The sequence below is a fragment of the Petromyzon marinus genome, unplaced genomic scaffold, assembly GCF_048934315.1.
Source record: "Petromyzon marinus isolate PM22_M1 ecotype Great Lakes invasive population unplaced genomic scaffold, UKy_Petmar_22M1.pri1.0 PM_G_Scaffold_50, whole genome shotgun sequence".
NCBI classification, from domain to species: domain Eukaryota; kingdom Metazoa; phylum Chordata; class Hyperoartia; order Petromyzontiformes; family Petromyzontidae; genus Petromyzon; species Petromyzon marinus.
The window spans coordinates 1248300-1392478 of NW_027423003.1; the positions used below are offsets into that span (position 1 = coordinate 1248300).

The 144179-nt window shown below is 50.2% G+C and overlaps 3 protein-coding genes and 1 pseudogene across 4 annotated transcripts in view; 3 read left to right on the plus strand and 1 right to left on the minus strand.

The window, feature by feature from the left end:
* Positions 1 to 30249: 30249 nt before the first annotated feature.
* LOC142917445 (large ribosomal subunit protein eL43-like) lies at positions 30250 to 40065 on the minus strand (annotated as a pseudogene).
* Positions 40066 to 43401: 3336 nt separating this feature from the next.
* Positions 43402 to 69666, plus strand: LOC142917438 (uncharacterized). 2 transcript variants are annotated; one of them, XM_076062107.1, is made up of 8 exons: positions 43402 to 43596; positions 45383 to 45468; positions 46316 to 46523; positions 54106 to 54865; positions 57905 to 58032; positions 62845 to 63041; positions 65212 to 65700; positions 68599 to 69666. In XM_076062107.1, exons 2-8 carry the CDS (start codon positions 45391 to 45393, stop codon positions 68671 to 68673), a joined length of 1935 nt encoding a protein of 644 aa, XP_075918222.1. In that variant the 5' UTR covers positions 43402 to 43596; positions 45383 to 45390; the 3' UTR covers positions 68674 to 69666. The 2 variants fall into 2 exon arrangements, with proteins under 2 accessions (XP_075918222.1, XP_075918223.1); XM_076062108.1 differs by lacking the exon at positions 43402 to 43596 and adding an exon at positions 44363 to 44841.
* A 28071-nt stretch (positions 69667 to 97737) lies between these two features.
* On the plus strand, positions 97738 to 108444 carry LOC142917446 (uncharacterized). The gene is made up of 4 exons (XM_076062126.1): positions 97738 to 98228; positions 104840 to 104903; positions 106397 to 106730; positions 108407 to 108444. The coding sequence occupies exons 1-4, from the start codon at positions 97744 to 97746 to the stop codon at positions 108442 to 108444; spliced, it is 921 nt and encodes a 306-aa protein (XP_075918241.1). The 5' UTR covers positions 97738 to 97743.
* Positions 108445 to 139838: 31394 nt separating this feature from the next.
* The window catches only part of LOC142917426 (gap junction gamma-1 protein-like), a 6911-nt gene continuing 2570 nt past the window's right edge, over positions 139839 to 144179 (plus strand). The window contains exons 1-2 of the mRNA XM_076062089.1: positions 139839 to 140166; positions 141606 to 142070. Of these exons, the coding sequence (XP_075918204.1) occupies positions 139865 to 140166; positions 141606 to 142070 (767 nt within the window). The 5' untranslated portion in view covers positions 139839 to 139864. The remainder of the gene's footprint in view (positions 140167 to 141605; positions 142071 to 144179) is intronic.

Consider the following 144179-nt stretch of genomic DNA (forward strand, 5'->3'; position numbering starts at 1 on the left):
TTAGGTCCAGGGATATTAGGGCCAGGGATATTAGGGCCAGGGATATTAGGGCCAGGGATATTAGGGCCAGGGATTTTAGGGCAAGGGATATTAGGCCCACGGATATTAGGGCCAGGGATATTAGAGCCAGGGATATTAGGGCCAGGGATATTAGGGCCAGGGATATTAGGGCCAGGGATATTAGGGCCAGGGATATCAGGGCCAGGTATATCAGGGCCAGGGATATTAAGGCCAGGGATATTAGGGCCAGGGATATTAGGGCCAGGGATATTAGGGCCAGGGATATTAGGGCCAGGGATATTAGGGCCAGGGAGATTAGGGCCAGCATTATTAGGGCCAGGGATATTAGGGCCAGGGATATTATGGCCAGGGATATTAGGGCCAGGGATATTAGGGCCAGGGATATTAGGGCCAGGGATATTAGGGCCAGGGATATTAGGGCCAGGGATATTAGGGCCAGGGATATTAGGGCCAGGGATATTAGGGTCAAGGATATTAGGGCCAGGGATATTAGGGCCAGGGATATTAGGGCCAGGGAAATTAGGCCAGGGATATTAGGGCCAGGGATATAAGGGCCAGGGATATTAGGGCCAGGCATATTATGGCCAGGGATATTAGGGCCAGGGATATTAGGGCAAGGGATATTAGGGCCAGGGATATTAGGGCCAGGGATATTAGTGCCAGGGATATTAGGGCCAGCGATATTAGGGCCAGGGATATTAGGGCCAGGGATATTAGGGCCAGGGATATTAGAGCCAGGCATATTAGGGCCAGGGATATTAGGGCCAGGGATATTAGGGCCAGGGATATTAGGGCCAGGGATATTAGGGCCTGGGATATTAGGGCCAGGGATATTAGGGCCAGGGATATTAGGGCCAGGGATATTAGGGCCAGCGATATTAGGGCCAGGGATATTAGGGCCAGGGATATTAGGGCCTGGGATATTAGGGCCAGGGATATTAGGGCCAGGGATATTAGGACCAGGGATATTAGGGCCAGGGATATTAGGGCCAGGGATTTTAGGGCCAGGGATATTAGGGGCAGGGATATTAGGGCCAGGGATATTAGGGCCAGGGATATAAGGGCCAGGGATATTAGGGCCAGGCATATTATGCCCAGGGATATTAGGGCCAGGGATATTAGGGCCAGGGATATTAGGGCCAGGGATATTAAGGCCGGGGATATTAGGCCCAGGGATATTAGGGCCAGGGATATTAGGGCCAGCGATGTTAGGGCCAGGGATATTAGGGCCAGGGATATTAGGGCCAGGGATATTAGGGCCAGGGATATTAGGGCAGGGATATTAGTGCCAGGGATATTAGGGCCAGGGATATTAGGGCTAGGGATATTAGGGCCAGGGATATTAGGGCCAGGGATATTAGGGCCAGGGATATTAGGGCCAGGGATATTAGGGCCAGGGATATTAGGGCCAGGGATATTAGGGCAAGGGATATTAGGGCCAGGGATATTAGAGCCAGGGATATTAGAGCCAGGGATATTAAGGCCAGGGATATTAAGGCCAGGGATATTAGGGCCAGGGATATTAGGGCCAGGGATATTAGGGCCAGGGATATCAGGGCCAGGTATATGAGGGCCAGGGATATTAGGGCCAGGGATATTAGGGCCAGGGATATTAGGGCCAAGGATATTAGGGCCAGGGATATTAGGGCCAGGGATATTAGGGCCAGGGAGATTAGGGCCAGCGTTATTAGGGCCAGGGATATTAGGGCCAGGGATATTATGGCCAGGGAAATTAGGGCCAGGGATATTAGGGCCAGGGATATTAGGGCCACGGATATTAGGGCCAGGGATATTAGGGCCAGGGATATTAGGGCCACGGATATTAGGGCCAGGGATATTAGGGCCAGGGATATTAGGGCCAGGGATATTAGCGCCAGGGATATTAGGGCCAGGGATATTAGGGCCAGGGATATAAGGGCCAGGGATATTAGGGCCAGGCATATTATGGCCAGGGATATTAGGGCCAGGGATATTAGGGCCTGGGATATTAGGGCCAGGGATATTAGGGCCAGGGATATTAGGGCCAGGGATATTAGGGCCAGGGATATTAGGGCCAGGGATTTTAGGGCCAGGGATATTAGGGGCAGGGATATTAGGGTCAGGGATATTGGGCCAGGGATATTAGGGCCAGGGATATAAGGGCCAGGAATATTAGGGTCAGGCATATTATGCCCAGGGATATTAGGGCCAGGGATATTAGGGCCGGGGATATTAGGGCCAGGGATATTAAGGCCAGGGATATTAGGCCCAGGGATATTAGGGCCAGGGATATTAGGTCCAGCGATGTTAGGGCCAGGGATATTAGGGCCAGGGATATTAGGGCCAGGGATATTAGGGCCAGGGATATTAGGGCAGGGATATTAGGTCCAGGGATATTAGGGCCAGGGATATTAGGGCCAGGGATGTTAGGGCCAGGGATATCAGGGCCAGGGATATTAGGGCCAGGGATATTAGGGCCAGGGATATTAGGGCCAGGGATATTATGGCCAGGGATATTAGGGCCAGCGATATTAGGGCCAGTGATATTAGAGCCAGGGATATTAGGGCCAGGGATATTAGAGCCAGGGATATTAGGGCCAGGGATATTAGGGCCAGGGATATGAGGGCCAGGGATATTAGGGCCAGGGATTTTAGGGCAAGGGATATTAGGGCCAGGAATATTAGGGCCAGGGATATTAGAGCCAGGGATATTAGGGCCAGGGATATTAGGGCCAGGGATATTAGGGCCAGGGATATTAGGGCCAGGGATATCAGGGCCAGGGATATCAGGGCCAGGGATATTAGGGCCAGGGATATTAGGGAAAGGGATATTAGGGCCAGGGATATTAGGGCCAGGGATATTAGGGCCAGGGATATTAGGGCCAGGGAGATTAGGGCCAGCATTATTAGGGCCAGGGATATTAGGGCCAGGGATATTATGGCCAGGGATATTAGGGCCAGGGTTATTAGGGCCAGGGATATTAGGGCCAGGGATATTAGGGTGAGGGATATTAGGGCCAGGGATATTAGGGCCAGGGATATTAGGGCCAGGGATATTAGGGCCAGGGATATTAAGGCCAGGGATTTTAGGGCAAGGGATATTAGGGCCCAGGGATATTAGGGCCAGGGATATTAGAGCCAGGGATATTAGGGCCAGGGATATTAGGGCCAGGGATATTAGGGCCAGGGATATTAGGACCAGGGATATCAGGGCCAGGGATATTAGGGCCAGGGATATTAGGGCCAGGGATATTAGGGCCAGGGATATTATGGCCAGGGATATTAGGGCCAGCGATATTAGGGCCAGGGATATTAGGGCCAGGGATATTAGGGCCAGGGATATTAGAGCCAGGGATATTAGGGCCAGGGATATTAGGGCCAGGGATATTAGGGCCAGGGATATTAGGGCCAGGGATTTTAGGGCAAGGGATATTAGGGCCAGGGATATTAGGGCCAGGGATATTAGAGCCAGGGATATTAGGGCCAGGGATATTAGGGCCAGGGATATTAGGGCCAGGGATATTAGGGCCAGGGATATCAGGGCCAGGGATATCAGGGCCAGGGATATTAGGGCCAGGGATATTAGGGCCAGGGATATTAGGGCCAGGGATATTAGGGCCAGGGATATTAGGGCCAGGGATATTAGGGCCAGGGAGATTAGGGCCAGCGTTGTTAGGGCCAGGGATATTAGGGCCAGGGATATTATGGCCAGGGATATTAGGGCCAGGGATATTAGGGCCAGGGATATTAGGGCCAGGGATATTAGGGCCAGGGATATTAGGGCCAGGGATATTAGGGCCAGGGATATTAGGGCCAGGGATATTAGGGCCAGGGATATTAGGGCCAGGGATATCAGGGCCAGGGATATCAGGGCCAGGGATATTAGGGCCAGGGATATTAGGGCCAGGGATATTACGGCCAGGGATATTAGGGCCAGGGATATTAGGGCCAGGGAGATTAGGGCCAGCGTTATTAGGGCCAGGGATATTAGGGCCAGGGATATTATGGCCAGGGATATTAGGGCCAGGGATATTAGGGCCAGGGATATTAGGGCCAGGGATATTAGGGCCAGGGATATTAGGGCCAGGGATATTAGGGCCAGGGATATTAGGGCCACGGATATTAGGGCCAGGGATATTAGGGCCAGGGATATTAGGGCCAGGGATATTAGGGCCAGGGATATTAGGGCCAGGGATATTAGGGCCAGGGATATTAGGGCCAGGGATATTAGGGCCAGGCATATTATGGCCAGGGATATTAGGGCCAGGGATATTAGGGCAAGGGATATTAGGGCCAGGGATATTAGGGCCAGGGATATTAGGGCCAGGGATATTAAGTCCAGGGATATTAGGGCCAGGGATATTAGGGCCAGGGATATTAGGGCCAGGGATATTAGGGCCAGGGATTTTAGGGCAAGGGATATTAGGCCCAGGGATATTAGGGCCAGGGATATTAGAGCCAGGGATATTAGGGCCAGGGATATTAGGGCCAGGGATATTAGGGCCAGGGATATTAGGGCCAGGGATATCAGGGCCAGGGATATCAGGGCCAGGGATATTAAGGCCAGGGATATTAGGGCCAGGGATATTAGGGCCAGGGATATTAGGGCCAGGGATATTAGGGCCAGGGATATTAGGGCCAGGGAGATTACGGCCAGCATTATTAGGGCCAGGGATATTAGGGCCAGGGATATTATGGCCAGGGATATTAGGGCCAGGGATATTAGGGCCAGGGATATTAGGGCCAGGGATATTAGGGCCAGATATATTAGGGCCAGGGATATTAGGGCCAGGGATATTAGGGCCAGGGATATTAGGGCCACAGATATTAGGGCCAGGGATATTAGGGCCAGGGATATTAGGGCCAGGGATATTAGGGCCAGGGATATTAGGCCAGGGATATTAGGGCCAGGGATATAAGGGCCAGGGATATTAGGGCCAGGGATATTAGGGCCACGGATATTAGGGCCAGGGATATTAGGGCCAGGGATATTAGGGCCAGGGATATTAGGGCCAGGGATATTAGGGCCAGGGATATTAGGGCCAGGGATATTAGGGCCAGGGATATTAGGGCCAGGCATATTATGGCCAGGGATATTAGGGCCAGGGATATTAGGGCAAGGGATATTAGGGCCAGGGATATTATGGCCAGGGATATTAGGGCCAGGGATATTAGGTCCAGGGATATTAGGGCCAGGGATATTAGGGCCAGGGATATTAGGGCCAGGGATATTAGGGCCAGGGATTTTAGGGCAAGGGATATTAGGCCCACGGATATTAGGGCCAGGGATATTAGAGCCAGGGATATTAGGGCCAGGGATATTAGGGCCAGGGATATTAGGGCCAGGGATATTAGGGCCAGGGATATCAGGGCCAGGTATATCAGGGCCAGGGATATTAAGGCCAGGGATATTAGGGCCAGGGATATTAGGGCCAGGGATATTAGGGCCAGGGATATTAGGGCCAGGGATATTAGGGCCAGGGAGATTAGGGCCAGCATTATTAGGGCCAGGGATATTAGGGCCAGGGATATTATGGCCAGGGATATTAGGGCCAGGGATATTAGGGCCAGGGATATTAGGGCCAGGGATATTAGGGCCAGGGATATTAGGGCCAGGGATATTAGGGCCAGGGATATTAGGGCCAGGGATATTAGGGTCAGGGATATTAGGGCCAGGGATATTAGGGCCAGGGATATTAGGGCCAGGGAAATTAGGCCAGGGATATTAGGGCCAGGGATATAAGGGCCAGGGATATTAGGGCCAGGCATATTATGGCCAGGGATATTAGGGCCAGGGATATTAGGGCAAGGGATATTAGGGCCAGGGATATTAGGGCCAGGGATATTAGTGCCAGGGATATTAGGGCCAGCGATATTAGGGCCAGGGATATTAGGGCCAGGGATATTAGGGCCAGGGATATTAGAGCCAGGCATATTAGGGCCAGGGATATTAGGGCCAGGGATATTAGGGCCAGGGATATTAGGGCCAGGGATATTAGGGCCTGGGATATTAGGGCCAGGGATATTAGGGCCAGGGATATTAGGGCCAGGGATATTAGGGCCAGCGATATTAGGGCCAGGGATATTAGGGCCAGGGATATTAGGGCCTGGGATATTAGGGCCAGGGATATTAGGGCCAGGGATATTAGGACCAGGGATATTAGGGCCAGGGATATTAGGGCCAGGGATTTTAGGGCCAGGGATATTAGGGGCAGGGATATTAGGGCCAGGGATATTAGGGCCAGGGATATTAGGGCCAGGGATATAAGGGCCAGGGATATTAGGGCCAGGCATATTATGCCCAGGGATATTAGGGCCAGGGATATTAGGGCCAGGGATATTAGGGCCAGGGATATTAAGGCCGGGGATATTAGGCCCAGGGATATTAGGGCCAGGGATATTAGGGCCAGCGATGTTAGGGCCAGGGATATTAGGGCCAGGGATATTAGGGCCAGGGATATTAGGGCCAGGGATATTAGGGCAGGGATATTAGTGCCAGGGATATTAGGGCCAGGGATATTAGGGCTAGGGATATTAGGGCCAGGGATATTAGGGCCAGGGATATTAGGGCCAGGGATATTAGGGCCAGGGATATTAGGGCCAGGGATATTAGGGCCAGGGATTTTAGGGCAAGGGATATTAGGGCCAGGGATATTAGGGCCAGGGATATTAGAGCCAGGGATATTAGGGCCAGGGATATTAAGGCCAGGGATATTAGGGCCAGGGATATTAGGGCCAGGGATATTAGGGCCAGGGATATCAGGGCCAGGGATATCAGGGCCAGGTATATGAGGGCCAGGGATATTAGGGCCAGGGATATTAGGGCCAGGGATATTAGGGCCAAGGATATTAGGGCCAGGGATATTAGGGCCAGGGATATTAGGGCCAGGGAGATTAGGGCCAGCGTTATTAGGGCCAGGGATATTAGGGCCAGGGATATTATGGCCAGGGAAATTAGGGCCAGGGATATTAGGGCCAGGGATATTAGGGCCACGGATATTAGGGCCAGGGATATTAGGGCCAGGGATATTAGGGCCACGGATATTAGGGCCAGGGATATTAGGGCCAGGGATATTAGGGCCAGGGATATTAGCGCCAGGGATATTAGGGCCAGGGATATTAGGGCCAGGGATATAAGGGCCAGGGATATTAGGGCCAGGCATATTATGGCCAGGGATATTAGGGCCAGGGATATTAGGGCCTGGGATATTAGGGCCAGGGATATTAGGGCCAGGGATATTAGGGCCAGGGATATTAGGGCCAGGGATATTAGGGCCAGGGATTTTAGGGCCAGGGATATTAGGGGCAGGGATATTAGGGCCAGGGATATTGGGCCAGGGATATTAGGGCCAGGGATATAAGGGCCAGGAATATTAGGGTCAGGCATATTATGCCCAGGGATATTAGGGCCAGGGATATTAGGGCCAGGGATATTAGGGCCAGGGATATTAAGGCCAGGGATATTAGGCCCAGGGATATTAGGGCCAGGGATATTAGGTCCAGCGATGTTAGGGCCAGGGATATTAGGGCCAGGGATATTAGGGCCAGGGATATTAGGGCCAGGGATATTAGGGCAGGGATATTAGGTCCAGGGATATTAGGGCCAGGGATATTAGGGCCAGGGATGTTAGGGCCAGGGATATCAGGGCCAGGGATATTAGGGCCAGGGATATTAGGGCCAGGGATATTAGGGCCAGGGATATTATGGCCAGGGATATTAGGGCCAGCGATATTAGGGCCAGTGATATTAGAGCCAGGGATATTAGGGCCAGGGATATTAGAGCCAGGGATATTAGGGCCAGGGATATTAGGGCCAGGGATATGAGGGCCAGGGATATTAGGGCCAGGGATTTTAGGGCAAGGGATATTAGGGCCAGGAATATTAGGGCCAGGGATATTAGAGCCAGGGATATTAGGGCCAGGGATATTAGGGCCAGGGATATTAGGGCCAGGGATATTAGGGCCAGGGATATCAGGGCCAGGGATATCAGGGCCAGGGATATTAGGGCCAGGGATATTAGGGAAAGGGATATTAGGGCCAGGGATATTAGGGCCAGGGATATTAGGGCCAGGGATATTAGGGCCAGGGAGATTAGGGCCAGCATTATTAGGGCCAGGGATATTAGGGCCAGGGATATTATGGCCAGGGATATTAGGGCCAGGGTTATTAGGGCCAGGGATATTAGGGCCAGGGATATTAGGGTGAGGGATATTAGGGCCAGGGATATTAGGGCCAGGGATATTAGGGCCAGGGATATTAGGGCCAGGGATATTAAGGCCAGGGATTTTAGGGCAAGGGATATTAGGGCCCAGGGATATTAGGGCCAGGGATATTAGAGCCAGGGATATTAGGGCCAGGGATATTAGGGCCAGGGATATTAGGGCCAGGGATATTAGGACCAGGGATATCAGGGCCAGGGATATTAGGGCCAGGGATATTAGGGCCAGGGATATTAGGGCCAGGGATATTATGGCCAGGGATATTAGGGCCAGCGATATTAGGGCCAGGGATATTAGGGCCAGGGATATTAGGGCCAGGGATATTAGAGCCAGGGATATTAGGGCCAGGGATATTAGGGCCAGGGATATTAGGGCCAGGGATATTAGGGCCAGGGATTTTAGGGCAAGGGATATTAGGGCCAGGGATATTAGGGCCAGGGATATTAGAGCCAGGGATATTAGGGCCAGGGATATTAGGGCCAGGGATATTAGGGCCAGGGATATTAGGGCCAGGGATATCAGGGCCAGGGATATCAGGGCCAGGGATATTAGGGCCAGGGATATTAGGGCCAGGGATATTAGGGCCAGGGATATTAGGGCCAGGGATATTAGGGCCAGGGATATTAGGGCCAGGGAGATTAGGGCCAGCGTTGTTAGGGCCAGGGATATTAGGGCCAGGGATATTATGGCCAGGGATATTAGGTGCCAGGGATATTAGGGCCAGGGATATTAGGGCCAGGGATATTAGGGCCAGGGATATTAGGGCCAGGGATATTAGGGCCAGGGATATTAGGGCCAGGGATATTAGGGCCAGGGATATTAGGGCCAGGGATATCAGGGCCAGGGATATCAGGGCCAGGGATATTAGGGCCAGGGATATTAGGGCCAGGGATATTACGGCCAGGGATATTAGGGCCAGGGATATTAGGGCCAGGGAGATTAGGGCCAGCGTTATTAGGGCCAGGGATATTAGGGCCAGGGATATTATGGCCAGGGATATTAGGGCCAGGGATATTAGGGCCAGGGATATTAGGGCCAGGGATATTAGGGCCAGGGATATTAGGGCCAGGGATATTAGGGCCAGGGATATTAGGGCCAGGGATATTAGGGCCACGGATATTAGGGCCAGGGATATTAGGGCCAGGGATATTAGGGCCAGGGATATTAGGGCCAGGGATATTAGGGCCAGGGATATTAGGGCCAGGGATATTAGGGCCAGGGATATTAGGGCCAGGCATATTATGGCCAGGGATATTAGGGCCAGGGATATTAGGGCAAGGGATATTAGGGCCAGGGATATTAGGGCCAGGGATATTAGGGCCAGGGATATTAAGTCCAGGGATATTAGGGCCAGGGATATTAGGGCCAGGGATATTAGGGCCAGGGATATTAGGGCCAGGGATTTTAGGGCAAGGGATATTAGGCCCAGGGATATTAGGGCCAGGGATATTAGAGCCAGGGATATTAGGGCCAGGGATATTAGGGCCAGGGATATTAGGGCCAGGGATATTAGGGCCAGGGATATCAGGGCCAGGGATATCAGGGCCAGGGATATTAAGGCCAGGGATATTAGGGCCAGGGATATTAGGGCCAGGGATATTAGGGCCAGGGATATTAGGGCCAGGGATATTAGGGCCAGGGAGATTACGGCCAGCATTATTAGGGCCAGGGATATTAGGGCCAGGGATATTATGGCCAGGGATATTAGGGCCAGGGATATTAGGGCCAGGGATATTAGGGCCAGGGATATTAGGGCCAGATATATTAGGGCCAGGGATATTAGGGCCAGGGATATTAGGGCCAGGGATATTAGGGCAACAGATATTAGGGCCAGGGATATTAGGGCCAGGGATATTAGGGCCAGGGATATTAGGGCCAGGGATATTAGGCCAGGGATATTAGGGCCAGGGATATAAGGGCCAGGGATATTAGGGCCAGGCATATTATGGCCAGGGATATTAGGGCCAGGGATATTAGGGCAAGGGATATTAGGGCCAGGGATATTAGGGCCAGGGATATTAGTGCCAGGGATATTAGGGCCAGCGATATTAGGGCCAGGGATATTAGGGCCAGGGATATTAGGGCCAGGGATATTAGAGCCAGGCATATTAGGGCCAGGGATATTAGGGCCAGGGATATTAGGGCCAGGGATATTAGGGCCAGGGATATTAGGGCCTGGGATATTAGGGCCAGGGATATTAGGGCCAGGGATATTAGGGCCAGGGATATTAGGGCCAGGGATATTAGGGCCAGGGATTTTAGGGCCAGGGATATTAGGGGCAGGGATATTAGGGCCAGGGATATTAGGGCCAGGGATATTAGGGCCAGGGATATAAGGGCCAGGGATATTAGGGCCAGGCATATTATGCCCAGGGATATTAGGGCCAGGGATATTAGGGCCAGGGATATTAGGGCCAGGGATATTAAGGCCGGGGATATTAGGCCCAGGGATATTAGGGCCAGGGATATTAGGGCCAGCGATGTTAGGGCCAGGGATATTAGGGCCAGGGATATTAGGGCCAGGGATATTAGGGCCAGGGATATTAGGGCAGGGATATTAGTGCCAGGGATATTAGGGCCAGGGATATTAGGGCTAGGGATATTAGGGCCAGGGATATTAGGGCCAGGGATATTAGGGCCAGGGATATTAGGGCCAGGGATATTAGGGCCAGGGATATTAGGGCCAGGGATTTTAGGGCAAGGGATATTAGGGCCAGGGATATTAGGGCCAGGGATATTAGAGCCAGGGATATTAGGGCCAGGGATATTAAGGCCAGGGATATTAGGGCCAGGGATATTAGGGCCAGGGATATTAGGGCCAGGGATATCAGGGCCAGGGATATCAGGGCCAGGGATATGAGGGCCAGGGATATTAGGGCCAGGGATATTAGGGCCAGGGATATTAGGGCCAAGGATATTAGGGCCAGGGATATTAGGGCCAGGGATATTAGGGCCAGGGAGATTAGGGCCAGCGTTATTAGGGCCAGGGATATTAGGGCCAGGGATATTATGGCCAGGGAAATTAGGGCCAGGGATATTAGGGCCAGGGATATTAGGGCCAGGGATATTAGTGCCAGGGATATTAGGGCCAGGGATATTAGGGCCACGGATATTAGGGCCAGGGATATTAGGGCCAGGGATATTAGGGCCAGGGATATTAGCGCCAGGGATATTAGGGCCAGGGATATTAGGGCCAGGGATATAAGGGCCAGGGATATTAGGGCCAGGCATATTATGGCCAGGGATATTAGGGCCAGGGATATTAGGGCCTGGGATATTAGGGCCAGGGATATTAGGGCCAGGGATATTAGGGCCAGGGATATTAGGGCCAGGGATATTAGGGCCAGGGATTTTAGGGCCAGGGATATTAGGGGCAGGGATATTAGGGCCAGGGATATTGGGCCATGGATATTAGGGCCAGGGATATAAGGGCCAGGAATATTAGGGTCAGGCATATTATGCCCAGGGATATTAGGGCCAGGGATATTAGGGCCAGGGATATTAGGGCCAGGGATATTAAGGCCAGGGATATTAGGCCCAGGGATATTAGGGCCAGGGATGTTAGGTCCAGCGATGTTAGGGCCAGGGATATTAGGGCCAGGGATATTAGGACCAGGGATATTAGGGCCAGGGATATTAGGGCAGGGATATTAGGTCCAGGGATATTAGGGCCAGGGATATTAGGGCCAGGGATGTTAGGGCCAGGGATATTAGCGCCAGGGATATTAGGGCCAGGGATATTAGGGCCAGGGTTATTAGGGCCAGGGATATTACGGCCAGGGATATTAGGGCGAGGGATATTAGGGCGAGGGATATTAGGGCCAGGGATATTAGGGCCAGGGATATTAGGGCCAGGGATATTAGGGCCAGGGATATTAGGGCCAGGGATATTAGGGCCAGGGATTTTAGGGCAAGGGATATTAGGGCCCAGGGATATTAGGGCCAGGGATATTAGAGCCAGGGATATTAGGGCCAGGGATATTAGGGCCAGGGATATTAGGGCCAGGGATATTAGGGCCAGGGATATTAGGGCCAGGGATATCAGGGCCAGGGATATTAGGGCCAGGGATATTAGGGCCAGGGATATTAGGGCCAGGGATATTATGGCCAGGGATATTAGGGCCAGCGATATTAGGGCCAGGGATATTAGGGCCAGGGATATTAGGGCCAGGGATATTAGAGCCAGGGATATTAGTGCCAGGGATATTAGGGCCAGGGATATTAGGGCCAGGGATATTAGGGCCAGGAATTTTAGGGCAATGGATATTAGGGCCAGGGATATTAGGGCCAGCGATATTAGAGCCAGGGATATTAGGGCCAGGGATATTAGGGCCAAGGATATTAGGGCCAGGGATATTAGGGCCAGGGATATTAGGGCCAGGGATATCAGTGCCAGGGATATCAGGGCCAGGGATATTAGGGCCAGGGATATTAGGGCCAGGGATATTAGGGCCAGGGAGATTAGGGCCAGCATTATTAGGGCCAGGGATATTAGGGCCAGGGATATTATGGCCAGGGATATTAGGGCCAGGGATATTAGGGCCAGGGATATTAGGGCCAGGGATATTAGGGCCAGGGATATTAGGGCCAGGGATATTAGGGCCACGGATATTAGGGCCACGGATATTAGGGCCAGGGATATTAGGGCCAGGGATATTAGGGCCAGGGATATTAGGGCCAGGGATTTTAGGGCCAGGGATATTAGGGCCAGGGATATTGGGGCCAGGGATATTAGGGCCCCGGATATTAGGGCCAGGGATATTAGGTCCAGAGATATTAGGGCCAGGGATATTAGGGCCAGGGATATTAGGACCAGGGATATTAGGGGCAGGGATATTAGGGCCAGGGATATTAGGGCCAGGGATATTAGGGCCAGGGATATTAGGGCCTGGGATATTAGGGCCAGGGATATTAGGTTCAGGGATATTAGGGCCAGGGATTTTAGGGCCAGGGATATTAGGACCAAGGATATTAGGGCAGGGATATTAGGGCGAGGGATGTTAGGGCCAGGGATATTAGGGCCAGGGATTTTAGGGCCAGGGATATTAGGGCCAGGGATATTAGGGCCAGGGATGTTAGGACCAGGGATATTAGGTCCAGGGTTATTAGGGCCAGGGATATTAGTGCCAGGGATATTAAGGCCAGGGATATTAGGGCCAGGGATATTAGGGCCAGGGATATTAGGGCCAGGTGTATTAGGGCCAGGGATATTAGGGCCAGGGATATTAGGGGCAGGGATATTAGGGCCAGGGATATTAGGGCCAGGGATATTAAGGCCAGGGATATTAAGGCCAAGGATAATAGGGCCAGGGATATTAGGGCCAGGGATATTAGGACAGGGATATTAGGGCCAGGTATATTAGGGCCAGGGATATAAGGGCCAGGACTATTAGGGCCAGGCATATTATGCCCAGGGATATTAGGGCCAGGGATACTAGGGCCAGGGATATTAGGGCCAGGGATATTAGGGCCAGGGATATTAGGACAGGGATATTAGGGCCAGGTATATTAGGGCCAGGGATATAAGGGCCAGGGATATTAGGGCCAGGCATATTATGGCCAGGGATATTAGGGCCAGGGATATTAGGGCCTGGGATATTAGGGCCAGGGATATTAGGGCCAGGGATATTAGGGCCAGGGATATTAGGGCCAGGGATATTAGGGCCAGGGATTTTAGGGCCAGGGATATTAGGGGCAGGGATATTAGGGCCAGGGATATTGGGCCAGGGATATTAGGGCCAGGGATATAAGGGCCAGGAATATTAGGGTCAGGCATATTATGCCCAGGGATATTAGGGCCAGGGATATTAGGGCCAGGGATATTAGGGCCAGGGATATTAAGGCCAGGGATATTAGGCCCAGGGATATTAGGGCCAGGGATATTAGGTCCAGCGATGTTAGGGCCAGGGATATTAGGGCCAGGGATATTAGGGCCAGGGATATTAGGGCCAGGGATATTAGGGCAGGGATATTAGGTCCAGGGATATTAGGGCCAGGGATATTAGGGCCAGGGATGTTAGGGCCAGGGATATCAGGGCCAGGGATATTAGGGCCAGGGATATTAGGGCCAGGGATATTAGGGCCAGGGATATTATGGCCAGGGATATTAGGGCCAGCGATATTAGGGCCAGTGATATTAGAGCCAGGGATATTAGGGCCAGGGATATTAGAGCCAGGGATATTAGGGCCAGGGATATTAGGGCCAGGGATATGAGGGCCAGGGATATTAGGGCCAGGGATTTTAGGGCAAGGGATATTAGGGCCAGGAATATTAGGGCCAGGGATATTAGAGCCAGGGATATTAGGGCCAGGGATATTAGGGCCAGGGATATTAGGGCCAGGGATATTAGGGCCAGGGATATCAGGGCCAGGGATATCAGGGCCAGGGATATTAGGGCCAGGGATATTAGGGAAAGGGATATTAGGGCCAGGGATATTAGGGCCAGGGATATTAGGGCCAGGGATATTAGGGCCAGGGAGATTAGGGCCAGCATTATTAGGGCCAGGGATATTAGGGCCAGGGATATTATGGCCAGGGATATTAGGGCCAGGGTTATTAGGGCCAGGGATATTAGGGCCAGGGATATTAGGGTGAGGGATATTAGGGCCAGGGATATTAGGGCCAGGGATATTAGGGCCAGGGATATTAGGGCCAGGGATATTAAGGCCAGGGATTTTAGGGCAAGGGATATTAGGGCCCAGGGATATTAGGGCCAGGGATATTAGAGCCAGGGATATTAGGGCCAGGGATATTAGGGCCAGGGATATTAGGGCCAGGGATATTAGGACCAGGGATATCAGGGCCAGGGATATTAGGGCCAGGGATATTAGGGCCAGGGATATTAGGGCCAGGGATATTATGGCCAGGGATATTAGGGCCAGCGATATTAGGGCCAGGGATATTAGGGCCAGGGATATTAGGGCCAGGGATATTAGAGCCAGGGATATTAGGGCCAGGGATATTAGGGCCAGGGATATTAGGGCCAGGGATATTAGGGCCAGGGATTTTAGGGCAAGGGATATTAGGGCCAGGGATATTAGGGCCAGGGATATTAGAGCCAGGGATATTAGGGCCAGGGATATTAGGGCCAGGGATATTAGGGCCAGGGATATTAGGGCCAGGGATATCAGGGCCAGGGATATCAGGGCCAGGGATATTAGGGCCAGGGATATTAGGGCCAGGGATATTAGGGCCAGGGATATTAGGGCCAGGGATATTAGGGCCAGGGATATTAGGGCCAGGGAGATTAGGGCCAGCGTTGTTAGGGCCAGGGATATTAGGGCCAGGGATATTATGGCCAGGGATATTAGGGCCAGGGATATTAGGGCCAGGGATATTAGGGCCAGGGATATTAGGGCCAGGGATATTAGGGCCAGGGATATTAGGGCCAGGGATATTAGGGCCAGGGATATTAGGGCCAGGGATATTAGGGCCAGGGATATCAGGGCCAGGGATATCAGGGCCAGGGATATTAGGGCCAGGGATATTAGGGCCAGGGATATTACGGCCAGGGATATTAGGGCCAGGGATATTAGGGCCAGGGAGATTAGGGCCAGCGTTATTAGGGCCAGGGATATTAGGGCCAGGGATATTATGGCCAGGGATATTAGGGCCAGGGATATTAGGGCCAGGGATATTAGGGCCAGGGATATTAGGGCCAGGGATATTAGGGCCAGGGATATTAGGGCCAGGGATATTAGGGCCAGGGATATTAGGGCCAGGGATATTATGGCCAGGGATATTAGGGCCAGGGATATTAGGGCCAGGGATATTAGGGCCAGGGATATTAGGGCCAGGGAGATTAGGGCCAGCGTTGTTAGGGCCAGGGATATTAGGGCCAGGGATATTATGGCCAGGGATATTAGGGCCAGGGATATTAGGGCCAGGGATATTAGGGCCAGGGATATTAGGGCCAGGGATATTAGGGCCAGGGATATTAGGGCCAGGGATATTAGGGCCAGGGATATTAGGGCCAGGGATATTAGGGCCAGGGATATCAGGGCCAGGGATATCAGGGCCAGGGATATTAGGGCCAGGGATATTAGGGCCAGGGATATTACGGCCAGGGATATTAGGGCCAGGGATATTAGGGCCAGGGAGATTAGGGCCAGCGTTATTAGGGCCAGGGATATTAGGGCCAGGGATATTATGGCCAGGGATATTAGGGCCAGGGATATTAGGGCCAGGGATATTAGGGCCAGGGATATTAGGGCCAGGGATATTAGGGCCAGGGATATTAGGGCCAGGGATATTAGGGCCACGGATATTAGGGCCAGGGATATTAGGGCCAGGGATATTAGGGCCAGGGATATTAGGGCCAGGGATATTAGGGCCAGGGATATTAGGGCCAGGGATATTAGGGCCAGGGATATTAGGGCCAGGCATATTATGGCCAGGGATATTAGGGCCAGGGATATTAGGGCAAGGGATATTAGGGCCAGGGATATTAGGGCCAGGGATATTAGGGCCAGGGATATTAAGTCCAGGGATATTAGGGCCAGGGATATTAGGGCCAGGGATATTAGGGCCAGGGATATTAGGGCCAGGGATTTTAGGTCAAGGGATATTAGGCCCAGGGATATTAGGGCCAGGGATATTAGAGCCAGGGATATTAGGGCCAGGGATATTAGGGCCAGGGATATTAGGGCCAGGGATATTAGGGCCAGGGATATCAGGGCCAGGGATATCAGGGCCAGGGATATTAAGGCCAGGGATATTAGGGCCAGGGATATTAGGGCCAGGGATATTAGGGCCAGGGATATTAGGGCCAGGGATATTAGGGCCAGGGAGATTACGGCCAGCATTATTAGGGCCAGGGATATTAGGGCCAGGGATATTATGGCCAGGGATATTAGGGCCAGGGATATTAGGGCCAGGGATATTAGGGCCAGGGATATTAGGGCCAGATATATTAGGGCCAGGGATATTAGGGCCAGGGATATTAGGGCCAGGGATATTAGGGCCACAGATATTAGGGCCAGGGATATTAGGGCCAGGGATATTAGGGCCAGGGATATTAGGGCCAGGGATATTAGGCCAGGGATATTAGGGCCAGGGATATAAGGGCCAGGGATATTAGGGCCAGGCATATTATGGCCAGGGATATTAGGGCCAGGGATATTAGGGCAAGGGATATTAGGGCCAGGGATATTAGGGCCAGGGATATTAGTGCCAGGGATATTAGGGCCAGCGATATTAGGGCCAGGGATATTAGGGCCAGGGATATTAGGGCCAGGGATATTAGAGCCAGGCATATTAGGGCCAGGGATATTAGGGCCAGGGATATTAGGGCCAGGGATATTAGGGCCAGGGATATTAGGGCCTGGGATATTAGGGCCAGGGATATTAGGGCCAGGGATATTAGGGCCAGGGATATTAGGGCCAGGGATATTAGGGCCAGGGATTTTAGGGCCAGGGATATTAGGGGCAGGGATATTAGGGCCAGGGATATTAGGGCCAGGGATATTAGGGCCAGGGATATAAGGGCCAGGGATATTAGGGCCAGGCATATTATGCCCAGGGATATTAGGGCCAGGGATATTAGGGCCAGGGATATTAGGGCCAGGGATATTAAGGCCGGGGATATTAGGCCCAGGGATATTAGGGCCAGGGATATTAGGGCCAGCGATGTTAGGGCCAGGGATATTAGGGCCAGGGATATTAGGGCCAGGGATATTAGGGCCAGGGATATTAGGGCAGGGATATTAGTGCCAGGGATATTAGGGCCAGGGATATTAGGGCTAGGGATATTAGGGCCAGGGATATTAGGGCCAGGGATATTAGGGCCAGGGATATTAGGGCCAGGGATATTAGGGCCAGGGATATTAGGGCCAGGGATTTTAGGGCAAGGGATATTAGGGCCAGGGATATTAGGGCCAGGGATATTAGAGCCAGGGATATTAGGGCCAGGGATATTAAGGCCAGGGATATTAGGGCCAGGGATATTAGGGCCAGGGATATTAGGGCCAGGGATATCAGGGCCAGGGATATCAGGGCCAGGGATATGAGGGCCAGGGATATTAGGGCCAGGGATATTAGGGCCAGGGATATTAGGGCCAAGGATATTAGGGCCAGGGATATTAGGGCCAGGGATATTAGGGCCAGGGAGATTAGGGCCAGCGTTATTAGGGCCAGGGATATTAGGGCCAGGGATATTATGGCCAGGGAAATTAGGGCCAGGGATATTAGGGCCAGGGATATTAGGGCCAGGGATATTAGTGCCAGGGATATTAGGGCCAGGGATATTAGGGCCACGGATATTAGGGCCAGGGATATTAGGGCCAGGGATATTAGGGCCAGGGATATTAGCGCCAGGGATATTAGGGCCAGGGATATTAGGGCCAGGGATATAAGGGCCAGGGATATTAGGGCCAGGCATATTATGGCCAGGGATATTAGGGCCAGGGATATTAGGGCCTGGGATATTAGGGCCAGGGATATTAGGGCCAGGGATATTAGGGCCAGGGATATTAGGGCCAGGGATATTAGGGCCAGGGATTTTAGGGCCAGGGATATTAGGGGCAGGGATATTAGGGCCAGGGATATTGGGCCATGGATATTAGGGCCAGGGATATAAGGGCCAGGAATATTAGGGTCAGGCATATTATGCCCAGGGATATTAGGGCCAGGGATATTAGGGCCAGGGATATTAGGGCCAGGGATATTAAGGCCAGGGATATTAGGCCCAGGGATATTAGGGCCAGGGATGTTAGGTCCAGCGATGTTAGGGCCAGGGATATTAGGGCCAGGGATATTAGGACCAGGGATATTAGGGCCAGGGATATTAGGGCAGGGATATTAGGTCCAGGGATATTAGGGCCAGGGATATTAGGGCCAGGGATGTTAGGGCCAGGGATATTAGCGCCAGGGATATTAGGGCCAGGGATATTAGGGCCAGGGTTATTAGGGCCAGGGATATTACGGCCAGGGATATTAGGGCGAGGGATATTAGGGCGAGGGATATTAGGGCCAGGGATATTAGGGCCAGGGATATTAGGGCCAGGGATATTAGGGCCAGGGATATTAGGGCCAGGGATATTAGGGCCAGGGATTTTAGGGCAAGGGATATTAGGGCCCAGGGATATTAGGGCCAGGGATATTAGAGCCAGGGATATTAGGGCCAGGGATATTAGGGCCAGGGATATTAGGGCCAGGGATATTAGGGCCAGGGATATCAGGGCCAGGGATATTAGGGCCAGGGATATTAGGGCCAGGGATATTAGGGCCAGGGATATTATGGCCAGGGATATTAGGGCCAGCGATATTAGGGCCAGGGATATTAGGGCCAGGGATATTAGGGCCAGGGATATTAGAGCCAGGGATATTAGTGCCAGGGATATTAGGGCCAGGGATATTAGGGCCAGGGATATTAGGGCCAGGGATTTTAGGGCAATGGATATTAGGGCCAGGGATATTAGGGCCAGCGATATTAGAGCCAGGGATATTAGGGCCAGGGATATTAGGGCCAAGGATATTAGGGCCAGGGATATTAGGGCCAGGGATATTAGGGCCAGGGATATCAGTGCCAGGGATATCAGGGCCAGGGATATTAGGGCCAGGGATATTAGGGCCAGGGATATTAGGGCCAGGGAGATTAGGGCCAGCATTATTAGGGCCAGGGATATTAGGGCCAGGGATATTATGGCCAGGGATATTAGGGCCAGGGATATTAGGGCCAGGGATATTAGGGCCAGGGATATTAGGGCCAGGGATATTAGGGCCAGGGATATTAGGGCCACGGATATTAGGGCCACGGATATTAGGGCCAGGGATATTAGGGCCAGGGATATTAGGGCCAGGGATATTAGGGCCAGGGATTTTAGGGCCAGGGATATTAGGGCCAGGGATATTGGGGCCAGGGATATTAGGGCCCCGGATATTAGGGCCAGGGATATTAGGTCCAGAGATATTAGGACCAGGGATATTAGGGCCAGGGATATTAGGACCAGGGATATTAGGGGCAGGGATATTAGGGCCAGGGATATTAGGGCCAGGGATATTAGGGCCAGGGATATTAGGGCCTGGGATATTAGGGCCAGGGATATTAGGTTCAGGGATATTAGGGCCAGGGATTTTAGGGCCAGGGATATTAGGACCAAGGATATTAGGGCAGGGATATTAGGGCGAGGGATGTTAGGGCCAGGGATATTAGGGCCAGGGATTTTAGGGCCAGGGATATTAGGGCCAGGGATATTAGGGCCAGGGATGTTAGGACCAGGGATATTAGGTCCAGGGTTATTAGGGCCAGGGATATTAGTGCCAGGGATATTAAGGCCAGGGATATTAGGGCCAGGGATATTAGGGCCAGGGATATTAGGGCCAGGTGTATTAGGGCCAGGGATATTAGGGCCAGGGATATTAGGGGCAGGGATATTAGGGCCAGGGATATTAGGGCCAGGGATATTAAGGCCAGGGATATTAAGGCCAAGGATAATAGGGCCAGGGATATTAGGGCCAGGGATATTAGGACAGGGATATTAGGGCCAGGTATATTAGGGCCAGGGATATAAGGGCCAGGACTATTAGGGCCAGGCATATTATGCCCAGGGATATTAGGGCCAGGGATACTAGGGCCAGGGATATTAGGGCCAGGGATATTAGGGCCAGGGATATTAGGACAGGGATATTAGGGCCAGGTATATTAGGGCCAGGGATATAAGGGCCAGGACTATTAGGGCCAGGCATATTATGCCCAGGGATATTAGGGCCAGGGATACTAGGGCCAGGGATATTAGGGCCAGGGATATTAAGGCCAGGGATATTAGGGCCAGGGATATTACGGCCAGGGATATTAGGGCCAGGGATATTAGGGCCAGGGATATTAGGGCCAGGGATTTTAGGGCAAGGGATATTAGGGCCCAGGGATATTAGGGCCAGGGATATTAGAGCCAGGGATATTAGGGCCAGGGATATTAGGGCCAGGGATATTAGGGCCAGGGATATTAGGGCCAGGGATTTTAGGGCCAGGTGTATTAGGGCCAGGGATATTAGGGCCAGGGATATTAGGGGCAGGGATATTAGGGCCAGGGATATTAGGGCCAGGGATATTAAGGCCAGGGATATTAAGGCCAAGGATAATAGGGCCAGGGATATTAGGGCCAGGGATATTAGGACAGGGATATTAGGGCCAGGTATATTAGGGCCAGGGATATAAGGGCCAGGACTATTAGGGCCAGGCATATTATGCCCAGGGATATTAGGGCCAGGGATATTAGGGCCAGGGATATTAGGGCCAGGGATATTAAGGCCAGGGATATTAGGCCCAGGGATATTAGGGCCAGGGATATTAGGTCCAGCGATGTTAGGGCCAGGGATATTAGGGCCAGGGATATTAGGGCCAGGGATATTAGGGCCAGGGATATTAGGGCAGGGATATTAGGTCCAGGGATATTAGGGCCAGGGATATTAGGGCCAGGGATGTTAGGGCCAGGGATATTAGCACCAGGGATATTAGGGCCAGGGATATTAGGGCCAGGGTTATTAGGGCCAGGGATATTAGGGCCAGGGATATTAGGGCGAGGGATATTAGGGCCAGGGATATTACGGCCAGGGATATTAGGGCCAGGGATATTAGGGCCAGGGATATTAGGGCCAGGGATTTTAGGGCAAGGGATATTAGGGCCCAGGGATATTAGGGCCAGGGATATTAGAGCCAGGGATATTAGGGCCAGGGATATTAGGGCCAGGGATATTAGGGCCAGGGATATTAGGGCCAGGGATATTAGGGCCAGGGATATCAGGGCCAGGGATAATAGGGCCAGGGATATTAGGGCCAGGGATATTAGGGCCAGGGATATTATGGCCAGGGATATTAGGGCCAGGGATATTAGGGCCAGGGATATTAGGGCCAGGGATATTAGGGCCAGGGATATTAGAGCCAGGGATATTAGGGCCAGGGATATTAGGGCCAGGGATATTAGGGCCAGGGATATTAGGGCCAGGGATTTTAGGGCAAGGGATATTAGGGCTAGGGATATTAGGGCCAGGGATATTAGAGCCAGGGATATTAGGGCCAGGGATATTAGGGCCAGGGATATTAGGGCCAGGGATATTAGGGCCAGGGATATTAGGGCCAGGGATATCAGGACCAGGGATATCAGGGCCAGGGATATTAGGGCCAGGGATATTAGGGCCAGGGATATTAAAGTGCCACAATAAGCCCATCCCTCTTGAAACAAGACCCGGAAGAAAATCCCAGCTTGGACACTTTTAAAGGTATCGAGGTGAAATATGAAGAGGTGATGGTGAAGAGGGAAGAAGTGAAGGTGAAGAGGGAAGAAGTGTACACATAGTGTACACACTGTACACACATACAGTGTACACACGTAGTGTACACACAGGGTACACAGTGGACACACACACAGTGTACACACAGTGACAGTGACACACACACAGTGTACACACAGTGTACACACACAGTGTAGATACACAGTGTACACACAGGGTACACAGTGACACAACAACAAACGCCATTCGCCACTAAGTGGCGGTGACGTCACCACGACGTTTGTGCCAGGCACAGTGACACACACACACAGTGACACAGTGACACAAACAGTGTACACACACACGCAGTGTACACACTGTGTGTACACACACACAGTGTATACACACAGTGACACACATAGTGTACATACACAGTGTCCACACACACAGTGTATACACAATAATGTCCACGTTGTTGCTGAGCTCACACACCCAAGGGAGGGAGCAATGTAAAATGAATCTAAATCAACTTAGACTTCAACTCTGTGACGTCACCACTCTGCATTCCCTCATCGGCGTGAAACGCCAGGGGGAGGTGTACCTCGCTAGTGACGTCACTGCGCTCTTGAGCGTGACGTCACCTCCGCTTGTGTCACTGCCGATATCGTTCCAGTGGCAATCCTTATTAGGGCAAAGCAACGCCCAGTGACTGGCGGCTCATTAACATAATGTATCCGTTAAAGCCGTCGCGAGTTTATTGCGACAGGTTGAGCGACCACGCACCCAGCCCTCGACATATGTGCCGGCCTCATTAACATAATTTATTCAGTTACAGAGCCGCTCTTGGGAGAGAAGTGACGTTATACTACTTCCTGCTGTCGCGAGGTAACAGGAAGCTTCCGTGTGCGCGCTTGCACTGAAATCTGAGGTGAGAAATTCTCATCGTTGTGGTGGTGGTTGTGGTGGTGGTTGTTGTTGTTTACCAAAGTAGAGCCTCTCTCTCTCGTAGGGATGTCAGTTGAGTAGCAGCGAGCATGGGAATCGATGTCCAGGTTGGAACTTTACAACGCGGGGCCTAGCCACGCGGGGCCTTGCCTCCTGCCCTCGCCTGATTGCATTCACTTTAATTATCTCTCTTAAGTTTAATTTGTCTTCACCCGGCTTGCCACTTTGTAACTTTGTTTTATTGTAAATATTCACGGAGTTTTTTATTTTCTTTTGTTAGCAGGCCAAGCCCGCTTGAGCTGCTATACCGCTCTTGTTATCAGAAGCGACCTGCCCACAACAACACAAGGTGAGGCTTTGTCAACGTGTGTGAATGTTTTGACTTAAAACTTTGGTGACTGCAGGAATTAATATTCTTGGTTCTTTCGGTAAAGTCACGTAGATAGGAAATAAAATAAAAAATAAAATAAAAAATTAAAATAAAGCAAAAAACCCACGACGTTTCGATCGCAACACAAGTGGTCTTTATCTTATTGAATTTAATCTGTTATTTTTATTTTCTATCTACGTGACTTTACTGAAAGAACCAACAATACGTGCGTCAATGTATCTATCGGTCAAAGACGCTAAGCGCGTGCCGCTGTTGACTCTGAATGTGTGGAAGGGAACACCTTCACCAAGGGGAGAGAGAGACAGAGACACGGATAGCCTCGGCTATGTTGATTGATCCTCGATTCATTACTTGGTGGAGTGAGGAAGAATTAATGCTGAGCAGATGAAGGTGGCCAGGCATGGTTCTGGTCACACCACCACCTGTTTACTCATGGCAGTGTGTGACAGTGTCAAGTTTGTGTTTGCAGTAAAGTCTATTAACTCTGTTAAACACGGAGGTTATATCAAAACAATAGTTTATTTTTCGTTTTCCTCTGGAACTCTTATTAGAATGGAAACAGGAGGTGAACATAGCACACACATTCAGCTGATGTCGGATCTGTTCATCCCAGCATTCAAGGACATCTGAGCCTGGATTCACACCTCTAAGTTGTGATTGAACATTAATTTCTGCATAACACAAATAGTATTGTTTTCATATTCTTAGCTCTTTCGGTAAAGTCACGTTGAAGGAAAACAATAAAATAATAAAATATATATAAAACTATAAAAATTATCATGACGTTTTGACCATAACACAAAAGGTCGTCATCAGGTGTGGCAGTTTATTTTTAAAACGGTGTTTTTATTTATAAAAACGTCAGCGCCATGCGCAGCGATTTGGCAGTTTATTTAGAAGGACGAGTCCATCTATGTTCTGAAAAGAGGAGGGGGGAGACGAAAAATTAATGTATGCTGTCTGAAAGGCACCGTAAGCGTGAACAATAAATTAGGACCTGAAATCGTTTATCAAATCCTTTCAATAATTGCTAAGCCAGAATCCATCTTCTAGGTTGAAATTGTCTCTGTGCTTGTATATGTGGATAGCCTCATGAACGAATCTCTCATGGTAGCCAGATGGCTTACAAAGAACCCCTGTCTTGGAAAAGTCAATGTCATGTGAGCCTACTGAATTATAACAATGATCTGCCACGGCCGAGGTGTTGGTCCTACCGTGGTTAAGGTCTGCTTTGTGTTCACGAATGCGGTCCGAGACATGGCGTTTGGTTTCTCCAATGTAACTACTACCACAGAGGCAACTTAGTTTGTAGACACCAGGGTACTGTATGTCCGGAATCACATCTTTTACAGACGGAACCAGATCACGTATTTTATGTAATGTGTTGAAACGGACCTGGATCTTGTGTTTATTCAAGATTTTGGAGATCTTTTTGTGAGCCCCGCAATGTAGAGTAAAGTGATGGTTTTGAAATGCTCCTCAAGAGGGTCCTTCTTCATGATTTGAGTGATAGCTTTGCGGATTGTATAGGCGGAGTAACCATTAGCCTTAAGAGCTTGGTGTACGTGCTTAGAGCCCAATGCATATCCGACCAGGAACACATAGGCAGTCACTTTACCCTACATTGCGGGGATCACAAAAAAGATCTCCAAATTCTTGAATAAACACAAGATCCAGGTCCGTTTCAACACATTACATAAAATCCGTGATCTGGTTCCGTCTGTAAAAGATGTGATTCCGGGCATACAGTACCCTGGGGTCTACAAACTAAGTTGCCTCTGTGGTAGTAGTTACATTGGAGAAACCAAACGCCATGTCTCGGACCGCATTCGTGAACACAAAGCAGACCTTAAACACGGTAGGACCAACACCTCGGCCGTGGCAGATCATTGTTATAATTCAGTAGGCTCACATGACATTGACTTTTCCAAGACAGAGGTTCTTTGTAAGCCATCTGGCTACCATGAGAGATTCGTTCATGAGGCTATCCACATATACAAGCACAGAGACAATTTCAACCGAGAAGATGGATTCTGGCTTAGCAATCATTGGAAGGATTTGATCAACCATTTCAGGTCTTAATTGATTGTTCACGCTTACGGTGGCTTTCAGACAGCATACATTAATTTTTCGTCTCCCCCCTCCTCTTTTCAGAACATAGATGGACTAGTCCTTCTAAATAAACTGCCAAATCGCTGCGCATGGCGCTGATGGTTTTTTAATAAGTAAATACACCTTTTTAAGAATTAATAAATTAATGCAAACCGACACTTCTTTCTAATGTTTCTTGCCATTGGTTTTTTCACACCTGATGACGACCGTTTGTGTTATGGTAGAAACGTCATGATAATTTTTTTTGTTTTATATATATTGTATTATTTTACTGTTTCCCCTCAACGTGACTTTACCGAAAGAGCTAAGAATATGAATTACTGCACTCACGAAAGCTTTAAATCAAAAAGTATTGTTTTCAACACCCTTTGCTATGTCAGCTGAATTTAGCTTTCATAAATATTCCTTTTGTAGCCAGACAGCCGAAATTGTGTGCTTAGAGTTTTGAGTTAACATTCATCTTGAAGATATGAAGGCTTCCAGGCATATTAATGACATTTTCCCTCTCATTGTGTGACATAACAGCCCGTGGAGAGAAACCCTTCAGGTGCACTCTGTGCGGGAAGGCGTTTGCACGTTCATCAAATCTGATGAATTTGGGAAACTTTTCACTACATCATGAATATATTAATAAGTATAGACGTGTAAGTCACGTGTGCATTCCTCTGTGCCTGACGTGTAGATGGTGTGGATATTATTTTTTTCTGTCTGCGGCTGACGCTTCCTCTGCAGATTTGGTCTGATGAAGCAAAGGCACTCAGCGCAGCTCGGTACGACAAGTCAACAATGCGACCGGCGTGCATACAGCACGGACCGGACTGGAAATTTGACACGGCACCAGAGAACTCGCACAGGAGAGAAACCCTTCAAATGTACTGTGTGTAACAAGGCATTTGCATGGCCATCAGTTTTTCAGAACCACCAGAGAACACACACGGGAGAGAAACCCTTCAGGTGCACGATGTGCGTGAAGGCGTTTGCACAGTCATCTGATCTTGTAAAACACCAGAGAACACACACGGGAGAGAAACCCTTCAGGTGCACGATATGCGCGATGGCGTTTACACAGTCATGTAATCTTGTAACACACCAGAGAACACACACGGGAGATAAACCCTTCAAGTGTACTCTGTGTGGGAAGGCGTTTACACTTTCATCCTCTCTTGTAATACACCAGAGAACACACACGGGAGAGAAACCCTTCAGGTGCACTCCGTGCGGGAAGGCGTTTGCACAGCAACCACATCTTATAGAACACCGGAAAACACAGAAGCATCAGATGATCCACAAGGAGTGGAGTCTGAAATCAGCTTGTGAAAGTCAAAGTGCCACAATAAGCACATCCCTCTTGAAACAAGACCCGGAAGAAAATCCCAGCTTGGACACTTTTAAAGGTATCGAGGTGAAATATGAAGAGGTGATGGTGAAGAGGGAAGAAGTGAAGGTGAAGAGGGAAGAAGTGATGGTGAAGAGGGAAGAGGTGATGGTGAAGAGTGAAGAAGTGAAGGTGAAATGTGAAGAAGATGAAACTCTAAAATGGGACCTTCACATCGATGGAGGCAACGTGAAGCAGGAGGAGAATTCTGACTGTGAGGCAGAGCGAGGCAACTCCCAGCAGTTTGTGGAAGTGGAGGTGTGGGTGGACTTCCTAGACAATACAAAGTCAAGTGGAGACCCGGTAGATGTGTAAGCCAGAGACAATGTCGCTACAATAGATGCACCTTTGTCACAGGCCTTTAATGACAAGAACGTGAAGTTGAACACTCTGCTCCTAGTAAGAGCGGCCAGTCTTTGTGGACCTGTGGGTTGGGTCAATCTCTCACCAGGAGCGAGAGACAATAAGCCCCCAAGCATTCACTATGTTATCATAATAATTGCATTTACACGGTGCTTGCTTAACTGCCTCAGCAACTCGGGAGTTTTGTACCTCGTCTGAAGCACTCGAAGAGCATCCCCAAGTAGCAGCTGCCCCTGTGTGGCACAAGGTGGTGGCCCTGCACCGGCCTGCATGTGAACAAGAGCCTGTCAGTAGGGGGCGATGATTGATGCGTCATCTCAGTTGTGTCGTTTATAGGCAATCTTGATTCGACGCTTTCGTGACTGCAGGAATCCACACTCTTGAGTTCTTTCGGTAAAGTCACCACGTGGGTAGAAACATAACAGATCACGGCGTTTAGATCACAACACAAGCAATCGTCATCAGGTGGGACAACCACAGCAAGAGAAACTGCTGAAGTAGTAGGCGCCTACTCCAGCAGTTTCTTATTGCTGCTGTGCTTGTCCCACCTGATGATGATTGCTTGTGTTGCCATTCGAAACGCCGTGATCTATTATTTGTAGCGTAATGTTTAGAATTTGCTACATTTTGACCCAGACGCCAGCATGCAACGGCCTTCTCGTTTTGAATGACGCAACAATAGTTTGTTGTACATACACTGTTAAGCAGACGGTGCGTATTTGTAAAATTACTTCTTGTTAATACGATGTAACGTGATGCAGTCAATTTCGCTGCAGTAATTCAATGTTGTTAATATGCCCGTCAATGATTTAGAATGAATACTTGTCTGATTGTGCGCGTACATGTATCATTTTGTCTGAGGTCACACATTGAATAAGTGATGTTAGGACAAAGTGTGTGTGTGTGTTTTGGAAGTAACCTGTACAGAGAAGTCAGGTGAGACCCGTTGTTCTTGTGATACAGGTCAAAGGGTACTTTTGTGTTTCACGAAGCGTTTGCCTCTGGAGCAACTCATTTTCCTTGAAATAGGGAGCACGCTCGGATCATTCATCAGTTACAAGGCATACCACTTGAAGGTTACACGTATAGGAGGAGGTACATTCTCTACAACACAAATTGTAGTTTTGTCTTACGTGTTGACGTTGATTTTGTCTAACTGGGACTAGATATGGTCCTTGCTGATTCACGTCTGGATGTTCGTAACCATCGGTTGAAGCAAACCCCACTGCTGTTGTTGAGACGCTGTGCACCAATAAAGGTCCAACACGTTGACGGCCTTCAGGCCAGGAAAGTCACAACATTTGCACACGAAGGACGCATTCAACATTTGCACACGAAGGACGCATTCACGCAAGTACCCCATGCTCCGTTTTGAAGTTTTAGAATGAAACATCTTTGAATTGTGTTGTGTTTTGAGTTAGATGATTTTATTTCTTCATTAAAAGCTTGTATCAATTTACATCTGGAAGACTTCATTTCGTGTGAATTTTCTCTCGTCATTAAGTAGATGGCCTTGCCGGGGGTTCGGTTCAATGCGGACACACACTGTATACACACACACAGTATACACACACAGTGTACACACACACAGTGTACACACACAGTGTACACACAAACAGTGACACAGTGTACACACACACAGTGTACACACACAGTGTATACACAATAATGTCCACGTTGTTGTTGCTGAGCTCACACACCCAAGGGAGGGAGCAGTAGAAAATGAATCTAAATCAACTTAAACTCCAACTCTGTGACGTCACCACTCTGCCATACCTCATCGGCGTGAAACGCAAGGGGGAGGTGTACCTTGCTAGTGACGTCATGTCACCAAGGTATTCACCCCTCCTCCGTCCACCGAGCTCTTGAGCGTGACGTCACCTCCGCCTGGGTCACTGCCGATATCGGTCCAGTGGCAATCCTTATTTGGGCAAAGCTACGCCCAGTGACTGGCGGCTCATTAACATAATGTGTTCGTTAAAGCCGTCGCGAATTTATTGCGACGGGTTCAGCGCCCACGCCCCCATCCCTCGACGTATGGTCTGGTCTCATTAACATAATTTATTCACTTCGAGAGCCGCTCGTGGGAGGGAAGTGACGTCATACTACTTACTGCTGTCGCGAGGCAACAGGAAGCTGCCGTGTGCGCGCTTGCACTGAAATCCGAGGTGAGAAATTCTCATCGTTGTGGTGGTGGTGGTTGTGGTGGTTGTTGTTGTTTACCAAGGTAGAGCCTAGCTCTCTCTCGTAGGGATGTCAGTTGAGTAGCAGCGAGCATGGGAATCGATGTCCAGGTTGGAACTTTACAGCGCGGGGCCTAGCCACGCGGGGCCTTGCCTCCTGCCCTCGCCTGATTACAAAATCTAAACGTGTTGGTTTGTGATGTTTCAAATACTTGTTCATTACCAATGTCCTCAACACTTAATACAACTCTGCAGTACAACTTGAGATGCCTTGCACCAGCTCACCCAAGTGGCACCATGTGAATGAACGCAGCATCACTGGTCACTAAGTGGGCATTAGCGATGTGAGGCGGGGGGGTGGCAGCAATGGTGCTTTGTCATTTCCCAATTCGCGAGCAATGATGCAGAAATGAAGAGCACACTGCACAGAACAAAAAACGCACAGGCACTGATGCTGGTTCATATACACTTTATTGTGATCTCCCTGGTGTGCTAGGACGGTGGTGTGAGCAGTGTGGGAAGGGTCCCTCGCTGGTCCTTCAGCTCACGCAGGCGGCGGATGGCAGACCTCACTGTGACAGCCGAGGTCGTGCTGAAGGAGGAACGGGCGGTTACACACATTGGGTGACATCGTAATAAACACTTCTAAACCTTCATCCTAATAATACACACCTTGGTCATTTTCAAAATAATTACCTTTGAAAATATTACAGAAAACGATAAGGAACGGTAAAAGCATCTTAGGCTTTGGCTCAACATAGCGTGCAAGACGTACTTGTAGGTCCATGCACCTCCTGCCACGGTCTTCGTGCACGAGCCGCAGTGCCAGATGCCCACCACCCTCCTCTTCATCTTGGTCTGGCTTTCACAAGGACAACACGAGCACCACAGGTACACTGAGCGGAAATCACCGGTCAAGGCACACAGTTAACAAGCGTGAGCACAACACGTGTGCGTGTACTAAAACACGAGGACCCCAATTTGTTAAGGACAACACGAGGGCAATTTATGGGAATTGTGGATGGAAATCTTCACTGGTAGTGCATTTATCATGAGCAACCACGGCAAATTGGTAGGGCAGAGGAAGCGATGGGAGTTGTGTCTAGCAAATGAGAATGTCTAGAAGAGTGTTTAATGAACAGTGATCGGTGTACACAGGCGACAAAACCCTGGGTTAGTCACGTGTAACGTCTGAAATTAAAATTGAAAGAAGCCATATCCCATTTACCCAGACAGAAACAGCCACTGCCACTCCTTGGGGTAACGACGTTTAACTTTTTATCGGTCCTTTAAAGTCTTGCTTTATTAGCCGATGACCTGTTATTGTAGTCGGTTTAAGGGTCGAGGCAGTCGTACCTGAGACTGCTTTTTCTGCCCTGCAACTCCAAGGACAGTAGTCCAGGCCCAATTTTATTCGCAAAAAAACCTATTGAGGCAACCATTGCCGGTGACGACCACCACCCAATTGCAATCTTGACCTTTGCAGGCTGGCACTCACAACTTGACCCAACCAGCGCGAGCCACCGGATAACGCCCAGACGTGCCCCTATTGCCACGTGGGTTGGCGCCCCTCACCTTGCCGCAGAAGGAGCACGTGTACTTGGCGTGCTGGCTGATCTAGATTTTCTTCACCATCTTACGCAGGGACGCGCCGTACCGCGTGCCATACTTGCCCACAATGCCAACCTTCTTCGTGCGCTTTGCCTAACGGAGAAAGAGAGCCGAAAGCAAAGACCACACAAAACGTCATTTTCCTGGACACGCAGCGTTTTATATCCGCTCAGATGCTTCGCACCAAGGTCACATTACGACAGACTTCCCAAACAAAACAATATTCAAGTTTATATTTTACTCGCCCTTATAAGAACAATTGCCACCCATAAGTCTACAATTACCTATGGCACGCTTTCAGCACGAAGAGGTTGGGCAAAATCGAATAGGTCGCAGTAGACAAAGGCTAAAGGATAGTTTAACGAACCACACCACCAGAACGGTTTACGTACAACAGTAAACATTAAGGTCTGGTGGCGTGGAATACCCTACACATCGGCAATTTACTGCATTGCAGATTAAACATTAAGTTTAACACGTAGGCTTTCGCGACCACTATCATCCATAGTAGAGTGTTTTGGGTTAGATGGCGTAAATATATAAAAGTGTCGATAAAACCCGCCACCACCCGACAGCCAACTAGTAAGGGTTGTCACGTAAACTGAACATGCCAATTCGTTACTAGTACAGCACTAGTGTATTGTATAGTGTATTGTGTAGTATACTAGTACAGCACATCAGTGTTGGAGAGCCAAGCCACAACATTTACAATCTGAGTACGACGTTTTGCCAGTAATTACACCTAGCTTCATCAGGTGACAACCAGATTTGTGCCGTACTAGTAACGAATTGGCATGTTCTGATTACGTGACAAACCTTACTAATCGGCCGGTGGCAGGTTTAACGATACATTTGCATATTTACGCGATCTAATCCAAGAAGACCTGTACGGAGATTAAACATTGTCAACACTCGGGAAATTATTTAAATCCGCACAAAAACGTTAAATATATTATTCAGATGCCTGGTCTCGTGTGTTGAGCCATGTGCACATAAAACCAATCAAGAACCCAGCGAGGAATATTTTTGAAGGGAAACCTGCGGCAACTCTCCAAGCAGGTTTGGGACGCCAACAGTCATCAGGTCAATACACTGCTGGATCAGAGAATGACCGCGCCAACACGCACGTCTCGTGCTGCTGCTACTCTCCCACACCAAGTTGGAAGGTGTCGAGGCATCACAAGCACCGTACAAGGGTAGTACTACTGCACCGATCCCCAACCGAGTCCCGCGGCCTATATGATGCTTATGGCGTTTTCTGTCCACAGCTGCTGGACACGCGGTTTCTTAAGACGCCATCACTTGCGGTGCAACCTGCAGCCAAACCGGCTACTTGCGCGAGCTCGGTGGCGGGTTGAATACATGCTCGTCCAACCGATGAAATAGATCGACACCGTGGCCGTCTAAGCCACACTCGCAACCCAGCGAAGGCGTCTGTCACCATCAATCGTTTCGCCGCGCAACACAAACAGGCGAGTCGCAAGGTCGTTAAAAAGAGGCGGACTGCTTTCATCTAACAGTGGATAGACCACGGCAAAAACAACGCACATATAAAACTCGCACCAATGAATAAAGCAGCGCGGAACGTAATCGGCCCTAATATCCCTGGCCCTAATATCCCTGGCCCTAATATCCCTGGCCCTAACATCGCTGGACCTAATATCCCTGGCCCTAATATCCCTGGGCCTAATATCCCTGGCCTTAATATCCCTGGCCCTAATATCCCTGGCCCTAATATCCCTAGCGAGTGTCCATGTTGGTTAGGTCATTTTTCTAGTGTCCATGTTGGTTAGGTTATTTAGTGAGTGTCCATGTTGGTTAGGTTATTTAGCGAGTGTCCATGATGGTTAGGTTATTTAGCGAGTGTCCATGATGGTTAGGTTATATATTGAGTGTCCATGATGGTTAGGTTATTTATTGAGTGTCCATGATGGTTAGGTTATTTAGCGAGTGTCCATGATGGTGAGGTTATTTAGCGAGTGTCCATGTTGGTTAGGTTAGTTAGTGAGTGTCCATGATAGTTAGGTTATTTATTGAGTGTCCATGATGGTTAGGTTATTTAGCGAGTGTCCCTGATGGTGAGGTTATTTTGTGAGTGTCCATGATGGTTATGTTATTTAGCGAGTGTCCATGTTGGTTAGGTTATTTAGCGAGTGTACATGATGGTTAGGTTATTTTGCAAGTGTCCATGATGGTTAGGTTATTTAGCGAGTGTCCATGATGGTTAGGTTATTTAGCGAGTGTCCATGTTGGTTAGGTTATTTAGCGAGTGTACATGATGGTTAGGTTATTTTGCAAGTGTCCATGATGGTTAGGTTATTTAGCGAGTGTCCATGATGGTTAGGTTATTTAGCGAGTGTCCATGTTGGTTAGGTCATTTTGCAAGTGTCCATGTTGGTTAGGTTATTTAGTGAGTGTCCATGATGGTTAGGTTATTTAGCAAGTTGTCCCTGATGGTTAGGTTACTTATCGAGTGTCCATGTTGGTTAAGTTATTTATCGAGTATCCATGATGGTTAGGTTATTTAGCGAGTGTCCATAATGGTTAGGTTATTTAGCGAGTGTCCATGATGGTTAGGTTATTTAGCGAGTGTCCATGATGGTGAGGTTATTTAGCAGTGTCCATGATGGTTAGGTTATTTTAGCGAGTGTCCATGATGGTTATGTTATTTAGCGATTGTCCAAGATGGTTAAGTTATTTAGCGAGTGTCCAAGATGGTTAAGTTATTTAGCAGTGTCCATGATGGTTAGGTTATTTAGCGAGTGTCCATGATGGTTAGTTAATTTAGCGAGTGTCCATGATGGTTAGGTTGTTTAGCGAGTGTCCATGATGGTTAGGTTATTTAGCGAGTGTCCATGATGGTGAGGTTATTTAGCAGTGTCCATGATGGTTAGGTTATTTTAGCGAGTGTCCATGATGGTTAGTTAATTTAGCGAGTGTTTCATGATGGTTAGGTTATTTAGCGAGTGTCCATGATGGTGAGGTTATTTTGCGACTGTCCATGTTCGTTCGGTTATCTAGCGAGTGTCCATGTTGTTTAGGTTATTTAGCGAGTGTCCATGTTGGTGTGTATGTTGAACTTCTATCACACCGTACATAGCCATCCATGATCATCGGAGGTGCGGGGGAAGGACAACAAACTAAGCACAAAAGCAGTTCTCAAGAAAATTTATTTTCGATCGAGATTTTAAAAATGCGTAGCTCCAGTAACTTCCTAATATCGGAAGAACATTCCAGATGGCTGCAGAAGTGCATCTGAAAACGTGCAATGCAGCGACCGTCTTTATTCGACGACTAGCCAAAAGCTGGTGCGAGGATGACCAGAGTTTGCATGAGCGTTTATGCTTTTTGATGATACCAGCAAGGTATTGTGGTTCATTTGTGGCAAGCGCTTTGTATGTAATGGGTGCAACCTTATAATGAATGAGTTCGGGAACAGGAAGCCAATGCAGTTCAGTGAGCACTGGACAAACATGGTCGGATTTTGCAGTTCCCGTCATGACGCCTGCCAAATAATTTTGTACACACTGCAGCTTGGCAATGTTTTTTGGCAGATGTGCCTAACCCCTAACCTTAAACCCTAACCGCCGACCTTAACCCCTAACCCTAACCTCTAACCCTACCCATAACCCTAACAGCTAACGTTAACAGCTAACCTTATCCCCTAACCATAACCCCGAACGCTAACTCCTAAGCATAACCCTCTAACCCTAAAAATTAACCCTAACCCCTAACCCTTTCCCAACCCCGAATCCAAATGAACCCTAACCCCTAACCGCTAACCCTACTGTTGTATATATAGGTGTTATGAAAATTGATGAAAATAATGAAAATTAAATGAAATTTGAAATGTGCCTAATTTATCCGAAATTATGTTAATCAGTGTAATTATGCACATAAATTATGCAGATTCGAGAGATAATCGTATTAATTTATGCGAGTGGGCGTGGGTATGATAATGCAGGTCGTTATGGATTATGTGGTCGAGCCTCGGTGACGAGGTTTGGTTATGAATTGGAATAACGCAATTGATCGTATGCAGTTCTGTAGGTGTTGTGAGCATGAATGAAAGGGAGTCGATTCATGGTTTTAGTCGCCGGACGTTGACCACCATCTCCCGGCCTCTCTCCCCCCCTTGAATCAGTACCGTCCAGGGGGAGATCTGTCGTCCCACGGTCCAGGGTCCCCGCCAGTAGGTGGTTAGCTTCCCCGCCTGCCCGGCCCTGACGCGAGGGGTGTGCAGCCATACCTTAGAGCCCGCCGAGTAGAAGGAGGGCTCCATTCGGGGTCGGGTCCCCTGCTCCTGCCTCTGGTGTGCGGCCTCGCCTTGCGGGTAGGCCCGGCCCCTCGCTCCTCGTAGGGTCTCCATCAGATGCTCCACGGGGCGGCTCCCTTCCTCCCATTGCGGCGGAGGGACACCGAACAGCAGATCTGTGGGTAGGCGAGACTCACGACCAAACATCATTAGGAACGGGGTCTGTCCCGTAGATGTGTGTACCGTGGTGGTGTAGGCGAACAGAGCATAGGGGAGGTGTTCGTCCCAGTCCCGTTGATTCGGGGCCGCCATGCGTTTAAGCTTCCCGGCTAGAGTCTGGTTCATCCTCTTTACCATCCCATTTGCCTGGGGGTGGTACGCCGTAGTTGGTCCTTCTGGATCCCGAACTCCCGGCACAGCGCCTGGAATAGCTCTGCCTCGAACTCACTACCCTGGTCGGTAATGACTCGTTCGGGGATCCCGTGCTTCAGTACGTAGTGTTCCACGAACGCTCGGGCCACTACGAGGGCTGTCTTATCGGGGATGGCCACCGCTACGGGATAGCGTGTGAAGTACTCCACCGCTACGAGAATATATCGGTTGCCCCGGTGGGATCGCGGGAATGGCCCTTGCAGGTCGATCCCAACCAGCTGATTCGTTCGACTGATGCGGAACGGTCTCAGGGGTACCTGGTATCGCGCTGGTTTCGGCCCGCATTGCTGGCACGCGCGGCAGCCCTGTACCCAGGCGGGCACGTCTTGTGCTAACTTGGGCCAGAGATACTGGCGACGCAGGGTTTCCCGAGTGCGCCATTCCCCATCATGGCCCCCGAGCGGGTGGTCGTGCACCAGTCTTAGCAGCTGGGGTCGCACCTGGGCGGGAACACAGATGCACCCAGGCTGGCCGGCTTCAGTCAGCTCTCGTACTACCCCGTTCTGCATGCACAACCGGGCATACAAACCACTCCAGGGTCCTGGTAGGGCGTCCTTCTTCTCCCGTAGGGCCGCTTCCACCGCCGCCAGATCCGGATCCCGCAGCTGGGTCCGTCTCAGCTGCACGTCGTCCAGGCCCGGAAAGGCGCAGCCGACGTCCTCCTGGATCCGATCGGGTGGGGTTGCGCGACCCGTCGGGCCCCGGGGTGTGGGCCCCGTGCCCGCCGAGTGGTCCGCCAGGTCCCTGGTTCCTCCTACCGGGGTGTCTGTGGCACATACTGCACTGCCTCTCACCGGGGGAGGGTTAGTCTCGGTGCGCTCCTGGGGGCCTGCCACCTGCCGGCAACGCCCCCCCGTGAAGCACGGGCAGACTTCCTCCAACCTTGTCTCGGCGCACACCGCGGGCCGCCTCGACAAGGCGTCCGCGTTTGCGTGCGTACGCCCAGCTCGGTACTCTATTTGCAGGTTGTACTCCTGCAACTCCGCCAGCCATTGCGCCATCTGCCCCCCCCACCCTGCACCTGTGACAGCACCGCGGCCAGCCCACTGCTGCAGGCGTCGGTGTCCAAGATAAAGTCCGTGGTGAAATCTGGGAAAGCTAGGGTGGGGGTGTGGGTGAGGTGGTCTTTGAGGGCGGTGAAGGCCGTCTGGCAGGCCTCCGTCCATCGATAGGGGTTCTTAGGGGAGGTGAGTTGGGTGAGGGGAAGTGCAATCTCGCTGAATCCCTTTACAAATCGACGATAATAGGTGGCGAGTCCCAAGAATGACCTGATCTCCGTCAGATTCCTGGGCCGTGGCCATTCCACTACGGCGCGCACCTTTTCCGGATCGGTGCGCACCCCCGCCTCGCTGACTCGGTGTCCGAGGTACCCTACCTCGCACTGCGCAATGTAGCACTTACGCGGCTTGAGCTTGAGATGGGCTGCTCGTAGTCGCTGGAACACCTCTCGCAACCTGGACCAGTGCTCGGACAGAGATCTGCTGAACACTATCACGTCATCCAGGTAAATCAGGCACTGTTCCCACTGTAAGCCCCGCATTACCAACTCCATCAACCGCTGGAACGTCGCGGGCGCGTTAGTGAGTCCGAACGGAAGCACTCGAAACTCGAACAGCCCCATCGGGGTGGTAAACGCGGTTTTCGGCCGATCCTCCTCCGCCATCTCCACCTGCCAGTACCCGGACGCCAGATCGAGGGTGGAAAAATACCGTGCTCCTGCGAGGCTGTCAAAGGTGTCGTCGATGCGCGGTATGGGGAAGGCGTCGCCGAGGGTGACTGCTTGTTTCGTCACTAGCACCACCGGGGCAGACCAGGGGCTCGTCGAGGGGTGAATTATGTTATCACGTAGCATGTCCACGACTGCCTCCTTGATCTGGGTCCGTTCGGGCACGCCCACCCGGTATGCGGGGAGTTTGATCGGTCGGGCTGCACCTGTGTCAATTTGGTGCTTAACAAGGTCTGTTCGGCCTACATCTGAATCGTGCTCGCTGAACACGTCGGTGTACTCCCGTAACAACCCACACAGCTGATCGGCCTCCCCCTTAGGTAAATCTGCCCAAGGCACATGTAACGCATCATGCAGGGGAGCAATCTCGGCCCGGGGGGTTGGGCCAACCTGCCAGGCCAGATCCTGGTTGTCCTCGGAGTGGCCAGGGTCTTCCGAGTCGTTAGAGTGGCGCGCGTGCAGGGGGTGTATGGTGGCTACTGTGGCGCGTCGTCGTAGCAACGCCGGGGTACTGTGTGGGTTAAACACCCGCATAACGTATATGAACAGTCTAGGACGTATATAAACAGTCTAGAACGTATATGAACAGTCTAGAACGTATATGAACAGTCTAGAACGTATATGAACAGTCTAGAATGTATATGAACAGTCTAGAACGTATATGAACAGTCTAGAACGTATATGAACAGTCTAGAACGTATATGAACAGTCTAGAACGTATATGGACAGTCTAGAACGTATATGAACAGTCTAGAACGTATATGAACAGCCTAGAACGTATATGAACAGTCTAGAACGTATATGTTTGCAAGTTGAGGCTTTGCTACCCTGCAACTTTCACGCAAGGCGCTGCAGCGGCTGTTGCTGCCCGCTGCCAAATTCAACTCCCGCTTGCTCGAGTTGCATGAAGACCAAAACAACGAGAACTGATTGCTCTGTTTATGGCCAAAACGCTGCCGTGATGGCAAGCGTCATTCAATTCCTCGCCGTGTTCGCGGTAGCAACTATGTAACGCACGCGTTAACACGTTTGTAATCTTTCACCCTGTCCTGAAATTGTATTTAAATAAAATAATAATAAAATTTACATAAGTGCTTCCGAAATGCTCAATTTTACCAACGCTTACAATGCTGCCTCATTGAGGCCAGACTAACGTGAATTTAACGACTCCATTAAAGTAAAACAGTTGCCGTCCAACAGGAGCAATTTCCATTCGACCGTCGGGTTTTTCTCGCTGGGAAAGACGCAAACGCCTCGCTCGCACAGAGAGGTTCAAAACATTAACAAAGCACCGACAGGCCCCACAGAACGCGACCGACGGTTTGGCACCACGCACCCCGGCGGCCCGTCGCTCCCGTGCGGCAGGTTTTAACGAAACGGAAACTTAACGGGACAGCGAAGATCGGCACGCAAAACAAAAAAGCTGCATTTTAATTGAAAGCTTTCGTGACTGCAAGGATTCATCTTCTTTGGTTCTTTCGGTAAAGTCACGTAGAATGAGAATATTATTGTGTTATTTTATTTTATCAATTTATTATTTTATTCTCATTCTACGTGACTTTACCGAAAGAACCAAAGAACAAAAAAGCTGCATTTGCAAGCTGCATCTTTGCAAAGACTCCACCGCCACGGTAACGTTGAGCACCACAATTTAACTTTGCAGGGGAGGGGGGGGACGAGTGCCGCGTCCGTTCAGAGTCTCGATGTTTTTCCCCGCGGTCGCGGTAGCGGTGCTCCGTTTAGCTCGGCCGGAGGCGACGACGCCGTGGGGCACGCCGTGCACGGGAGCCGGACACGATTGGGGCCTAGTCCCGCTTGGAAGGTTCAGCAGAATCCGCCGAGGATCTTGCAAATGTATGTAGAAATACAATAAGATTATATTGAAACAAAAAACAATCACGACGTTTCGATCACAACGCAAGCGATCTTCATAAGGTGTCAAGAACAAATCACGGCGGTAAATACAGCAAAAAGATGAGAGACGAGAATTCAACAAACCTGAAAAATATTACGTGAAGCACATCCAGTCAGGCCAACAACACAGCTAGACACTTCCTGGCGGACCACGAATTTCAGAAGAGTGTTACATTTCGTGTTCAACCAATGAGTAATTTTATGCAGTCACGAAAGCTTTAATACTTTATGATCTTGCGAACGCCCAACGCGGCCAGACCCGCCACGGCCCCGAACCCCGCGACGGCCACCGGCGTGTTTCTGAGCGAGCTGCCGGGCAGTCCCCCGCCCATACTCCCGCACGAACCACCCGTCCCGCGTCCGGGGGAACGCGAGCGCAGTCCGCCGTCAGTACGGTCGTGCGTGTGCACGGCGTCGGTCCCGGAAATGGCAGTGGCACGGCTAGCGATTGTACAGGCGGTGCAACTGGCGCGCTCAAGAGGCAGATGAAGGCCCAGCTGCCGAAGTTCGAAAAGAGGAGAGTGGGACACATTTGCTCTGCAACGGCGTTTTCGCAAACTTAATATGCAGGTCTTGGATTGACGAATTGGGTTATTTTTTTTGGAAACATTTGACTGCTTCGAACAAACGCTTCTCCTAAAACATGGACCCGCTGAAGACCCCACAGGCAATGGCGAGAAACATATACAGATGGTATAAACGACGGGGCGATTTCTGCCGTCCGAGAGAGGGGATTAGGCGTCTCTCACGATTTAACAAACACACAAGCCGCTCGCTCCCCTGCCAGTCGCTCACTACTCTACACAGAAGCGCCAAGCTGTCTAAGCCGACGACATCTCGCAGCAACTTGGCAAAACTCAAATAAAAAACCAAATTAAATTTCTCTTCAGTCTCGCCTGGTAACAAAAACAACAACCCCCACCTGTTGTATATGAGCCTTTTCGAAAATTGATATTAACAATAATATTTGCCGTTATATATATCATATATTTTTTTAACAAACGAAAAAAATAATCAATAAAACCCGTAAGCCAGGCGCACGAAAAACCAGATGTCGGTCATAAACAGGCCATTAATAAATAAAGAAATAATAAAACTCTCGAAGCGAGGATGTTAGCAGCTATCTGCGAAGATCTCCAGATTAACAAGAGTTTGATGTGCCCTAAGGGAGGTCACGCAGAGGGAAGCCCTCCGCAAGCCAGAAATGAGGACGCCCACGGGTTAAACCATTTTTTTTTAAACAACAGTTAAAATTTAAAATGCAATAACAAGAATAAGCTAAAGTTAGCGGTCCTCGTGCTCACTCCAATTAAGACCAGGCCACCAGATACATCAGTGAATTATTATCCAATAATTAATTCGCTATCAAATGATTTTCACCTTTAATACTTTTACTCTTAAAACAAAGCTTGGAGACAAAATACAGTCACATCAAAGGTTTTCGAGAAGGAATGAGGCGAACGGGCAAACTTACGAAAGAGTTTAAACAATATCCCAAGCAACCCCGACCACCTTTGTCTCTCCCGAAGAGCGCGAGAGCCATCTGTACACACACACGAACTCACACACACAAACCCCACCCCCCCCCCCCCCCCCTTTTCCACTGCGCAGAGAGAATTGTCTTTGAATATAACGGTCAGCCGCATTTTCAAAAGTCAGAGAAGTCAACAGTCAAGAGTGAAGACAGATCAGCGAGTCAAGACGTCCACAGGACGAGCAGTCGCATGGAGCGGCTGGCTCCGAGCCTCGCTGAGTAGCGAGGATCGCATGAGTCGCCATGTATCAACGAAAGTGAGTCATACAGCAGTGGAGAGAAACTGCTATCAGCGAATCAGCGCTGAGAGCGCTCGAGCATCTCCAAAAAGAAAGCACGTGCAACGTGGCTCAACCAGCAGCGGAAAAGCTTGGGCAGCCGCCAACAACTTCAGCTAACCAGTGACCAAGCGCGTGCGACTTGAGTCATACAGCAGTGGAGGAAACCTGCTGTCAGAGAGCCGCCAACAACCTCAACAAAGAGAGCGCGTGCGAATCGGCTCACTCAGCAGAAGAAAAAATTGACCTGTCGCCGGCGAGCGCAGCGTCAGATACTACAGCAGCGGAAAGAGCGCGCGCCGGCGTAGCTCATCCAGCAGTGGAGGAAACTGCTGTCAGCGAATCAGCACGGGCGCGTTCGCGCATCTTCAAGGAGAGGGAGCGCGCGCCACCAGCGTGCCATCAGCACCAGCATCAGCACCAGCGCGTGCCAACAGCGCGCCACCAGCGTGCCATCAGCATCAGCACCAGCACGTGCCAACAGCGTGCCACCAGCGTGCTACAGCACGCAACTTCGCGTCACCGTCGTCGGCGCGACGACGGCGAGCGTCGTGCTGACTCATCCAGCCAGCGGTGGACAGAAACTGGCAGTCGTTCGTATGCCCCTCCCCCACACTCCCTTCTCACTCCCCCACCGCTACACAACGAACAAACATTTTTTTTGGCAAGGAAATCAACCTAGGCGTTTGCTCAACGCAAGAAATCAACAACACTCCCATTAAACATACAAGACTCATGATAACTGCGTCAACTATTAGCTGATAACGAAAAACATCCCCACCCATTGAGTTACGTTGATGAGGCAATCATAATTATTTCAGTAGAACGCTTTAATTGCATAATCGTTGATGAATCAATGAACGAACATCGCCGTGGTACTGTGCTGACGATTTCAAGCATAATAATTTCGCATATCAGAATGTGTTAAGGATTGGATACGAATCAAAGACCGAGTGCCGTGTTGTGTAATCATTCAAGAATACGAGTTTGCATATTATAAGGTCAAGGTTTTGATAGAATAGTTCGCTTGTTTTTAATCTCTCTCTCAACAACCGATCGATTGCGTTACGCGTCGGGAATTAACCACAGGTGCCGCTATCGAGGTGAAACAACGCAATCGTGATGGTATCATGTTAACGCTGTGTTGAAATTCCAACATCCCGAGATTGAGTTTTCATATTATCCAAAAATTAAAGTTAGCTAGAAAATAAAATTGATCAAAGCAGGTTTGTGTGTGATTCTTCCTGAAATTCTGCATAATATTGTTCTGCGTATGAGATCTGAATCCTGGGGACCTATCATAAGCACACTATCACCACACATAATCCATAACACATAATTCATAATGTTCAATCGAGAGTAATCGTATCCTTATCGATAATACGGAATTAAAGAGCAGAGTGGAATCGACTCTCTCTCATTCACGCTCACAACGCCTGCGTCACTGCATACGATTAATTGCGTTATTCCAAATCATAACACAATCCTCGTCACCGAGGCTCGACCTTATAATCCATAATGACCTGAATTATCATAACCATGCCCACTCGCATAAATTAATACGATTATCTCTCGAATCAGCATAATTTATGCGCATAATTACACAATTAACATAATTTCGGATAAATTATGCAAATTTCATTTAATTCTCATTATTTTCATCAATTTTCATAACACCTATATATACAACAGGGGGATGACGTGACTCCCCCCTCCCCCCATCCCCAACGGCTAGAGCGCTCCTAACGGCCGCAAAGAGGATTCGATTGGATGCGTGGGATGACGTCACATGACCCGGGGGGGTTGGGGGGCGGGGTTAAGGGGCTTGCTACATATATAAGTGTGGTGCAGGAGGGAGAATTTGTGGCAGAGTCCTTCTGGAGCGGCGGCAGCGGAGAGAGAGAGGAGCTAGCCGTCCTCAGGGTCCGCGCTCGGGACGCCTGCAGGGTGGAGCTGAGAGCGATCGACGACACAAAGTCCCCCAAGGCGAGAGAGAGAGAGAGAAACATCTCCCTCGGCCCCGTCGGGCAGCGGCGGCAGCGGCCGCAGAGGTGAGCGGCAGACACGGACAAAGGAGGTCAGTTCGGTCGGCTCGGGCTCAGGCAGTGGACGCACTCTGAGACGGGTAGGTGAGAGAGGAGGAAGGGCTGCTGCTGGCTGGAGGGAGACATACACGGGAAATAAATTTTAGCGCAGACTGACTTTGTGACGCGTGTGTGCGTGCGTGTGTGTGTGAAGAGCGGTTACGGCCTTCATAGGTGCTGCTCGCTAACAGCACTTGCCCCTACAGTCTGTTAAGGCTATATGGGGGATCTTTGTGAAGAGCGGTGGGACAGCGATTGGCGTACCACGCTGTGCGTGTGTGTGGGTGGCTTTAATCAGCATAGGCACCCGTAAATAAATAATTAAACAGAGGGACGTTTGACTTTCACCGCAAGCGAGCGCGCAGAGATTAATTAATTAAGTGCTTACCGAGCGCGTGCAGAGATTAATTAATTAATTGCTTACCGAGCGCGCGCAGAGATTAATTAATTAATTGCTTACCCAGCGCGTGCATATTAAACTACCCTACTACGGCTGCCCGCACCCACGCGCGTGGGTGGTCGCGCGCGTGGGTGGGGGGGTCACGTGGGTGGGGGAGGGCCGTCCAGCCCCCGTTGGCTGTTGACACAACGGCTTAGTATAAATAAATAATTAACTCTGAGCAGCCGCCAGCGGCGAGTGGGGGGGGTGGAGGGGTGCTGACGTCACACCCCACCCGCTCGCGGGGGAGGGGGGAGGGGAAGATCAGTCCCCCCCCACCTAATGGGGAGTGGGGAGGGGGAGATCAGTCCCCCCCACCTAATGGGGAGTGTGGAGGGGGGCACTAGCCCCCCACAGATGGAACCAGGGGGGTCGGTGTGTAAATGAGAGGCTGTGTGTGTGTAGTGTGAGGCTGTGTGTGTGGTGTGAGGCGTGTGTTGCCCTGGCTTGCCCTGGCTTGCCCCAGCAACGTCACGTGGTGTGCCTCGTCACTGCTGCTGCTGCTGCTGCCACCACAACACGCTTAGGGCTTTAAGGCTTTTCTGTTTATTATGAATCTGTCATTTTCCATGATTAGTCTGTGGTTTTCATTATTAATCTGTCATTGTTGATTATGAGCCTGTCATTAATATGTCATTTTTCATTATTAACCTAATTTGTGTGTATTATTAATCTGTCATTTTTCATTATTAACCTAATTTTTGTTTATTATTAATCTGTCATTTTACGACGGCAAAAACGTGGTAGTCACGGCGACATTTGTCATCAGTGTTGTGAGTAGCCCGCACTGAGAGCACGACTACACACACAGACATACACAAACACACAGGTTGTGTGTCTGTGTGTGTGGGGTGAGGTTGCACAAGAGACACACACACAGACACACACAGACACACAGGTTGTGTGTGTGTGTGGGGTGAGGTTGCACAAGAGACACACACACAGACACACACAGAGACACACACACACAGGTTGTGTGTGTGGGGTGAGGTTGCACAAGAGACACACACAGAGACACACAGAGACACACACACAGACACACACAGGTTATTGTGTGTGTATGTGTGGGGTAAGGTTGCACCAAAGACACACACAGACACACACACACAGAGACACAGGTTGTTGTGTGTGTGTGTCTGTGTGTCTGTGTGTATCTGTGTTTGTGTATCTGTGTGTGTGTCTGTGTGTGTGTGTGTCTGTTTGTGTGTCTGTGTGTGTGTGTGTCTGTGTGTGTCTCTGTGTGTGTGTCTGTGTGTGTGTATGTGTGTGTGTGTATCTGTGTGTCTGTATGTGTCTGTCTGTGTGTGTGTTAAGGTTGCACCATGTCGAGCCCATTGAAGCTGATCGTGAGCGCCGATTCCAACCGTGGGGGGCGGCGCTACATGGAGGACATCACAGAGGTGGGCGGAGTCTCTGTGTGTGTGTGTCTCTGTGTGTGTCTGTGTGTGTCTCTGTGTGTGTGTCTGTGTGTGTGTCTCTATGTGTGTCTGTGTGTGTGTGTCTGTGTGTCTGTGTGTGTGTCTCTGTGTGTGTGTGTCTCTGTGTGTGTGTCTCTGTGTGTCTCTGTGTGTGTCTGTGTGTCTCTGTATGTCTCTGTGTGTGTATCTGTGTGTCTGTGTGTGTCTCTGTGTGTGTCTGTGTGTGTCTCTGTGTCTCTGTGTGTGTGTCTCTGTGTGTGTGTGTGTCTGTGTGTGTGTCTGTGTGTCTCTGTGTGTGTGTCTCTGTGTGTGTCTGTGTGTGTCTCTGTGTGTGTGTCTGTGTGTCTCTGTGTGTGTGTCTCTGTGTGTCTCTGTGTGTGTCTGTGTGTGTGTGTCTCTGTGTCTCTGTGTGTGTCTCTGTGTGTGTCTCTGTGTGTGTGGGGAGCGATAGTGTAGCGGTTAGCGCGCTGCACTATGAACCTGGCGACCCCGAGTTCGATTCCCGCTCACGGCCAACACCCAGTGGCGATTATCTGAACCGGTCCTGGGCCTCCCCCTAGGTCGATTCGGCCTCAAACGAGTACCCGGTGCGGTGCGTGAACATCGCCACCGGGGAGACAAAGGCGGCCGGGCGTGGTGCCGGCCACCCACCCCCTCGTGTGCCCTCGCGGCCATCGCTGGCGCCGCTCGCTAACGGCACTCGCCTCTACGGTCCGCCAAGGCTGCACGGGGGATCTTTGTCCGCCGGGTCGCCGGTCGAGGCCTAGGACCGACCCACAATGCACCGCTCGCGTCACGTGACGTTCCCCTCGCCGCCCCGTGCCCGCAGGTCTCCACCGAGGGCGACGGGGACGCCATCTTCCTGGCCGTGTTCGACGGCCACGGCGGCCCCCAGGCCGCTCGATTCGCCCGCCGCTGCCTCTGGCCCTCGATCCGTGCCCAGCCCGGGCTGTGGGGCGCCACCGACCCCGCGGGAGTTTGCCACGCCATCCGTGACGGCTTCCTGGCGTGCCAGCGTGCCATGTGGGAGGAGCTGGGTGGGTCTCACGCGTGCTGCGTTATACACTACACTATACACTACTATACTATACACTACACTATACACTACTAGATATACTACACTATACACTACTATACTATACACTACACTACTATACACTACTATATACACTACACTATACACTACACTATACACTACACTATACATTACTATACACTACACTATACACTACTATACACTACACTATACACTACACTATACACTACACTACTATACACTACACTACTATACACTACTATACACTACACTATACACTACACTATACACTACACTACTATACACTACACTATATACTACACTATACACTACACTATACACTACTATACATTACTATACACTACACTATACACTACACTACTATACACTACTATACACTACACTATACACTACACTATACACTACTATACACTACACTACTATACACTACACTATACACTACACTATACACTACTATACACTACTATACGCTACACTACTATACACTACACTATACACTACACTACTATACACTACACTACTATACACTACACTATACACTACTATACACTATACACTACACTATACACTACTATACACTACACTACACTATATACTACACACTACACTACACACTACATTACACTATACACTACACTATACACTACACTAAATTAACGTTTTGTTCCACCATTGGAACCTCGTTTGCCTGTAACACAATATGATAATTATTTTTTTTTAACCCTTTCATCTGGCAACAAAACTGACACCATTTTTTTCGTATACAAGGAGTCATTGTTTGTGCATTGAGCACAATACCTGCGGTCGGAATGCAAACACAAAACACGCAGCTCTGATAATGCATTGGCGGTGGAATTGATAAGTCCACACCCGAGACAGCTTCCCTTAGAGCCTCGTCTCACACGCGGTGTTAGACCAGGTGATGATGATGACGTCTCACACGCGGTGTTAGACCAGATGATGATGATGACGTCTCACACTTGCGGTGTTAGACCAGGTGATGATGACGTCTCACACGCGGTGTTAGACCAGGTGATGATGACGTCTCACACGCGGTGTTAGACCAGATGATGATGACGTCTCACACTTGCGGTGTTAGACCAGGTGATGATGACGTCTCACACTTGCGGTGTTAGACCAGGTGAAGATGACGTCTCACACACGCGGTGGTAGACCAGATGATGATGACGTCTCACACTTGCGGTGTGAGACCGGATGATGATGATGTCTCACACTTGCGGTGTTAGACCAGGTGATGATGACGTCTCACACTTGCGGTGTTAGACCAGGTGATGATGATGTCACACACTTGCGGTGTTAGACCAGGTGATGATGACGTCTCACACTTGCGGTGTTAGACCAGGTGATGATGACGTCTCACACTTGCGGTGTTAAAGCAGATGATGATGACGTCTCACACTTGCGGTGTTAGACCAGATGATGATGACGTCTCACACTTGTGGCGTTAGACCAGATGATGATGATGACGTCACACACTTGCGGCGTTAGACCAGGTGATGATGACGTCTCACACTTGCGGTGTTAGACCAGGTGATGATGACGTCTCACACTTGCGGTTTTAGACCAGGTGATGATGATGTCACACACTTGCGGTGTTAGACCAGGTGATGATGACGTCTCACACACGCAGTGTTAGACCAGATGATGATAATGTCTCACACTTGCGGTGTTAGACCAGGTGATGATGACGTCTCACACACGCAGTGTTAGACCAGGTGATGATGACGTCTCACACAGGCGGTGTTAGACCAGGTGATGATGACGTCTCACACTTGCGGTGTTAGACCAGGTGATGATGACGTCTCACACTTGTGGCGTTAGACCAGATGATGATGATGACGTCACACACTTGCGGCATTAGACCAGGTGATGATGACGTCTCACACTTGCGGTGTTAAAGCAGATGATGATGACGTCTCACACTTGCGGTGTTAGACCAGATGATGATGACGTCTCACACTTGTGGCGTTAGACCAGATGATGATGATGACGTCACACACTTGCGGCATTAGACCAGGTGATGATGACGTCTCACACTTGCGGTGTTAGACCAGGTGATGATGACGTCTCACTCTTGCGGTGTTAGACCAGGTGATGATGACGTCTCACACTTGCGGTTTTAGACCAGGTGATGATGATGTCACACACTTGCGGTGTTAGACCAGGTGATGATGACGTCTCACACACGCAGTGTTAGACCAGATGATGATAATGTCTCACACTTGCGGTGTTAGACCAGGTGATGATGACGTCTCACACACGCAGTGTTAGACCAGGTGATGATGACGTCTCACACAGGCGGTGTTAGACCAGGTGATGATGACGTCTCACGCTTGCGGTGTTAGACCAGATGATGATGATGACGTCTCACACTTGCGGTGTTAGACCAGGTGATGATGACGTCTCACACTTGCGGTGTTAGACCAGGTGATGATGACGTCACACACACGGTGTTAGACCATATGATGATGACGTCTCACACTTGCGGTGTTAGACCAGGTGATGATGACGTCTCACACTTGCGGTGTTAGACCAGGTGATGATGATGTCTCACACACGCGGTGTTAGACCAGATGATGATGACGTCTCACACGCTGTGTGAGACCAGGTGATGATGACGTCTCACACTTGCGGTGTTAGACCAGGTGATGATGACGTCTCACACTTGCGGTTTTAGACCAGGTGATGATGATGTCACACACTTGCGGTGTTAGACCAGGTGATGATGACGTCTCACACACGCAGTGTTAGACCAGATGATGATAATGTCTCACACTTGCGGTGTTAGACCAGGTGATGATGACGTCTCACACACGCAGTGTTAGACCAGGTGATGATGACGTCTCACACAGGCGGTGTTAGACCAGGTGATGATGACGTCTCACACTTGCGGTGTTAGACCAGGTGATGATGACGTCTCACACTTGCGGTGTTAGACCAGGTGATGATGACGTCTCACACTTGCGGTGTTAAAGCAGATGATGATGACGTCTCACACTTGCGGTGTTAGACCAGGTGATGATGACGTCTCACACTTGCGGTTTTAGACCAGGTGATGATGATGTCACACACTTGCGGTGTTAGACCAGGTGATGATGACGTCTCACACACGCAGTGTTAGACCAGATGATGATAATGTCTCACACTTGCGGTGTTAGACCAGGTGATGATGACGTCTCACACACGCAGTGTTAGACCAGGTGATGATGACGTCTCACACAGGCGGTGTTAGACCAGGTGATGATGACGTCTCACGCTTGCGGTGTTAGACCAGATGATGATGATGACGTCTCACACTTGCGGTGTTAGACCAGATGATGATGACGTCTCACACTTGTGGCGTTAGACCAGATGATGATGATGACGTCACACACTTGCGGCATTAGACCAGGTGATGATGACGTCTCACACTTGCGGTGTTAGACCAGGTGATGATGACGTCTCACTCTTGCGGTGTTAGACCAGGTGATGATGACGTCTCACACTTGCGGTTTTAGACCAGGTGATGATGATGTCACACACTTGCGGTGTTAGACCAGGTGATGATGACGTCTCACACACGCAGTGTTAGACCAGATGATGATAATGTCTCACACTTGCGGTGTTAGACCAGGTGATGATGACGTCTCACACACGCAGTGTTAGACCAGGTGATGATGACGTCTCACACAGGCGGTGTTAGACCAGGTGATGATGACGTCTCACGCTTGCGGTGTTAGACCAGATGATGATGATGACGTCTCACACTTGCGGTGTTAGACCAGGTGATGATGACGTCTCACACTTGCGGTGTTAGACCAGGTGATGATGACGTCACACACACGGTGTTAGACCATATGATGATGACGTCTCACACTTGCGGTGTTAGACCAGGTGATGATGACGTCTCACACTTGCGGTGTTAGACCAGGTGATGATGATGTCTCACACACGCGGTGTTAGACCAGATGATGATGACGTCTCACACGCTGTGTGAGACCAGGTGATGATGACGTCTCACACTTGCGGTGTTAGACCAGGTGATGATGACGTCTCACACTTGCGGTTTTAGACCAGGTGATGATGATGTCACACACTTGCGGTGTTAGACCAGGTGATGATGACGTCTCACACACGCAGTGTTAGACCAGATGATGATAATGTCTCACACTTGCGGTGTTAGACCAGGTGATGATGACGTCTCACACACGCAGTGTTAGACCAGGTGATGATGACGTCTCACACAGGCGGTGTTAGACCAGGTGATGATGACGTCTCACACTTGCGGTGTTAGACCAGGTGATGATGACGTCTCACACTTGCGGTGTTAGACCAGGTGATGATGACGTCTCACACTTGCGGTGTTAAAGCAGATGATGATGACGTCTCACACTTGCGGTGTTAGACCAGGTGATGATGACGTCTCACACTTGCGGTTTTAGACCAGGTGATGATGATGTCACACACTTGCGGTGTTAGACCAGGTGATGATGACGTCTCACACACGCAGTGTTAGACCAGATGATGATAATGTCTCACACTTGCGGTGTTAGACCAGGTGATGATGACGTCTCACACACGCAGTGTTAGACCAGGTGATGATGACGTCTCACACAGGCGGTGTTAGACCAGGTGATGATGACGTCTCACGCTTACGGTGTTAGACCAGATGATGATGATGACGTCTCACACTTGCGGTGTTAGACCAGGTGATGATGACGTCTCACACTTGCGATGTTAGACCAGGTGATGATGACGTCACACACACGGTGTTAGACCATATGATGATGACGTCTCACACTTGCGGTGTTAGACCAGGTGATGATGACGTCTCACACTTGCGGTGTTAGACCAGGTGATGATGATGTCTCACACACGCGGTGTTAGACCAGATGATGATGACGTCTCACACGCTGTGTGAGACCAGGTGATGACGACGTCTCACACTTGCGGTGTTAGACCAGATGATGATGACGTCTCACACGCGGTGTTAGACCAGATGATGATGATGACGTCTCACACTTGCGGTGTTAGACCAGGTGATGATGAAGTCTCACACTTGCGGTGTTAGAGCAGATGATGATGACGTCTCACACTTGCGGTGTTAGACCAGGTGATGATGACGTCTCACACTTGCGGTGTTAGACCAGGTGACGATGACGTCTCACACTTGCGGTGTTAGACCAGGTGATTATGACGTCACACACTTGCGGTGTTAGACCAGGTGATGATGACGTCTCACACTTGCGGTGTTAGACCAGGTGATGATGACGTCTCACACTTGCGGTGTTAGACCAGATGATGATGACGTCTCACACTTGCGGTGTTAGACCAGATGATGATGATGACGTCTCACACTTGCGGTGTTAGACCAGGTGATGATGACGTCTCACACTTGCGGTGTTAGACCAGGTGATGATGACGTCTCACACACGCAGTGTTAGACTAGATGATGATGATGTCTCACACTTGCGGTGTTAGACCAGGTGATGATGACGTCTCACACAGGCGGTGTTAGACCAGATGATGTCTCACACTTGCGGTGTTAGACCAGATGATGATGACGTCTCACACTTGCGGTGTTAGACCAGGTGATGATGACGCCAAAAGGCGCAACGTTTTGTCGTGTATGATTGGGGCCAAATGTAGCTGATAGAGGCAAAATAAACATTGAAATTGGTTTAATTTGTTGATCAGGGAAGTCTTCTGTATCTTCCACAATAGACGAAGGGGGAACATTCTCTGTGCCTGCTGCGCAATTTGAACAACCCCCCCCCCCCCCCCGTAACTTCACCTTAGCGCTGTTTTCAATCACCCGAAGCTGTTAACTGACGAATTTGATCTTAGTATAGGAATAGGTTTTACCCTTTTAACTGGCACAAAAACTGACACCTTTATTCAAGGCATCATGTTTGCAATAACCACAACACAAGCAGTCAAAATGCAAACAAAAGAGACAACTCTGATAATAAAAAGGGTAAAAACTATTACTAGGTTGTAAATGCTCACCCCGAGCCCTCAATACTCTGATAGTACGCTGTTTTTGAGTTGTACGCCTTTTGGCGTCTTCTGGTCCAACACCAGTGGAGACTAGGCTCTAAGAAAAGCCGTCTCGCGTGTGGACCAATCAAATTCAAGGACAGTGCCAATATTATTATCAGAGTTGTCTCTTTTGTTTGCATTTTGACTGCTTGTGCTGTGGTTATTGCAAACATGATGCTTTGAATAAAGGTGTCAGTTTTTCTGCCAGTTAAAAGGGTAAAACCTATTACTATATATTGTTACTGGCAAAGGAGGTCTCATAATGAATTTGATCTTCTCCGATGGACGCTGCTTGATAGCGGAGAGTGAAGAAACGTGAGTGTGGCTGATGCTGTCTGAAGTTACCTAGGAAATAACGAAGAGCAAAGAGAAGCGGTAGAGTTACCAATAAATTGATCAGAGTCTAATTTTATTTTGTCTCAATGTAATGGCAGGGAATATTGACAGAAATAACGTCATCAAACACTTCGCTGCATTTCACTGTAGCACTGCATTAATGGCAGTGAATGTTGCACGATACATTTATTTCGCCCATGGCTAATGTGTAAGAGATTCTCGCAACATTTTTCATATTTGATATATTTTTGTTCAATAACATTGAAAATTGTAAAACGTTTCAAAATACAAAAAAAACTTTTACAATTTAATTTTTGTTATAACAAATTTAATAACATAAAATTCCTAGCAACAATTGTCCATCTTACCTTCCAGAGGTTTTTTTTGGCACACTCACCCACCCACTCAATCACTCACCCACCCACCCACTCACACAGTCACTCACCCACACAGTCATTCACCCACCCACCCACTCACACAGTCACTCACCCACTCAGTCACTCACCCACCCACACAGTCACTCAATCACTCACCCATCCACTCACACAGTCACTCACCCACTCAGTCACTCACTCACCCACTCAATCACTCACCCACCCACCCACACAGTCACTCACCCACTCAGTCACTCACCCACACAGTCACTCACCCACCCACCCACTCAATCACTCACCCACCCACTCACACAGTCACTCACCCACCCACCCACTCAATCACTCACCCACTGACAGAGTCACTTCCCACTCAGTCACTCACCCACCCACTCAATCACTCACCCACCCACCCACTCACACAGTCACTCACCCTCTCAGTCACTCACCCACCCACTCAATCACCCACCCACCCACTCACACAGTCACTCACCCAGTCAGTCACTCACCCACCCACCCACTCAGTCACCCACCCACCCACCCACACAGTCACTCACCCACTCAGTCACTCACCCACCCACTCAATCACCCACCCACCCACCCACTCACACAGTCACTCACCCAGTCAGTAACTCACCCACCCACTCAATCACCCACCCACTCAGTCACTCACCCACTCAGTTACTCACCCACCCACTCAATCACTCACCCACCCACCCACTCACTCACCCACCCACTCAATCACTCACTCACCCACCCACCCACACAGTCACTCACCCACACCCCTGTCTAACTCCCCCCCCCCCCCTACAGGAGGCAGCTGGTCGCGCACACGGCAGGGCCATCCCAGCACGACAGGCACCACGGCTTGCTGCTGCCTCATCAGGGGCGGTGACGAGCTCTACGTCGCCCACGTGGGAGACTCGCGAGCCGTCATCGCCCAGCGCCACCCCCGGGGGGGGGGCACCCCCACAGACGGACCCCACCCCCCTTCAACGCACCCCGTCTATTCATTGGCCCCCCCTTCCTCACTGCGACCCATTTATTCAGCGGGCCCCCCTTCTTCCTTGCGCCCCATTTATTCAGCGGACCCCCCTTCGGACATGGGCCCCCCTTCTGTGAAGGCCCACCTAGCCTGGGACGGAACCCCACCTACGCATGGCCAAGTCGTGGCGGACTTCATAGCGGCCATCGGCCAAGCCGTGGCAACACCGCAACCACCACCACTGTCACAACCACCACCACCACTGTCACAACCACCGCCACCACCACGGCCACCACTGTCACAACCACCACCACCACCGCCCCGGCAGGAGGTGGACAAGGAGGAGGTGGTGGACGAGGTGGAAGAGGAGGAGGTGGACAAGGAGGTGGTGGTGGACAAGGAGGTGGATAAGGTGGTGGAGGTGGACGAGGTGGTGGAGGAGGTGGACGAGGTGGTGGATGAGGAGGTGGACGAGGTGGAGGAGGAGGTGGTGGACGAGGTGGTGCCGCTACTTGCCGTGGCGTTGACGCGCGACCACAAGCCGGAGGATCCAGTGGAGAGGGAACGCATCGAGAGGCTGGGCGGGCGGTAAGACATTCGTGTGTATGTGTGTGTGTGCCTATGATACCATCAGTAGGCCTGGGCTCTGGGTCGTTCTTCGTGCTTTTGGAGTACCTGACCCTCTGCTCACGATCATTAAGGACCTTCATGATGGTGAGCGGGCCCGGGTAAAACTACGTGGCCGGGAGTCAGAGCCATTCCCTGTACACCTTGGGGTGCGACAGGGATGTCCTCTGGCTCCCACATTATTTAACATCTATTTTGACCGCGTAGTTCGTGAAGCCTTCAATAGCTGTACCGGGGGAATCTCCATATGGTACAGATATAATGGGAGGCTGATCGATGCCCGGGTGCGGTCAAGGGATGGCTCCCTATTGCTCAACCACGTTATGTCTGCTGATTTGGTAATAGCTGCTCATTCAGAGGAGGAGTTGGAGACGCTGCTGCTGAGACTGGAGCGTGCCACTAAGAGGTGGGGCCTTACCATCAGCCCCACCAAAACTAAGCACCTGCCTGGGTATTTTGTACCATCGGACACTCCACCCCCACAACTCCCTATCAGGGATGGGGCAGTTGTGGAGAGTGTGGAGAGTTTCCCATACCTGGGCAGTGTGCTTATGACTGGCTCCAGTTTAACAGCAGAGGTCTCACTCCGAATCAGTCGAGCAGCAATATCTTTTCATCGGTTGCGTAACGCTGTGTGGAAGCTACCTGGTTTGTCGCTCCGCACTAAGCTTCAGGTCTTCTCGGCCACGGTCATTCCCTCCCTTCTATACGCTTGCGAAACATGGACCCCCCTAATGGAACATCTTCGCCGGTGTGAAACATTTAGGCTGGCCTGCCTACGATCCATCCTGGGTTTAACCAGACTGGATTGTGTGAGGAGCTCACAAATCCTTGAAAGATCTGGACAAGGTCCCATCGGTGAGCTCCTCCGGCGGGCAAGGCTGCGATGGCTGGGTCATGTAGCCCGCATGCCCAGCCACCTCATACCGAAACAGCTTTTGTTCGGCCAGATTGAGGGGGCTAAGCGGGCGCGGCACGGGCTAGAGAAGAGATGGAGTGATGTGGTACAAGAGGACGTGGAGCTGAGTGGACTTGCCGATGACTGGTACCAGCGGTGTCAAGATCGGCCTCTGTGGAGGAGGCTCGTGAAGGACGCTACTGGGCAGTTGGAGGCAGTCGCCCACCAACAACAACGGAGGGCAGAGGAGCGACGCTCACAACAACGAGCGGAGCGCCGGGTGGCTAAAGCACAGCAGGTTGGCACAGTAGGGGGCACAGGTGCTGCATCAGCCAGTCATCTCAGTCAGTCGACCCGTGGCACCTGGGTCTGCCCCGTGACCTCCTGCCAGCGGGCGTTCGACACTTCACGTGGCCTCAGGGTGCACATAGCCTGGCACAAGCGTCGTGGTGACGTCACCGCCACTTAGTGGCAAATGGCGGTTGTTGTTCTTGTGTATGTGTGTGTGTGTATGTGTATGTGTGTGTGTATGTGTGTGTATGTGTGTGTGTCTGTGTGTGTATGTGTGTGTCTGTGTGTGTGTGTGTGTATGTGTGTGTGTATGTGTGTCTGTGTGTGTGTATGTGTATAATACCCAGGCACCTGCCTGGGTATTTTGTACCATCGGACACTCCACCCCCACAACTCCCAATCGGTGATGGGGCAGTTGTGGAGAGAGTGGAGAGTTTCCCATACCTGGGCAGTGTGCTTATGACCGGCTCTAGTTTAACAGCAGAGGTCTCACTCCGAATCAGTCCAGCGACAATATATTTTCATCGGTTGTGTAACGCTGTGTGGAAGCTACCTGGTCTGTCGCTCCACAGTAAGCTTCAGGTCTTCTCGGCCACGGTCATTCCCTCCCTTCTCTACGCTTGCGAAACGTGGACCCCCCTAATGGAACATCTTCGCCGGTGTGAAACATTTAGGCTGGCCTGCCTACGATCCATCCTGGGTTTAACCAGGCTGGATTGTAGTGAGGAGCTCACAAATCCTTGAAAGATCTGGGCAAGGCACCATCGGTGAGCTCCTCCGGCAGGCAAGGCTGCGATGGCTGGGTCATGTAGCCCGCATGACCAGCCACCGCATGCCGAAACAGCTTTTGTTCGGCCGGATTGAGGGGGCTAAACGAGCTCGGCACGGGCTAGAGAAGAGATGGAGTGATGTGGTACAGGAGGACGTGGAGCTGAGTGGACTTGCCGATGACTGGTGCCAGCGGTGTCAAGATCGGCCTCTGTGGAGGAGGCTTGTGAAGGACGCTTCTGGGCAGTTGGAGGCAGTCGCCCTCCAACAACAACGGAGGGCGGAGGAGCGACGCTCACAACAACGAGCGGAACGCCGGGTGGCTAAAGCACAGCAGGTTGCCACAGTAGGGGGCACAGGTGGTGCATCAGCCAGTCGTCTCAATCAGTCGACCCGTGGCACCTGGGTCTGCCCCGTGACCTCCTGCCCGCGGGCGTTCGACACTTCACGTGGCCTCAGGGTGCACATAGCCTGGCACAAGCGTTGTGGTGACGTCATCGCCACTTAGTGGCGAATGGCGGTTGTTGTTGTGTGTGTGTATATATGTGTGTGTATGTGTGTGTGTATGTGTGTGTGTATGTGTGTATGGGTGTATGGGGAGGAGTAGTGTAGTGGTTAGCGCGCTGTGCTACGAACCTGATGACCCGGGTTCGATTCCCGCTCACAGCCAACACCAGTCACGATTATCTGAACCGGTCCAGGGCCTCCCCTAGGTCGACTAAGCCTCAAATGAATACCTGGTACGGTGTGTAAACATCGCCACTAGGGAGACAAAGGCGGCCGGGCGTGGTGCTGGGCACCCACCCCCTCGTGTACCGTTCCGGCCTCCGTAGGTGCTGCTCGCTAACAGCACTTGCCCCTACAGTCTGTTACAGGCTACACGGGGGATCTTTGTGTGTGCTCGCTAACAGCACTTGCCCCTACAGTCTGTTACAGGCTACACGGGGGATCTTTGTCTTTGTGTGTGCTCGCTAACAGCACTTGCCCGTACAGTCTGTTAAGGCTACACGGGGGATCTTTGTCTTTGTGTGTCTGCCCACCAGGGTGATGAGGAAGCCAGGGGGGCCTTGCCGTGTGGCCTGGAGGAGGCCCCTTGTGGCTCACTGCGGCCCTGGGCAGCAAAGCTCAGCCACGGAGGACATCCCCTTCCTGGCCGTGTCACGCTCCCTCGGTACACACACACACACCTACACACACACCTACACACACACCTATACACACCTACACACATACACCTACACACACACCTACACACACACCTACACACACCTACACACACACACACCTACACACACACACCTACACACACACACACACCTACACACACACACAGCTACACACACACCTATACACACACCTACACAACAACAACAACAACCGCCATTCGCCACTAAGTGGCGGTGACGTCACCACGATGCTTGTGCCAGGCTATGTGCACCCTGAGGCCACGTGAAGTGTCGAACGCCCGCTGGCAGGAGGTCACGGGGCAGACCCAGGTGCCACGGGTCGACTGACTGAGATGACTGGCTGATGCACCACCTGTGCCCCCTACTGTGCCAACCTGCTGTGCTTTAGCCACCCGGCGCTCCGCTCGTTGTTCTGAGCGTCGCTCCTCTGCCCTCCATTGTTGTTGGAGAGCGACTACCTCCAACTGCCCAGTAGCATCCTTCACGAGCCTCCTCCACAGAGGCCGATCTTGACACCGCTGGTACCAGTCATCGGCAAGTCCACTCAGCTCCACCTCCTCCTGTACCACATCACTCCATCTCTTCTCTAGCCCGTGCCGCGCTCGTTTAGCCCCCTCAATCCGGCCGAACAAAAGCTGTTTCGGCATGCGGTGGCTGGGCATGCGGGCTACATGACCCAGCCATCGCAGCCTTGCCCGCCGGAGGAGCTCACCGATGGTGCCTTGCCCAGATCTTTCAAGGATTTGTGAGCTCCTCACACAATCCAGCCTGGTTAAACCCAGGATGGATCGTAGGCAGGCCAGCCTAAATGTTTCACACCAGCGAAGATGTTCCATTAGGGGGGTCCACGTTTCGCAAGCGTAGAGAAGGGAGGGAATGACTGTGGCCGAGAAGACTTGACGCTTAGTGCGGAGCGACAGACTAGGTAGCTTCCACACAGCGTTACGCAACCGATGAAAAGATATTGCCGCTCGACTGATTCGGAGTGAGACCTCTGCTGTTAAACTGGAGCCGGTCATAAGCACACTGCCCAGGTATGGGAAACTCTCCACTCTCTCCACAACTGCCCCATCACCGATTGGGAGTTGTGGGGGTGGAGTGTCCGCTGGTACAAAATACCCAGGCAGGTGCTTAGTTTTGGTGGGGCTGATGGTAAAGCCTCACCTCTTAGTGGCACGCTCCAGTCTCAGCAGCAGCGTCTCCAACTCCTCCTCTGAATGAGCAGCTATTACCAAATCATCAGCATACATGACGTGGTTGAGCAATAAGGAGCCATCCCTTGACCGCACCCGGGCATCGATCAGCCTACCATTATATATGTACCATATGGAGATTCCCCCGGTACAGCTATTGAAGGCTTCACGAACTACATGGTCAAAATAGATGTTAAATAATGTGGGAGCCAGAGGACATCCCTGTCGCACCCCAAGGTGTACAGGGAATGGCTCTGACTCCCGGCCACGTAGTTTTACCCGGGCCCGCTCACCATCATGAAGGTCCTTAATGATCGTGAGCAGAGGGTCAGGTACTCCAAAAGCATGAAGAACAACCCAGAGCCCAGGTCTACTGATGGTATCATAGGCCTTGACCAGGTCAAGAAAGCAGATATGTAGGTCTTTTTGGAATTCCCTACACCTCTGCTGTAGCAGACGGACAGAAAATATGGCATCTTTGCAGGACCGCCCTTTCCTGAAACCGCATTGGGGCTCCGCAAGCCTCTCCTCAGCGTGCCTGGCAAGGCGATGTTGAATAATCCTTGCCAGGACCTTTCCCGGCACACTGTAGTTGTTACAGTCTGTGCGGTCCCACTTCTTAAAAAGGGGGACCACCAGGGCATCCTTCCAATCCTGCGGACCCCGTCCAGTGGTCCAGACTGTTGTTATGATGTCATATAGGGCAGTCTGTGCACAAACGCCGCCCTCCCTCAGCATTTCGCTTGGGAGATCATCTCTGCCCGCTGCCTTTCCTGGTCTCAGACTCCAGATCGCCTTCAGTACTTCCTCAACAGATGGCACCTTAGCCAGCCACTCACAGGGGGTGACTTCTTCCAATATTTGAGGCACCGTAGCCTCAGCAGGGTCATCCTCACTTTGTGCCACGATGTTTTCCCGATTGAGGGATTTTCCCTCCCCCAGGACCTCACAGAAATGCTCAGCAAATCTGCAAACCTGTTCCTGGGGGTCGAAGATTGGGTCACCGTTTTTTTTCCTAATGATGGTAATAGGTGTGGCGCTGCAGATTACTTTTTTGATGGAGTTAAATAGAGATTTGTGATCACGGGCCACTGAGGCAGACTCCATCTCCTCAGCAACCCGCGACCACCACCCATCCTTGCAGCACCTCATGGCTCTCCGAACCTCCGAGCGAAGGCTGCGGTAAGCCTCCTCATTCTCTGACATGGGATTCTGTAACTGATGACAGTGGGCCTGTCGTTTTTTCTCAACCATCCTGAACACCTCCTCTGTCAGCCAGGGTCTCTGGGGAGGTCTGGACCGCGTACCCAAAGCAGCCATTGCAGCTGCATGAGTCACAGTCCTAAACCTCGCCCATTTACCCTCGACATCAGGAGGAGTCGGGGACGATGCCAATCCCAGCCGCAAGCGATGATGAAATTCTCGCTTGCAACTTTCATCAGATAACTGAGACCAGGCCACTTTAGGTTGGAATGGGGTCCTGGGTGTACACCCACCACCGGAGTTGAAGAATAGCAGGCACATCTTACAGATGACTAGTCGGATGGTCAGAAGGCAGATCAGCTCCACGGTAGGTCCTGGTGTCAAGGACATGGGCTCGCATCCGCTGGTCCGTCACTATCTAGTCCAGCAGATGTTCTTGCTTGGACTCGGCATGCATCCATGATGTTGTGTGGATGCGCCGATGCCGGAACAGCGTGTTGGTAATTACTAGCCCATGGGCTGCACAAAAATCTAGCAGCCTTCTACCGTTGTTATTGAGCTGATCTGGCCCATGCCCTCCAATCACTCCAGACCAGGTGCCAGTATCATGACCAACTCGGGCATTGAAGTCACCCAACATGATGACTCTATCCCGAGGGGCCACTTTAGCCAGCACCTGTGACAGGAGGTCATAGAAGTCATCTGACTCATCGGCTTTGCCTGCATCCCTCCACGGATGTTCATCTTCGGTGGGGGCATAAGTAACCACGACCACCATTCCTCGCCTCCAGTTGATGGGAAGGCGAGCCCAAAGTAGCCTGGGACTTACAGCTTCCCACACCTCACCGCCATGTTCCCACGCCCCTTTATTCTTTTGTTCAAAAGAAGAGCCACACCCTGTTGTTTGGCAGTCTGCTGCCCCGAGTAGAGGACTGTCCACCCCTCATAGTGGCAGGAGCCAGAGCCGGTCCACCGGACCTCCTGAATGCCACATAGATCCAGGCGGTACCGGTCCAGCTCCCGACAGAGGAGTGGCAGCCTCTCCTCCGCAGTGAGTGTTCGAACATTCCACGTGGCCACCCGTAGTGGTTTTTCGTTGTTTCTGGAGGAGCCCCGAGGGTAGATATTCAATCTCCTGGCTCCGCCAATTGGGGTTTGGCCAGGAGACGTCATAGACGCCTGGCCTCCCGGGGCCTCCGGCACAAGCTTATTAGTTATATATTCTTAATTCGTGGTTTAGTGGTAATTAATTGAAGGTGGAGGGGTTACCAGCCCCTCGCATCCATCCAGAGCCCCCGTTTAGCCCCTGTGTGTGTATGTAGAGGAGCCAATCAAAATTGGACCTCCCCCCACAGCACTGTCCACGACAGAGTTGCCCGTCCGGCACACACACCTACACACACACCTACACACACCTACACACACACCTATACACACACCTACACACACCTACACACACCCCTACACACACACCTACACACACACCTACACACACACACCTACACACACACACTTACACACACACACCTACACACACACCTACACACACCTACACACACACCTACACACACACACACCTATACACACCCGTGGCACCTCCTGGCGACCTCCTGCCAGCGGGCATTCGACACTTCATCTGGCGTTAAAAGTGCACGTAGCCTGGCACAGGCGCCCTGGTTATGTCATCGCCACCTAATGGCGAATGGCGGTTGTTGTGAAACGTGTGTTCATGTATATGTGTGTGTACGCATAGGTGTGTTTACGTGTGTGTTTACGAGTGTGTGTACGTGTGTGTACGTGTTTGTGTGTACGTGTGTGTGTGTACGTGTGTGTGTACGTGTGTGTACGTGTGTGTGTACGTGTGTGTACGTGTGTGTGTGTGTACGTGTGTGCGTGTGTGTGTACGTGTGTACGTGTGTGTGTACGTGTGTCCGTGTGTGTACGTGTCCATGTGTGTGCGTACGTGTGTACGTGTGTGTGTACGTGTGTGTACGTGTGTGTGTACGTGTGTAAGTGTGTGTGTACGTGTGTGTACGTGTGTGTGTGTATGTGTGTGTGTACGTGTGTGTGTACGTGTGTGTACGTGTGTGTGTGTACGTGTGTGTGTGTACGTGTGTGAGTGTGTACGTGTGTGTGTGTACGTGTGTGTGTGTACGTGTGCACGTGTGCGTGTGTGTACGTGTGTGTGTGTGTACGTGTGTGTGAGTGTGTACGTGTGTGAGTGTGTACGTGTGTGAGTGTGTGTGTGTACGTGTGTACGTGTGTGTGTACGTGTGGGTGTGTGTACGTGTGTGTGTACGTGTGTGTGTGTGGTACGTGTGTGTGTGTACGTATGTGTGTGTACGTGTGTGTGTACGTGTGTGTGTGTGTACGTGTGTGTGTGTTGGCGATATCCCACAGGGGACCTCTGGAGCTACGACTTTGCGAGCGCCCAGTTTGTGGTCTCCCCCGAGCCGGACGTCAGCGCCTACAGGCTGGACCCAGGGCACCACCGCTACCTGGTGCTGGCCACCGACGGAGTCTGGGATGTCCTCACGCCCACAGAGGCCGTGGCGCTCTGTCATCGTGCGGACGCACAGCAGCAGCAGCGAGCACGGGCACGTCTACATACACACACACACGTCTACATAGACACAAACGTCTACATACACACACACACGTCTACATACATACACACACACGTCTACATACACTCACACACGTCTACATACACGCACACACATATACACACACACACGTCTACATACACACACACACACGTCTACATACACACACACACATATACACACACGTATACATACACACACACACGTCTACATACACACACACGTCTACATACACACATACGTCTACATGCACACACACACACACGTCTACATACACACACACGTCTACATACACACACACACGTCTACATACACACACACGCCTACATACACACACGTCTACATACACACACACTATACACTTACACACGTCTACATACACACACACACGTTTACACACACACACACGTCTACATACACACACGTCTACATACACACACACACGTCTACATACACACACACGTCTACATACACACGTCTACACACACACACGTCTACATACACACACACGTCTACACACACACACGTCTACACACACACACTATACATACACACACACACACACGTCTACATACACGCACACACGTCTACATATACACACACGTCTACATACACACACACATCTACATACACACACACACACGTCTACATACACACACACACGTCTACATACACACACACACGTCTACATACACACAAACGTCTACATACACACACACACGTCTACATACACACACACACATCTACATACACACACACACGTCTACATACACACACACACGTCTACATACACACACACACGTCTACATACACACACACGTCTACATACACACACGTCTACATGCACACACACACACGTCTACATACACACACACGTCTACATACACACACACACACGTCTACACACACACACACGCCTACATACACACACACACGTCTACATACACACACACACACGTCTACATACACACACACTATACACTTACACACGTCTACATACACACACACACGTTTACACACACACACGTCTACATACACACACACACACTATATATACACACACACACACGTCTACATACACACACACGTCTACATACACACGTCTACACACACACACGTCTACATACACACACACGCGTCTACATACGCACACACGTCTACATACACACACGTCTACATACACACACACGTCTACATACACACACACGTCTACATACACATGTCTACACACACACACGTCTACATACACACACACGTCTACACACACACACTATACATACACACACACACGTCTACATACACGCACACACGTCTACATACACACACACATCTACATACACACACACACACGTCTACATACACTCACACACGTCTAAATACACGCACACACGTCTACATACACACACACACGTCTACATACACACACACACACGTCTACATACACACACATATACACACACGTCTACATACACACACACACGTCTACATACACACACACGTCTACATACACACACACGTCTACATGCACACACACACGTCTACATACACACACACGTCTACATACACACACACACGTCTACACACACACACGCCTACATACACACACACACGTCTACATACACACACACACGTCTACATACACACACACTATACACTTACACACGTCTACATACACACACACACGTCTACATACACACACACGTCTACACACACACACTATACATACACACACACACGTCTACATACACGCACACACGTCTACATACACACACACATCTACATACACACACACACGTCTACATACACACACACACGTCTACATACACACACACACGTCTACATCCACACACACACATCTACACACACACACGTCTACATACACACACACACACGTCTACATACACACACACGTCTACATACACACGTCTACACACACACACGTCTGCATACACACACACACGTCTACACACACACACTATACATACACACACACACGTCTACATACACGCACATACGTCTACATACACACACACATCTACATACACACACACACGTCTACATACACACACACACGTCTACATACACACACACACGTCTACATCCACACACACACATCTACACACACACACGTCTACATGCACTTACACGTCTCATCCTGCAGGCCAGCGGTGGTGGTGGTGCCGGTGGTGGTGGTGGTGATGTCGGTGGTGGTGCCGGTGGTTGTGCTGCTGGTGGTGCCGGTTGTTGTGCCGGTGGTGCCAGCAGCAGCAGCAGCGGTGTAGACCTGACGCTGGCGCAGGCGCTGGTGGCGGAGGCGCTGTCCCGCTGGCACCGGCTCGGCACCAAGGCCGACAACGTGAGCGCCGTGGTGGCGCGGCTGTGCCCGTCGGCGGCGTCGCCGGCGCCCCGGCTCGGTGCCGACGGCGCCGCCGGCGCCGTGCTCGTTGCCGGCGGAGGAGGAATGGTCGCTGGTGGTAGTGGTGGTGGCGCCGTCCGTGCGTCAGCCCTGGCCAGGAGTGGAACCGAGGTTCTACGAGGGCCGGGCACCGAGGAGCTACCCAGCAACAACAGCAGCAGCAGCAACAACAACAGCAACAGCAGCAGCGGCAACAGCAGCAGTGGGAAGTTCACTCCACTGCTGGCTGACCTGGTGAGGGCACCGTTACGATGCGTGGTGTGTGTGTGTACATGTGTATGTGTGTATGTGTGTGCGTGTGTACGTGTGTTTGTGTGTATGTGTATTTGTGTGCGTGTGTATGTGTGTTTGTGTGTATGTGTGCGTGTTTGTGTGTGTGTACGTGTGTACGTGTGCGTGTGTGTGCGTGTGTTTGTGCGTGTGTGTACGTGTGTTTGTGTGTATGTGTGTACGTGTGTGTGTGTTTGTGTGTATGTGTGCGTGTTTGTGTGTGTACGTGTGTGTGTATATGTGTTTATGTGTGTTTGTGTGTATGTGTGCGTGTTTGTGTGTGTACGTGTGTGTGTGTGTGTATATGTGTTTGTGTGTGTATGTGTTTGTGTGTATGTGTGTTTGTGTGTATGTGTGTGTGTTTGTGTGTACGTGTGTGTGTGTGTGGATGTGTACGTGTGTGTGTACGTGTGTTTGTGTGTAAGTGTGCGTGTGTTTGTCTGTCCAGCGAAACGATCCCCTACCTCATTGGTGTCGGACGGTAATGCTGTGACTCTGTGTGTGGTGAGTCTATGGGTCTTTGTGTGTGGTGAGTCTATGGGTCTCTGTGTGAGTGAGTCTATGGGTCTCTGTGTGTGGTGAGTCTATGGGTCTCTGTGTGTGGTGAGTCTATGGGTCTCTGTGTGTTGTGAGTCTATGGGTCTCTGTGTGTGGTGAGTCTCTGGGTCTCTGTGTGTGGTGAGTCTATGGGTCTCTGTGTGTGATGAGTCTATGGGTCTCTGTGTGTGGTGAGTCTATGGGTCTCTGTGTGTGGTGAGTCTATGGGTCTCTGTGTGAGTGAGTCTATGGGTCTCTGTGTGTGGTGAGTCTATGGGTCTCTGTGTGTGGTGAGTCTATGGGTCTCTGTGTGTGGTGAGTCTATGGGTCTCTGTGTGTGGTGAGTCTATGGGTCTCTGTGTGTGGTGAGTCTATGGGTCTCTGTGTGTGGTGAGTCTATGGGTCTCTGTGTGTGGTGAGTCTGTGGGTCTCTGTGTGGTGAGTCTATGGGTCTCTGTGTGTGGTGAGTATATGGGTCTCTGTGTGTGATGAGTCTATGGGTCTCTGTGTGTGGTGAGTATATGGGTCTCTATGTGTGGTGAGTCTATGGGTCTCTGTGTGTGGTGAGTCTATGGGTCTCTGTGTGATGAGTCTATGGGTCTCTGTGTGTGGTGAGTCTATGGGTCTCTGTGTGTGGTGAGTCTGTGGGTCTCTGTGTGTGGTGAGTCTATGGGTCTCTGTGTGTGGTGAGTCTATGGGTCTCTGTGTGTGGTGAGTCTATGGGTCTCTGTGTGTGGTGAGTCTATGAGTCTCTGTGTGTGGTGAGTCTATGGGTCTCTGTGTGTGGTGAGTCTATGGGTCTCTGTGTGTGGTGAGTCTATGAGTCTCTGTGTGTGGTGAGTCTATGGGTCTCTGTGTGTGGTGAGTCTATGGGTCTCTGTGTGTGGTGAGTCTATGAGTCTCTGTGTGTGGTGAGTCTATGGGTCTCTGTGTGTGGTGAGTCTATGGGTCTCTGTGTGTGGTGAGTCTATGGGTCTCTGTGTGTGATGAGTCTGTGGGTCTCTGTGTGTGGTGAGTCTATGGGTCTCTGTGTGTGGTGAGTCTATGGGTCTCTGTGTGTGGTGAGTCTATGGGTCTCTGTGTGTGGTGAGTCTATGAGTCTCTGTGTGTGGTGAGTCTATGGGTCTCTGTGTGTGGTGAGTCTATGGGTCTCTGTGTGTGGTGAGTCTATGGGTCTCTGTGTGTGATGAGTCTGTGGGTCTCTGTGTGTGGTGAGTCTATGGGTCTCTGTGTGTGGTGAGTCTATGGGTCTCTGTGTGTGGTGAGTCTATGGGTCTCTGTGTGGTGAGTCTATGGGTCTCTGTGTGTGGTGAGTCTATGGGTCTCTGTGTGTGGTGAGTCTATGGGTCTCTGTGTGGTGAGTCTGTGGGTCTCTGTGTGTGGTGAGTCTATGGGTCTCTGTGTGTGGTGAGTCTGTGGGTCTCTGTGTGGTGAGTCTATGGGTCTCTGTGTGTGGTGAGTCTATGAGTCTCTGTGTGTGGTGAGTCTATGGGTCTCTGTGTGTGGTGAGTCTATGAGTCTCTGTGTGTGGTGAGTCTATGGGTCTCTGTGTGTGGTGAGTCTATGGGTCTCTGTGTGTGGTGAGTCTATGGGTCTCTGTGTAGTGAGTCTGTGGGTCTCTGTGTGTGGTGAGTCTATGGGTCTCTGTGTGTGGTGAGTCTATGGGTCTCTGTGTGTGGTGAGTCTATGGGTCTCTGTGTGTGGTGAGTCTGTGGGTCTCTGTGTATGGTGAGTCTATGGGTCTTTGTGTGTGGTGAGTCTATGGGTCTCTGTGTGTTGTGAGTCTATGGGTCTCTGTGTGTGGTGAGTCTATGGGTCTCTATGTGGTGAGTCTATGGGTCTCTGTGTGTGGTGAGTCTATGGGTCTCTGTGTGTGGTGAGTCTATGGGTCTCTGTGTGGTGAGTCTATGGGTCTCTATGTGTGGTGAGTCTATGGGTCTCTGTGTGTGGTGAGTCTATGGGTCTCTGTGTGTGGTGAGTCTGTGGGTCTCTGTGTGTGGTGAGTTTATGGGTCTCTGTGTGTGGTGAGTCTATGGGTCTCTGTGTGTGGTGAGTCTATGGGTCTCTGTGTGTGGTGAGTATATGGGTCTCTATGTGTGGTGAGTCTATGGGTCTCTGTGTGTGGTGAGTTTATGGGTCTCTGTGTGATGAGTCTATGGGTCTCTGTGTGTGGTGAGTCTATGGGTCTCTGTGTGTGGTGAGTCTATGGGTCTCTGTGTGTGGTGAGTCTATGGGTCTCGGTGTGTGGTGAGTCTATGGGTCTCTATGTGTGGTGAGTCTTTGGGTCTCTGTGTGTGGGTAACTCCCCACCCCCTCCCTTTCCAGGGCTGCAGCCAGGAGGAGATTCCCAGCAAGCGCAGCCGCAGGAGCGGTCCTCACGAGGGCACCGCCTCAGACTAGCACCTCAGACTAGCGCCGCAGACTAGTACCTCAGACTAGCGCCTCAGACTAGCACCTCAGACTAGCGCCTCAGACTAGCGCCTCAGACTAGCGCCTCAGACTGGTGCCTCAGACTAGCACCTCAGACTGGCGCCTCAGACTAGCGCCTCGGACTAGCGCCTCAGACTAGTGCCTCAGACTAGTGCCTCAGACTAGCGCCTCAGACTGGTGCCTCAGACTAGCACCTCAGACTAGCGCCTCAGACTAGCGCCTCAGACTTGCGCCTCAGACTAGCGCCTCAGACTAGCGCCTCAGACTAGCGGGGACCCTGGTAGAGGGACCCCGGTAGATGGACCCTGGGACCCTGGTAGAGGGACCCTGGTAGAGGGACCCTAGTAGTGGGACCCTGGTAGAGGGACCCTGGTAGAGGGACCCTGGTAGTGGGACCCTGGTAGGGGGACCCTGGTAGAGGCCTGGTAGTGGGACCCTGGTAGTGGGACCCTGGTAGTGGGACCCTGGTAGTAGGACCCTGGTAGAGGGACTCCGGTAGAGGGACCCTGGTAGTGGGACCCCGGTAGAGGGACCCCGGTAGAGGGACCCTGGTAGAGGGACCATGGTAGAGGGACCCTGGTAGAGGGACCCTGGTAGAGGGACCCTGGTAGTGGGACCCTGGTAGAGGGACCCCGGTAGAGGGACCCCGGTAGAGGGACCCTGGTAGAGGGACCCTGGTAGAGGGTCCCTGGTAGAGGGACCCTGGTAGAGGGACTCCGGTAGAGGGACCCTGGTAGTGGGACCCCGGTAGAGGGACCCCGGTAGAGGGACCCTGGTAGAGGGACCATGGTAGAGGGACCCTGGTAGAGGGACCCTGGTAGAGGGACCCTGGTAGTAGGACCCTGGTAGAGGGACCCCGGTAGAGGGACCCCGGTAGAGGGACCCTGGTAGAGGGACCCTGGTAGAGGGTCCCTGGTAGAGGGACCCTGGTAGAGGGACCTTGGTAGTGGGACCCTGGTAGAGGGACCCTGGTAGAGGGACCCTGGTAGAGGGACCCCGGTAGAGGGACCCTGGTAGAGGGACCCTGGTAGAGGGACCCTGGTAGAGGGACCCTGGTAGTGGGACCCTGGTAGAGGGACCCTGGTAGAGGGACCCCGGTAGAGGGACCCTGGTAGAGGGACCCTGGTAGTGGGACCCTGGTAGGGGGACCCTGGTAGAGGGACCCTGGTAGAGGGACCCTGGTAGAGGGACCCCAGTAGAAGGACCCCGGTAGAGGGACCCCGGTAGAGGGACCCTGGTAGAGGGATCCTGGTAGAGGCCTGGTAGTGGGACCCTGGTAGTGGGACCCTGGTAGAGGGACCCTGGTAGAGGGACCCTGGTAGAGGGACCCTGGTAGTGGGACCCTGGTAGAGGGACCCTGGTAGAGGGACCCTGGTAGAGGGACCCTGGTAGTGGGACCCTGGTAGAGGGACCCTGGTAGAGGGACCCTGGTAGAGGGACCCTGGTAGTGGGACCCTGGTAGAGGGACCCTGGTAGAGGGACCCTGGTAGAGAGACCTCGGTAGAGGGACCCTGGTAGAGGGACCCTGGTAGAGGGACCCTGGTAGTGGGACCCCAGTAGAGGGACCCTGTTAGAGGGACCCTGGTAGTGGGACCCCAGTAGAGGGACCCCGGTAGAGGGACCCCGGTAGAGGGACCCTGGTAGTGGGACCCCAGTAGAGGGACCCCGGTAGTGGGACCCCGGTAGAGGGACCCTGGTAGAGGGACCCTGGTAGAGGGACCCTGGTAGGGGGACCCCGGTAGAGGGACCCTGGTAGAGGGACCCTGGTAGAGGGACCCTGGTAGAGGGTCCCCGGTAGAGGGACCCTGGTAGTGGGACCCTGGTAGAGTGACCCTGGTAGAGGGACCCTGGTAGGGGGACCCCAGTAGAGGGACCCTGGTAGTGGGTCCCCCTCGTCCGCGTGCCACTCTCGTCACGTCCCGGTCGTTGGCGGCGATGGCGACGACGTCGCGAGTGAAGGTTTTGTTTTTGGCGTGAGGGAGAGCTGCCCAGGTCCTGGGGGGCTGTCCCCCCTCCTCCTCCCCCCCCAATCCTCCCCCCCCCCCGGTTGCCGTAGCCCCCCACGAAACTCTTTAGTCGGACGTGGCGGCGGTGTGGACGACGACGGTGGCGAAGGTGGCGAAGGTGGCGAAATTGGCGAAGGTGGCGAAGGTGATTCACGCGAACACGGAGGAGCGCGATGATGGGTGGTGGCGGCGTCTCTCTCCAGGGCGATGTCTCGTCTCTCTCTGGGCGTACGATCCGCATGGCTAGCGCATCGATGTTAGGGGTTTGATCGCTGTGTGTGTCTGTGTGTGTGTCTGTGTCTGTGTGTGTGTCTGTGTGTGTCTGTGTGTGTGTCTGTGTGTGTGTGTGTCTGTGTGTGTGTCTGTGTGTGTCTGTGTGTGTGTGTGTCTGTGTGTGTGCGTCTGTGTGTGTGTCTGTGTGTGTGTGTGTCTGTGTGTGTGTCTGTGTGTGTGTCTGTGTGTGTGTCTGCGCGTACACTTATTTGTTAATTGTTTTAAATAAGTATTAAATAGTTGTTGACGATTTTGCTGCGTTTGAAATTGTTCATTTGTTTGGGCTGCCAGAATTGAGGCCCATTTTGCTTAGTCGTAACGTGTGTAAGTTAGACCTTACGTATCGCTTGATTGATGAATGATCGCGAGCGTTATCGGTTCTAGTTAACGTAAGCTCTGCAGTGATTCTCACAGTGCTAAGATATTCGTATTGTCCCTCTCAGTCACGGCGGGGCTGTTTAGTGCTTATCATAGACGTGATAAGTCGGGCAATACAAATGATAGCCAGGATAAGATTCAGACTTTAAATCCTAGTCTGGATAGGTAATATAATGAATTTCGTAGATAGAATGAGTATGGTAATACAAATGATAGCTGAAACATGTGTTAAGGGGCCGTCCATAAATGACGTAACCCAGCTGGGGGGGTGGGGGAGAGGTCAGACATTTGTGACGATGTGTGAGGAGGTGGGGGGGGTGTTTGAGAAATGTGACGTCACGTCAAAATGCGCAACTTTAAATAAACACGTCCTGCTGAATTAAAGAGTAAACAGACTTCTTAATAAACGTTTCCTGATGACAGTGAACACACACCCAGCATGCACGTGCCTTGACACTCACTACAGTCAGGACACAGCAAGAACATTTATTTGATGAAGTGGGAGAGAGATGCTGTGGTAAGAGGTTATACAGTTTTGATTTAAAGCTTTCATGACTGCAGTAATTCATATTCTTAGTTTTTTCGGTAAAGTCACGTTGAAGAGAAACAACAAAATAATAAAATATATATAAAACAATAAAAAATTCTCACGACGTTTCGACCATAACTCAAACGGTCATCTTCAGGTGTGTTGGTTTGCATAAACACCTGAAGATGACCGTTTGAGTTATGGTCGAAACGTCGTGAGAATTTTTTATTGTTATATATATTTTATTATTTTGTTGTTTCTCTTCAACGTGACTTTACCGAAAAAACTAAGAATGTAGGTTATACAGTGTCGGTAAGAGAGGGGGGTAGGGGGAGGGGAGCGTCCACGCAATTCTTGCTGTGGTTTTCCCAATGATGATGATGGACGCTTGTGTTACAATCGAAACGTCATTTATTTTATTTGATTACCTACGTGACTTTACCGAAAGAACCAAAGAGCATGTTTCCTCTTTGCGATAAGATATCATTAAACCTGGGTACAATGTATATGTGTGTGTGTGTGCACCCTAGTGGAGATAATGCATACTAGAATTTAAATAAAAACCTAGTGGCATTTGGTACGCTTCGTACCAAGACAGTTATATATCCATACGGTTTTATTTTCTGGGTGAGATCACTTCAATACAAATGTGCCGTTAAACCCGCCAACCAATTGGTATGGTGTCACGTAAATAGAACGTGGACAATTCCTTACTAGTACAGCACAGCGGTATGTTTCAGTGTAAATAGAACGTGGACAATTCCTTACTAGTACAGCACACCGCTGTGTTTGAGGGTAAATAGAACGTGGACAATTCCTTACTAGTACAGCACAGCAGTATGTTTCAGTGTAAATAGAACGTGGACAATTCCTTACTAGTACAGCACACCGCTGTGTTTGAGGGTAAATAGAACGTGGACAATTCCTTACTAGTACAGCACACCGCTGTGTTTGAGGGTAAATAGAACGTGGACAATTCCTTACTAGTACAGCACACCGCTGTGTTTGAGTGTAAATAGAATGTGGACAATTCCTTACTAGTACAGCACACCGCTGTGTTTGAGTGTAAATAGAACGTGGACAATTCCTTACTAGTACAGCACACCGCTGTGTTTGAGGGTAAATAGAACCTGGACAATTCTTTACTAGTACAGCACGCCGCTGTGTTTGAGGGTAAATAGAACGTGGACAATTCCTTACTAGTACAGCACACCGCTGTGTTTGAGGGTAAATAGAACGTGGAGAATTCCTTACTAGTACAGCGCACCGCTGTGTTTGAGGGTAAACAGAACGTGGACAATTCCGTACTAGTACAGCACACCGCTGTGTTTGAGTGTAAATAGAATGTGGACAATTCCTTACTAGTACAGCACACCGCTGTGTTTGAGTGTAAATAGAACGTGGACTATTCCTTACTAGTACAGCACAGTGGTGTGTGTGAGGGTAAATATAACGTGGACAATTCCTTACTAGTACAACACACCGCTGTGTTTGAGTGTAAATAGAACGTGGACATTTCCTTACTAGTACAGCACACCGCTGTGTTTGAGGGTAAATAGAACGTGGACAATTCCTTACTAGTACAGCACACCACTGTGTTTGAGGGTAAATAGAACGTGGACAATTCCTTACTAGTACAGCACACCGCTGTGTTTGAGGGTAAATAGAACGTGGACAATTCCTTACTAGTACAGCACACCGCTGTGTTTGAGGGTAAATAGAACGTGGACAATTCCTTACTAGTACAGCGCACCGCTGTGTTTGAGGGTAAATAGAACGTGGACAATTCCTTACTAGTACAGCACACCGCTGTGTTTGAGGGTAGATAGAACGTGGACAATTCCTTACTAGTACAGCACACCGCTGTGTTCTAGGGTAAATAGAACGTGGACAATTCCTTACTAGTACAGCACAGCAGTGTGTGTGAGGGTAAATAGAACGTGGACAATTCCTTACTAGTACAGTACACCACTGTGTTTGAGTGTAAATAGAACGTGGACAATTCCTTACTAGTACAGCACACCGCTGTGTTTGAGGGTAAATAGAACGTGGACAATTCCTTACTAGTACAGCACACCGCTGTGTTTGAGGGTAGATAGAACGTGGAGAATTCCTTACTAGTACAGCACACCGCTGTGTTTGAGGGTAAATAGAACGTGGACAATTCCTTACTAGTACAGTACACCGCTGTGTTTGAGTGTAAATAGAACGTGGACAATTCCTTACTAGTACGGCACACCGTTGTGTTTGAGTGTAAATAGAACGTGGACAATTCCTTACTAGTACAGCACACCACTGTGTTTGAGGGTAAATAGAACGTGGACAATTCCTTACTAGTACAGCACAGCGGTGTGTGTGAGGGTAAATAGAACGTGGACAATTCCTTACTAGTACAGCACACCGTTGTGTTTGAGGGTAAATAGAACGTGGACAATTCCTTACTAGTACAGCACACCGCTGTTTTTGAGTGTAAATAGAACGTGGACAATTCCTTACTAGTACAGCACAGCGGTGTGTGTGAGGGTAAATAGAACGTGGACAATTCCTTACTAGTACAGCACACCGTTGTGTTTGAGGGTAAATAGAACGTGGACAATTCCTTACTAGTACAGCACAGCGCTGTGTTTGAGGGTAAATTGAACGTGGACAATTCATTACTAGTACAGTACACCGCTGTGTTTGAGTGTAAATAGAACGTGGACAATTCCTTACTAGTACAGCACACCGCTGTGTTTGAGGGTAAATAGAACGTGGACAATTCCTTATTAGTACAGTACACCGCTGTGTTTGAGTGTAAATAGAACGTGGACAATTCCTTACTAGTACAGCACAGCGGTGTGTGTGAGGGTAAATAGAACGTGGACAATTCCTTACTAGTACAGCACACCGCTGTGTTTGAGTGTAAATAGAACGTGGACAATTCCTTACTAGTACAGCACACCGCTGTGTTTGAGGGTAAATCCACAACATTTACTATTTGAGGACGACGTTTCACCAGTGATTACAGCCGGCATCATCAGGCGACAGCCAGATTTGGCTCCCCAACACACAGCCGGTGTCGTGCTGCACTCGTAACGAATTGGCACGTCTTGTTCACGTGACAAACCTCCCTGTTTGGCTGTCGGGTGGTGGCGGGTTTCACGACACACATTTAAGTGATCTAACTCCCCCCCCAAAAAACCCCCTCATGGATAAAATTGGTCGCAAAAGCTTCCTACTGCTACCACGTGTTCAAGTGTTTATACATTTCGTTTATTTTGACGGTAACTTTTTTTTTTACGTCTGTTGCAGTCGTGAAAAACCGAACATTAAAACGTTAATAACGGACATGAATACCGAGTCTGTGGTTTTCTCTCCCGTGATGGAACGTTCATATATCGCGACAATCGTCGTACCTAATAGCGAGAACTGGTATCGTACCGTGCACAACGACACCACGACAACACTCGTCACAACCCAGCTGGTACAGCAGGTTATGGTTGCAGCTTGTTGTGCTAAGTGCCTCCTGTAAAGCTGCCCTCTTGCATTTTTTGAAGCAATGACAGCTGAAAAGAAATCACTGGAAGTCTTAGAGCAGGGGTGGGGAACATTTTTTCTGCCAAGGGACATTCGGATATTTATAACATCATCATTCGCAGGGCCATACAAAATCATCAATTTAAAAATTTGCCCGTTATTATTTGGTCAAACATTTAATTAACTCGCCCCCTAATGCGATGGGCTGGAACTGCTTCTCTTTGGTGAGGCGTGTGATGATGTTAGCTGGTATTGATGATGTTAGCTGGTATTGATGTTAGCTGGTATTGATGATGTTAGCTGGTATTGATGATGTTAGCTGGTATTGACGATGTTAGCTGGTATTGACGATGTTAGCTGGTATTGATGATGTTAGCTGGTATTGACGATGTTAGCTGGTATTGATGATGTTAGCTGGTATTGATGATGTTAGCTGGTGTTGACGATGTTAGCTGGTATTGACGATGTTAGCTGGTATTGATGATGTTAGCTGGTATTGATGATGCTAGCTGGTATTGATGATGTTAGCTGGTGTTGACGATGTTAGCTGGTGTTGACGATGTTAGCTGGTATTGACGATGTTAGCTGGTGTTGACGATGTTAGCTGGTATTGACGATGTTAGCTGGTGTTGATGATGTTAGCTGGTGTTGACGATGTTAGCTGGTATTGACGATGTTAGCTGGTATTGACGATGTTAGCTGGTATTAACGACTTAAATTTACAGCACAATTGTGGAGTTCTGACAATGCGCCCCCACGTGCACCACCGTCTAAAGTTACAGATGTATTAATTTCCGGCCTGTCTGCTTGCAGGCCAAGGACAGCAAATGTAGCGGAAGCCAACCAACGGGTTTTGGGGCGTGACTGCCTCGCCCAATGGGGGTCATTTAATGGCACGTCAATCAAAACCAAGAGCCGCAAGCCGCCGTGCACTTTGTCTCTCGGGACGGATGATCCCGGTGCACGCAAAAAAACACGGAAATAAACAAAACGAGAGGATCGACGGGGAGACCTGGGAGGGGTCGCGAGGGACACACGAGAGAGAGGGAGGCAAGACGAGCCGGAGGGGTCGAGTCGATGAAGACAGAGGACGAGAGAAGCCGGACCGGCCAAGCTCGCCAGGCTGAGAGTAGCCCTGTGTGGCCCTGCGTAGCTGCCTAGGGTAGGGCCGCTAGGGGGTTAAGCGCGGTCCGTACGTCGGCACGCTTGACCCCCCGGGGGCTGCTGAGACACGGCGAGACACGGCAGCCGGGAGGGGTGAAACGGGGAGAGTAGGGAAGGAGAGCAGTGAATAGGATCGGGAAGGAGAGTAGTGAATAGGATCGTGAAGGAGAGTAGTGAATAGGATCGGGAAGGAGAGTAGCAATAGGATCGGGAAGGAGAGTAGTGAATAGGATCGTGACGGAGGGTAGTAATAGGATCGGGAAGGAGTGTAGTAATAGGATCGCGAAGGAGAGTAGTAATAGAATCGGGAAGGAGAGTAGTGAATAGGATCGTGAAGGAGTGTAGTAATAGGATCGGGAAGGAGAGTAGTGAATAGGATCGTGACGGAGGGTAGTAATAGGATCGTGAAGGAGTGTAGTAATAGGATCGCGAAGGAGAGTAGTAATAGAATCGGGAAGGAGAGTAGTGAATAGGATCGTGAAGGAGTGTAGTAATAGGATCGGGAAGGAGTTTAGTAATAGGATCGTGAAGGAGGGTAGTAATAGGATCGTGAAGGAGTGTAGTAATAGGATAAGGACGAGGCGAGTGAGGGAGCGAACGAGCGACGGGCCTAGCAGGCGAGTGTTGTGTAACGAACTGTGATAAAGTGGCCCGGACAGAAGACAAGAAATCGTCTTTATTTTCCACGCTGCAGGTAAGCACGAAGAGGCATACAGCAGCACGCATCAACTGGTTCAAGGCCAGCGTGCTTTGTCAACAATCTCGGCAAAAGCACCGGCGCTTGTGTCGCCGCAGAGTATCTCCTATGGGGATGGAAAAATAAAAAAATTAATGCGGTCAAGCAATTGGCTTATTGCCCCCCCCCCCCAATCACTTTCGACTCAAGAGTTAACTCAGCATCTGGCTGTGATCGTGCTGCTGCACGCTGAGCGGCTGTCCAAGAGAAGCAAACAGCGGCTTCTTGACACCACCACCACCGCTACCCCCAGCACCACCACTCTCGGTGTCAGCGTCGGCTGATTGACGTCGTTTGGATGCTCACCGAGGAGCAGCGGCAGCGGCAGCTTGCCGCTCCGCATGCTCCAGGTCAAGCTCCATCCGCTGCAGCTTGCTGCCACTCCGGATGCTCCAGCCGCTGCTGCCGCTGCTGCTCCCGAAGATCCAGCTGCTCCAGCCGCTGCTGCTCCCGGAGCTCCAGCTGCTGCGGCCGCTGATGCTGCCGGTGCCTCAGCACCAGGTGCAGCTCCAGGTGCGGGTCCAGCTGCTGCTCCTCAAACTCAAGCCGCTGCTGCTGCTGCTGCTCCAGCTGATGCTGCTGCTACAGCAGCTCCAGCTGCTGCTGCAGCTCCAGCTCCAGCTGCTGCGCCAGCTGCTGCTGGTGCCGCAGCTCCAGCGGCTGCTGCTGCTGCTGAAGTTGCAGCGGCTGCTGCTGCAGCTGCTGCTGCAGCTCCAGCTCCTGCTGCTGCTGCTGCTCCAGCGCCTGCTGGTGCCGCAGCTCCAGATGCTGCTGCTGCTCCTGCTGCTGTTGCCGGAGCTCCGCCTGCTCCAGCCACTCGTGGTGCTGAAGCCTCGTCACCAGGTGCAGCTCCAGGCTCGCGTCCAGCTGCTGGAAAAGCAGCTCCTCCTGCTGACGCCTCAGCTGCTGCTGCTGCAGCTCCAGCCGCTGCTGCTGGAATTCCAGCTGCTGCTGCTGCAGCTCCAGCTGCTGCTGCAGCTGCGGGAGATAACGCAGGAGCTCTAGGCAATACACTCCCCTATTCATCATCATCATGCAGTAACAAGCAGCAGCATCATCAGCAGCAGCATCCATCATCACCCATCATCATGCAGTAACAAGCATCATCATCAGCAGCAGCATCCATCATCATCATGCAGTAACAAGCAGCATCATCATCATCAGCAGCATCCATCATCACCCATCATCATTCAGTAACAAGCATCATCATCATCAGCATCCATCATCACCCATCATCATTCAGTAACAAGCATCATCATCAGCAGCATCATCACCCATCATCACGCAGCAACAAGCAGCATCATCATCAGCAGCAGCAGCAGCACCATCATCACCCATCATCATGCAGTAACAAGCAGCATTATCATCATCATCAGCAGCATCCATCATCACCCATCATCATGCAGTAACAAGCAGCATCATCATCAGCAGCAGCAGCATCATCATCACCCATCATCATGCAGTAACAAGCAGCATCATCATCAGCAGCAGCAGCATCATCATCACCCATCATCATGCAGTAACAAGCATCATCATCAGCAGCAGCAGCATCGCTGTTTGCCTTTTCCGAAAATGTAACGAAGAATGATTCTGCCCGTTTGGGTGTCATCAGGACGTAGCGCGGGGGCGTGGAGAGGGAGCACACCGCTCACGGCCCGCTGCATCACCCCTCGCTACAGACACAGAGAGATAACACAGAGACAACAACAACAACAACAACCGCCGTTCGCCACTAAGTGGCGGTGACATCACCACGACGCTTGTGCCAGGCCATGTGCACCCTGAGGCCACGTGAAGTGTCGAACGCCCGCTGGCAGGGGGTCACGGGGCAGACCCAGCAGGTGCCACGGGTTGACTGACTGAGATGACTGGCTGATGCACCACCTGTGCCCCCTACTGTGCCAACCTGCTGTGCTTTAGCCACCCGGCGCTCCGCTCGTTGTTGTGAGCGTCGCTCCTCCGCCCTCCGTTGTTGTTGGAGGGCGACTACCTCCAACTGCCCAGTAGCGTCCTTCACGAGCCTCCTCCACAGAGGCCGATCTTGACACCGCTGGTACCGGTCATCGGCAAGTCCACTCAGCTCCACGTCTTTCTGTACCACATCACTCCATCTCTTCTCCAGCCCGTGCCGCGCCCGTTTAGCCCCCTCAATCCGTCCGAACAAAAGCTGTTTAGACATGCGGTGGCTGGGCATGTGGGCTACATGACCCAGCTAACGCAGCCTTGCCTGCCTGGAGGAGCTCACCGATGGGACTTTGTCCAGATCTTTCGAGGATTTGTGAGCTGCTCACACAATCCAGCCTGGTTAAACCCAGGATTGATCGTAGGCAGGCCAGCCTAAATGTTTTTAACCGGCGAAGATATTCCATTAGGGGGGTCCATGTTTCACAAGCGTAGAGATGCGGAGCGACAGACCATGTAGCTTCCACACAGCGTTACGCAACCGATGAAAAGATAATGCCGCTCGACTGATTCGGAGTGAGACCTCTGCTGTTAAACTGGAGCCGGCCATGAGCACACTGCCCAGGTATGGGAAACTCTCCACTCTCTCCACAACTGTCCCATCACCGATTGTGAGTTTCGGGGGTGGAGTGGCCGATGGTACAAAATACCCAGGCAGGTGCTTAGTTTTGGTGGGGCTGATGGTAAGGCCCCACCTCTTAGTGGCACACTCCAGTTTCAGCAGCAGCACCTCCAACGCCTCCTCTGAGTGAACCCCAATTACCAGGTCGTCGGCATACATAACGTGGTTGACCAATAGGGAGCCATCCCTTGACTGCACCCGGGCATCGATCAGCCTCCGATTGTATCTGTACCAGATGGAAATTCCTCTGGTACAGCTACTGAAGGTTTCACGAACTACGTGGTCAAAATAGATGTTAAATCATGTGGGAGCCAGAGGACATCCCTGTCGCACCCCAAGGTGTACAGGGAATGGCTCTGACTCCCAGCCACGTAGTTTTACCCGGGTCCGCTCACCATCATGAAGGTCCTTAATGATCGTGAGCAGAGGGTCAGGTACTCCAAAAGCACGAAGAACAACCCAGAGCCCAGGCTTACTGATGGTATCATAGGCCTTGACCAGGTCAATAAAGCAGAGATGTAGGTCTTGTTGGAATTGCCTACACCACTGCTAACACAGAGACACACAGAGACACACAACATAGACACACAGACAGACAGAGAGAGAGACAACACAGAGACACAGAGAGAGAACACAGAGACAGACACAAAGAGAGAGAGACACAGCAACAACACAGAGAGAAACACAGAGAGAGAGAAACACAGCAACAACACAGAGACACAGAGAGAGTTCATAGTTCATAGTTCATTTATTTGGTATAGCCCTGTGAGACATTCTATCGCTCGCCGAAATATTGACAAGTGCGTGCCCGAGAGCGTTGCGATCGCGAATTTCGCAAACGACATTCAGCGGAGTTGTGCAGGGTGGCCGTGCGGTGGCCGGCTGCGGCCGCGCCGTTGAACTCGGCGCGCCCCAGGGTTCCGTCCTTGAACGTCGTGGCCGACGTCGCTCGGCGAGCGACGTCACGCGAGCGACGTCACGCGAGCGCCCCCCGTTGATCCGTCGCGCGGGTTGAGGGCCCGAGACTCCCCCCCCCTGGAGTCGTGGGGGGGCTCGCGGAATTCACCTCGTGGGTTTAGCTTCACGAGCCTCCCGGCGGGAGGGGGTAGGGGGCTACTGACGTGGTGGGGTGGAGTGGAACGATGCGAGCAGCTGGATACATTGGCCCCCCTCCTCCTCCACCACCACCTCCCGTTGTTGTTACGATGGAGCACGATTAACACGCCGCCGTGCAGGAAGTCCACGCTCGTGTTGCGAGGCACTCGCTCGCCATCGGTGTAACGGTGCTCAGCAGCCTTCTGTGAAATCGAGGCAGGCCGCGTTTTCCACTCGGAGGAGGAAACTCCCTGCGATGGATGTTCAGGCTGCTGCTGCTGCTGACAGCTGAATGCAGCCGCAGCTTTTCGCTGGCGAGCAGCACACACAGGAAGCATTGAGCGGACAGGAGAGTTGTGGGGGGTGGGGTGGTGGTGGGGGGTGGGGTGGTGGTGGTGGTGGTGGGGGTGATGGTGGTGACGGTGGTAGTGGTGGTGGTGGTGTGGGTGGTGGTGGGGGTGGTGGTGACGGTGGTGACGGTGGTGGGGGTGATTGTGGTGGTGGTAGTGGGGGGTGGTGGTGGGAACACATCAAAATTAAACAGCTAGATGGCGAATCGGTCAGAGGCGGAGCCAACTCCACTTTGAATCGAACATTTTCCTTTCCGTGGTCATTGTGCGCTCGACAAAAATTCTGGAATGTTCCAGACGATGGGGAAATCGAGACCGGCAAAATTTTTTGCGTTTTTATTTTTTTTCTACAAAGGGTGAGGAGAGGCGAGGGGGGGAATGCCGCGTCAAATTTCAGAAATGCGCTTAAAAAATATTTTTTTACGTAGATAAAATTTCGCAAAAAAAGCACGCAAGCTCCTTGCTTTGCAGCACGAGCCATCAAAACCTGCACTCTTTGGTTCTATTCGGTAAAGTCACCACGTAGGTAAAAAAATAAAACAACAAAAATCACGACTTTTTGATTTAAAGCTTTCGTGACTGCAGTAATTCATATTGTTAGTTCTTTCGGTAAAGTCACCACGTTGAAGGGAAACAATAAAATAATAAAATATATAAATATAAAAATTCTCACGACGTTTCGACCACAACACAAACGGTCGTGAGAATTTTTGTATTGTTTTATATATACTTTATTATTTTATTGTTTCCCTTCAACGTGACTTTTCCGAAAGAACTAAGATTATAAAAATCACGACGTTTCGGCCACAACACAAGCGGCCTTCATCAGGTGAAGGGACGAGACTGTCTGGTAGGACAGCGCTGGAGTGAAAGAGCCATGTTCAGATCACGGCCTTTAAGCTGTGTGAGAGGAAACAAAGCGCCTTGACAAAGGAATTAGCATAGAATTTAGCATTGAAATGGCTGAGTGATTAGCTTGTGACTGTTCACAGAAAAGGCTATGTTAAAGTTAAAGCATACACATCCGCAGAGGCACCCCTTGACAAAGGAATTAGCAAAGAATTTAGCATTGAAATAGCTGAGTTAAAGTATACACATCCGCAGAGGCACCCCTTGACAAAGGAATTAGCATAGAATTTAGCATTCAAATAGCTGAGTTAAAGTATACACATCTGCAGAGGCACCCCTTGACAAAGGAATTAGCATAGAATTTAGCATTGAAATAGCTGAGTTAAAGAATACACATCCGCAGAGGCACCCCTTGACAAAGGAATTAGCATAGAATTTAGCATTGAAATAGCTAAATTAAAGTATACACATCCGCAGAGGCACCCCTTGACAAAGGAATTAGCATAGAATTTAGCATTGGTTCTATTCGGTAAAGTCACCACGCAGGTAAAAAAAATGAAACAACAAAAATCACGACGTTTCGGCCACAACACAAGTGGCCTTCATCGGGTGAAGGGCCCGGGCTGTCTGGAGGACAGCGCTGGAGTGAAACACGGCCACGCTCAGACCGCGGACCTTTAAGCTGCGTGAGAGGGATATAAGGTGCCTCAACAAAGGAATCAGCATAAAAAAAAATAGCATTTAATTGGCGGATTTAGCATGATGAAAGGTGTAGAGAGGGTGAACATGCGGGTGCACATGCACACGCATGTGCTGCGAAAGTTTGTGGTACCACTACTTGAACAATTGGCGGACTTAGCATCAAAACCTGTACGGCAACAGGCCCACGAAATGTCATCGAAAAGCGACGCTTTTTTTTGTCATAAAATTTGTGCAAAACTCCCCAACTCGACGTCAGTGGAATTTTGTTTCGGGTATGTCGAGATTAACCGATAAACTTCTACGTACAGTGAGGGAAAAAAAGTATTTGATCCCCTGCTGATTTTGTACGTTTGCCCACTGACAAAGAAATTATCAGTCTATAATTTTAACGGTAGGTTTATTTGAACAGTGAGAGACATAATAACAGCAAAATAATCCAGAAAAACGCACGTCAAAAATGTTATAAATTGATTTGCATTTTAATGAGGGAAATAGGTATTTGACCCCCTCTCAATCAGAAAGATTTCTGGCTCCCAGGTGTCTTTTATACAGGTAACGAGCTGAGATTAGGAGCACAACTCAAGGGAGTGCTCCTAACCTCAGCAGGTGTCTTTTATACAGGTAACGAGCTGAGATTAGGAGCACAACTCTTAAAGGGAGTGCTCCTAATCTCAGCTTGTTACCTGTATAAAAGACACCTGGTAACGAGCTGAGATTAGGAGCACAACTCTTAAAGGGAGTGCTCCTAATCTCAGCAGGTGTCTTTTATACAGGTAACGAGTTGAGATTAGGAGCACAACTCTTAAAGGGAGTGGTCCTAATCTCAGCAGGTGTCTTTTATACAGGTAACAAGCTGAGATTAGGAGCACAACTCTTAAAGGGGGGGGGAGGGGAGTGTCAAGACAATTGAACAATTTATTTCAATAAATACAAAATAACTATCCTCAGAATGTTGCCGGACGATCTAGTCGTAACGAATTTCCGCAAATGGTTGTTGTTATTTTACCTTCGACTACTGGGGATTAACACGACGCAGAAATGCCTCCGAGGTAAACAAAACTCACGATGATGATGTCTGACCTGCAATTAAGCGTCCCCATTAAAGACCACGATCATCATCATCATCGTCGTCGTCGGCATCATCATCATCATCGCAAATCGTTAACACCATCAACCATCTTATTCTTAGCTCTTTCGGTAAAAGTCACGTTGAGTGAGTGGTGAGTGGGTGGTGAGTGGGTGAGTGAGTGGGTGGTGAGTGGGTGGTGAGTGAGTGAGTGGGTGGTGAGTGGGTGGTGAGTGAGTGAGTGGGTGGTGAGTGGGTGGTGAGTGGGTGAGTGGGTGGTAAGTGAGTGGTGAGTGAGTGGTGAGTGGGTGGTGAGTGGGTGAGTGGGTGATGAGTGGCGAGTGAGTGGTGAGTGGGTGGTGAGTGAGTGGGTGGTTAGTGAGTGGATGAGTGGGTGAGTGGGTGAGTGAGTGAGTGGGTGAGTGGGTGAGTGAGTAGGTGGTGAGTGAGTGGTGAGTGGGTGGTGAGTGAGTGAGTGAGTGGTGAGTGGGTGGTATGTGAGTGAGTGGGTGGTGAGTGGGTGGTGAGTGAGTGGTGAGTAGGTGGTGAGTGGTGAGTGGGTGGTGAGTGAGTGGGTGGTGAGTGAGTGGGTGGTGAGTGAGTGGTGAGTAGGCGGTGAGTGGTGAGTGGGTGGTGAGTGGGTGAGTGGGTGCTGAGTGGTGAGTGAGTGGTGAGTGGGTGGTGAGTGAGTGGGTGGTGAGTGAGTGGGTGGTGAGTGAGTGGGTGAGTGAGTGGGTGGTGAGTGGGTGGTGAGTGAGTGGTGAGTGGGGCGTGAGTGAGTGAGTGGTGAGTGGGTGGTGAGTGAGTGGGTGGTGAGTGGGTGATGAGTGAGTTGTGAGTAGGTGGTGAGTGAGTGGTGAGTGGGTGGTGAGTGGGTGGTGAGTGAGTGGTGAGTGAGTGGTGAGTGGGTGGTGAGTGGGTGGTGAGTGGGTGAGTGGGTAGTGAATGAGTGAGTGGTGAGTGGGTGGTGAGTGCGTGAGTGGGTGGTGAGTGGGTGGTGAGTGAGTGGTGAGTAGGTGGTGAGTGAGTGTGTGGGTGGTGAGTGAGTGAGTGGGTGGTGAATGAGTGAGTGGTGAGTGGGTGGTGAGTGAGTGAGTGGGTGGTGAGTGGGTGGTGAGTGGGTGGTGAGTGGGTGAGTAGGTGGTGAGTGAGTGGTGAGTGGGTGGTGAGTGAGTGAGTGAGTGGTGAGTGGGTGGTGAGTGAGTGGGTGGTGAGTGGGTGGTGAGTGGGTGAGTGGGTGGTGAATGAGTGAGTGGTGAGTGGGTGGTGAGTGAGTGAGTGGGTGGTGAGTGGGTGGTGAGTGAGTGGTGAGTAGGTGGTGAGGGAGTGGTGAGTGGGTGGTGAGTGGGTGAGTGGGTGGTGAGTGGCGAGTGAGTGGTGAGTGGGTGGTGAGTGAGTGGGTGGTGAGTGGGTGGTGAGTGGGTGAGTGGGTGAGTGAGTGAGTGGGTGAGTGGGTGGTGAGTGAGTGAGTGGTGAGTGAGTGAGTGGTGCGTGAGTGAGTGAGTGGTGAGTGGGTGGTGAGTGGGTGAGTGGGTGGTGAATGAGTGGTGAGTGGGTGGTGAGTGAGTGAGTGGTGAGTAGGTGGTGAGTGAGTGGTGAGTGGGTGGTGAGTGGGTGAGTGGGTGGTGAGTGGCGAGTGAGTGGTGAGTGGGTGTTGAGTGAGTGGGTGTTGAGTGAGTGGGTGGTGAGTGGGTGAGTGGGTGAGTGAGTGGGTGAGTGGGTGAGTGAGTGGTGAGTGAGTGGGTGGTGAGTAGGTGGTGAGTGAGTGAGTGGTGAGTGAGTGGGTAGTGAGTGGGTGGTGAGTGAGTGAGTGGTGAGTGGGTGGTGAGTGAGTGCGTGGTGAGTGGGTGGTGAGTGAGTGGTGAGTGGGTGGTGAGTGAGTGCGTGGTGAGTGGGTGGTGAGTGAGTGGTGAGTGGGTGGTGAGTAGGTGGTGAGTGGGTGAGTGGGTGGTGAGTGAGTGGTGAGTGGGTGGTGAGTGAGTGAGTGGGTGGTGAGTGGGTGGTGAGTGAGTGGGTGGTGAGTGAGTGAGTGGGTGGTGAGTGAGTGGTGAGTGGGTGGCGAGTGAGTGGTGAGTGGGTGGTGAGTGGGTGGTGAGTGGGTGGTGAGTGGGTGAGTGGGTGAGTGAGTGAGTGGGTGAGTGGGTGAGTGGGTGGTGAGTGAGTGAGTGGTGAGTGAGTGAGTGGTGCGTGAGTGAGTGGTGAGTGGGTGGTGAGTGGGTGAGTGGGTGGTGAATGAGTGGTGAGTGGGTGGTGAGTGAGTGAGTGGGTGGTGAGTGGGTGGTGAGTGAGTGGGTGGTGAGTGGGTGGTGAGTGGGTGAGTGGGTGAGTGAGTGAGTGGGTGAGTGGGTGAGTGGGTGGTGAGTGAGTGAGTGAGTGGTGAGTGAGTGAGTGGTGCGTGAGTGAGTGAGTGGTGAGTGGGTGGTGAGTGGGTGAGTGGGTGGTGAATGAGTGGTGAGTGGGTGGTGAGTGAGTGAGTGGTGAGTAGGTGGTGAGTGAGTGGTGAGTGGGTGGTGAGTGGGTGAGTGGGTGGTGAGTGGCGAGTGAGTGGTGAGTGGGTGGTGAGTGAGTGGGTGTTGAGTGAGTGGGTGTTGAGTGAGTGGGTGGTGAGTGGGTGAGTGGGTGAGTGAGTGGGTGAGTGGGTGAGTGAGTGGTGAGTGAGTGGGTGGTGAGTGGGTGGTGAGTGAGTGGTGAGTGAGTGGTGCGTGAGTGAGTGAGTGGTGAGTGGGTGGTGAGTGAGTGGGTAGTGAGTGGGTGGTGAGTGAGTGAGTGGTGAGTGGGTGGTGAGTGAGTGCGTGGTGAGTGGGTGGTGAGTGAGTGGTGAGTGGGTGGTGAGTGAGTGCGTGGTGAGTGGGTGGTGAGTGAGTGGTGAGTGGGTGGTGAGTGGGTGGTGAGTGGGTGAGTGGGTGGTGAGTGAGTGGTGAGTGGGTGGTGAGTGAGTGAGTGGGTGGTGAGTGAGTGGTGAGTGGGTGGTGAGTGAGTGAGTGGGTGGTGAGTGAGTGGTGAGTGGGTGGCGAGTGGGTGGTGAGTGGGTGGTGAGTGGGTGAGTAGGTGAGTGAGTGAGTGGGTGAGTGGGTGAGTGGGTGGTGAGTGAGTGGTGAGTGAGTGAGTGGTGCGTGAGTGAGTGAGTGGTGAGTGGGTGGTGAGTGGGTGAGTGGGTGGTGAATGAGTGGTGAGTGGGTGGTGAGTGAGTGAGTGGGTGGTGAGTGGGTGGTGAGTGAGTGGTGAGTAGGTGGTGAGTGAGTGGTGAGTGGGTGGTGAGTGGGTGAGTGGGTGGTGAGTGAGTGGGTGTTGAGTGAGTGGGTGTTGAGTGAGTGGGTGGTGAGTGGGTGAGTGAGTGAGTGGGTGAGTGGGTGAGTGAGTGGTGAGTGAGTGGGTGGTGAGTAGGTGGTGAGTGAGTGAGTGGTGAGTGAGTGGTGCGTGAGTGAGTGAGTGGTGAGTGGGTGGTGAGTGAGTGGTGAGTGGGTGGTGAGTGAGTGAGTGAGTGGTGAGTGGGTGGTGAGTGAGTGCGTGGTGAGTGGGTGGTGAGTGAGTGGTGAGTGGGTGGTGAGTGAGTGCGTGGTGAGTGGGTGGTGAGTGAGTGGTGAGTAGGTGGTGAGTGAGTGGTGAGTGGGTGGTGAGTGGGTGGTGAGTGGGTGAGTGGGTGGTGAGTGAGTGGTGAGTGGGTGGTGAGTGAGTGAGTGGGTGGTGAGTGGGTGGTGAGTGGGTGGTGAGTGGGTGAGTGGGTGGTGAGTGAGTGGTGAGTGGGTGGTGAGTGGGTGGTGAGTGGCGAGTGAGTGGTGAGTGGGTGGTGAGTGGGTGGTGGAAGGGTGAGTTGGTGGTGAGTGGGTGGTGAGTGAGTGGTGAGTGAGTGGGTGGTGAGTGAGTGGTGAGTGGGTGGTGAGTGAGTGGTGAGTGGGTGGTGAGTGAGTGAGTGGGTGGTGAGTGGGTGGTGAGTGAGTGGTGAGTGGGTGGTGAGTGAGTGGTGAGTGGGTGGTGAGTGGGTGGTGAGTGAGTGGTGAGTGGGTGGTGAGTGAGTGGTGAGTGGGTGGTGAGTGAGTGAGTGGGTGGTGAGTGGGTGGTGAGTGAGTGGTGAGTGGGTGGTGAGTGAGTGGTGAGTGGGTGGTGAGTGAGTGGTGAGTGAGTGGGTGGCGAGTGAGTGAGTGGTGAGTGAGTGGGTGGTGAGTGAGTGGTGACTGGGTGGTGAGTGAGTGGGTGGTGAGTGGGTGGTGAGTGGTGAGTGGGTGGTGAGTGGGTGGTGAGTGAGTGAGTGGGTGGTGAGTGGGTGGTGAGTGGGTGAGTGGGTGGTGAGTGAGTGGTGAGTGGGTGGTGAGTGGGTGAGTGGGTGGTGAGTGGGTGGTGAGTGGGTGGTGGAAGGGTGAGTTGGTGGTGAGTGGGTGGTGAGTGAGTGGTGAGTGAGTGGGTGGTGAGTGAGTGGTGAGTGGGTGGTGAGTGAGTGAGTGGGTGGTGAGTGGGTGGTGAGCCAGCCACACAGTCACTTTCACACACACACACAGTCACACACACAGTCACGCACACAGTCACGCACACAGTCACTATCACACACAAAGATAAAGACAAAGATCCCCCATATAGCCTTAACAGACTGTAGAGGCAAGTGCTGTTAGCGAGCAGCACCTATGAAGGCCGGAACGGTACACGAGGGGGTGGGTGGACAGCACCACGCCCGACCGCCTTTGTCTCCTTAGTGGCAATGTTTACACACCGCTCCAGGTACTCATTTGAGGCTGAGTCGACCTAGGGGAGGCCCGGGACCGGTTCAGATAATCGTCACTGGTGTTGGCTGTGAGCGGGAATCGAACCCGGGTCGCCAGGTTCATAGCGCAGCGCGCTAACCGCTACACTATCGCTCCCCACACACAGTACACACACAGTCACACACACACAGTCACATACACAGTCACACACAGTCACACACACACAGTCACACACACAGTCACACACACACACAGTCACACACACAGTCACACACACGCAGTCAGTCACTTTCACACACACACACAGTCACACACACACACAGTCACACACACACACAGTCACACACACAGTCAGTCACACAGTCAGTCACACACAGTCACACACACACACAGTCACACACACACAGTCACACACACAGTCACACACACACAGTCACACACAGTCACACACACAGTCACACACACAGTCACACACACACACAGTCACACACACACACAGTCACACACACACACAGTCACACACACACACAGTCACACACACACAGTCTCACACACACAGTCATACACACACACAGTCACACACACACACAGTCACACACAGTCACACAGTCACACACACACAGTCACACACACGCAGTCACACACACACACAGTCACACACACACAGTCTCACACACACAGTCTCACACACACAGTCACAAAGATAAAGACAAAGATCCCCCATATAGCCTGTAACAGACTGTAGGGGCAAGTGCTGTTAGCGAGCACCTATGAAGGCCAGAACGGTACACGAGGGGGTGGGTGGCCAGCACCACGCCCGACCGCCTTTGTCTCCCTAGTGGCGATGTTTCCACACCGCACCAGGTACTCATTTGAGGCTGAGTCGACCTAGGGGAGGCCCGGGACCGGTTCAGATAATCGTCACTGGTGTTGGCCGTGAGCGGGAATCGAACCCGGGTCGCCAGGTTCATAGCGCAGCGCGCTAACCACTACACTACCGCTCCCCACACAGTCACACACACAGTCACACACACAGTGGGGAGGGGGAGGTCAGCCCCCGTGCACCTAGCCTGGCACAGGGAGGTCAACACGTGACAACTGGGTCTGCCCACGTGACCTCCTCGTGCACCTAGCCTGGCACGGGGCAGTCACCTTCTGTAACGGAAAGCCATCTTCCGTGATGGGTTTTCATTCCACCAATCAAAAGAGGGGTTGGGGGGGGTGACGCGGCAACGCCGGCAGCCAATCGGTGGAGCGCCTCGCGACAGCAGGGGGCGTCTGAGGTCGCCGTGGTGTTGAGAGACGCTCGGACATCGCCAAGCAACAACAACAACTACTACTTTTATATCTACTACTGCTACCTTGTGAGTATTACTACTGTTATTATCACTACTGCTACCCTGTGAGTATCACAATCACAACTAATACTACTTATATATCTACTGTTGCTACCTTGTGAGTATTACTACTGTTATTATCACTACTGCTACCCTGTGAGTATCACCACAACAACAACAACTACTACTTATATATCTACTGCTGCTACCTTGTGAGTATTACTACTGTTATTATCACTACTGCTACCCTGTGAGTATCACAATCACAACTAATACTACTTATATATCTACTGCTGCTACCTTGTGAGTATTACTACTGTTATTATCACTACTGCTACCCTGTGAGTGAGTTGTGAGTGGGTGGTGAGTGAGTGAGTGGGTGGTGAGTGGGTGGTGAGTGAGTGGTGAGTAGGTGGTGAGTGGTGAGTGGGTGGTGAGTGGGTGGTGAGTGGCGAGTGAGTGGTGAGTGGGTGGTGAGTGAGTGGGTGAGTGAGTGGGTGGTGAGTGGGTGAGTGGGTGAGTGGGTGGTGAGTGAGTGGGTGAGTGAGTGGGTGGTGAGTGGGTGAGTGGGTGAGTGAGTAAGTGGGTGAGTGGGTGAGTGAGTGGTGAGTGAGTAGGTGGTGAGTGGGTGGTGAGTGAGTGGTGAGTGAGTGGTGAGTGAGTGAGTGGGTGGTGAGTGGGTGGTGAGTGAGGGAGTGGTGAGTGGGTGGTGAGTGAGTGCGTGGTGAGTGGGTGGTGAGTGAGTGGTGAGTGGGTGGTGAGTGAGTGGTGAGTGGGTGGTGAGTGGGTGGTGAGTGGGTGAGTGGGTGGTGAGTGAGTGGTGAGTGGGTGGTGAGTGAGTGAGTGGGTGGTGAGTGGGTGGTGAGTGGGTGAGTGGGTGAGTGAGTGGTGAGTGAGTGGGTGGTGAGTGGGTGGTGAGTGAGTGAGTGGTGCGTGAGTGAGTGGGTGGTGAGTGGGTGGTGAGTGAGTGAGTGGGTGGTGAGTGGGTGGTGAGTGAGTGAGTGGTGAGTGGGTGGTGAGTGAGTGCGTGGTGAGTGGGTGGTGAGTGGTGAGTGGGTGGTGAGTGAGTGGTGAGTGGGTGGTGAGTGGGTGGTGAGTGGGTGAGTGGGTGGTGAGTGAGTGGTGAGTGGGTGGTGAGTGAGGGGTGAGTGAGTGGGTGGCGAGTGAGTGAGTGGTGAGTGAGTGGGTGGTGAGTGAGTGGTGAGTGGGTGGTGAGTGAGTGGTGAGTGGGTGGTGAGTGAGTGAGTGGGTGGTGAGTGGGTGGTGAGTGGTGAGTGAGTGGGTGGTGAGTGGGTGGTGAGTGAGTGAGTGGGTGGTGAGTGCGTGGTGAGTGGGTGGTGAGTGGGTGAGTGGGTGGTGAGTGAGTGGTGAGTGGGTGGTGAGTGGGTGAGTGGGTGGTGAGTGGCGAGTGAGTGGCGAGTGAGTGGTGAGTGGGTGGTGAGTGGGTGGTGAGTGGCGAGGGAGTGGTGAGTGGGTGGTGAGTGGGTGGTGAGTGGGTGAGTGGGTGGTGAGTGGGTGGTGAGTGAGTGAGTGGGTGGTGAGTGGGTGAGTAGGTGGTGAGTGAGTGGTGAGTGGGTGGTGAGTGAGTGGTGAGTGGGTGGTGAGTGAGTGAGTGGGTGGTGAGTGGGTGGTGAGTGGGTGAGTGGGTGGTGAGTGAGTGAGTGGGTGGTGAGTGGGTGGTGAGTGAGTGGTGAGTAGGTGGTGAGTGAGTGGTGAGTAGGTGGTGAATGAGTGAGTGGTGAGTGGGTGGTGAGTGGTGAGTGGGTGGTGAGTGGGTGGTGAGTGGCGAGTGAGTGGTGAGTGGGTGGTGAGTGAGTGGGTGGTGAGTGAGTGGGTGGTGAGTGGGTGAGTGGGTGAGTGAGTGGGTGAGTGGGTGAGTGAGTGGTGAGTGGGTGGTGAGTGGCGAGTGAGTGGTGAGTGGGTGGTGACTGAGTGGTGAGTGGGTGGTGAGTGGGTGAGTGGGTGGTGTGTGAGTGGTGAGTGGGTGGTGAGTGAGTGAGTGGGTGGTGAGTGGTGAGTGAGTGGTGAGTGGGTGGTGAGTGAGTGGTGAGTGGGTGGTGAGTGAGTGGTGAGTGAGTGGGTGGCGAGTGAGTGAGTGGTGAGTGAGTGAGTGAGTGGTGAGTGGGTGGTGAGTGGGTGAGTGGGTGGTGAGTGGCGAGTGGGTGGTGAGTGGGTGGTGAGTGGGTGGTGAGTGGCGAGGGAGTGGTGAGTGGGTGGTGAGTGGGTGAGTGGGTGGTGAGTGGGTGGTGAGTGAGTGAGTGAGTGGTGAGTGGGTGAGTAGGTGGTGAGTGAGTGGTGAGTGGGTGGTGAGTGAGTGGTGAGTGGGTGGTGAGTGAGTGAGTGGGTGGTGAGTGGGTGGTGAGTGGGTGAGTGGGTGGTGAATGAGTGAGTGGTGAGTGGGTGGTGAGTGAGTGAGTGGGTGGTGAGTGGGTGGTGAGTGAGTGGTGAGTAGGTGGTGAGTGAGTGGTGAGTAGGTGGTGAATGAGTGAGTGGTGAGTGGGTGGTGAGTGAGTGGGTGGTGAGTGAGTGGGTGCTGAGTGGGTGAGTGGGTGAGTGAGTGAGTGGGTGAGTGGGTGAGTGAGTGGTGAGTGGGTGGTGAGTGGCGAGTGAGTGGTGAGTGGGTGGTGAGTGAGTGGGTGGTGAGTGAGTGGGTGGTGAGTGGGTGAGTGAGTGGTGAGTGAGTGGGTGGTGAGTGGGTGGTGAGTGAGTGAGTGGTGCGTGAGTGAGTGAGTGGTGAGTGGGTGGTGAGTGAGTGAGTGGGTGGTGAGTGGGTGGTGAGTGAGTGAGTGGTGAGTGGGTGGTGAGTGAGTGCGTGGTGAGTGGGTGGTGAGTGGTGAGTGGGTGGTGAGTGAGTGGTGAGTGGGTGGTGAGTGGGTGAGTGGGTGGTGAGTGAGTGGTGAGTGGGTGGTGAGTGAGTGAGTGGGTGGTGAGTGGGTGGTGAGTGAGTGGTGAGTGGGTGGTGAGTGAGTGGTGAGTGGGTGGTGAGTGAGTGGTGAGTGAGTGGGTGGCGAGTGAGTGAGTGGGTGGTGAGTGAGTGAGTGGTGAGTGGGTGGTGAGTGAGTGGTGAGTGGGTGGTGAGTGAGTGGGTGGTGAGTGGGTGGTGAGTGGTGAGTGAGTGGGTGGTGAGTGGGTGGTGAGTGAGTGAGTGGGTGGTGAGTGGGTGGTGAGTGGGTGGTGAGTGGGTGAGTGGGTGGTGAGTGGGTGAGTGGGTGGTGAGTGGCGAGTGAGTGGTGAGTGGGTGGTGAGTGGGTGGTGGAAGGGTGAGTTGGTGGTGAGTGGGTGGTGAGTGAGTGGTGAGTGAGTGGGTGGTGAGTGAGTGGTGAGTGGGTGGTGAGTGAGTGGTGAGTGGGTGGTGAGTGAGTGAGTGGGTGGTGAGTGGGTGGTGAGTGAGTGGTGAGTGGGTGGTGAGTGAGTGGTGAGTGGGTGGTGAGTGGGTGGTGAGTGGGTGAGGGGGTGGTGAGTGAGTGGTGAGTGGGTGGTGAGTGAGTGAGTGGGTGGTGAGTGGTGAGTGAGTGGTGAGTGGGTGGTGAGTGGTGAGTGGGTGGTGAGTGAGTGGTGAGTGAGTGGGTGGCGAGTGAGTGAGTGGTGAGTGAGTGGGTGGTGAGTGAGTGAGTGGTGAGTGGGTGGTGAGTGAGTGGTGACTGGGTGGTGAGTGAGTGAGTGGGTGGTGAGTGGGTGGTGAGTGGTGAGTGGGTGGTGAGTGGGTGGTGAGTGGGTGAGTGGGTGGTGAGTGAGTGGTGAGTGGGTGGTGAGTGGGTGAGTGGGTGGTGAGTGGCGAGTGAGTGGTGAGTGGGTGGTGAGTGGGTGGTGGAAGGGTGAGTTGGTGGTGAGTGGGTGGTGAGTGAGTGGTGAGTGAGTGGGTGGTGAGTGAGTGGTGAGTGGGTGGTGAGTGAGTGGTGAGTGGGTGGTGAGTGAGTGAGTGGGTGGTGAGTGGGTGGTGAGTGAGTGAGTGGGTGGTGAGTGGGTGGTGAGTGGGTGGTGAGTGAGTGAGTGGGTGGTGAGTGGGTGGTGAGTGGGTGGTGAGTGGGTGAGTGGGTGGTGAGTGGGTGGTGAGCCAGCCACACAGTCACTTTCACACACACACAGTCACACACACAGTCACTATCACACACAAAGATAAAGACAAAGATCCCCCATATAGCCTTAACAGACTGTAGGGGCAAGTGCTGTTAGCGAGCAGCACCTATGAAGGCCGGAACGGTACACGAGGGGGTGGGTGGACAGCACCACGCCCGACCGCCTTTGTCTCCTTAGTGGCAATGTTTACACACCGCTCCAGGTACTCATTTGAGGCTGAGTCGACCTAGGGGAGGCCCGGGACCGGTTCAGATAATCGTCACTGGTGTTGGCTGTGAGCGGGAATCGATCCCGGGTCGCCAGGTTCATAGCGCAGCGCGCTAACCGCTACACTATCGCTCCCCACACACAGTACACACACAGTCACACACACACAGTCACATACACAGTCACACACAGTCACACACACACAGTCACACACACAGTCACACACACACACAGTCACACACACAGTCACACACACGCAGTCAGTCACTTTCACACACACACAGTCACACACACACACAGTCACACACACACAGTCACACACACAGTCACACACACAGTCACACACACACAGTCACACACACAGTCACACGCACAGTCACACACAGTCACACACACACACAGTCACACACACAGTCACACACACACAGTCACACACACAGTCACACACAGTCACACACACACAGTCACACACACAGTCACACACACACAGTCACACACACAGTCACACACACACAGTCACACACACACAGTCTCACACACACAGTCACACACACAGTGGGGAGGGGGAGGTCAGCCCCCGTGCACCTAGCCTGGCACAGGGAGGTCAACACGTGACAACTGGGTCTGCCCACGTGACCTCCTCGTGCACCTAGCCTGGCACGGGGCAGTCACCTTCTGTAACGGGAAGCCATCTTCCGTGATGGGTTTTCATTCCACCAATCAAAAGAGGGGTTGGGGGGGGTGACGTGGCAACGCCGGCAGCCAATCGGTGGAGCGCCTCGCGACAGCAGGGGGCGTCTGAGGTCGCCGTGGTGTTGAGAGACGCTCGGACATCGCCAAGCAACAACAACAACTACTACTTTTATATCTACTGCTGCTACCTTGTGAGTATTACTACTGTTATTATCACTACTGCTACCCTGTGAGTATCACAATCACAACTAATACTACTTATATATCTACTGCTGCTACCTTGTGAGTATTACTACTGTTATTATCACTACTGCTACCCTGTGAGTATCACAATCACAACTAATACTACTTATATATCTACTGCTGCTACCTTGTGAGTATTACTACTGTTATTATCACTACTGCTACCCTGTGAGTATCACAATCACAACTAATACTACTTATATATCTACTGCTGCTACCTTGTGAGTATTACTACTGTTATTATCACTACTGCTACCCTGTGAGTATCACAACAACCGCAACTACTTATATATCTACTGCTGCTACCTTGTGAGTATTACTACTGTTATTATCACTGCTGCTACCTTGTGAGTATCACAACAACTACTTATATATCTGCTGCTGCTACCTTGTGAGTATTACTACTGTTATTATCACTACTGCTACCCTGTGAGTATCACAACAACATCAACTTATATATCTACTGCTGCTACCTTGTGAGTATTACTACTCGTATTATCACTGCTGCTACCCTGTGAGTATCACAACAACAACTACTTATATATCTACTGCTGCTACCTTGTGAGTATTACTACTGTTATTATCACTACTGCTACCCTGTGAGTATCACAACAACAACAACTGGTGTGGTAGTTGTTGTTGTAAGCGGTAGACATTACTCACCGCCATTCAGCAACACCGCCAGGCCTCTGTGTGGTAGAGTCACCACGCTTTGTGTAGACACAGTGGTGGCCGTGTGGCTGTGTGTGTGTAGCCCGCACGCCCAGAGCCCACATGGCAAACACAGCTGCTGTTAGGGCGGTCTATGGTGCAGTGTTGAGTCTATGGTACAGTGTTGAGTCTATGGTGCAGTGTTGAGTCTGTGGTGTAGTGTTGAGTCTATGGTGCAGTGTTGAGTCTATGGTTCAGTGATGAGTCTATGGTGCAGTGTTAGTCTATGGTGTAGTGTTGAGTCTATGGTGCAGTGTTGAGTCTATGGTTCAGTGATGAGTCTATGGTGCAGTGTTAGTCTATGGTGCAGTGTTGAGTCTATGGGCAGTGTTGAGTCTATGGTGCAGTGTTGAGTCTATGGTGCAGTGTTGAGTCTATGGTGTAGTGTTGAGTCTATGGGTAGTGTTGAGTCTATGGTGCAGTGTTGAGTCTATGGTACAGTGTTGAGTCTATGGTGCAGTGTTGAGTCTATGGTGTAGTGCTAGTCTATGGTGCAGTGTTGAGTCTGTGGTGCAGTGTTGAGTCTATGGTGCAGTGCTGAGTCTATGGTGCAGTGTTAGTCTATGGGTAGTGTTGAGTCTATAGTGTAGTGTGAGTCTATGGTGTAGTGTTAGTCTATGGTACAGTGTTGAGTCTATGGGTAGTGTTGAGTCTATGGTGCAGTGTTGAGTCTATGGTGCAGTGTTGAGTCTATGGTGCAGTGTTGAGTCTATAGTGCAGTGTTGAGTCTATGGTACAGTATTGTGTATGGTGCAGTGTTGAATCTATGGTGTAGTGTTGAGTCTATGGTGTAGTGTTGAGTCTATGGGTAGTGTTGAGTCTATGGGTAGTGTTGAGTCTATGGTGCAGTGTTGAGTTTATGGTGCAGTGTTGAGTCTATGGCGCAGTGTTGAGTCTATGGTGCAGTATTGAGTCTATAGTGTAGTGTGAGTCTATGGTGTAGTGTTTGTCTATGGTGCAGTGTTGAGTCTATGGTGCAGTGTTTGTCTATGGTGCAGTGTTGAGTCTATGGTTCAGTGTTGAGTCTATGGTGTAGTGTGAGTCTATGGTGCAGTGTTGAGTCTATGGTGGAGTGTTGAGTCTATGGTGCAGTGTTGAGTCTATGGGTAGTGTTGAGTCTATGGGTAGTGTTGAGTCTATGGTGTAGTGTTTGTCTATGGTGCAGTGTTGAGTCTATGGTTCAGTGTTGAGTCTATGGTGTAGTGTGAGTCTATAGTGCAGTGTTGAGTCTATGGTGCAGTGTTGAGTCTATGGTGCAGTGTTGAGTCTATGGGTAGTGTTGAGTCTATGGGTAGTGTTGAGTCTATGGTGTAGTGTTTGTCTATGGTGCAGTGTTGAGTCTATGGTTCAGTGTTGAGTCTATGGTGTAGTGTGAGTCTATGGTGCAGTGTTGAGTCTATGGTGCAGTGTTGAGTCTATGGTGCAGTGTTGAGTCTATGGGTAGTGTTGAGTCTATGGGTAGTGTTGAGTCTATGGTGTAGTGTTTGTCTATGGTGCAGTGTTGAGTCTATGGTTCAGTGTTGAGTCTATGGTGTAGTGTGAGTCTATGGTGCAGTGTTGAGTCTATGGTGCAGTGTTGAGTCTATGGTGCAGTGTTGAGTCTATGGGTAGTGTTGAGTCTATGGGTAGTGTTGAGTCTATGGTGTAGTGTTTGTCTATGGTGCAGTGTTGAGTCTATGGTGCAGTGTTGAGTCTATGGTGCAGTGTTGAGTCTATGGTGTAGTGTTGAGTCTATGGTACAGTGTTGAGTCTATGGTGGTGGTGACGGTGGTGCGTGTGGTGGTGGTGGTGGTGACGGCGGCGGTGGTCGCAGTGTATGCAGGTTGCAGGATGGCCTCGAGCGAGGGCAGCGTCGGACCGTGCCCCTGCCGCCGCTCTGCGTCCGGCGGCGGCGTCAGAGCCGCCGCCACGAACGACGCGGCCGCGGCCGTCGCCGCCGCCTTCAGCGACTTCGTCCGCGTGAGGTTTGGCGACGTCGACAGCTTCGGCGATTCCGACGGCGCCGACTGCAGCGACTCCGGCGGCGTCGCCTTCAGCGACAGGAGCGCCGACTGCGACGGTGTCGGCGTCCCCTACGGCGACATCATCGGCGACGTTGACGGCTTTGGCTTCGGCGACGTCAACAGCGCCGGCGACATGGACAGGATTGGCGACGACGATGACGACGATGGTGGTGGTGGTGGTGTTGAGTGCCGTGGCGGTCACGGCGGTGGTGAGCGCGGTGACGGTGGCCGTGGTGGTGCCGGATTGAACGAGGACTCTGACAGCTCCGTCCCCACAGTGCCGGAGAAGACGCGCAAACGGCAACACCAGAGGTACACTTACACACACACACACTTACACACTTACACACACACACACTTACACACACACACTTACGTACACACACCAACACACACTTACACACACACACTTACACACACTTACACACACACCAACACACACACACTTACACACGCACACTTACACACACTTACACACACTTACACACACACTTACAGACACGCTTACATACACTTACACACACACACTTACACACACACACTTACACACACTTACACACACACACTTACACACACACACTTACGTACACACACTTACACACACTTACACACACACACTTACACACACTTACACACACACACCAACACACACACTTACACACATACACTTACACACACTTACACTTACACACACTTCCACACACTTACACACACTTACACACACTTACATACACTTACGCACACTTACACACACTTACACACACACACTTACGTACACACACTTACACACACTTACACACACACACTTACACACACTTACACACACACACCAACACACACACTTACACACATACACTTACACACACTTACACTTACACACACTTACACACACTTACACACACACTTACATACACTTACGCACACTTACACACACTTACACACACACACTTACGTACACACACCAACACACACTTACACACACAAACTTACACACACTTACACACACACACTTACACACACACACACACTTACACACACACTTACAACAACAACAACAACAACCGCCATTCGCCACTAAGTGGCGGTGACGTCACCACGACGCTTGTGCCAGGCTATGTGCACCCTGAGGCCACGTGAAGTGTCGAACGCCCGCTGGCAGGAGGTCACGGGGCAGACCCAGGTGCCACGGGTCGACTGACTGAGATGACTGGCTGATGCACCACCTGTGCCCCCTACTGTGCCAACCTGCTGTGCTTTAGCCACCCGGCGCTCCGCTCGCTGTTGTGAGCGTCGCTCCTCCGCCCTCCGTTGTTGTTGGAGGGCGACTGCCTCCAACTGCCCAGTAGCATCCTTCACGAGCCTCCTCCACAGAGGCCGATCTTGACACCGCTGGTACCAGTCATCGGCAAGTCCACTCAGCTCCACGTCCTCCTGTACCACATCACTCCATCTCTTCTCTAGCCCGTGCCGCGCCCGCTTCGCCCCCTCAATCCGGCCAAACAAAAGCTGTTTCGGCATGCGGTGGCTGGGCATGCGGGCTACATGACCCAGCCATCGCAGCCTTGCCTGCCGGAGGAGCTCACCGATGGGACCCTGCCCAGATCTTTCAAGGATTTATGTGCTCCTCACACAATCCAGTCTGGTTAAACCCTGGATGGATCGTAGGCAGGGCAGCCTAAATGTTTCCAACCGGCGAAGATGTTCCATTAGGGGGGTCCACGTTTCGCAAGCGTAGAGAAGGGAGGGAATGACCGTGGCCGAGAAGACCTGAAGCTTAGTGCGGAGCGACAGACCAGGTAGCTTCCACACAGCGTTACGCAACCGATGAAAAGATATTGCCGCTCGACTGATTCGGAGTGAGACCTCTGCTGTTAAACTGGAGCCAGTCATAAGCACACTGCCCAGGTATGGGAAACTCTCCACTCTCTCCACAACTGCCCCATCACCGATTGGGAGTTGTGGGGGTGGAGTGTCCGATGGTACAAAATACCCAGGCAGGTGCTTAGTTTTGGTGGGGCTGATGGTAAGGCCCCACTTACACACACTTACACACACACTTACACACACTTACACACACACTTACATACACTAATGCACACTTACACACACTTACACACACACTTACGTACACACACCAACACACACTTACACACACAAACTTACACACACTTACACACACACACTTACACACACACACACACACTTACACACACACTTACACACACTTACACACACACTTACACACACTTACACACACACTTACATACACTTACGCACACTTACACACACTTACACACAACAACAACAACAACAACCGCCATTCGCCACTAAGTGGCGGTGACGTCACCACGACGCTTGTGCCAGGCTATGTGCACCCTGAGGCCACGTGAAGTGTCGAACGCCCGCTGGCAGGAGGTCACGGGGCAGACCCAGGTGCCACGGGTCGACTGACTGAGATGACTGGCTGATGCACCACCTGTGCCCCCTACTGTGCCAACCTGCTGTGCTTTAGCCACCCGGCGCTCCGCTCGCTGTTGTGAGCGTCGCTCCTCCGCCCTCCGTTGTTGTTGGAGGGCGACTGCCTCCAACTGCCCAGTAGCATCCTTCACGAGCCTCCTCCACAGAGGCCGATCTTGACACCGCTGGTACCAGTCATCGGCAAGTCCACTCAGCTCCACGTCCTCCTGTACCACATCACTCCATCTCTTCTCTAGCCCGTGCCGCGCCCGCTTCGCCCCCTCAATCCGGCCAAACAAAAGCTGTTTCGGCATGCGGTGGCTGGGCATGCGGGCTACATGACCCAGCCATCGCAGCCTTGCCTGCCGGAGGAGCTCACCGATGGGACCCTGCCCAGATCTTTCAAGGATTTATGTGCTCCTCACACAATCCAGTCTGGTTAAACCCTGGATGGATCGTAGGCAGGGCAGCCTAAATGTTTCCAACCGGCGAAGATGTTCCATTAGGGGGGTCCACGTTTCGCAAGCGTAGAGAAGGGAGGGAATGACCGTGGCCGAGAAGACCTGAAGCTTAGTGCGGAGCGACAGACCAGGTAGCTTCCACACAGCGTTACGCAACCGATGAAAAGATATTGCCGCTCGACTGATTCGGAGTGAGACCTCTGCTGTTAAACTGGAGCCAGTCATAAGCACACTGCCCAGGTATGGGAAACTCTCCACTCTCTCCACAACTGCCCCATCACCGATTGGGAGTTGTGGGGGTGGAGTGTCCGATGGTACAAAATACCCAGGCAGGTGCTTAGTTTTGGTGGGGCTGATGGTAAGGCCCCACTTACACACACTTACACACACACTTACACACACTTACACACACACTTACATACACTAACGCACACTTACACACACTTACACACACACTTACGTACACACACCAACACACACTTACACACACAAACTTACACACACTTACACACACACACTTACACACACACACACACACTTACACACACACTTACACACACTTACACACACACTTACACACACTTACACACACACTTACATACACTTATGCACACTTACACACACTTACACACAACAACAACAACAACCGCCATTCGCCACTAAGTGGCGGTGACGTCACCACGACGCTTGTGCCAGGCTATGTGCACCCTGAGGCCACGTGAAGTGTCGAACGCCCGCTGGCAGGAGGTCACGGGGCAGACCCAGGTGCCACGGGTCGACTGACTGAGATGACTGGCTGATGCACCACCTGTGCCCCCTACTGTGCCAACCTGCTGTGCTTTAGCCACCCGGCGCTCCGCTCGCTGTTGTGAGCGTCGCTCCTCCGCCCTCCGTTGTTGTTGGAGGGCGACTGCCTCCAACTGCCCAGTAGCATCCTTCACGAGCCTCCTCCACAGAGGCCGATCTTGACACCGCTGGTACCAGTCATCGGCAAGTCCACTCAGCTCCACGTCCTCCTGTACCACATCACTCCATCTCTTCTCTAGCCCGTGCCGCGCCCGCTTAGCCCCCTCAATCCGGCCAAACAAAAGCTGTTTCGGCATGCGGTGGCTGGGCATGCGGGCTACATGACCCAGCCATCGCAGCCTTGCCTGCCGGAGGAGCTCACCGATGGGACCCTGCCCAGATCTTTCAAGGATTTGTGAGCTCCTCACACAATCCAGTCTGGTTAAACCCAGGATGGATCGTAGGCAGGCCAGCCTAAATGTTTCTAACCGGCAAAGATGTTCCATTAGGGGGGTCCACGTTTCGCAAGCGTAGAGAAGGGAGGGAATGACCGTGGCCGAGAAGACCTGAAGCTTAGTGCGGAGCGACAGACCAGGTAGCTTCCACACAGCGTTACGCAACCGATGAAAAGATATTGCCGCTCGACTGATTCGGAGTGAGACCTCTGCTGTTAAACTTAACACTTACACACACACACTTACGTACACACACCAACACACACTTACACACACACACTTACACACACTTACACACACACCAACACACACACACATACACTTACACACACTTACACACACTTACACACACACTTACACACACTTACGCACACTTACACACACTTACACACACACACTTACACACACACACTTACACACACACACTTACACACACATTCTCTGGTTCTTTCCAGAGAATGTGTGTGTACACACATCAGGCAAAGGGGGTCAGCCTCTAAAGGCAAACTGTTTATAAAGGTTGAAAATGGGCGTGGCCCAAGTGTCGTCAGCAGCATGGGCGGGGCAGTTTATGTTAATGTAGCCCAGGTGTCAGCAGCATGGGCGGGGCAGCTTATGTTAATGTGCCCAGGTGTCAGCAGGATAAGCGGGGCAGCTTATGTTAATGTAGCCCAACTGTCAGCAGCATGACACTTTGGGTGTCTTTGTGGGTGAGTGTCACTGTGGGTGTCACTGAGTGTCACTGTGGGTGTTACTGTGGGTGTCACTGTGGGTGTCACTGTGAGTGTCACTGTGAGTGTCACTGTGGGTGAGTGTCACTGTGAGTGTCACTGTGGATGAGTGTCACTGTGAGTGTCACTGTGGGTGTCACTGAGTGTCACTGTGGGTGAGTGTCACTGTGAGTGTCACTGTGGGTGTCACTGAGTGTCACTGTGGGTGTTACTGTGGGTGTCACTGTGGGTGTCACTGTGAGTGTCACTGTGGGTGAGTGTCACTGTGGGTGAGTGTCACTGTGAGTGTCACTGTGAGTGTCACTGTGAGTGTCACTGTGAGTGAGTGTCACTGTGGGTGAGTGTCACTGTGTATGAGTGTCACTGAGTGTCACTGTGAGTGTCACTGTGAGTGTCACTGTGGGTGAGTGTCACTGTGAGTGTCACTGTGAGTGTCACTGTGGGTGAGTGTCACTGTGGGTGAGTGTCACTGTGAGTGTCACTGTGGGTGAGTGTCACTGAGTGTCACTGTGGGTGAGTGTTACTGTGGGTGAGTGTCACTGTGTGTGAGTGTCACTGTGAGTGTCACTGTGAGTGTCACTGTGAGTGTCACTGTGGGTGAGTGTCACTGTGAGTGTCACTGTGAGTGTCACTGTGGGTGAGTGTCACTGTGAGTGTCACTGTGAGTGTCACTGTGGGTGAGTGTCACTGTGGGTGAGTGTCACTGTGAGTGTCACTGTGGGTGAGTGTCACTGAGTGTCACTGTGGGTGAGTGTTACTGTGGGTGAGTGTCACTGTGTGTGAGTGTCACTGTGAGTGTCACTGTGAGTGTCACTGTGGGTGAGTGTCACTGTGAGTGTCACTGTGAGTGTCACTGTGGGTGAGTGTCACTGTGAGTGTCACTGTGGGTGAGTGTCACTGTGAGTGTCACTGTGGGTGAGTGTCACTGAGTGTCACTGTGGGTGAGTGTCACTGTGAGTGTCACTGTAGGTGAGTGTCACTGTGGGTGAGTGTCACTGTGTATGAGTGTCACTGAGTGTCACTGTGAGTGTCACTGTGAGTGTCACTGTGGATGAGTGTCACTGTGGGTGAGTGTCACTGTGAGTGTCATTGTGGGTGAGTGTCACTGTGAGTGTCACTGTGGGTGAGTGTCACTGAGTGTCACTGTGGATGAGTGTCACTGAGTGTCACTGTGGGTGAGTGTCACTGTGAGTGTCACTGTGGCTGAGTGTTACTGTGAGTGTCACTGTGAGTGTCACTGTGAGTGTTACTGTGAGTGTCACTGTGGGTGAGTGTCACTGTGAGTGTCACTGTGAGTGTCACTGTGACTGAGTGTCACTGAGTGTCACTGTGGCTGAGTGTCACTGTGAGTGTCACTGTGAGTGTCACTGTGGCTGAGTGTCACTGTGAGTGTCACTGTGAGTGTCACTGTGGCTGAGTGTCACTGTGAGTGTCACTGTGAGTGTCACTTTGAGTGTCACTGTGAGTGTCACTGTGAGTGTCACTGTGAGTGTCACTGTGGCTGAGTGTCACTGTGAGTGTCACTGAGTGTCACTGTGGCTGTGTCACTGTGAGTGTCACTGTGAGTGTCACTGTGGCTGAGTGTCACTGTGAGTGTCACTGTGAGTGTCACTGTGGCTGAGTGTCACTGTGAGTGTCACTGTGAGTGTCACTGTGGCTGAGTGTCACTGTGAGTGTCACTGTGAGTGTCACTGTGGCTGAGTGTCACTGTGAGTGTCACTGTGAGTGTCACTTTGAGTGTCACTGTGAGTGTTACTGTGAGTGTCACTGTAAGTGTCACTGTGAGTGTCACTGTGGCTGAGTGTCACTGTGAGTGTCACTGAGTGTCACTGTGGCTGTGTCACTGTGAGTGTCACTGTGAGTGTCACTGTGGCTGAGTGTCACTGTGGCTGAGTGTCACTGTGAGTGTCACTGTGAGTGTCACTGTGAGTGTCACTGTGGCTAAGTGTCACTGTGAGTGTCACTGTGAGTGTCACTGTGAGTGTCACTGTGAGTGTCACTGTGAGTCTCACTGTCACCCTGGTTGTCCACAGCTCCGTCTCCGGCAGGAGGAAGAGAACGATGACTCAGATCACGCCGTCTGCAGCGTGCCCACAGGTGTGGGGGTGTGTGTGTGTGTGACCCTGTGTGTGTGTGTGACCCTGTGTGTGTGTGTGACCCTGTGTGTGTGTGACACTACGTGTGTGTGGGGGTGTGTGCGTGTGTGTGACCCTGTGTGTATGTGGGGGTGTGTTTGTGACCCTGGGTGTGTGTGGGGGTGTGTGCGGGTGTGTGTGACACTACGTGTGTGTGACCCTGTGTGTGTGTGTGTGGGTGGTTGTCTGTGTGTGTGTGACCCTGTGTGTGTGTTTGTGACCCTGCGTGGGTGTGTGTGACTGTGTGTGTGACCCTGTGTGTGTGACCCTGTGTGTGTGTGACCCTGTGTGTGTGTGGGGGTGTGTGTGTGTGACCCTGCCTGGCACAAGCGTCGTGGTGACATCACCGCCACTTAGTGGCGAATGGCGGTTGTTGTTGTTGTTGACCCTGTGTGTGTGTGTTTGTTAGATATATTTTGTCACGTGATTTTGTGGTAATTTATTTAAGGTGGAGGGGTTACCAGCCCCTCGCACCCATCCAGAGCCCCCATTTAGCCGCTGTGGTAGCTACAAACGCCTTGAGGGGAAAAGCCAATCGGAATTGGCCCTCCCCCCACAGCACTGTCCACGACAGCATTGCCCGTCCGGCACTACGAGGATGTAGGGGGTTGTCTCCTCGGCCACGGTCTTTCCCTCCCTTCTCTACGCTTGCGAAACGTGGACCCCCCTAACGGAACATCTTCGCCGGTTATAAACACTTAGGCTGGCCTGCCTACGATCCATCCTGGGTTTAACCTGGCTGGATTGTGTTAGGAGCTCACAAATCCTTTAAAAGATCTGGGCAAGGTCCCATCTGTGAGCTTCACCGGCAGGCAAGGCTGCGTTGGCTGGGTCATGTAGCCGCATGCCCAGCCACCGCATGCCCAAACAGCTTTTGTTCGGCCGGATCGAGGGGGCTAAACGGGCTCGGCACCTCCTGCCAGCGGGCGTTGGACACTTCACGTGGCCTCAAGGTGCACATAGCCTGGCACAAGCGTCGTGGTGACGTCACGTAGCCACGAAGTTATGTCGCCGCCACTTAGTGGCGAATGGCGGTTGTTGTGACCCTGTGGGTGTATGTGACTGTGTGTGTGTGGGGGTGTGTGGGTTGGTGCCTGTGTGTGTGACCCTGTGTGTGTGTGGGTTGGTGCCTGTGTGTGTGACCCTGTGTGTGTGTGTGGGTTGGTGCCTGTGTGTGTGACCCTGTGTGTGTGTGGGTGTGTGTGGGTTGGTGCCTGTGTGTGTGACCCTGTGTGTGTGTCTGTGTCTGTGTGGGGGTGTGTGTGACCCACCACGGTGGTGGTGGTGGTCGGGGTGGTGGTGGTGGTGATGGTGACGATAGTGGCGATGGTGGTGATGATATCGGTGGTGGCGATGCCGATGGTGGTGACGGTGGTGGCGATGGTGGTGGCGATGGCGGTAGTGGTCACACTGAGGAGCGCTGGGCACCAGCCCTCGTCTCTCTGCCTCCCACAGGTCCACTGCCGCCACTGTACGGGGGAGGCCGAGACGCCTGCACGTGGAAGAGGAGCTGGCGCCGGTGATGGTGGTGATGGTGGAAGTGGTGGTGGTGGTGGTGATGGTGGTGGTGGTGGTGGAAGTGGTGGTAGTGGTGGTGATGGTGGTAGTGGTGGTGGTGATGGTGGTGTTGGTGGTGGTGATGGTAGTAGTGGTGGTGCTGGTGGTAGTTGTGGTGCTGGTGGTGATGGTGGTGCTGGTGGTGGTGCTGGTGGTGATGGTGGTGGTGATGGTGGTGGTGGTGGTGGTGATGGTGGTGGTGGTGGAAGTGGTGGTAGTGGTGGTGATGGTGGTAGTGGTGGTGGTGATGGTGGTGTTGGTGGTGGTGGTAGTGGTGGTGCTGGTGGTGGTGCTGGTGGTGATGGTGGGGGTGATGGTGGTGATGGTGGTGGTGCTGGTGGTGGTGCTGGTGGTGATGGTGGTGGTGGTGATGATGGTGGGGGTGATGGTGGTGATGGTGGTAGTGATGGTGTTGCTGGTGAGAAAATGGAGGAGGAGGAGGAGGAGGAGGAAGAGGAGGAGGGTGAGGAGGAAGAGGTGAGGGTCAGGACGCACACACTCACCCACGTGTGTGTGTGTAGGTGTGTGAGTGTGTAGGTGTGTGAGTGTGTAGGTGTGTGTGTGTGTAGGTGTTTGTGTGTAGGTGTGTGAGTGTGTAGGTGTTTGTGTGTGTGTGGTGTGTAGGTGTTTGTGTGTATGTGTGTGTGTGTGGTGTGGTTTAACTCGTGGTTTCGTGGACCCCCCTAATGGAACATCTTCGCCGGTTAGAAACATTTAGGCTGGCCTGCCTACGATCCATCCTGGGTTTAACCAGACTGGATTGTGTGAGGAGCTCACAAATCCTTGAAAGATCTGGACAAAGTCCCATCGGTGAGCTCCTCCGGCGGGCAAGGCTGCGATTGCTGGGTCATGTAAGCCCGCATGCCCAGCCAACGCATGCCGAAACAGCTTTTGTTCGGCTGGATTGAGGGGGCTAAGCGGGCGCGGCTCGGGCTAGAGAAGAGATGGAGTGATGTAGTACAGGAGGACGTGGAGCTGAGTGGACTTGCCGATGACTGGTACCAGCGGTGTCAAGATCGGCCTCTGTGGAGGAGGCTCGTGAAGGATGCTACTGGGCAGTTGGAGGTAGTCGCCCTCCAACAACAACGGAGGGCGGAGGAGCGACGCTCACAACAACGAGCGGAGTGCCGGGTGGCTAAAGCACAGCAGGTTGGCACAGTAGGGGGCACAGGTGGTGCATCAGCCAGTCATCTCAGTCAGTTGACCTGTGGCACCTGGGTCTGCCCCGTGACCTCCTGCCAGTGGGCATTCGCCACTTCACGTGGCCTCAGGGTGCACATAGCTTGGCACAAGCGTCGTGGTCATGTCACCACCACTTAGTGGCGAATGGCGGTTGTTGTTGTGTGGTGTGGGAAGCTGTAAGCCCCAGGCTACTTTGGGCTCGCCTTCCCATCAACCAGAGGCGAGGAGTGGTGGTCGTGGTTACTTAAGCCCCCACCGAAGACGGACATCTTTTGGGAGGATGCAGGCAAGGTCGATGAGTCAGATGCCTTCTATGACCTCCTGTAACAGGTGCTGGCTAAAGTGGCCCCTCGGGATAGAGTCGTCTTGTTTGGTGACTTCAATGCCCGAGTTGGTCATGATGCTGGCAACTGGTCTGGGGTGATTGGAAGGCATGGACCAGATCAGCTCAATAACAACGGTAGGAGGCTGCTATTTTTGTGGAGCCCATGGGCTTGTAATTACCAACACGCTGTTCCGGCATCGGCGCATCCACACAACATCATGGATGCATGCCGGGTCCAAGCAAGAACATCTGCTGGACTACATAGTGACAGAACAGCGGATGCGGGCCGATGTCCTTCATACCAGGACCTACCGTGGAGCTGATCTGCCGACTGACCATCGACTTGTCATCTGTAAGATGCGCCTGCCATTCTTCCACTCCGGTGGTGGGTGTACACCCAGGACCCCATTTCAACCTAAGGCGGCCTGGTCTCAACTAGTTGATGAAAGTTGCAAGCGAGAATTTCATCATCGCTTGCGGCTGGGGTTGGCATCGTCCCTCACTCCTCCAGATGTCGAGGGTAAATGGGCGAGGTTTAGGACTGTGACTCATGCAGCTGCAATGGCTGCTTTGGGTACGTGGTCCACACCTCCTCAGAGACCCTGGCTGACAGAGGACAAGTTCAGGCTGGCTGAGAAAAAGCGACAGGCCCACTCTCATTGTCTACAGCATTCCACGTCAGAGAATGAGGAGGCTGGCCGCAGCCTTCTCTCGGAGGTTCGGAGAACTGTGAGGCGCTGCAAGGATGGGTGGTGCTCGTGGGTTTTTGAGGAGATGGAATCTGCCTCAATGGCCCGTGATCACAAATCGCTCTTTAATTCCATCAAAAAGTAACCTGCAGCGGCACACCTATTACCATCATTAGGGGAAAAAAACGGTGATCCAATCTCCAACCCCCAGGAACAGGTTTTCAGATTTGCTGAGCATTTCTGTGAGGTCCTGGGGAAGGTGAAATCCCTCGGCCTGGAAAACATCATGGGACAAAGTGGGGATGACCCTGCTGAGGCTGAGGTGCCGCAAATATTGGAAGCAGAAGTCACCCCCTGTGAGTGGCTGGCTGAGGTGCCATCTGTTGAGGAAGTACTGAAGGCGATCCAGAGCCTGAGACCAGGAAAGGCACCGGGCAGAGATGATCTCCCAAGCGAAATGCTGAGGGATGGTGGCATTTGTGCATAGACTGCCCTACATGACATCATAACAACAGTCTGGACCACTGGATGGGTTCTGCAGGATTTGAAGGATGCCCTGGTGGTCCCCCACTTTGTAGTAAGGGGACCGCACAGACTGTAACAACGACAGGGGCATATCACTCCTCAGTGTGCCTGGAAAGGTCCTGACAAGAATTATTTAACATCGCTTTGCCAGGCACGCTGAGGAGAGGCTTGCAGAGCTCCAATGTGGTTTTAGGAAAGGGCGTTGCTGCACAGATGCCATATTTTCTTTCCGTCTGCTAAAGCAGAGGTGTAGGGAATTCCAGCAAGACCTACATCTCTGCTTTATTGACCTGGTCAAGGCCTATGATACCATCAGTAGGCCTGGCTCTGGGTTGGTCTTCGTGCTTTTGGAGTCCCTGACCCGCTGCTCACGATCATTAAGGACCTTCAAGATAGTGAGCGGGCCTGGGTAAATTTACGTGGCCGGGAGTCGGATCCATTCCCTGCTCACTTTGGGGTGCGAGAGGGATGTCATTTGGCTTCGACATTATTTAACATCTATTTCGACCACATAATTCGCGAAGCCTTCAATAGCTATACCGGAGGAATTTTCATCTGGTACAGATACAATGGGAGGCTGATCGATGCCCGGGTGGCTCCCTATTGCTCAACCATGTTATGTATGCCGATGATCTGGTAATTACTGCTTACTCAGCGGAGGAGTTGGAGGCGCTGCTGCTGAAACTGGAGCTTGCCACTAAGAGGTGAGGACTTACCATCAGCCCCACTAAAACTATGCACCTGCCAGGGTATTTTGTACCATCGGGCACTCAACCCCCACAACCCAATTGGTGATAGGGCAGTTGTGGAGAGAGTGGAGAGTTTCCCATACCCGACCAGTGTGCTCATGACCGGCTCCGGTTAAACAGCAGCGGTCTCCAAATCAGTTGAGCGGCATTATCTTTTAATAGGTTGCGTAACGCTGTGTGGAAGCTACCTGGTCTGTCGCTCCGCACGAAGCTTCGGGTCTTCTCAGCCACGGTCATTCTCTCCCTTCTCTATGCTTGCGAAACGTGGTCCCCCCTAATGGAACATCTTTGCCAGTTAGAAACATTTAGACTGGCCTGCCTATGATCCATCCTGGGTTTAACTAGGCTGGGTTGTGTGAGGAGCTCACTTATCCTTGAAATTTCTGGACAAAGCCCCATCGGTGAGCTCCTCCGGTAGGCAAGGCTGCGTTGGCTGGGTCATGTAGCCTGCATGCACAGCCACCGCATGCCCAAACAGCTTTTGTTTGTCCGGTTCGAGGGGGCTAACCGGGCGATGCACGGGCTAGAGAAGAGATTGATTGATGTGGTACAGGAGGATGATGAGCTCCAACAACAACGCTCACAACAAAGCGGAGCGCTGGGTTGGCTAAAGCACAGCAAGTTGGCACAGTAGGGGGCACAGGTGGTGCATCAGCCAGTCATCTCAGTCAGTCGACCCGTGGCACCTGGGTCTGCCCTGTGACTTCCTGTCAGCGGGCGTTCGACACTTCACGTGGCTTCAACGTGCACATAGCCTGGCACAAGCGTCGTGGTGATGTCACCGCCACTTAATGTTGTTGTTGAGTTGTAGGTGTGCAGATGTTTGTGTCTATGTGTGTGTGAGTGTATAGGTGTTTGTGTGTGAGTGTGTATGGGTCTCGGAGTCTCTGGGTCTCTGTGTGAGTGTGGATCTCGGTGAGCTTTTTGTGTGAGTCTCTGGGTGTCTGTGTGAGTCTCTGTGTCAGTCTATGGGTGTCTGCATGAGTCTCTGTGGCAGTCTATGGGTGTCTGTGTGAGTCTATAGGTGTCTGCGTGAGTATGTCAGTCTATGGGTGTTTGTGTGAGTCTATGGGTGTCTGTGTGAGTCTCTGTGTAAGTCTATGGGTGTCTGTGTGAGTCTCTATGTCAGTCTATGGGGGTTTGTGTGAGTATATGGGTGTCTATTTGAGTCTCTATGTCAGTCTATGGGTGTTTGTGTAAGTCTATGGGTGTTTGTGTCAGTCTATGTGTGAGTCTATGGGTGTTTGTTTGTCTATGGGTGTTTGTGTGAGTCTCTGTGTCAGTCTATGGGTGTTTATGTGAGTCTATGGGTGTTTGTGTGAGTCTCTGTGTGAGTCTGTGGGTCTCTGTGTGAGTCTATGGGTGTTGGTGTGAGTCTATGGGTGTTTGTGTGAGTCTCTGTGTGAGTCTGTGGGTCTCTGTGTGAGTCTATGGGTGTTTGTGTGAGTCTATGGGTGTCTGTGTGAGTCTCTGTGTGAGTCTATGGGTGTTTGTGTGAGTCTCTGTGTGAGTCTATGGGTGTTTGTGTGAGTCTATGGGTGTTTGTGTGAGTCTCTGTGTGAGTCTGTGGGTCTCTGTGTGAGTCTATGGGTGTTTGTGTGAGTCTCTGTGTGAGTCTATGAGTGTTTGTGTGTCTATGGGTGTTTGTGTGAGTCTATGGGTGTCTGTGTGAGTCTCTGTGTGAGTCTCTGTGTGAGTCTCTGGGTGAGTCGATGGGCCTCCGTAGCAGGTGAGGTAGACAACATATTCTAGCCACTGTCTCATTGTCACCTCTCCTCCGCCCCCCTTCCCAGGTGCTGCGTGGCAACCACAGCCTTGGTGAGTAGCACCGTAACTATACACTACACTATACACTACACTATACACTACACTATACACTACACTATACACTACACTACTATACACTACACTATACACGACACTATACACTACACTATACACTACACTATACACTATATACTACACTACACACTACACTATACACTACACTATATACTACACTACACACTACACTATACACTACACTATACACTACTATACACTACACTATACACTACACTATACACTACACTATACACTACACTATACACTACACTATACACTACTATACACTACACTATACACTACTATACACTACACTATACACTACTACACTATACACTATACACTACACTATACACTACACTATACACTACTACACTACACTATACACTACACTATACACTACACTATACACTACACTATACACTACTACATTATACACTACACTCTACACTACACTATACATTACACTACACTATACACTACACTATACACTACACTATACACTACTACACTACACTATACACTACACTCTACACTACTATATACTACACTATACACTACGCTATACACTACTACACTATACACTACACTATACACTACTACACTACATATACACTACACTATACACTACACTATACACTACTACACTATACACTACACTATACATTACACTATACATTACACTACACTATACACTACACTATACACTACACTATACACTACTACACTACACTATACACTACACTATACACTACTATATACTACACTATACACTACACTATACACTACACTCTACACTATACACTACACTATACATTACACTACACTATACACTACACTATACACTACTACACTATACACTACACTATACACTACTACACTACACTGTCTAACTGGAGGTGTTGTGTCTGACCCCCACCCGTGTCTAACTGGAGGTGTTGTGTCTTCCCACCAACCCCCGTGTCTAACTGGAGGTGTTGTGTCTGACCCCCCTGTGTCTAACTGGAGGTGTTGTGTCTGACTCCCACCCCCCGTGTCTAACTGGTGGTGTTGTGTCTGACCCCCCTCCGTGTCTAACTGGAGGTGTTGTGTCTGACCACCAACCCCCGTGTCTAACTGGAGGTGTTGTGTCTGACCCCCCTGTGTCTAACTGGAGGTGTTGTGTCTGACTCCCACCCCCCGTGTCTAACTGGAGGTGTTGTGTCTGACCCCACCCCCCGTGTCTAACTGGAGGTGTTGTGTCTGACCCCGTGTCTAACTGGTGGTGTTGTGTTTGACCCCCCCCGTGTCTAACTGGAGGTGTTGTGTCTGACCCTACCCCCGTGTCTAACTGAAGGTGTTGTGTCTGACCACCAACCCCCGTGTCTAACTGGAGGTGTTGTGTCTGACCCCCACCCCCCCCCCCTGTCTAACTGGAGGTGTTGTGTCTGACTCCCACCCCCCGTGTCTAACTGGAGGTATTGTGTCTGACTCCCACCCTCCGTGTCTAACTGGAGGTGTTGTGTCTGACTCCCACCCCCTGTGTCTAACTGGAGGTGTTGTGTCTGCCCCCACCCCCCGTGTCTAACTGGTGGTGTTGTGTCTGAACCCACTCCCCGTGTCTAACTGGAGGTGTTGTGTCTGACCCCCCGTGTCTAACTGGTGGTGTTGTGTCTGACCCCCACCCCCCATGTCTAACTGGAGGTGTTGCGTCTGACCCACCCCCCGTGTCTAACTGGAGGTGTTGTGTCTGACCACCAACCCCCGTGTCTAACTGGAGGTGTTGTGTCTGACCCCCTCGTGTCTAACTGGAGGTGTTGTGTCTGACCCCCCCGTGTCTAACTGGAGGTGTTGTGTCTGACTCCCACCCCCCTTGTCTAACTGAAGACACCCAGAGGCTGCGTCTGATGCTGTCTTTGCCACAGCCAAGTACCAGCGGTGGTAACCACAGCGGCAACGAGGTGAAGACGGCCTAGCCCTGTGTCTGTGTGTCTGTGTGTGTGTGTGTCTGTCTGTGTGTCTGTGTATCTGTGTGTGTGTGTCTGTGTGTGTGTGTCTGTGTGTGTGTGTGTGTCTGTGTGTGTCTGTGTATGTCTGTGTGTGTGTCTGTGTGTGTCTGTGTGTGTGTGTCTGTGTGTGTGTGTCTGTGTGTGTGTCTGTGTGTGTGTCTATGTGTGTGTGTGTCTGTGTGTGTGTGTCTGTGTGTGTGTCTGTGTGTGTGTGTCTGTGTGTGTGTCTGTGTGTGTGTCTGTGTGTGTGTCTATGTGTGTGTGTCTGTGTGTGTGTGTCTGTGTGTGTGTCTGTGTGTGTGTGTGTCTGCTGAGACTGGAGCGTGCCACTAAGAGGTGGGGCCTTACCATCAGCCCCACCAAAACTAAGCACCTGCCTGGGTATTTTGTACCATCGGACACTCCACCCCCACAACTCCCAATCGGTGATGGGGCAGTTGTGGAGAGAGTGGAGAGTTTCCCATACCTGGGCAGTGTGCTTATGACTGGCTCCAGTTTAACAGCAGAGGTCTCACTCCGAATCAGTCGAGCGGCAATATCTTTTCATCGGTTGCGTAACGCTGTGTGGAAGCTACCTGGTCTGTCGCTCCGCACTAAGCTTCAGGTCTTCTCGGCCACGGTCATTCCCTCCCTTCTCTACGCTTGCGAAACGTGGACCCCCCTAATGGAACATCTTCGCCGGTTAGAAACATTTAGGCTGGCCTGCCTACGATCCATCCTGGGTTTAACCAGACTGGATTGTGTGAGGAGCTCACAAATCCTTGAAAGATCTGGGCAGGGTCCCATCGGTGAGCTCCTCCGGCAGGCAAGGCTGCGATGGCTGGGTCATGTAGCCCGCATGCCCAGCCACCGCATGCCGAAACAGCTTTTGTTTGGCCGGATTGAGGGGGCTAAGCGGGCGCGGCACGGGCTAGAGAAGAGATGGAGTGATGTGGTACAGGAGGACGTGGAGCTGAGTGGACTTGCCGATGACTGGTACCAGCGGTGTCAAGATCGGCCTCTGTGGAGGAGGCTCGTGAAGGATGCTACTGGGCAGTTGGAGGCAGTCGCCCTCCAACAACAACGGAGGGCGGAGGAGCGACGCTCACAACAGCGAGCGGAGCGCCGGGTGGCTAAAGCACAGCAGGTTGGCACAGTAGGGGGCACAGGTGGTACATCAGCCAGTCATCTCAGTCAGTCGACCCGTGGCACCTGGGTCTGCCCCGTGACCACCTGCCAGCGGGCGTTCGACACTTCACGTGGCCTCAGGGTGCACATAGCCTGGCACAAGCGTCGTGGTGACGTCACCGCCACTTAGTGGCGAATGGCGGTTGTTGTTGTTGTGTCTGTGTGTGTGTGTCTGTGTGTGTGTCTGTCTGTGTCTGTGTGTGTCTGTGTATTTGTGTCTGTGTGTGTCTGTGTGTGTGTGTCTGTGTGTCTGTGTGTGTGTCTGTGTGTGTGTGTCTGTGTGTCTGTGTGTGTGTGTCTGTGTGTGTCTGTGTGTGTGATCCCAAGTTCGATTCCCGCTCGCTCACAGCCATCAACACCATCAGTGACAGCCATTTTTAGAATCGGTCCTGGGCCTCCCCTAGGTCGACTCAGCCTCAAATGAGTACCTGGTGCGATGTGTAGTCAACATCGCTAGCACTGGGGAGACAAAGGCGGCCGGGCGTGGTGCTGGCCACCCACCCCCTCGTGTGCCATTCCGGCCTTCATAGGTGCTGCTCGCTAACAGCACTTGCCCCTACAGCCTGTTCCAGGCTACACGGGGGATCTGTGTCTTTATATGTACGTACATACGTACCGCTGGTGACGATGGTCACGGTGGTGATCACGATGGTGATGATGATGACGATGATGATGGTGATAGTGGTGGTGATGATGATGATGATGGTGGTGATGATGATGACGATAATGACGATGATGATAATGATGACGATAATGGTGGTGATGATGATGATGACGAAGATGATGACGATGATGATAATGATGATGATGATAATGGTGGTGATGATGATGGTGATAATGGTGGTGATGATGCCGATGATAATGGTGGTGATGATGATGACGATAATGGTGATGATGACGATGATGATGATGGTGGTGGTGATGATGATGACGACGATGATGACGATGATGATAATGATGACGATGATAATGGTGGTGATGATGATGGTGATAATGGTGGTGATGATGACGATGATGATGATGGTGGTGATGATGATGACGATAATGGTGATGATGACGATGATGATGATGATGGTGGTGATGATGATGACGAAGATGATGACGATGATAATGATGACGATAATGGTGGTGATGATGATGGTGATAATGGTGGTGATGATGACGATGATGATGATGGTGGTGATGATGATGACGATAATGACGATGATAATGATGACGATGATAATGGTGGTGATGATGATGACGAAGATGATGACGATGATGATAATGATGACGATGATAATGGTGGTGATGATGATGACGAAGATGATAATGATGACGATGATAATGGTGGTGATGATGGTGATAATGGTGGTGATGATGCCGATGATAATGGTGGTGATGATGATGACGATAATGGTGATGATGACGATGATGATGATGGTGGTGATGATGATGACGAAGATGATGACGATGATGATAATGATGACGATGATAATGGTGGTGATGATGATGGTGATAATGGTGGTGATGATGACGATGATGGTGGTGGTGATGATGATGACGATAATGACGATGATAATGATGACGATGATAATGGTGGTGATGATGATGACGAAGATGATGACGATGATGATAATGATGACGATGATAATGGTGGTGATGATGATGTTGATAAAGGTGGTGATGATGACGATGATAATGGCAGTGATGATGATGACGAAGATGATGATGATAATGGTGATGATAATGACGATGATGATGATGACGATGGTGATGCTGGTGATGGTTTTGATGTTTCTTTAGGATTATCTGCGTGACGATCCTGTGTACCAGCTCAGTGTTGAGGAAACAAGAAGACTCGCCACACACAGATACTCAGCCAGCCTCGACCAGACGTCAACACAGTACTCATTACTCTCATCGTCATCACAATCAACATCATCGTCGTTATCATCACCATCATCATGTCCATCATGATCATCATGATCATCATCGTCACACACTCACACACACACTCTCATACTCACACACTCAAACTCACACACACACACATACTCACATACTCACGCACTCACTCTCATACTCACACAGTCACTCACATACACACTCAATTAAACACACTCACTCACTCATACTCACATACTCACACAATTAAACACACACTCACACACACACTCTCATACTCACACAGTCACTCACATACTCACACACTCATATACTCACACTTACATACTCACACACTCACACACTCACACACACATACTCACACACTCACATACACACACTCATACACACTCACACACACTCACACACACTCACACACACTCACATACTCACACACTCACACACACCCACACACTCACACACACACATACACACACATACACACTCACACATGCACACACATACACACACATACACACACACCCACACACTCACACACACACATACACACACATACACACTCACACATGCACACACATACACACACATACACACACACACATACAAAGACAAAGACAAAGATCCCCCGTATAGCCTTAACAGACTGTAGGGGCAAGTGCTGTTAGCGAGCACCTATGAAGGCCGGAACGGTACACGAGGGGGTGGGTGGCCAGCACCACGCCCGACCGCCTTTGTCTCCCTAGTGACGATGTTTACACACCGCACCAGGTACTCATTTGAGGCTGAGTCGACCTAGGGGACGCCCGGGACCGGTTCAGATAATCGTCACTGGTGTTGGCCGTGAGCAGGAATCGAACCCGGGTCGCCAGGTTCATAGCGCAGCGCGCTAACCGCTACACTATCACTCCCCACACATACACACACATACACACATACACTCACATACACACACATACACTCACACACACATACACACACACATACACACTCACACTCACATACACACACACTACACACATACACACACACATACACTCACACACACATACACACACACTCACACACATACACACATACACACACATACACACAAACACATACACACATACACACACTCACACATTCATTTCCCCCCCCCTCTCGCCCCCCAGCTGCATCATTTGCCTGGAGGTGCTTGTGGATGGAGCCGTGATGTGCAGGCTGCCCTGCCAGCATGCACACTTCCACGCAGCCTGCATCCACACCTGGCTACAGGTGATGCCCACCAGCTCGTGGTGGTGGTGACGATGTTGATGATGTTGATGATGCTGGTGATGATGATGTTGTTGTTGTTGGTGATGCTGGTGATGCTGGTGATGATGATGATGCTGGTGATGATGATGATGCTGGTGATGATGATGTTGTTGTTGGTGATGCTGGTGATGCTGGTGATGATGATGTTGTTGTTGATGATGCTGGTGATGATGATGTTGTTGTTGTTGGTGATGCTGGTGATGATGATGTTGTTGTTGATGATGCTGGTGATGATGATGTTGTTGGTGATGCTGGTGATGATGATGTTGTTGTTGTTGGTGATGCTGGTGATGCTGGTGATGGTGATGTTGTTGGTGATGCTGGTGATGATGATGATGTTGTTGTTGATGATGCTGGTGATGATGATGTTGTTGTTGATGCTGGTGATGATGATGTTGTTGTTGATGATGCTGGTGATGATGATGTTGTTGATGATGCTGGTGATGCTGGTGATGATGATGTTGTTGTTGATGATGCTGGTGATGATGATGTTGTTGATGATGCTGGTGATGATGATGTTGTTGTTGATGATGCTGGTGATGATGTTGTTGTTGATGATGCTGGTGATGATGTTGTTGTTGATGATGTTGTTGTTGATGATGCTGGTGATGCTGGTGATGATGATGTTGTTGTTGGTGATGATGATGTTGTTGTTGATGGTGCTGGTGATGATGATGTTGTTGTTGATGATGCTGGTGATGATGATGATGATGTTGTTGATGATGCTGGTGATGCTGGTGATGATTATGATGTTGTTGTTGATGCTGGTGATGGTGATGTTGATGATGCTGGTGATGATGATGATGATGATGCTGGTGATGATGATGTTGTTGTTGATGATGATGCTGGTGATGCTGGTGATGATGTTGTTGATGATGCTGGTGATGCTGGTGATGATGATGTTGTTGTTGATGATGCTGGTGATGATGATGTTGTTGTTGATGCTGGTGATGATGATGATGTTGTTGATGATGCTGGTGATGATGATGTTGTTGTTGGTGATGCTGGTGATGATGATGTTGTTGTTGGTGATGCTGGTGATGATGATGTTGTTGTTGATGATGCTGGTGATGATGATGTTGTTGTTGGTGATGCTGGTGATGATGATGTTGTTGTTGATGCTGGTGATGATGTTGTTGATGATGCTGGTGATGATGATGATGATGTTGTTGATGATGCTGGTGATGATGATGTTGTTGTTGGTGATGCTGGTGATGATGATGTTGTTGTTGGTGATGCTGGTGATGATGATGTTGTTGTTGGTGATGCTGGTGATGATGTTGTTGTTGGTGATACTGGTGATGATGATGTTGTTGTTGATGATGCTGGTGATGATGATGTTGATGTTGGTGATGCTGGTGATGATGATGTTGTTGTTGATGATGCTGGTGATGCTGGTGATGATGATGTTTGTTGTTGTTGATGCTGGTGATGATGATGTTGTTGTTGATGATGCTGGTGATGATGATGTTGTTGTTGTTGATGATGCTGGTGATGATGATGTTGTTGTTGATGATGCTGGTGATGATGATGTTGTTGTTGATGATGCTGGTGATGATGATGTTGTTGATGATGCTGGTGATGATGATGTTGTTGTTGTTGATGCTGGTGATGCTGGTGATGATGATGTTGTTGTTGATGATGCTGGTGATGATGATGTTGTTGTTGTTGATGCTGGTGATGATGATGTTGTTGTTGATGATGCTGGTGATGATGATGTTGTTGTTGATGATGCTGGTGATGTTGTTGTTGTTGGTGATGTTGATGATGCTGGTGATGATGATGTTGTTGTTGGTGATGCTGGTGATGATGATGTTGTTGTTGATGATGCTGGTGATGATGATGTTGTTGTTGTTGATGCTGGTGATGCTGGTGATGATGATGTTGTTGTTGATGATGCTGGTGATGATGATGTTGTTGATGATGCTGGTGATGCTGGTGATGATGATGTTGTTGTTGATGATGCTGGTGATGATGATGTTGTTGTTGATGATGCTGGTGATGATGTTGTTGATGATGCTGGTGATGATGATGTTGTTGTTGATGATGCTGGTGATGATGTTGTTGATGATGTTGTTGTTGATGATGCTGGTGATGCTGGTGATGATGATGTTGTTGTTGGTGATGCTGGTGATGATGATGTTGTTGTTGATGATGCTGGTGATGATGATGTTGATGATGCTGGTGATGATGATGTTGTTGTTGTTGGTGATGCTGGTGATGATGTTGTTGTTGATAATGCTGGTGATGATGATGTTGTTGATGATGCTGGTGATGATGATGATGTTGTTGTTGGTGATGCTGGTGATGATGATGTTGTTGTTGGTGATGCTGGTGATGATGATGTTGTTGTTGGTGATGCTGGTGATGATGTTGTTGTTGGTGATACTGGTGATGATGATGTTGTTGTTGATGATGCTGGTGATGATGATGTTGGTGATGCTGGTGATGATGATGTTGTTGTTGATGATGCTGGTGATGCTGGTGATGATGATGTTGTTGATGCTGGTGATGATGATGTTGTTGTTGATGATGCTGGTGATGATGTTGTTGATGATGCTGGTGATGATGATGTTGTTGTTGATGATGCTGGTGATGGTGATGTTGTTGTTGATGATGCTGGTGATAATGATGTTGTTGTTGTTGATGCTGGTGATGCTGGTGATGATGATGTTGTTGTTGATGATGCTGGTGATGATGATGTTGTTGTTGTTGATGCTGGTGATGCTGGTGATGATGATGTTGTTGTTGATGATGCTGGTGATGATGATGTTGTTGTTGATGATGCTGGTGATGATGATGTTGTTGTTGGTGATGTTGATGATGCTGGTGATGATGATGTTGTTGTTGGTGATGCTGGTGATGATGATGTTGTTGTTGATGATGCTGGTGATGATGATGTTGTTGTTGTTGATGCTGGTGATGCTGGTGATGATGATGTTGTTGATGATGCTGGTGATGATGATGTTGTTGTTGATGATGCTGGTGATGATGATGTTGTTGTTGTTGGTGATGTTGATGATGCTGGTGATGATGATGTTGTTTTTGGTGATGCTGGTGATGATGATGTTGATGATGCTGGTGATGATGATGTTGTTGTTGTTGATGCTGGTGATGCTGGTGATGATGATGTTGTTGTTGATGATGCTGGTGATGATGATGTTGTTGATGATGCTGGTAATGATGATGTTGTTGATGATGCTAGTGATGATGATGTTGTTGATGATGCTGGTGATGATGTTGTTGATGATGCTGGTGATGATGATGATGATGCTGGTGATGTTGATGTTGTTTTTGGTGATGCTGGTGATGATGATGTTGTTGTTGATGATGCTGGTGATGATGATGTTGTTGTTGTTGATGCTGGTGATGCTGGTGATGATGATGTTGTTGTTGATGATGCTGGTGATGATGATGTTGTTGATGATGCTGGTAATGATGATGTTGTTGTTGATGATGCTGGTGATGATGATGTTGTTGATGATGCTGGTGATGATGTTGTTGATGATGCTGGTGATGATGATGTTGTTGTTGATGATGCTGGTGATGATGTTGTTGTTGATGATGTTGTTGTTGATGATGCTGGTGATGCTGGTGATGATGATGTTGTTGTTGGTGATGCTGGTGATGATGATGTTGTTGTTGATGATGCTGGTGATGATGATGTTGATGATGCTGGTGATGATGATGTTGTTGTTGTTGGTGATGCTGGTGATGTTGTTGTTGTTGATGCTGGTGATGATGTTGTTGTTGTTGGTGATGTTGGTGATGATGATGTTGTTGTTGATGATGCTGGTGATGATGATGTTGATGATGCTGGTGATGATGTTGTTGTTGGTGATGCTGGTGATGATGTTGTTGTTGTTGATTCTGGTGATGATGTTGTTGTTGTTGGTGATGTTGGTGATGATGATGATGTTGTTGTTGTTGATGATGCTGGTGATGATGATGTTGATGATGCTGGTGATGATGATGTTGTTGTTGGTGATGCTGGTGATGATGATGTTGTTGTTGATGATGCTGGTGATGATGTTGTTGTTGTTGGTGATGCTGGTGATGATGATGTGTGTCTCTCTGTCTCTCTCTGTCTGTGTCTCTGTGTTTGTCTCTCTCACTCGGTCTGTGTGTCTGTGTCTCTCTGTGTGTATCTGTCTCTGTGTGTATCTGTCTCTCTCCTACTCTCTCTCTGTCTCTCTCTCTGTCTCTGTGTGTATCTCTCTGTTTCTGTGTGTCTCTGTGTGTCTCTCTCTGTCTCTCTGTCTTTCTCTCTGTCTGTCTGTCTGTTTCTCTGTCTCTCTCTGTTTCTCTCTCTGTCTCTGTGTCTCTGTGTGTCTTTCTGTCTCTCTCTCTCTGTGTGTCTCTCTCTGTCTCTGTGTTTGTCTCTCTCACTCGGTCTGTGTGTGTCTCTCTCTCTGTGTCTCTCTCTGTCTCTGTGTCTCTCTCTCTGGCTCTGTGTCTCTCTCTGTCTCTGTGTGTCTCTGTGTGTCTTTCTCTGTCTCGCTCTGTTTCTCTGTGTCTCTCTCTGTGTCTCTCTCTGTCTCTCTCTGTCTGTGTCTCTATCTGTGTCTCTGTCTCTCTCTCTGTCTCTCTGTGTCTCTCTGTGTCTCTCTCTTTCTCTCTGTGTGTCTCTCTCTCTGTCCGTCTCTCTGTCTCTGTGTCTGCCTCTCTATCTCTGTGTGTCTCTCTGTGTGTCTGTCTGTGTGTTTCTGTGTGTGTCTGTGTGTGTCTGTGTGTCTGTGTATGTGTGTCTGTGTGTGTGTGTGTCTGTGTGTGTGTCTGTGTGTTTCTGTGTGTGTCTGTGTGTGTGTCTGTGTGTGTGTGTCTGTGTGTATGGGGAGCGGTTGTGTAGCGGTTAGCGCTACGCTGCGCTATGAACCTGGCGACCAGGGTTCGATTCCCGCTCACGGCCAACACCAGTGACGATTATCTGAACCGGTCCCGGGCCTCTCCTAGGTCGGCTCAGCCTCAAATGAGTACCTGGTGCGGTGTGTAAACATTGCCACTAGGGAGACAAAGGCGGTCGGGCGTGGTGCTGGGCACCCACCCCCTCGTGTACCGTTCCGGCCTTCATAGGTGCTCGCTAACAGCACTTGCCCCTACAGTCTGTTAAGGCTATATGGGGGATCTTTGTGTGTGTGTGTACGTGTGTGTGTGTACGTGTCTGTGTGTGTGTGTCTGTGTGTGTGTGTGTATCTGTGTGTGTGTGTGTCTGTGTGTGTGTGTATCTGTGTGTGTGTGTCTGTGTGTGTGTGTCTATGTGTGTGACTGTGTCTGTGTGATTGTCTGTGTGTGTCTGTGTGTGTGTGTCTGTGTGTGTCTGTGTGTGTGACTGTGTCAGTGTGTGTGTGTGTCTGTGTGTGTGTGTGTGACTGTGTCTGTGTGTGTGTGTGTGTCACTGTGTGTGTGTCTGTGTGTGTGTGTGTCTTAGGAGAGTGGCGTGTGTCCGGTGTGCCGTGACATCGTCATCGTACACTGAGGAGGAAGCTGCAGCTCCAACAAACCCTCAAAGTCTCCCTCACCACCAGTGTCTCACTGCCCAGTGTGATGGTAGTTGTGGTGACGATGATGGTGGTGGTGATGGTGACGATGATGACGATGGTGGTGGTGGTGACGATGGTGATGATGGTGATGGTGGTGACGATGGTGATGATGATGATGATGACAATGATGATGATGGTGATGATGGTGATGATGGTTTGTTAGCCCCTGCCTCTGGTGATACAGGCTGCTTCAAACACAAAAAAGAAAGTAGTAGTAGTGGTGGTAGTTTTGATAGTTGTGGTAGTTGTGGTAGTGGTGGTGGTGGTAGTAGTGGTAGTGGTGGTAGTTGTGGTAGTAGTGGTAGTGGTGGTAGTGGTGGTAGTTGTGGTGGTAGTGGTAGTAGTAGTGGTAGTAGTGGTGGTAGTTGTGGTAGTAGTTGTGGTAGTTGTGGTAGTAGTGGTAGTGGTGGTAGTTGTGGTAGTAGTGGTAGTGGTGGTAGTTGTGGTGGTAGTGGTAGTGGTGGTAGTGGTGGTAGTTGTGGTGGTAGCGGTGGTAGTAGTGGTAGTCGTAGTGGTGGTAGTTGTGGTAGTTGTGGTAGTGGTGGTAGTAGTGGTAGTGGTGGTAGTGGTGGTAGTGGTGGTGGTGGTAGTGGTGGTAGTGGTAGTAGTTGTGGTAGTAGTAGTAGTGGTGGTAGTTGTGGTGGTAGTGGTGGTGGTAGTAGTGGTGGTAGTAGTGGTGGTAGTTGTTGTGGTAGTTGTGGTAGTGGTGGTAGTTGTGGTGGTAGTAGTGGTGGTAGTTGTGGTAGTAGTGGTGGTAGTTGTGGTAGTAGTTGTGGTAGTTGTGGTAGTGGTAGTGGTAGTAGTGGTGGTAGTAGTGGTAGTAGTGGTAGTGGTGGTAGTTGTGGTGGTAGTGGTAGTAGTGGTGGTAGTTGTGGTAGTTGTGGTAGTGGTAGTAGTTGTGGTAGTTGTGGTAGTGGTGGTGGTGGTGGTGGTGGTAGTAGTGGTAGTGGTGGTAGTTGTGGTAGTAGTGGTGGTAGTGGTGGTAGTTGTGGTGGTAGTGGTGGTAGTGGTGGTAGTTGTGGTGGTAGTGGTAGTGGTGGTAGTAGTGTTAGTAGTGGTGGTAGTAGTGGTGGTAGTTGTGGTAGTTGTGGTAGTGGTGGTAGTAGAGGTAGTGGTGGTAGTGGTGGTAGTGGTGGTGGTGGTAGTGGTGGTAGTGGTGGTGGTAGTAGTTGTGGTAGTAGTAGTAGTGGTGGTAGTTGTGGTGGTAGTAGTTGTGGTAGTTGTGGTAGTAGTAGTAGTGGTGGTAGTTGTGGTAGTTGTTGTAGTAGTTGTGGTAGTGGTAGTAGTTGTGGTAGTGGTGGTGGTAGTGGTAGTAGTGGTGGTAGTAGTGGTGGTAGTTGTGGTAGTGGTGGTAGTTGTTGTGGTAGCAGTGGTGGTAGTTGTGGTAGTGGTAGTAGTGGTAGTAGTAGTTGTGGTAATTGTTGTGGTGGTAGTTATGGTAGTTGTGGTAGTTGTAGTGGTGGTAGTTGTGGTAGTAGTAGTTGTGGTAGTAGTTGTGGTAGTGGTGGTAGTAGTTGTAGTAGTTGTGGCAGTTGTGGTGGTAGTGGTGGTAGTAGTTGTGGTAGTAGTAGTTGGGGTAGTAGTAGTTGTGGTAGTAGTAGTTGTAGTGTTAGTAGTAGTAGTTGTGGTAGTAGTAGTTGTGGTATTAGTTGTAGTGGTGGTAGTAGTTGTGGCAGTTGTGGTGGTAGTGGTGGTAGTAGTGTATAGTAGTGTATAGTCTAGTGTACAGTAGTGTGTAGTGTAGTGTATAATAGTGTAGTGTAGTAGTATAGTGTAGTGTATAGTAGTGTATAGTAGTGTATAGTGTAATGTATCGCGTAGTGTATAGTAGTGTATAGTGTAGTGTATAGTATAGTGTATTGTGTAGTGTATAGTAGTGTAGTGTATAGTGTAGTTTATATTGTAGTGTATAATAGTGTATAGTGTAGTGTATAGTAGTGTATAGTAGTGTATAGTGTAGTGTATAGTAGTGTAGTGTATAGTGTAGTGTTTAGTGTATAGTGTAGTGTATAGTAGTGTATAGTGTAATGTATTGTATAGTGTAGTGTTTAGTGTAGTGTATAGTGTAGTGTATAGTAGTGTATAGTGTAGTGTATATTGTAGTGTATAGTGTGGTGTATAGTGTAGTGTATAGTGTAGTAGTGTATAGTGTAGTGTATAGTAGTGTAGTAGTGTATAGTGTAGTGTATAGTAGTGTATAGTGTAGTGTATAGTGTAGTGTATAGTAGTGTATAATGTAGTGTATAGTGTAATATATAGTATAGTGTATAGTAGTGTATAGTGTAGTGTATAGTAGTGTATAGTGTAGTGTATAGTAGTTTATAGTGTAGTGTGTAGTAGTGTATAGTGTAGTGTATAGTAGTGTATAGTGTAATGTATCGTGTAGTGTATAGTAGTGTATGTGTAGTGTATAGTAGTGTAGTGTTGTGTATAGTGTAGTGTATAGTAGTGTATAGTGTAGTCTATAGGAGTGTATAGTGTAGTGTATGGTGTAGTTTATAGTGGTGTATAGTGTAGTGTATAGTAGTGTATAGAGTAGTGTAAGGTAGTGTATAGTGTAGTGTATAGTAGTGTAGTGTATAGTGTAGTGTTTAGTGTAGTGTATAGTGTAGTATATAGTAGTGTATAGTGTAGTGTAGTCTGTAGTGTATAGTGTAGTCTTTAGTGTATAGTGTAGTGTGTAGTTTATAGTGTAGTGTATAGTAGTGTGTAGTGTAGTGTATAGTGTAGTGTATAGTGTAGTGTATAGTAGTATAGTGTGGTGTGTAGTGTATAGTGTAGTGTATAGTAGTGTATAGTGTGATGTATAGTAGTGTAGTGTATAATAGTGTTGTGTATAGTGTAGTGTATAGTTAAGTGTATAGTAGTGTACAGTGTAGTGTATAGTAGTGTACAGTGTATAGTATACTGTAGTGTATAGTGTAGTTTATAGTAGTGTATAGTAGAGTGTAGTGTATATGGTAGTGTATAGTGTAGTTTATAGTGTAGAGTATAGTAGTGTATAGTGTAGTGTATAGTAGTGTATAGTGTAGTGTATAGTGTGGTGTAAAGTGTAGTGTATAGTAGTGTATAGTGTAGTGTATAGTAGTGGTGTGTATAGTAGTGTAGTGTATAGTGTAGTGTATAGTATAGTGTAGTGTATAGTGTATTGTATAGTAGTGTGTAGTGTAGTGTATAGTGTAGTGTATAGTGTAGTTTATAGTAGTGTATAGTGTAGTGTATAGTAGTGTATAGTGTAGTGTATAGTAGTGTATAGTGTAGTGTATAGTGTAGTGTTTAGTGTATAGTGTAGTGTATAGTAGTGTATAGTGTAATGTATTGTATAGTGTAGTGTTTAGTGTAGTGTATAGTGTAGTGTATAGTGTAGTGTATAGTAGTGTATAGTGTAGTGTATATTGTAGTGTATAGTGTGGTGTATAGTGTAGTGTATAGTGTAGTAGTGTATAGTGTAGTGTATAGTAGTGTAGTGTGTAGTAGTGTATAGTGTAGTGTATAGTAGTGTATAGTGTAGTGTATAGTGTAGTGTATAGTAGTGTATAATGTAGTGTATAGTGTAATATATAGTATAGTGTATAGTAGTGTATAGTGTAGTGTATAGTAGTGTATAGTGTAGTGTATAGTAGTTTATAGTGTAGTGTGTAGTAGTGTATAGTGTAGTGTATAGTAGTGTATAGTGTAATGTATCGTCTAGTGTATAGTAGTGTATGTGTAGTGTATAGTAGTGTAGTGTTGTGTATAGTGTAGTGTATAGTAGTGTATAGTGTAGTCTATAGTAGTGTATAGTGTAGTGTATGGTGTAGTTTATAGTGGTGTATAGTGTAGTGTATAGTAGTGTATAGAGTAGTGTATAGTAGTGTAGTGTGTAGTGTATAGTGTAGTATATAGTAGTGTATAGTGTAGTGTAGTCTGTAGTGTATAGTGTAGTCTTTAGTGTATAGTGTAGTGTGTAGTTTATAGTGTAGTGTATAGTAGTGTGTAGTGTAGTGTATAGTGTAGTGTATAGTAGTGTATAGTGTAGTGTATAGTAGTATAGTGTGGTGTGTAGTGTATAGTGTAGTGTATAGTAGTGTATAGTGTGATGTATAGTAGTGTAGTGTATAATAGTGTTGTGTATAGTGTAGTGTATAGTAGTGTACAGTGTAGTGTATAGTAGTGTACAGTGTATAGTGTATAGTATACTGTAGTGTATAGTGTAGTGTATAGTGTAGTTTATAGTAGTGTATAGTATAGTGTAGTGTATATGGTAGTGTATAGTGTAGTTTATAGTGTAGAGTATAGTAGTGTATAGTGTAGTGTATAGTAGTGTAGTAGTGTATAGTGTAGTGTATAGTGTGGTGTATAGTGTAGTGTATAGTAGTGTATAGTGTAGTGTATAGTAGTGGTGTGTATAGTAGTGTAGTGTATAGTGTAGTGTATAGTATAGTGCAGTGTATAGTGTATTGTATAGTAGTGTGTAGTGTAGTGTATAGTGTAGTTTATAGTAGTGTATAGTGTAGTGTATAGTAGTGTATAGTAGTGTATAGTGTAGTGTATAGTAGTGTAGTGTCATGTATAGTAGTGTAGTGTGTAGTGTATAGTAGTGTATAGTGTAGTGTATAGTAGTGTAGTGTATTATAGTTTATAGTGTAGTGTGTAGTAGTGTATAGTGTAGTAGTGTATAGTGTAGTGTATAGTAGTGTATAGGGTAGTGTATAGTGTAATGTATCGTATAGTGTAGTGTACAGTAGTGTATAGTGTAGTGTATAGTAGTGTAGTGTATAGTGTAGTTTATAGTGTAGTGTATATTAGCGTATAGTGTAGTGTACAGTGTAGTAGTATAGTGTAGTGTATTGTAGTGTAAAGTGTAGTGTATAGTAGTGTTGTGTATAGTGTAGTAGTGTATAGTGTAGTGTATAGTAGTGTATAGTGTAATGTATCGTGTAGTGTATAGTGTAGTGTATAGTAGTGTATAGTGTATTGTATAGTAGTGTATAGTGTAGTGTATAGTAGTGTATAGTGTAGTGTATAGTGTAGTGTATAGTAGTGTAGTGTATAATAGTGTAGTGTATAGTAGTGTAGTGTGTAGTGTAGTGCATAGTAGTGTAGTGTATAGTGTAGTGTATAGTGTAGTGTATAGTGTAGTGTATAGTGTAGTGTATAGTGTAATGTATAGTAGTGTGTAGTGTAGTGTAGTCTGTAGTGTATAGTGTAGTGTATAGTGTAATGTATAGTGTAGTGTATAGTGTAGTGTATAGTGTAATCTATAGTGTAGTGTTTAGTGTAGTGTATAGTGTAGTGTATAGTGTAGTATATAGTGTAGTGTGTAGTAGTGTATAGTGTAGTGTATAGTAGTGTATAGTGTAGTGTGTAGTAGTGTATAGTAGTGTATAGTGTAGTGTATAGTGTAGTGTATAGTATTGTATAGTGTAGTGTATAGTAGTGTATAGTGTAGTGTATAGTAGTTTCGTGTATAGTAGTGTAGTGTGTAGTGTAGTGTATAGTAGTGTATAGTGTAGTGTATAGTGTATTGTATAGTAGTGTAGTGTATAGTGTAGTGTATAGTAGTGTATAGTGTAGTATAGTGTAGTGTATAGTAGTGTAGTGTATAGTAGTGTAGTGTATAGTAGTGTATAGGGTAGTGTATAGTGTAGTGTACAGTAGTGTATAGTGTAGCGTATAGTAGTGTAGTGTATAGTGTAGTTTATAGTGTAGTGTATAGTAGTGTATAGTGTAGTTCATAGTAGTGTATAGTGTAGTGTATAGTGTAGTGTATAGTAGTGTATAGTAGTTTAGTGTGTAGTGTATAGTAGTGTATTGTGTAGTGTATAGTAGTGTATAGTGTAGTGTACAGTAGTGTAGTGTAATGTGTAGTGTATAGTAGTGTAGTGTATAGTGTAGTGTATAGTAGTGTAGTTTATAGAGTAGTGTATAGTGTAGTAATGTATAGTGTATAGTAGTGTAGTGTATAGTGTAGTGTATAGTAGTGTAGTGTATAGTAGTGTAGTGTATAGGAGTGTAGTGTATAGTAGTGTAGTGTATAGTAGTGTAGTGTATAATGTAGTGCATAGTAGTGTAGTGTATAGTGTAGTGTATAGTAGTGTTTAGTGTAGTGTATAGTGTACTGTGTAGTGTAGTGTATAGTAGTGTAGTGTATAGTGTAGTCTATAGTGCAGTGTATAGTGTAATGTATAGTAGTGTAGTGTATAATAGTGTAGTGTATAGTGTAGTGTATAGTGTAGTGTATAGTAGTGTAGTGTATAGTGTAGTGTGTAGTGTAGTGTTTACTGTAATGTATAGTGTAGTGTATAGTGTAGTGTTTAGTGTAGTATATAGTGTAGTGCATAGTAGTGTTGTAGTGTAGTGTATAGTGCAGTGTATTGTGTGTAGTGTACAATGTAGTGTATAGTGTAATGTATAGTAGTGTATAGTGTACAGTGTGTAGTGTATAGTGTAGTGTATAGTGTGTAGTTTATAGTGTAATGTATAATAGTGTGTAGTGTATAGTGTAATGTATAGTAGTGTATAGTGTAGTGTATAGTGTAATGTATAGTGTAGTTTATAGTGTAGTGTATAGTGTAATGTAGAGTAGTGTATAGTGTACTGTATAGTGTGGTGTGTAGTGTAATGTATAGTAGTGTATAGTGTAGTGTATAGTAGTGTATATTGTAGTGTATAGTGTAGTGTATAGTGTAAATTAGAACAGCATTAGAACAGCAGCAGCAGCAGTGTATCACTGCAGTGTATCACTGCTGCTGCTGCTGTCAGTGACATTTACTCCACGTGGGGTTGATAATGACCTCAAGCAAGAGGACCACAATGCAGCTATTTAGGAAATGCTGCTTATCCACACATAGCCGTTTTAAAATAAAACGTGTGCATTTTGTGTGCAACGTACGGGTTTTTAGCATGCCCTATTTTTTGGTTTTGATTTCGGTATTTTTTGCTCTTTGACAGCTTTGTTGATTGGAACTGAAAAGCTTGGTGACATTTTAGATAGGGGCTGCACCGTGCGTGGCGTGCCTGAGATGGTTATAACACGTGTGTCACTGGTGAGTGATTGGTGAGGGAGTTGGTGAGTGAGTTGATTATAACACGTGTGTCACTGGTGAGTGATTGGTGAGGGAGTTGGTGAGTGAGTTGGTTATAACACGTGTGTCACTGGTGAGTGATTGGTGAGGGAGTTGGTGAGTGAGATGGTTATAACACGTGTGTCACTGGTGAGTGATTGGTGAGGGAGTTGGTGAGTGAGTTGGTTATAACACGTGTGTCACTGGTGAGTGATTGGTGAGGGAGTTAGTGAGTGAGATGGTTATAACACGTGTGTCACTGGTGAGTGATTGGTGAGGGAGTTGGTGAGTTGGTGAGTGAGATGGTTATAACACGTGTGTCACTGGTGAGTGATTGGTGAGGGAGTTGGTGAGTGATTGGTGAGGGAGTGAATGGTGAGTGAGTTGGTGAGTTGGTGAGTTGGTGAGTGAGTTGGTTATAACACGTGTGTCACTGGTGAGTGATTGGTGAGGGAGTTGGTGAGTGAGTTGGTGAGGGAGTGATTGGTGAGTGAGTTGGTGAGTTGATGAGTGAGTTGGTCAGTGAGTGAGCTAACCACTGCACCACCACTCCCCACTCACACACACACAACGTGCACTATCCACTGCACCACCACTCCCCCCACACAAATTATTTCGCAACTCAATGCTGCCGTCTTGTGGTAAATAACTAGAATCTCACTCACCAACTCACCCACTCACCCACCCACCCATTCATCCACTCACTCACCAACTCACTCACCCACCCACCCATTCATCCACTCACTCACTCACCCACACAACAACAACCGCCATTCGCCACTAAGTGGCGGTGACGTCACCACGACGCTTGTGCCAGGCTATGTGCACCCTGAGGCCACGTGAAGTGTCGAACGCCCGCTGGCAGGAGGTCACGGGGCAGACCCAGGTGCCACGGGTCGACTGACTGAGATGACTGGCTGATGCACCACCTGTGCCCCCTACTGTGCCAACCTGCTGTGCTTTAGCCACCCGGCGCTCCGCTCGCTGTTGTGAGCGTCGCTCCTCCGCCCTCCGTTGTTGTTGGAGGGCGACTGCCTCCAACTGCCCAGTAGCATCCTTCACGAGCCTCCTCCACAGAGGCCGATCTTGACACCGCTGGTTCCAGTCATCGGCAAGTCCACTCAGCTCCACGTCCTCCTGTACCACATCACTCCATCTCTTCTCTAGCCCGTGCCGCGCCCGCTTAGCCCCCTCAATCCGGCCAAACAAAAGCTGTTTCGGCATGCGGTGGCTGGGCATGCGGGCTACATGACCCAGCCATCGCAGCCTTGCCTGCCGGAGGAGCTCACCGATGGGACCCTGCCCAGATCTTTCAAGGATTTGTGAGCTCCTCACACAATCCAGTCTGGTTAAACCCAGGATGGATCGTAGGCAGGTCAGCCTAAATGTTTCTAACCGGCGAAGATGTTCCATTAGGGGGGTCCACGTTTCGCAAGCGTAGAGAAGGGAGGGAATGATCGTGGCCGAGAAGACCTGAAGCTTAGTGCGGAGCGACAGACCAGGTAGCTTCCACACAGCGTTACGCAACCGATGAAAAGATATTGCCGCTCGACTGATTCGGAGTGAGACCTCTGCTGTTAAACTGGAGCCAGTCATAAGCACACTGCCCAGGTATGGGAAACTCTCCACTCTCTCCACAACTGCCCCATCACCGATTGGGAGTTGTGGGGGTGGAGTGTCCGATGGTACAAAATACCCAGGCAGGTGCTTAGTTTTGGTGGGGCTGATGGTAAGGCCCCACCTCTTAGTGGCACGCTCCAGTCTCAGCAGCAGCGTCTCCAACTCCTCCTCTGACTGAGCAGCTATTACCAAGTCATCAGCATACATAACGTGGTTGAGCAATAGGGAGCCATCCCTTGACCGCACCCGGGCATCGATTAGCCTCCCATTATATCTGTACCATATGGAGATTCCCCCGGTACAGCTATTGAAGGCTTCACGAACTACGTGGTCAAAATAGATGTTAAATAATGTGGGAGCCAGAGGACATCCCTGTCGCACCCCAAGGTGTACAGGGAATGGCTCTGACTCCCGGCCACGTAGTTTTACCCGGGCCCGCTCACCATCATGAAGGTCCTTAATGATCATGAGCAGAGGGTCAGGTACTCCAAAAGCACGAAGAACGACCCAGAGCCCAGGCCTAAACTCACCCACACACCCACTCACCCACCCACATACCCACCCACTCACCCACCCACCCATTCATCCACTCACTCACCCACACACCCACTCACCCACCCACTCACCCACCCACCCATTCATCCACTCACTCACCCACACACCCACTCACCCACCCACATACCTACCCACTCACCCACCCACTCACCCACCCACCCACCCATTCATCCACTCACCAACTCACCCACTCACCCACCCACCCATTCATCCACTCACTCACTCACCCACATACCCACCCACTCACCCACCCACTCACCCACCCACCCATTGATCCACCCACCCACCCATTCACCTTTGTTGATTGGAACTGAAAAGCTTGGTGACATTGTAGATAGGGGCTGCACCGTACGTGGCATGCCTGAGATGGTTATAACACGTGTGTCACTGGTGAGTGATTGGTGAGGGAGTTGGTGAGTGAGTTGGTGAGGGAGTGATTGGTGAGTGAGTTGGTGAGTGAGATGGTTATAACACGTGTGTCACTGGTGAGTGATTGGTGAGGGAGTTGGTGAGTGAGTTGGTGAGTGAGTTGGTTATAACACGTGTGTCACTGGTGACTGTGCACATTTACGAGTGTTCATGCGTGTTTCGGCAGTAAAGGGAGTTTGTCTCTCTGTCTCTCTCTCTCTTAAGTTGTACGTCTCGTTTGAAACGACACCCTCAGTTACAACTACATCACCAAACTGCGCCCAGCCACACATCACTAAAGTACACTACACACTACACTACACCACACTACCACACCACTCCACCACTGCAGTACACTACACACCACACTACACCACAATACCACACCACTACACCACTGCAGTACACTACACACTACACTACACCACAATACCACACCACTACAGTACACTACATACTACACTACACCACAATACCACACCACTTCACCACTGCAGTACATTACACACCACCACTACACCACAACACCACACCACGACTGTAACACGTACCACTACTACACCACACCATTACACACCACTACTACACCACACTACACACTACACCACACAACACCACCACACCACACAACACCACAACTCCACTACACCACACTACACCACACCACCACACTACACCACACCACACTACACCACTACTACACCACACTACACCACACCACAACTGTAACACGTTGTACCACCACTACTACACTACTACTACACCACACTACACCACACCACGACTGTAACACTTTGTACCACCACTACACCACGACTGCCCCGCGTACATTCTGACGGATTCTCACCCTGGACACCGACCGATGAGACGCTTCCCTTGGCGCCAGGGGCAGATGTGGTACAATAAAAGCGACCGGCGAAGGAATCCCCAGGTCTTGTCGGTGTTAGTTTGACACGTCCCCGTTGGCTGTCGCGACCAACGTCAACTCGTACAGCGAGCAGGAAACCGGGCGGAAAGTTCCTCCAGGATTTTATAATGACGACGACGATGAGCAGAGCTCTAAACTTATCGGCAAACTCTTACCAATTTGGCACGCGCACGCAGAGACAAAGATCCCCCGTGTAGCCTTAACAGACTGTAGGGGCAAGTGCTGTTAGCGAGCACCTATGAAGGCCAGAACGGTACACGAGGGGGCGGGTGGCCGGCACCACCCCTGGCCGCCTTTGTCTCCCCAGTGGCGATGTTTACACAACGCACCAGGGTACTCATTTAATGCCGAGTCGACCTAGGGGAGGCCCGGGACCGGTTCAGATGATCGTCGCCGGCGGCGTCGGCCGTGAGCGGGAATCGAACCCCGGGTCACCACCACCTGACACACACCACGTGACACACACCACCTGACACACCACCTCACACACACCACCTCACACTCACCACCTCACACGCACCACCTCACACACCACCTCACACACACCACCACACACACCACGTGACACACCACCTCACACACACCACCTGACACACCACGTGACACACCACCTCACACACACCACCTCACACACACCACCTGACACACACCACCTGACACTGTTGTATCTAGGCCCCTTTTCCATCTTAATGTTAACAGGTAATTTTCCGATACATATAGATACATGTTTCTATTGTTTTTTTAATATAATAATGAATAAAAACACCAAACCAGGCCTCCGCATGGCATGTGGAGGTTCTCTTTACCATGACCCACTAATACGATTTTGACATTAAGAGCCCTCCCAGGGTCAGAGGGAGCAGATAGAGAGCAGAGCACAGCGGATTGCAAGGGGCTGACGTAAACACACCAAGCCAGGGTCACTGGGAGTTTGCGTTAGCCTAGATATAGTTCAGTCAAAAAGCTGATTGGTTCTACATTACTATTAAAGTAACTTAACATCGGAATTCAACGACAGGGTAGGCTAAAGTTATTGATCTTCACACCAACTTCAATTGAACCCTGCCAATAGCTACATCAATGTAACCATCAACCGTCTATTGGTTTAACATTAAATCTATTTTCATATTTTAATAATTTTTATACGACTGGACCCAAAGCCTATAACAATCAGGTTTTCCGAAGTCAACATGAATGTTCTAACCCAGACATGAGCGAATAATGAGCAGAGTGGATATAAGGTTGGAGAAGAAAGGAAAATAAGCGCAGCAAACTGCAAACGTAGGCAAAAAGCCAGGAACAACCAACCAACCTAACAACAGCAAGCCGGGGCTAGACAGGCCATCAAATTAGATAAATCCCGGGGTCAGAGGTCACAGACCAAGTGCTGAGAGGCAGACGAAAACCAGAACTGACTCCAGGGCTAACCCGCCCTCACCTACACGGAGTGATGGAAATTAATGAGGCCTTGAATTGGCGGCGTCAGCGAAAACAGCGGTCACCACGCGCTAGAGAGAGTGAGGGCCAAAGAGTGTAGAGAGACTGAAAAGAGAATAAGGGCGGGACCTTAGAGTGTCAACGCATTTCAGCGAAAATACCAGGCTAATAAAAATCACAGTGCATTATTTCCTACTTAACATTCGTGTTGGCACCATTCACCGAGGCTTACACAAAACATAAACTGCATAATGACTTGGGCGGTGTTAAACCCAAGGTTGGAAAGAAAGGGAGATTCCGGCCGTCTTTGTATCCCCGCAGCGCGGGGTAGGAGTGTGTATACGCTCGGGGGGAAAACCTTCCCTTGACATTAAGTACAATACCACAACGGAAGCTAACCCAGACCTTGGGTTACATACAGAGCATAACTGTGAAACTGTGAGGGATAAATGTTAACTTTAAAAACCTTAACCGTTTCTTGGTGCGTCGGTGAAAGTCGGAGGGAATATCGCCCCTCCCTCCAGGTTGTGTACCCAGACAGAGAGGCGCCTTCGAGACAATTTATAACATTTGATTGTTTTACTTGTGGGTTTTATGGAAGGAGGGTGACAACGGAATATGCACACAAGAACACACACTGACACACACTGACACACACACGGACGCAGATACATACGGACAAACCCTGACACAGCAAAAATCGGAAGAAACCCCGCCTTGTGGGCAGGGTCCGAGTGAAGGGATTTTTGGGCATAAAAAGAGGATCCTGAACATTGAAACCTCAGTTCGACCGGGGGGGTCGACTCAGGAGCGAGCTGCGGCCAACGGGTCGGCTCGACTCGTCCGCAGTTCATCGGAAACTCAGCTGAGTTCGATCGGCTCACCGGAGCCGGCCATCGGGGGCTCGACTCATTGGAGCAGCTCCCCATCTCATCTGCAGGCGGGCAAGACCCGCTTGACAGCTCAACTCGCCCCTGCGTGGGTCAGCCTCTGCCGACACGGAGGTCTCTGCTGCCGCCGGGGTGGTGAGGGTCGCTGTTTGGCGACAAGGCTGCGTGCACACCATGCATCGCCAGCCGAGTGCGCACCCGGGTCAACACTCAACCACCGTGCACGCTGCGAGCGAGCTGTGGCGCCATCTACCGACCGTATCCTGACCTGCAGCAGCGTATCGACGACATCCGAATCCGTTCAACACGGTGACCGCCGAATCGACTGATACGTATGACGCGCACCGCCCCCTCACCACACGACAAGCAGGCGTCTGTTTGACACGAAGTTCGACTCCGAACACTGACTATTCAAAACAATTCATGTCACTCAAACATACACGGGTCCTTAAACCAGAAGCCAACACTCAAGTCTATCGGGCATCAGTGGCTGTGAAGGCGTCACGACGAGACCGAGTGTTCATACATGTGTCGTTATAAGCATATCCATAGTTGTCCTCTTTACTATTTAGTGGGCTGTACTCTTAATCGCATAAATATTCAACAGATCCATCAATACGAATTTACTTTTGACACCTTCTCCCGTAGAGCCACGCTCTTGTGGGGAAGGGTGTGTCCCACCAGATCCTCATCAGGCGATCTGGTCCACAATTAATTAAAACTTGGTATCAGGTGAGGTCTTCAGGAGAAAGGAGCACCCCATCGCATGCCCTTACTCCAAGCCATTATGTAGTCAGATAATCTGCCGATGTATCTGTTGAGATTTGTGCCTTTGAGAATAATAACTGTTTTAATTGTTTTTCTTATCATCGTATAATCTTTAAAGTACCTTTCGTTCGTAATCGCCGCACGTTCTCACGTACTCTACAGAATAATCACCTGTTCTGTGACCCAGTGTGCTAACAACGTGATAAGGGTTGCATATGATCTATGATCAATAACGATTGCGATACTGCGGGAATAATTCAAGTATAATCATTCATTATAAGTTACGTTTTTTGTTTAGTATAGCATTTCCATGTTCTAATAACTCTCTCTTTCACTAATAACCATCGCTTCATGCGGGGACCATGTGTTATCAAAGTGAAATTGTACAGTCATTGATGATACTGTCTCATTGATGATACTGTTAAACTGACTAACCTCTATGGGGAGGATACTTTTCTTAAAACCAGAAAATTGGAGAAGCTTCGCATTAAGCGGATGAAATTGATATCTTCACTGGCGTTCCTCAAAAGGTGCAGAGATTCAAAGGTAATACCAAACGCAGTTAAAATAACACATCACATAAAGTCTTCTAAAGCTAACCAAATACTACACAAAGCTAGCAAATTATTATTAATAGAGACAATACAGCACAATAGGAGTGAATTATCTTCTTTGGTTCTTTCGGTAAAGTCACGTAGAATGAGAATAAAATAATAAATTGATAAAATAAAATAACACAATAATATTCTCACGACGTTTCGGCCACAACACAAGCGGCCTTCATCAGGTGAAGGGAGCGAGACTGTCTGGTAGGACAGCGCTGGAGTGAGAGAGCCACGTTCAGATCACGGCTTTTAAGCTGTGTGAGAGGAACAAAGAGCCTTGACGAAGGAATTAGCATAAAATTTAGCATTGAAAAGGCTGAATGATTAGCTTGTGACTGGTCACAGAAATAGCTATGTTAAAAGTCAAAGCATACACATCCGCAGAGGCACCCATTGTTAAAAGGAATTAGCATAGAATTTAGCATTGAAATAGCTAAATTAAGGCATTCGCTTGTAACTGCTACAGAAATAGTTACGTTGAAGTCAGAGCATACACATTCACCGAGGCACTTAGTACAAATCAAAACAGGAGAATTTAGCATTGAAATAACTAGGCGAATTTAGCATTGAAATAACTGGGTGATTTGCTAGTGACTGGTCACAGAAATGACTACAAATCTGAGCTATTCACAGTACTATATAGTGAACCAATAAAAACTAAAATATAAATTACCTTCATGTTATCAATAAACTCTATATTCTCCAATCAGCTAAGCTACCAACCATAAGTCGTTATATATCACAATGCTATATGGCGAAAAAATGGGTGGATTCTTACCCTCAAATTTCCGTACCACGGATAGCTACGGGCCCCGTTCAGACGGACGAGTTCGTCCATGGTCGGAACAGAGGAGGGGGAGAGAGACAGCTGCGAAGCCCTAGTATACTCCATGTTGTAAACCATACCATTAACCGTGGTGTGAGAGGTATTAAGAGGCAATGCTGGCGAAAGAGCTGCGGTCTGAAGGTCATCGTAAAATTACAATTAATTAAGAACAGAAATGATTTAACACATCTTTCCAGTGGTTACTGAGCCTGAATCCATCTTCTCGGTTGAAATTGTCTCTGTGCTTGTATATGTGAATGGCCTCATGAACGAATCTCTCATGGTAGCCAGTTGGTTTGCAAAGAACCTCCGTCTTGGAGAAGTCAATGTCATGTGAGCCCACTGAATTGTAACAGTGATCTGCCACGGCAGAGGAGTTCGTCTTACCGTGTTTCAAGTCTGCTTTATGTTCGCGGATGCGATCCGAGATATGTCTTTTGGTTTCTCCAATGTAGCTACTACCACAGAGGCACTTTAGTTTGTAAACGCCCGGGTACTGTATGTCTGGAAGAGCATCTTTTACAGATGGAAGTAAATCACGGATTTTGTGTACTGTGTTGAATCGGACCTGGATCTTGTGTTTATTCAGGATTTTGGAGATCTTTTTAGTGACCCCTGCAATGTAGGGTAAGGTGATGGTTTTGAGTGGCTCCACAAGAGGATCCTTCTTCATGACTGGAGTGATGGCTTTGCGGATTGTGTAGTCGGAGTAGCCATTAGCCCTGAGAGCCTGGTGTACGTGTTTGAGTTCACTGGTAATGTGTTCCTGGTCGGAAATGCATTGGGCTCTATGGTATAGAGTCTTGATGAGGCAGTTCTTCTGGGATGGATGGTGGTGGGAATCCGGTTTCAAGTAAGCATCTGTATGGGTAGCTTTCCTGTAGACAGAGTGGCTCATTGAACCATCATGTCTCCTTTTAATTAAGACATCCAGAAAGGGTAGTTTGCCATCTTTTTCGACCTCCATGGTAAATCTGATGGGCAAACGGGATAGGTTTTTTTTTATTATCTCTAAAAGTCTTTAAGTTGAAGGTTTGTAAGTAGAGTAGTGCCTGTACAAACTCGGGTGAACGTTTCCCCGCAGCGGCATCGCTGCATCTGACTGGCGGCCACGATGAGCTGGGGCTACCTCACGCAGCTGCTGGAGGAGGTTCATCGGCACTCCACCTTCCTGAGCAAGCTGTGGATCACCACCTTCCTCATCTTTCGCATCATTCTCACGACGGTCGCCGGCGAGTCCATCTACTACGACGAGCAGGGCAGCTTCTCGTGCAACACGGAGCAGCCCGGCTGCGAGAACGTCTGCTACGACAGCTTCGCCCCACTCTCCCAAGTCCGCTTCTGGGTGTTCCAGATCATCGCGGTCGCCACGCCCACCATCATGTACCTCGGCTTCGCCGTGCATCTCATCACCAGGTGCGGAGGTACCCGGAGGGAGTTTTCACAGCGGGGGAGCTACGGTGGAAATTTGAATGGCTGCCCGCAGTTGGAAATGTTTTAATTTGTTTTTTAATTAGGCTGCGCCGTCGATTTGGTCACGAGTTTGAACGGTGAAAGGGCCGGCAAGGTTTCCCCTTGACTTAGGAACGGAGTTCCGTTCCCGAGCCCCCTGTCAGTATGTCCGAACGGCTAGTTCAGTTCAGGAGGGCGAATGTGCGCTGTGTTTAAACACGCATATGGTCAGCGTCGTAAAATATATTCTGCGGTTCAACAGCAAAAAGGGAAGCATTGTTAAACTCTTCAACAATAAGAAATATAATACATTTGCATGCGATATTATAATTGCATAGTGTATCTATATGTATAAAAGGGAAATTTGTGAATGTGTTCAAAATGTTTAGCGTACTTCCTGACATTTAACAAACTTGAGATTTGCCATGTGGGTACTTTCCATACTGTGCACCATGCAAACATTATAAAAATAGACTTGTTTTTTTTTGGGGGGGGTGGGGGGGGAATGATGATGAAGTGTGGCGAGAATCGATATCTGGTGAGCTTTTGTGGTATCAATTAAACGGGAATAGGCCGATTCTAAAGAAATCTACAAACTTCAATTCCTTTGCGCGATCTAAAGAATCGAATCTTGGCGCACGAGCGTACGTTTTTTTTCCGCTGCGCTAATTTTTATGAATGAGGTAATGATCATCGTTTTTTTTTCATTTGTATATGTTATGTTTTTAAGTTTTGAGAAGTTTTTCAATATATTTTCCCCCGGGCAACGCCGGGTGCTTCCCGCTAGTAGTAAATAAAGCGTAAAATAAAGGAAGGTAAATATTTTCACTTACCTCGAGTCCCGATGCTGGCTTGCTTGTAGCGCACAGACATCTACACCAACAACCGCCGTTTGCCACTAAGCGGTGGTGACGTCACCACGGTGCTTGTGCCAGGCTACGTGCACGGTAAGGCCACGCACACACAGACACACGCGGACGCACACGGGGCCACACGCGCACAAAGACAAAAATCCCCCATGTAGCCTTCACAGGCTGTCGGGATAAGCGCTGCTCGTGAGCGGCGCCTCAAAGCACACGAGGGGGGTCTATGGCCAAAGCCACGCCGGGCTGCATTTTTCTCCCCAGTTGGCAAAGTTTTTACAAATCGCATCAGCTACTCATTCGAGGCTGAGTCGACCTAGGGTAGGCCCAGGACCGATTCAGATCATTGCCACCGGCACGGACACTTTAAGTGGTCTCTCAGAGGCGACGATCAGAAGTGAAAGTGGAATCCCGGACAGCCTCGTAGCTGTCGCTGTTCGTCGTAATGTCGCGTTTCATAGCGAGTGCATATTTCCATTTGCTCGCGACGTTTCACACTGAGGGGTGAAACTTAAACGCCGCCGCTCTCTGTCGTGGTAGGATCGAGTACAAGCGAGACGAACAAACCAAGCGAGCCAAGCGAGCCGGCGGCCCCGACCGCGTGGTTGAATGCACGGAGAAAGAGGAGGAGAAGGTGGAGGAGGTGGAGGGTGAAGAAGATGGCAAGGGGAAGCAGCACAACGAGCGGTGGTGGATCAAGACGGACGGCCTGATGGTGGCCTACACCCTCCAGCTGCTGGCCCGCACGCTGGCCGAGGTTGGCTTCCTGGTGGGGCAGTACCTGATGTATGGCTTGGAGGTGGCCCCGCGCTTCAAGTGCGTCCGTGACCCCTGCCCGAATAGCGTCGACTGCTTTGTGTCGCGCCCCACAGAGAAGACCGTCTTCCTTCTGGTCATGTACGCAGTCGCCAGTCTCAGCCTCCTGCTCGAACTGTCCGAGATTGCCTACCTGGGGCTGGGCACCATCCACGACTCGCTGAGCGGGAGGCACCGGCTACGGAGCAGGTGGGGGGCCTCGCTGGCGCGGTTGGCCACGGTCGGGGGGGGGGGGGTGCGGAAGAAGTTCGGCACGCGTGCGACCGACTGTGTCGGAGGTTGTCGGCTTCGGTGTTGGATCGCGAGAAACTAAAGCGTCGTCTCGTCAAAGCCGTCAACTTGTAGTAGCGGCGTTGCGTCACGTAAACGAAACGTGCCGGGTCGCTACCGGCTCGACACTCGCCGGCTGCGTGTCAGAGAGTGACCCCCAACTACGCCGACGATTCGAGTTTCCGTGACGTTTCGCCGATGATGACAACAGCAAAAAACATCATGGGACCTCCCTTGCCAGTAACAAAATATAAGAATTGGTTTTACCCTTTCTAGTAATAAAACAGCTGTGTGAACGTGATAACACCAAACGTAAACCTCTTGCAAGGAATCATCTCACTGCATTGGCCACGCACACGGTACTTGTAATGAACATGCAAACAGAAAAAAACATGCTCTGGTAGTCTACGAGATGATGATGCATTGTCTTTGAAACTGATTGTTCCACACCAGAGACAGCTTTCTTTAGAGCCTCGTGTGTCTCACCCCGAGCTGTCAATGTCTTCGTAGTGGCATTGTCCTCTCATCTAACACTGTTTGAGACTAGGCTCTAAACAAAGCTGTCTCTTATTCTTGGTTCTTTCGGTAAAGTCACGTGGAAGGGAAATAATAACGGTTCCGTCAGCTTCCCAACCGCTACATATAGATGTTGTGTATAGTTTATAGTGTAGTGTATAATGTAGTGTATGTGTTGATAGCTATATATATAGATGTTGTGTATAGTTTATAGTGTAGTGTATAATGTAGTGTATGTGTTGATAGCTATGTATATAGATGTGTGTAGTTTATAGTGTAGTATGTAGTGTATGTGTTGATAGCTATGTATATAGATGTTGTGTGTAGTGTATAGTGTAGTGTATAATGTAGTGTATGTGTTGATAGCTATATATATAGATGTTGTGTATAGTTTATAGTGTAGTGTATAATGTAGTGTATGTGTTGATAGCTATGTATATATATGTTGTGTGTATTGTATAGTGTAGTGTATAATGTAGTGTATGTGTTTATAGCTATGCATATAGATGTTGTGTATAGTTTATAGTGTAGTGTATAATGTAGTGTATGTGTTGATAGCTATGTATATAGATGTTGTGTATAGTTTATAGTGTAGTGTATAATGTAGTGTATGTGTTGATAGCTATATATGTTGTGTGTAGTGTATAGTGTATGTGTTGATAGCTATGTATATAGATGTTGTGTGTGTAGTGTATACTGTATAGTGTAGTGTATGTGTTGATAGCTATGTATATAGCTGTTGTGGGTAGTTTATAGTGTAGTGTACAATGTAGTGTATGTGTTTATAGCTATGTATATAGATGTTGTGTTTGTAGTGTATAGTGTAGTGTATGTGTTGATAGCTATGTATATAGATGTTGTGTTTGTAATGTATAGTGTAGTGTATGTGTTGATAGCGATGTATATAGATGTGTGTAGTTTATAGTGTAGTGTATGTGTTGATAGCTATGTATATAGATGTTTGTAGTTTATAGTGTATAGTGTAGTGTATGTGTTGATAACTATGTATAGATGTTGTGTGTAGTCTATAGTGTAGTGTATGTGTTGATAGCTATGTATATAGATGTGTGTAGTGTATAGTGTAGTGTATGTGTTGATAGCTATGTATATAGATGTTGTGTATAGTTTATAGTGTAGTGTATAATGTAGTGTATGTGTTGATAGCTATATATATAGATGTTGTGTGTAGTGTATAGTGTAGTGTACGTGTTGATAGCTATGTATATAGATGTGTGTGTAGTGTAGTGTATGTGTTGATAGCTATGTATATAGCTGTTGTGTGTGTAGTGTATACTGTATAGTGTAGTGTATGTGTTGATAGCTATGTATATAGATGTTGTGTGTAGTTTATAGTGTAGTGTACAATGTAGTGTATGTGTTGATAGCTATGTATATAGATGTTGTGTTTGTAGTGTATAGTGTAGTGTACGTGTTGATAGCTATATATATGTTGTGTATATTTTATAGTGTAGTGTATGTGTTGATAGCTATGTATATCGATGTTGTGTGTGT

Coding starts and splice junctions, on each gene's coding strand:
- LOC142917438 (XM_076062107.1), top strand. CDS start 45,391: ATGTCGAGCCCATTGAAGCTGATCGTGAGCGCCGATTCCAACCGTGGG. Junction 45,469..46,315: donor ACATGGAGGACATCACAGAG/GTGGGCGGAGTC, acceptor CCGTGCCCGCAG/GTCTCCACCGAGGGCGACGG. Junction 54,866..57,904: donor ATCGAGAGGCTGGGCGGGCG/GTAAGACATTCG, acceptor TCTGCCCACCAG/GGTGATGAGGAAGCCAGGGG.
- LOC142917446 (XM_076062126.1), top strand. CDS start 97,744: ATGGCCTCGAGCGAGGGCAGCGTCGGACCGTGCCCCTGCCGCCGCTCT. Junction 104,904..106,396: donor CGTCTGCAGCGTGCCCACAG/GTGTGGGGGTGT, acceptor TGCCTCCCACAG/GTCCACTGCCGCCACTGTAC. Junction 106,731..108,406: donor TGGTAGTGGTGGTGATGGTG/GTAGTGGTGGTG, acceptor GTGTACACCCAG/GACCCCATTTCAACCTAAGG.